A 144179-nucleotide genomic window follows, 5' to 3' on the forward strand; every position below is an offset into this window, starting at 1 on the left:
GGTCTGTTCAGGAGAGTGCAACGTTACAGAACTGATATTGTTGGCACATGGCCTGGGATCTGTTCAGGAGAGTGCAACGTTACAGAACTGATATTGTTGGCACATGGCCTGGGGTCTGTTCAGGAGAGTGCAACGTTACAGAACTTTCAGATAGAAATGTATAGTATAGATCATGTTTTAAATAGGGGGCTGTCAACGTTTTTTTGTTTTTTTTGTTTTTTACCGTTTCACATCGCTGAATAAATCCCTCTGCTGCTCTTCTCCTCCATGCAGACAAACTGAGTGAGGCTTGTGGTGGAGAGGAAGGAGGAGAACGGAGCGGACGGAGAGGGGGACGGAGTGGAGGGGGACGGAGTGGACGGAGAGGGGGACACGGAGTGGAGGGGGACGGAGTGGACGGAGAGGGGGACACGGAGTGGAGGGGGACGGAGTGGACGGAGAGGGGGACGGAGTGGAGGGGGACGGAGTGGACGGAGAGGGGGACGGAGTGGAGGGGGACGGAGTGGACGGAGAGGGGGACGGAGTGGAGGGGGACGGAGTGGACGGAGAGGGGGACGGAGTGGACGGAGAGGGGGACGGAGTGGAGGGGGACGGAGTGGACGGAGAGGGGGACGGAGTGGAGGGGGACGGAGTGGACGGAGAGGGGGACGGAGTGGACGGGGACGGAGTGGACGGAGAGGGGGACGGAGTGGAGGGGGACGGAGTGGACGGAGAGGGGGACGGAGTGGAGGGGGACGGAGTGGACGGAGAGGGGGACGGAGTGGAGGGGGACGAAGTGGACGGAGAGGGGGACGGAGTGGAGGGGTACGGAGTGGACGGAGAGGGGGACGGAGTGGAGGGGGACGGAGTGGACGGAGAGGGGGACGGAGTGGAGGGGGACGAAGTGGACGGAGAGGGGGACGGAGTGGAGGGGGACGGAGTGGTCGGAGAGGGGGACGGAGTGGAGGGGGACGGAGTGGACGGAGAGAGGGACGGAGTGGAGGGGGACGGAGTGGACGGAGAGGGGGACGGAGTGGACGGAGAGGGGGACGGAGTGGAGGGTGACGGAGTGGATGGAGAGGGGGACACGGAGGATGTCCCTGTAGACGAGAACCTGTTCACTGGAGATGACCTGGACGAGGTAGAGGAGGAGCTCGACACGCTGGATCTGGACCAATAAGACAAGGGCTGAATTTAACTGAATCGGCTCGTTTGAATTGAATCAAATAGAAATCGGCTCGTTTGAATTGAATCAAATAGAAATCGGCTCGTTTGAATTGAATCAAATAGAAATCGGCTCGTTTGAATTGAATCAAATAGAAATCGGCTCGTTTTGAATTGAATCAAATAGAAATCGGCTCGTTTTGAATTGAATCAAATAGAAATCGGCTCATTTGAATTGAACACAACTTATTTGTGTTGAATTGTCCCTGGAGTTTGGGCGTCTCATTCCGTGGACGACAGTACAAAAGGCTTAAAAGTGAATGATGATGTTCCACAATAACAACCGCGTCACGGCCCTCTTTGTTCCTCAGCCTGCCATCCAAAAGACAAAGATCCTTTCTCCAGCGAAACTATCAGAGGAGCGGCAACTCTACCAACTCTGTTTTTCCTCCTTTTACAAATGAATGTTTTGTTTTAAATGCGACTGTCTGCCACTCAGAAATCCCAGTTAATAACAGGAGATTGTCATTCTTATTTGCTGATCTGCCATGTATTTTCCTTCATACGGTTTTAATTTAAACCTGATCAGAAGTCAGTGTGAATGTTTTCTAAATGAAATATTTATCGGGTTGGTTATATTGATTTAGAGTATTTTTTTTATTCATGTAAAGCAAGGTATTTTACTCCTTGTGATTTTGATTCAATGTTAATAAGTTGTAATCATGGCCTAAATAGTTGACTAAGTCTTTTATAAATAGTGGCTTTTCTGACAGCTTTATTTAAATGTAGCACTATTTATCTGGAGTTCGTGGGTTAATACTGAAATTCCTCCCCTTTTTAAATGTGTCTTTTGTGTCATTCATGCTTAATTAGAAAATACAAAGAAATGTTACAGAGATATCATTGGGACATCACACATTAATTATGTTTAAATGAATTTGCATTTCTGTATCAGGATAGGAATTTATAGGACGTGTGTATATATATATGGTGAATGAATATGTACAGGATTCTAGAAGACATAGTGAAAGACAGACAGGGGAATGGGTAAAACGGTTCTAGAAGACATAGTGACAGACAGACAGGGGAATGGGTAAAACGGGTTCTAGAAGACATAGTGACAGACAGGGGAATGGGTAAAACGGGTTCTAGTAGACATAGTGACAGACAGACAGGGGAATAGGTAAAACGGGTTCTAGTAGACATAGTGACAGACAGGGGAATGGGTAAAACGGGTTCTAGTAGACATAGTGACAGACAGGGGAATGGGTAAAACGGGTTCTAGAAGACATAGTGAAAGACGGACAGGGGAATGGGTAAAACGGGTTCTAGAAGACATAGTGACAGACAGGCAGGGGAATGGGTAAAACGGGTTCTAGAAGACATAGTGAAAGACAGGCAGGGGAATGGGTCAAACGGGTTCTAGAAGACATAGTGAAAGACAGGCAGGGGAATGGGTAAAACGGGTTCTAGAAGACATAGTGAAAGACAGGGGAATGGGTAAAACGGGTTCTAGTAAACATAGTGAAAGACAGACAGGGGAATGGGTAAAACGGGTTCTAGAAGACATAGTGACAGACAGACAGGGGAATGGGTAAAACGGGTTCTAGAAGACATAGTGACAGACAGGGGAATGGGTAAAACGGGTTCTAGAAGACATAGTGACAGACAGGGGAATGGGTAAAACGGGTTCTAGTAGACATAGTGACAGACAGGGGAATGGGTAAAACGGGTTCTACAAGACATAGTGAAAGACAGACAGGGGAATGGGTAAAACGGGTTCTAGAAGACATAGTGACAGACAGACAGGGGAATGGGTAAAACGGGTTCTAGTAGACATAGTGACAGACAGGGGAATGGGTAAAACGGGTTCTAGTAGACATAGTGACAGACAGGGGAATGGGTAAAACGGGATCTAGAAGACATAGTGAAAGACAGGCAGGGGAATGGGTAAAACGGGTTCTAGTAGACATAGTGACAGACAGACAGGGGAATGGGTAAAACGGGTTCTAGAAGACATAGTGACAGACAGGGGAATGGGTAAAACGGGTTCTAGTAGACCTAGTGACAGACAGACAGAGGAATGGGTAAAACGGGTTCTAGAAGACACAGTGACAGACAGACAGGGGAATGGGTAAAACGGGTTCTAGAAGACATAGTGACAGACAGGGGAATGGGTAAAACGGGTTCTAGAAGACACAGTGAAAGACAGACAGGGGAATGGGTAAAACGGGTTCTAGTAGACAGTGACAGACAGGGGAATGGGTAAAACGGGTTCTAGAAGACACAGTGACAGACAGGGGAATGGGTAAAACGGGTTCTAGAAGACATAGTGACAGACAGACAGGGGAATGGGTAAAACGGGTTCTAGTAGACATAGTGACAGACAGGGGAATGGGTAAAACGGGTTCTAGTAGACATAGTGACAGACAGGGGAATGGGTAAAACGGGTTCTAGTAGACATAGTGACAGACAGGGGAATGGGTAAAACGGGTACTAGAAGACATAGTGAAAGACAGACAGGGGAATGGGTAAAACGGGTTCTAGAAGACATAGTGACAGACAGGGGAATGGGCAAAACGGGTTCTAGAAGACATAGTGACAGACAGGGGAATGGGTAAAGCGGGTTCTAGAAGACATAGTGACAGACAGACAGGGGAATTGGTAAAACGGGTTCTAGTAGACATAGTGACAGACAGGGGAATGGGTAAAACGGGTTCTAGAAGACATAGTGACAGACAGGGGAATGGGTAAAACGGGTTCTAAAAGACATAGTGACAGACAGGGAAATGGGTAAAACGGGTTCTAGAAGACATAGTGACAGACAGGGGAATGGGTAAAACGGGTTCTAGTAGACATAGTGACAGACAGGGGAATGGGTAAAACGGGTTCTAGAAGACATAGTGACAGACAGGGGAATGGGTAAAACGGGTTCTAGTAGACATAGTGACAGACAGGGGAATGGGTAAAACGGGTTCTAGAAGACATAGTGACAGACAGGGGAATGGGTAAAACGGGTTCTAGTAGACATTTTGACAGACAGGGGAATGGGTAAAAAGAGGTTCTAGTAGACATAGTGACAGACAGGGGAATGGGTAAAACGGGTTCTAGAAGACATAGTGACAGACAGGGGAATGGGTAAAACGGGTTCTAGTAGACATAGTGACAGACAGGGGAATGGGTAAAACGGGTTTTAGTAGACATAGTGACAGACAGGGGAATGGGTAAAACGGGTTCTAGAAGACATAGTGACAGACAGGGGAATGGGTAAAACGGGTTCTAGTAGACATAGTGACAGACAGGGGAATGGGTAAAACGGGTTCTAGTAGACATAGTGACAGACAGGGGAATGGGTAAAACGGGTTCTAGTAGACATAGTGACAGACAGGGGAATGGATAAAACGGGTTCTAGAAGACATAGTGAAAGACAGACAGGGGAATGGGTAAAACGGGTTTTAGTAGACATAGTGACAGACAGGGGAATGGGTAAAACGGGTTCTAGTAGACATAGTGACAGACAGGGGAATGGGTAAAACGGGTTCTAGAAGAGATAGCGAAAGACAGACAGGGAATGAATGGGTAAAACGGGTTCTAGAAGGCGGAGTGAAAGACAGACAGGGGAATGACTGTGTGAATCAGGTTCTAGAAGACATAGTGAAAGGGCTTGGCATCATTACCCCTGGCATCTATACTGTAGTAGGGCTTGGCATCATTACCCCTGGCATCTATAGTAGGGCTTGACATCATTACCCCTGGCATCTATACTATAGTAGGGCTTGGCATCATTACCCCTGGCCTCAATACTGTAGTAGGGCTTGGCATCATTACCCCTGGCATCTATAGTAGGGCTTGACATCATTACCCCTGGCATCTATACTATAGTAGGGCTTGGCATCATTACCCCTGGCATCTATACTATAGTAGGGCTTGACATCATTACCCCTGGCATCTATACTATAGTAGGGCTTGGCATCATTACCCCTGGCATCTATACTATAGTAGGGCTTGGCATCATTACCCCTGGCATCTATACTATAGTAGGGCTTGGCATCATTACCCCTGGCATCTATACTATAGTAGGGCTTGGCGTCATTACCCCTGGCATCTATACTATAGTAGGGCTTGGCATCATTACCCCTGGCATCAATACTATAGTAGGGCTTGGCATCATTACCCCTGGCATCTATACTATAGTAGGGCTTGGCATCATTACCCCTGGCATCTATACTATAGTAGGGCTTGACATCATTACCCCTGGCATCAATACTATAGTAGGGCTTGACATCATTACCCCTGGCATCAATACTATAGTAGGGCTTGGCATCATTACCCCTGGCATCTATACTATAGTAGGGCTTGGCATCATTACCCCTGGCATCTATACTATAGTAGGGCTTTTACATCATTACCCCTGGCATCTATACTATAGTAGGGCTTGGCTTCATTACCCCTGGCATCTATACTATAGTAGGGCTTGACATCATTACCCCTGGCATCTATACTATAGTAGGGCTTGGCATCATTACCCCTGGCATCTATACTATAGTAGGGCTTGGCATCATTACCCCTGGCATCTATACTATAGTAGGGCTTGGCATCATTACCCCTGGCATCTATACTATAGTAGGGCTTGGCATCATTACCCCTGGCATCTATACTATAGTAGGGCTTGGCATCATTACCCCTGGCATCTATACTATAGTAGGGCTTGGCATCATTACCCCTGGCATCTATACTATAGTAGGGCTTGACATCATTACCCCTGGCATCTATACTATAGTAGGGCTTGGCATCATTACCCCTGGCATATATACTATAGTAGGGCTTGGCATCATTACCCCTGGCATCAATACTATAGTAGGGCTTGGCACCATTACCCCTGGCATCTATACTACAGTAGGGCTTGGCACCATTACCCCTGGCATCTATACTATAGTAGGGCTTGACATCATTACCCCTGGCATCTATACTATAGTAGGGCTTGACATCATTACCCCTGGCATCAATACTATAGTAGGGCTTGGCATCATTACCCCTGGCATCTATACTATAGTAGGGCTTGGCATCATTACCCCTGGCATCTATACTATAGTAGGGCTTGACATCATTACCCCTGGCATCTATACTATAGTAGGGCTTGACATCATTACCCCTGGCATCTATAGTAGGGCTTGACATCATTACCCCTGGCATCTATACTATAGTAGGGCTTGGCATCATTACCCCTGGCATCTATACTATAGTAGGGCTTGACATCATTACCCCTGGCATCTTCACTATAGTAGGGCTTGGCAGCATTACCCCTGGCATCTATAGTAGGGCTTGGCATCATTACCCCTGGCATTCATCCTATGATCCTGTAATAATGCCCTTTGAAATTGGCAGTTCACTTGTCTTTTGTCATTAGGAAATGTGCCCATGCAGTCAGTCCAAGTCCAGCACAATCATTGGCCGGAGCCGCTAATGGCACCTCATTGCTTATATAGTGCACTACTTTCGACCAGAGTCCTATTTCTGACCAGGGCCCATAGGCCTCCTGTCTAAAGTAGTGCACTTCATAGGGAATAGGGTGCCATATGAGATGCTACCCATGGAAGGGATTCATGCTGAGTCACATGGTCAGATAAACTCCACAGCCACACGCATGAATGGCCTGGGCCACAATACAAAGGACAGATTGTCTTTTCAATGAAAAGGAAAAGCCCACACTCATTTTAATGTGTAAATACTGTCATCGTTGACGGGGCTGAGGCTCAGTCAGTCATGCTGCCTGCAACAATATTTTCAGGGAATAATAAACCTTTCTAGATTACAACTGGACATTCTACCTGTCCCAGACCTGCTGTTTTTAACTCTCTAGAGTTAACACTCGGTAGAGATACTCTCAATGATCGGCAATGGAAAGCCAACTGACATTTACTCCTGAGGTGCTGACATGTTGCACCCTCTACAACTACTGTGATTATTATTATTTGACCCTGCTGGTTATTTATGAACATTTGAACATCTTGGCCATGTTCTGTTATAATCTCCACCAGGCACAGCCAGAAGAGGACTGGCCACCCCTCATAGCCTGGTTCCTCTCTAGGTTTCTTCCTAGGTTTTGGCCTTTCGAGGGAGTTTTTCCTAGCCACCGTGCTTCTACACCTGCATTGCTTGCTGTTTGGGGTTTTAGGCTGGGTTTCTGTACAGCACTTTGAGATATCAGCTGATGTAAGAAGGGCTTTATAAATAAATTTGATTTGAAATTTGATTTGATTTTAACTCATTTAGCATTTGTAGTCTTTTTTATTTTTAAAACATTTCCTGTATGTAATAACTTCACGACAAACTACATGCTGCACATTAAACCACAGAGACTTAAATCTATATCATCTAGAGGAAAAGCTCTGACCAAAATCTCAAAAATCTCCTTTCTGCTATTCATCAATAACTTTGCGTCCTTTAAGTTATCATTACCTCATATAGTGTGTATGTTAGACAGTTAAAATGTCTGTTAAATGTTTTTTCCGAAAGACAGTACTGTAATTCAATCATCTATAAAAGCAGAGGGCAGTGTCTGCCAAACACAACATATAAAATCAGTCAACATTCCTTTATACCTCCCCTCCGTCTTTCCTGACCCTTTGCATCTCTTCATCCCGCCCTGCTCTACTCACTCCATCTTCTTACACAGGATTCGACATTCCCAGTTTTTTTTTTTTGCCACACATTCCTGTGAGTTTACTTCATCGTAAACGGCCTCTGAGACTATTCTACCTCCAAAAATAGCACACTATTCCCTATGTAGTGCAGTACTTTAGACCAGAGCCCTATGGCACCCTATTCCCTATGTAGTACACTACTTTAGACCAGAGCCCTATGGCACCCTATTCCCTGCATAGTGCACTACTTTAGACCAGAGCCCTATGTTGGGAATATGGTGCCATAGGGCCCTGGTCAAAAGTAATGGATGCCAGTGTGCTATTTGGGACGCAAGCCCGTATGAGGCTGGATCAGACCAAATACGACCAAAATATCTCCAGCAACTCGTTAGTCATCTAGGATTTAGACAAGCTTCACCCAAATGACTCACAGCTATTACACAACAAGCTCTAACTAACTGCCATTGTGCCCACTGTGTCCAAAAATACTCTGGAATGCTATTTGAGGGGGAAATGTATGTACTTTGTACAACTGAGATTGTATTTAATTTCCCTTGTCTCATTAGAGAATAAGGTAGGCAAACAAAATCATGATTTTGAAAATGACAAACTTGTATTAAAATAAATGAGGAAGAACAAATACATGATTGTCCAGTAATTTGCTAATCATTAAGAATTTAATTTATTCATTGTAAAATCAGAGGTTCGTTGGACACTCATTCTCGTTGCTTCCATCACTTCTGGAGTGGATTGGATAAACGTTTTTCATGACAGTGCGCGGCGTTATCCAGTCATTGAGGGCGTTTGTTTATCTGTCCCGGTTTACCCCGTGGGAGGAGTTTATATCAGGTGAAAAGTGATTGTGTTCGTTGAAACCGGGCTGCTCCCGGGCATGAGCCAGGTTCCCCTGCTTCAACTCGGCTAAAAACAGAAGTGACTTAATTAAGCACGTGGAGGAGTGATCAGTGATGAGTAGGATTCTGCGTTTTCACATGCAAAAGTGACTGTTTTTTTATATATATATAAAAAAAAACGCTGTATATAACTTCCCAGTGAAAACTAGTTAGACAATGCACCATGCTGCCTTGTTGACAACATGACCGGGCGGCGTAGATCGCTCCCTCTCCGCTTTCGCCGATGACGTGCCGGGCCATTGCCCGGTTTAATCCAGACCAGTGGAAGAGAACTCCCTCATTGACCCTTTCAACGGAATGCTGATCTCTGAGCGGTCTCCGATTTTGACAGACGGAGTTGATTCCAAAAATGTCACGTAAAAATTCAAGAGCGAGATTAGACCTCCATTCCGCCAACAATAATAAACAAGGCAAGACCTAGCAAAAATAAAACCGTCACCTCGGCAATTTCACCTCCAAAATAAAACTCCGACAATGAAGAGGATAAAATAAGAATACAAGTGGGCCAAATGTATAACATTTTATGAGGAAATGTTGAGCAGATTTAGAATGTTGTTTAGTTAACAACATAAAAAACGGGGAAAAAAAGTGAATTGCCTTTATAGCACAAATAATATTATAGCATTGATATTGTTAACAGCATTAAAAGTAATGATTACTAGATAGTTGTCATGGTAACATCAGTAATATAAAAAAAACTAAACATGACTTATAATGCTACTATTAATAATAACAGTAATAACATTAATAATATATTTAATAATAATAATTATTATAATAATCAACTTCAGGAAACACTTTTAAATCCCATTGTTAATTAGCTCATTCATATTGCTCGATGTTTCCTATGGGACATTTAGATTGCTTCATAGTGATTGTTTTTTTGTGTGTGTCTGTACTCCTATCTTTTACTGCACTGTACACACTTCTCTCTATGTTGTGTCACAGTAACATGGGTGTTCATTCTACACAGATGGTCACCTAATAATCCCCAGTTTACAATTGGCTCATTCATCCCCCTCCTCTCCCCTGTAACTATTCCCCAGGTCGTTGCTGCAAATGAGAACGTGTTCTCAGTCAACTTACCTGGTAAAATAACGGTAAAATAAATAAATAAATAAACAGGAGCACTTCTGCTTTCCAAATCCACCAGAGTTTACACCCCAAGGAGCATCACTGGACTATCGGTTTGAATCCAATCTGAGTTTCATATTGGACATACATATTGCACCCGTACACCATTTTCTGTACCAAACAGAAGAGTTAGAAATAAAGGTTAGGTCATAGGAAGTGTTGATGGACAGGAAGTGTTGCTGGACAGGAAGTGTTGCTGGACTTTTACTGTGGTCAAATAGGTTTGCGCGATGCCCCGGGAAACTATATGGTACACATATAGCATAGCAGTGTACAGGGAACGACTATTGATTATTTGTGTCCATAAAAAAACAGGGTTCATTCTGCACTTTTGTACTGTCGCTTTAACTCTCTGCTGACTAACTAATTCAGGACTATATCTTAATTCCAAGACATTAAACAAACTATTTTTAGCCAGCTCTTTGTTTGCTTCCAGTGTGAAACAAAACGGCAGTCTTGTCTTGCCTTATAGTGGAGGGGCCAAATTCCGAGATGATTAGATGAGAAGCTAACTGCTAAAGCGAAACCATGGAAACAATGTGATCAGTAGATGGAGTTTTAACTAACTGCCACATTTATAAATAACCTACATTATCCTAACGATGAGAAGGCTGCAGACTTTACATACATTTAAATGAGCCAGCCTTACCTGCCAAAACGTGCAACCGGCCAAGTGTTTCGGTTCAATCTTTCTTGAGGCATTATCCTATTGCTACCGTTTTGCGACGAGGCTAGTGTCCCCCCGATCATCACATAGATTTTGTTCTTAAAATAACCAGGTTTCCATCCAATCTTTTTATTCTAGTAGAGTAACAAGCTACCCAGGGAGAACTAGCCCCCCCCCCCCCTGTAATTCTCACAGAAACCATTTTTTTGTCACAATTGTTTTTCCTACAAGTTCCATGGCTGCCACTACTCTTGCTCAACTAAAAATGTTATCTGTCTGAAATGTTTAATTCACTAACAAAACGATATTGAGGTAAATTCATCTAATATTTCGTCATTTAGAAAAAGTTATACATATATAATCTAAGTTATCTCTATAAACTTTGTATATAGTTTATACTGAACAAAAATATCATTTCAACAATTTCTAAGATTTTACTGAGTTACAGTTCATATAAGGAAATCAGTCAATTGAAATAAATCCATTAGGCCCTAATCTATGGATTTCACATGACTAGGAATACAGATATGCATCTGTTGGTCAGACACCTTTAAAAAAAAAGTAGGGGTGTGGATCAGAAAACCAGTCAGTATCTGGTGTGACCATTTGCCATCCCCACCATTTGCCTCATGCAACGCGACACATCTTATTTGCATAGAATTGATCAGGCTGATGATTGTGGAATGTTGTCCCACTCCTCTTCAGTGACTGGGTGAAGTTCAAATCAAATTTTATTTGTCACATGCGTCGAATACAACAGGTGTAGTAGACCTCACAGTGAAATGCTGAATACAACAGATGTAGGTAGACCTCACAGTGAAATGCTGAATACAACAGGTGTAGTAGACCTCACAGTGAAATGCTGAATACAACAGGTGTGGTAGACCTCACAGTGAAATGCTGAATACAACAGGTGTAGTAGACCTCACAGTGAAATGCTGAATACAACAGGTGTAGTAGACCTCACAGTGAAATGCTGAATACAACAGGTGTAGTAGACCTCACAGTGAAATGCTGAATACAACAGGTGTAGTAGACCTCACAGTGAAATGCTGAATACAACAGGTGTAGTAGACCTCACAGTGAAATGCTGAATACAACAGGTGTAGTAGACCTCACAGTGAAATGCTGAATACAACAGGTGTAGTAGACCTCACAGTGAAATGCTGAATACAACAGGTGTAGTAGACCTCACAGTGAAATGCTGAATACAACAGGTGTAGTAGACCTTACAGTGAAATGCTGAATACAACAGGTGTAGTAGACCTCACAGTGAAATGCTGAATACAACAGGTGTAGTAGACCTTACAGTGAAATGCTGAATACAACAGGTGTAGTAGACCTCACAGTGAAATGCTGAATACAACAGGTGTAGTAGACCTTACAGTGAAATGCTGAATACAACAGGTGTAGTAGACCTTACAGTGAAATGCTGAATACAACAGGTGTAGTAGACCTCACAGTGAACTGCTGAATACAACAGGTGTAGTAGACCTTACAGTGAAATGCTGAATACAACAGGGTGTAGTAGACCTCACAGTGAACTGCTGAATACAACAGGTGTAGTAGACCTTACAGTGAAATGCTGAATACAACAGGTGTAGTAGACCTTACAGTGAAATGCTGAATACAACAGGTGTAGTAGACCTCACAGTGAAATGCTGAATACAACAGGTGTAGTAGACCTCACAGTGAAATGCTGAATACAACAGGTGTAGTAGACCTTACAGTGAAATGCTGAATACAACAGGTGTAGTAGACCCCACAGTGAAATGCTGAATACAACAGGTGTAGTAGACCTCACGGTGAAATGCTGAATACAACAGGTGTAGTAGACCTTACAGTGAAATGCTGAACACAACAGGTGTAGTAGACCTTACAGTGAAATGCTGAATACAACAGGTGTAGTAGACCTTACAGTGAAATGCTGAATACAACAGGTGTAGTAGACCTCACAGTGAAATGCTGAATACAACAGGTGTAGGTAGACCTTACAGTGAAATGCTGAATACAACAGGTGTAGTAGACCTCACAGTGAAATGCTGAATACAACAGGTGTAGTAGACCTTACAGTGAAATGCTGAATACAACAGGTGTAGTAGACCTCACAGTGAAATGCTGAATACAACAGGTGTAGTAGACCTCACAGTGAAATGCTGAATACAACAGGTGTAGTAGACCTCACAGTGAAATGCTGAATACAACAGGTGTAGTAGACCTTACAGTGAAATGCTGAATACAACAGGTGTAGTAGACCTTACAGTGAAATGCTGAATACAACAGGTGTAGTAGACCTTACAGTGAAATGCTGAATACAACAGGTGTAGTAGACCTCACAGTGAAATGCTGAATACAACAGGTGTAGGTAGACCTTACAGTGAAATGCTGAATACAACAGGTGTAGTAGACCTCACAGTGAAATGCTGAATACAACAGGTGTAGGTAGACCTTACAGTGAAATGCTGAATACAACAGGTGTAGTAGACCTTACAGTGAAATGCTGAATACAACAGGTGTAGTAGACCTTACAGTGAAATGCTGAATACAACAGGTGTAGGTAGACCTCACAGTGAAATGCTGAATACAACAGGTGTAGTAGACCTCACAGTGAAATGCTGAATATAACAGGTGTAGTAGACCTCACAGTGAAATGCTGAATACAACAGGTGTAGTAGACCTCACAGTGAAATGCTGAATACAACAGGTGTAGTAGACCTTACAGTGAAATGCTGAATACAACAGGTGTAGTAGACCTCACAGTGAAATGCTGAATACAACAGGTGTAGTAGACCTCACAGTGAAATGCTGAATACAACAGGTGTAGTAGACCTTACAGTGAAATGCTGAATACAACAGGTGTAGTAGACCTTACAGTGAAATGCTGAATACAACAGGTGTTGATTGTTGTATGTCCATATAACCAGGGTACAGTCTACTAACTAGAGTCCCTATTATACAAAGAAAAAGTGAGTTTGAACAAAAAACAAGCTCATAGCAAGTGTTGCTGGACTTATAAAACATCTTAAAATGGAGGCACTGGACACTACACTATAAGCCAATATGTAATTTATCGGTCTATAGTGTATTGGGGTGGCAGGGTAGCCTAGTGGTTAGAGCGTTGGACTAGTACTGAAAAGTTGCAAGTTCAAATCCCTGAGCTGACAAGGTACAAATCTGTCGTTCTGCCCCTGAACAAGGCAGTTAACCCACTGTTCCTACGCCGTCATTGTAAATAAGAATTTGTTCTTATCTGACTTGCCTAGTTAAATAAAGATACAATTGCATTGGGACCAATAGACTAGGTGGAGTAGAATGTGTTGCTGGACATATAGGTCTCAGTTACCCATGAAATAACACCATATATAAATAGATTCTACAGGTCATAGTGAGTAATCCCAACTGACTCCACTTTTACTCTGGCACCTAGAATAGTTGTCTCTCTATAAACCAATGTGTATTTCATATACATTGTATTGAATTGGGGGACATTTATTTGGCCTGGCTTGGAACATGTTTTAAAACCCACATTTAATGCAAATGTCACTTAAATATGAACACATATGAATCATTGTTAATGTTTAGACAATTATTTTTTATTTTATCGTGAATATAGATACATGATAATAACACCTTTCTACTAATATGTGGGGGACTTTTATTTAGAATATTTCTGAAATTCCCTTGACCCGGAAGTATTTTTTTTTTTAGTGTTGCTGTAACGCAACACAACTTCGCCGGGGCTGTCGAGTTTTTTAAAACACGAACAGAGATTTGTAACGTTGTATCGCATGAACTGTACGATTGATGACAGGCGTTGATTCGAATTGGACTCTTTTTCTGGTAATGTTGGTGAAGAAGTGAAACTGTTTCGCGGAGTGGTTTACTGAACTGGCGCCGGATTTATGGAAATGGAGTGTGGTGTATCATCGGTGTATCATCATTAGAACGACTACAAAAAGAACGGAAGAACTCATTGCAGTTGAGCTCTCAACGCCAAAACTAAAACACACCACCACACACCCAGTTTAATAAGGCTACGGACTTGGATCTTTAGCAGACGGGATGGAACGACGTCGCAAACTTTGTTTATTTTTGGCTTCGATCCTGTCTTGTTTACAGTGGACAACCTCTTTCAACCTGGATATTGACAAGCCCTATGTATTCTCTGGACCGAAAGGAAGTTATTTTGGATTTTCTGTGGATTTTTTCCAGCCAAATAATAAGCAGTAAGATTGAGTTATATAATAATATTTGAATTACCTTTTGCCATAGGGGCTATTAGCCTTATTTGAACTTTGATGAGAGAAAGTAGAATTATGCTATTGTTAATGTGACTAAATATGATATGTATTCTAAGTCTGTAAGGCTGTAGCCTTATTAAACTGGGTGTTTGGCGTTAATCATGTGACATAGTTTTGTTTGCGACCCTAATAGGCTACAGTAGAAGAATAGGTGTGGTGCCATGTTTTCATGAATTTGGACTAAGCCCGTTTCTCTTCTCCAGGTCAAACATTCTTATAGGAGCTCCCAGAGCCAACACCTCCTCACCTTCCACCGTGGTGGAGCGAGGGGCAGTCTATACCTGCCCGTGGCAGAAGAGTAGTGACTGTACCCAAGTGCAGTTTGACAATACTGGTGAGTAGAGTATGTCTGTTACAAAATATATATATATATATATCTTATTGATTTGACCCCTTTCTCGACTTCTACATGGTGATGAACAGGAAGGGTCCACTATAGATTGATATTCAAAGTAAAGACCATTTATTTCAGTCAAGGGTCATGTCCACGTTAAAAACCGATTGTGTATGTGAAATAGGACCTTTTTTATGAGGTACGTTCAGTGTTTTTAGGATGTAAGACGGAGCAAAGGCAGATGTTCACTCTTCTAGGAAGCCTTTATTGGAGATGGGCAGACATGCTCAATGTTAAGCTTAAGGGTTACACAGGCAGGCAGACAGACAGACATGTTGATTTATTTTCCCTTTTGTTCTTTAACTATTTGCACATCATTACAACACTGTATATAAACACATGTTTACTGTTCATTTTGTATTGTTTATCCATTTCAGTTGCATTGGCAATGTTAACATGTTTCCCAAGTTGATTTGAGAGAGAGACGGAGGGGGGGAGTCCCAGTACCTTTAAAGGACTGTCTGCTCTGCATTATAACAGGGGGTATATGAGTCAGTAACTTGTTATTTCTTGAAGCATCCATTGCAGACAGACATGCATCACGGCGTATACTAATATTTACACTACAGCACTTCAGTCCATGTTTCAGGTTTGTCCCAGCACAAATGAACTAACACACACACACACACACACACACACACACACACACACACACACACACACACACACACACACACACACACACACACACACACACACACAATGCAAAACCAAGCCCCATGAATGACACACATTAAGCTATTTAGGAGAACATTGGCTTATAATTCAGTTTATCCTGTGAAATTTACACCACTCTTTATCAGTACAATTTACACCACTCTTTATCAGTACAATTTACACTACTCTTTATCAGTGCAATTTACACCACTCTTTATTAGTGCAATTTACACCACTCTTTATCAGTGCAATTTACACCACTCTTTATCAGTAAAATTTACACCACTCTTTATCAGTACAATTTACACCACTCTTTATCAGTACAATTTACACCACTCTTTATCAGTACAATTTACACCACTCTTTATCAGTGCAATTTACACCACTCTTTATCCGTGCAATTTACACCACTCTTTATCCGTGCAATTTACACCACTCTTTATCAGTACAATTTACACCACTCTTTATCAGTACAATTTACACCACTCTTTATCAGTACAATTTACACCACTCTTTATCAGTACAATTTACACCACTCTTTATCAGTACAATTTACACCACTCTTTATCAGTACAATTTACACCACTCTTTATCCGTGCAATTTACACCACTCTTTATCCGTGCAATTTACACCACTCCTTTTCAGTGCAATTTACACCACTCCTTTTCAGTGCAATTTACACCACTCCTTTTCAGTGCAATTTACACCACTCTTTATCAGTGCAATTTACACCACTCTTTATCAGTGCAATTTACACCACTCTTTATCGGTGCAATTTACACCACTCTTTATTGGTGCAATTTACACCACTCGTTATCGGTGCAATTTACACCACTCGTTATCGGTGCAATTTACACCACTCCTTTTCGGTGCAATTTACACCACTCTTTTTCAGTGCAATTTACACCACTCTTTATCGGTGCAATTTACACCACTCTTTATCGGTGCAATTTACACCACTCTTGATCGGTGCAATTTACACCACTCTTTATCGGTGCAATTTACACCACTCTTTATCGGTGCAATTTACACCACTCTTTATCGGTGCAATTTACACCACTCTTTATCAGTACAATTTACACCACTCTTTATCGGTGCAATTTACACCACTCTTTATCGGTGCAATTTACACCACTCTTTATCGGTGCAATTTACACCACTCGTTATCGGTGCAATTTACACCACTCTTTATCAGTGCAACTTTGATTGTTTTCCTTCTAGCGTTGGTTTGTTTGTTGTGTTTTAATAGGCAACTGTAGAGTAAAATGATTTAGCTCACATACAGACTTTTAACTACAGGTTAAATGACTTCCCTATTCCAGTGACTAAGCCCACTGTAGTCTAGACTATTGGAAAGTAGAAGAAAAGTGACTGTTTCCAAGTCTGAACCACACTCTGCCTGTGTTACTTGGAAACAACTCCAAAGATGAAGAAATCCAAAAATATGTTCTCGTGTCATAGCTTATCCATATTTTCCTCCGTTTGCTGCTATTTTTTAGGATGGTTTTCCGGTCAGTGCCTGAGTGGCCTCCTGGTCTTATTGTGATGCCGTAAGTGTTCGACATGGTTACAATGGCTACCCTTGTGATTGCTGATCGTCATCCTGCAGACTGAGAGGTGAGGGGAGGCTGCCTCAGCCATTGGTTGAGATTAGTGTTAGTGTCCAAGCAGCCTAGGGACAGGGGGGGGGGAAAGTACTGTAATTAGTGTGTGCTCAGGAGGTTGTATCTCGCTTGGTCATTACCAAACTCTCTTGCTAACCACATGGTCTGGAAAGTCTTTCCCCTGTTGACTGTTCTTCCCTTCCTCAGGGTAAGACGTGTTAAACTGGCAGATATATTTACAGCTGTCCATAGTCTTCCTCAGGGTAAGACGTGTTACACTGGCAGATATATTTACAGCTGTCCATAGTCTTCCTCAGGGTAAGACGTGTTAAACTGGCAGATATGTTTACAGCTGTCCATAGTCTTCCTCAGGGTAAGACGTGTTACACTGGCAGATATATTTACAGCTGTCCATAGTCTTCCTCAGGGTAAGACGTGTTAAACTGGCAGATATATTTACAGCTGTCCATAGTCTTCCTCAGGGTAAGACGTGTTAAACTGGCAGATATATTTACAGCTGTCCATAGTCTTCCTCAGGGTAAGACGTGTTAAACTGGCAGATATATTTACAGCTGTCCATAGTCTTCCTCAGGGTAAGACGTGTTAAACTGGCAGATATATTTACAGCTGTCCATAGTCTTCCTCAGGGTAAGACGTGTTAAACTGGCAGATATATTTACAGCTGTCCATAGTCTTCCTCAGGGTAAGACGTGTTAAACTGGCAGATATATTTACAGCTGTCCATAGTCTTCCTCAGGGTAAGACGTGTTAAACTGGCAGATATATTTACAGCTGTCCATAGTCTTCCTCAGGGTAAGACGTGTTAAACTGGCAGATATATTTACAGCTGTCCATAGTCTTCCTCAGGGTAAGACGTGTTAAACTGGCAGATATATTTACAGCTCTCCATAGTCTTCCTCAGGGTAAGACAGGCTAAACTGACATATATTTTTACAGCTGTCCAGACAGTCTCTAGATTAGAATAACTATAATTATCGAGGACCCAGGGGTGGATGTAATGTTTGACCAGGTGTAGCCAAGGGTCTAGTTACCAGGCTAGAGGAGGGGACAGCTGGGATGTTACTCCTCTAACTGGTGCTCTAGTCTGGGTTAGAGCTGGGATGTTACTCCTCCAACTGGTGCTTTAGTCTGGGTTAGAGCTGGGATGTTACTCCTCCAACTGGTGCTCTAGTCTGGGTTAGAGCTGGGATGTTACTCCTATAACTGGTGCTCTAGTCTGGGTTAGAGCTGGGATGTTACTCCTCTAACTGGTGCTCTAGTCTGGAACATGGAGGAGCTAGCTGTTGTTCCTATGAGTTTTGCTCTAGTCATGGTTCGACAGGAACAGAGCTCTGTGGTATGTTTTCACTGAAGGGTAGTAAGTATCCTCCCACGTGTGTCAGATATGGAACTCTCTCCCTGTGTCTGCACAGAGCTGCGTAGAATAGAACTCTCTCCCTGTCTGCACAGAGCTGCGTAGAATAGAACTCTCTCCCTGTGTCTGCACAGAGCTGCGTAGAATAGAACTCTCTCCCTGTGTCTGCACAGAGCTGCGTAGAATAGAACTCTCTCCCTGTGTCTGCACAGAGCTGCGTAGAATAGAACTCTCTCCCTGTGTCTGCACAGAGCTGCGTAGAATAGAACTCTCTCCCTGTGTCTGCACAGAGCTGCGTAGAATAGAACTCTCTCCCTGTGTCTGCACAGAGCTGCGTAGAATAGAACTCTCTCCCTGTGTCTGCACAGAGCTGCGTAGAATAGAACTCTCTCCCTGTGTCTGCACAGAGCTGCGTAGAATAGAACTCTCTCCCTGTGTCTGCACAGAGCTGCGTAGAATAGAACTCTCTCCCTGTGTCTGCACAGAGCTGCGTAGAATAGAACTCTCTCCCTGTGTCTGTACAGAGCTGCGTAGAATAGAACTCTCTCACTGTGTCTGTACAGAGCGAGAAATGTGGTGGACGCTCTGTTAAATTACACATTTCTCGAGGTGGGAAGATAGAAAAAAGACTAGAGACAAGACAACCTCCCCCATTATGACATCGGTCAGTATTGAACTCTGACATGTACGATGGACGTTTTCACCATCTAAAAGTCGGAGTCCTGTTAACGTCCAGTGTAGTGAGAGAGACTTTATCACGGTGTTACGTCGTACCGGCCGGATTTCTGTCAGCTTGACGTCCAGTGTAGTGAGAGAGACTCTATCATGGTGTTACTTCGTACCGGATGGATTTCTGTCAGCTTGACGTCCAGTGTAGTGAGAGAGGCTTTGTCACGGTGTTACTTCGTACCGGCCGGATTTCTGTCAGCTTGACGTCCAGTGTAGTGAGAGAGACTCTATCATGGTGTTACTTCGTACCGGACGGATTTCTGTCAGCTTGACGTCCAGTGTAGTGAGAGAGACTTTATCATGGTGCTACGTCTTACCGGACGGATTTCTGTCAGCTTGAACGGCAATATCTCAGACATGAAAACATGACCCAGGAAATAGATAGAACATCACTCAGAGATGCACACAAACAATATAACATTCAAAATGGGTGAATCTTTCCTCTTGTTGGTCTTTATGTCTACAGTAATATGTCATTTCTGCACGCTCAGCTCCGAGACTAAGGTAACCCTCTATTTTGTTAACCCAGTAGGCACTAAGCCACTTCAACTCTGCCTCAACACACACGTGGTATTTTGATACCAGCAGCTACTCTCTGTAGAGTCGGAAGAAAGCGGATGTTTCTGGTTTTTAAGGGATACACTATTTTCAACGTGACTTCCGTTTCCCCTGAAAAATGGGAGGCGGGGACTCCGCTCAGGTGTCTTCCTACACCTGCTACATAAAGGTAACAGTTCAGCTAACAGGATATTTCAACGGTCTTTGTAATTGTTCGTCCTATCTGATCTTTCAGGTTTGTTTACAAAGATGTATAATTTCCACATCAACATGATGTAACAGTATAACTTTAAACCGTCCCCTCGCCCCGACACGGGCGCGAACCAGGGACCCTCTGCACACATCAACAACTGACACCGACGAAGCATCGTTACCCATCGCTCCACAAAAGCCGCGGCCCTTGCAGAGCAAGGGGAAACCCTACTTAAGTCTCAGAGCAAGTGACGTAACTGATTGAAATGCTACTAGCGCGTACCCGCTAACTAGCTAGCCATTTCACATCCGTTACAATGACACAACCCCATATAAAGACAATGTTACAGGCATGTTAACCATAGTCTCACTTGGCTTACACGTGGCGAGACGCCAGAAGTCCATTGTTAACCCTAACCACAGAGCAGTCTGATAGGAAGTCTGGAGATTAAGGGACCTACAGTACGGGTCATTTATAGGTTCAGCTGTCCTCATTGAGGAACACGTGTGTGTGTGTGTGTGTGTGTGTGTGTGTGGTGTGTGTGTGTGTGTGTGTGTGTCACAGCTAGATCGGTATTTGCTAGACAGGGGTCGTTAAAGGGTGCTGCCTGTGAGTCATTTCCTCTAGGGAAAAATGTAGTTTGATCTCCAGGCTCTGATCAGGATGACGATGAAAGCTGCTACTGCTGCCTACAATTTATCAACGTTCAGGAATAACAAATATCTACCAGTCTATTTGTCTGGATATTCAGGGGGCATGTTCGTTAGGCACCAAATGGAAGAAAATGGGCTGAAACAGGGAGAGACTACCTGGACGGCTTGTTTTCATAACCGGTTGCAAAATGTTTTGAAAACATTGTTCCCTATTGAAAATGACACTGTTGGTAGAGGAGCGTTGTTAAAAGAGCGGGTTACCCCTTTAAAGAGATGGTGTTTCTTCATTAAAAACCCCACAATGATTTCTCTTTCAGATGATCGCGAGAATATGGATGGAGTCCAGATGGAGGTCAAGTCCAACCAGTGGTTTGGAGCCACGGTACGGTCAGATGGTGAACACATCCTGGTGAGTGTCATGTCCTCATCTCAGAACGGTACGGTCAACACATCCTGGTGAGTGTCATGTCCTCATCTCAGAACGGTACGGTCAGACAGTCAACACATCCTGGTGAGTGTCATGTCCTTATCTCAGAACGGTACGGTCAGCACATCCTGGTGAGTGTCATGTCCTCATCTCAGAACGGTACGGTCAACACATCCTGGTGAGTGTCATGTCCTCATCTCAGAACGGTACGGTCAGCACATCCTGGTGAGTGTCATGTCCTCATCTCAGAACGGTACGGTCAACACATCCTGGTGAGTGTCATGTCCTTATCTCAGAACGGTACGGTCAACACATCCTGGTGAGTGTCATGTCCTCATCTCAGAACGGTACGGTCAGCACATCCTGGTGAGTGTCATGTCCTTATCTCAGAACGGTACGGTCAGCACATCCTGGTGAGTGTCATGTCCTCATCTCAGAACGGTACGGTCAGACAGTCAACACATCCTGGTGAGTGTCATGTCCTCATCTCAGAACGGTACGGTCAGCACATCCTGGTGAGTGTCATGTCCTCATCTCAGAAGGGTACGGTCAGACAGTCAACACATCCTGGTGAGTGTCATGTCCTCATCTCAGAACGGTACGGTCAGCACATCCTGGTGAGTGTCATGTCCTCATCTCAGAACGGTACGGTCAACACATCCTGGTGAGTGTCATGTCCTCATCTCAGAACGGTACGGTCAGACAGTCAACACATCCTGGTGAGTGTCATGTCCTCATCTCAGAACGGTACGGTCAACACATCCTGGTGAGTGTCATGTCCTCATCTCAGAACGGTACGGTCAACACATCCTGGTGAGTGTCATGTCCTCATCTCAGAACGGTACGGTCAACACATCCTGGTGAGTGTCATGTCCTCATCTCAGAACGGTACGGTGAACACATCCTGGTGAGTGTCATGTCCTCATCTCAGAACGGTACGGTCAACACTTCCTGGTGAGTGTCATGTCCTCATCTCAGAACGGTACGGTGAACACATCCTGGTGAGTGTCATGTCCTCATCTCAGAACGGTACGGTCAACACATCCTGGTGAGTGTCATGTCCTCATCTCAGAACGGTACGGTCAACACATCCTGGTGAGTGTCATGTCCTTATCTCAGAACGGTACGGTGAACACATCCTGGTGAGTGTCATGTCCTCATCTCAGAACGGTACGGTCAACACATCCTGGTGAGTGTCATGTCCTCATCTCAGAACGGTACGGTCAACACATCCTGGTGAGTGTCATGTCCTCATCTCAGAACGGTACGGTCAGAACCAAATCTTGAGTGCGCTAGCTAGCGAACAGTCTCATGACAGATTCCCAATGTCCTAGAACTTTAGTCTGGATTCCAGTTTTAAATCGGGTATCTGTCTCTGTGACTGTTGCGTGTCCTTGCTGTAGTTGACTGTACTCATGAGGTGTTTGTGTCTCTCTCAGGCCTGTGCACCTCTCTACCAGTGGAGCACGTACAGCTTCTCCGAGCGAGAGCCTGTTGGAACGTGTTTCTTGAAGAAAGGACGAGACGTGGTGGAGTACTCTCCCTGTCGATCTAGTAAGTGACGTGAAACTAGCCAAGAGAATCTCCATCGAAGAAGTGCCTTTTTTTGGGGGGGTCCAGGATTAGGCCTTATTTGGATCCAGGATACTGACCCTAATGTCATTCTAATAAATCACCCCACCTGGTCTACCATTGAGAGATGATTGCATCGTTCTGTGTTTGTGTTACTCTGAACAGATGCTAACTCTCCAGAGGGACAAGGATTCTGTCAGGCTGGATTCAGTATTGACTTTGTCAAGGTGTGTACTTTACTGTGCAGTGTTCCATACAACAATAGATCAATAAAAACTCTGCGTTGTGTCGTGCCTATACACCACACCCTCTCAGGCCTCATTGCCTAATTATGCCAAGGAATTGTTGAATAATGTAATGAAACAAGCAGGGATCAGGTCTCGAACCGTCGACTTTCTAGCCCGAAGTCCAGCGCGCTATCGACTGTGCCGCAAAAGCACGATAAAACGGCCGAGTCGATATCTTTCGGTTTCCCTATAGTGCACTGTATATCAGCGCGGTAAGAATTCACTGGCTATAGTTCTTACATGTTAGAGCTGCTTTTGAAAGCAAAAGTTGAACATTATTGGCGTTGTTGAATTAGATTTTATTTATAATAACAAGTTAGAACTTGATAGTTTGGTTAGCTAAACTAGCAAGTCTGTTTGTTTGGTTACCAAGGTAACCACCGTCGCTATCTAGGTAACTTGCTAGCTACTTCAGTGGATGTTGAGCACATTTCTACCTGTAAAACGTGTTTAAATTATAGCCATGGTATAAAAGGGATAATCAACTCGGGGGCTATGCGTTCTCTGGAAGATAAATCTTCCACGTTCTTCATTATTGTCCGGAGAATGCATAGCCCCTCATTTGATTATCCCTTACTTATTATACAATGTTTGGATTCACTTTCAGATCATTTTGTGTTGTTGTTTTTTATCTCAGAATAACCTTTTTCTTTCTCTCCTTTCTCTCTTTGGCTCTTTCTTTCTCTCTTTCGCTCTTTCTTTCTCTCTTTCTTTCTCTCTTTCTTTCTTCTCTCCAACAGAATAACAGGGTGGTTGTTGGAGGCCCTGGTAGTTTCTATTGGCAAGGTAAGTGATGTGTAATGAATTCTATATATGTACTGAACAGGTCAAGGTAAGTGATGTGTAATGAATTCTATATATGTACTGAACAGGTCAAGGTAAGTGATGTGTAATGAATTCTATATATGTACTGAACAGGTCAAGGTAAGTGATGTGTAATGAATTCTGTATATGTACTGAACAGGTCCACTATTACAGGATATAATCAGACAGACACATTGTGCTCTGTTTGGCGCTCCCCTGAGAGGAGGCGTGCAGTGTATTTCTGGTAATGCTCTGACTGCCTAACTATAGCTGTTGTCAGTGCCTTAATGCTCTGTTTAACTATAGCTGTTGTCAATGCAGTGAGCAGTAGGCTGAAATCCACGACACTGGCTTGCTGGAGGGACTGTTCTGTCAATTCTGTGACAGATTCTCTGACTCTGGAAAATGCTGAGAAAGTCTTGTAACTAGGAAGTGTCCGGATGATTGTATTATAACAGTACGTTCATACTATCTATATTGTTTTTACATGCTACTTTCAATTGTTTGTGTAGAAAACTAATATGTTCTGTAATATATTGTGTATTTGGCCCCCTTTTTTTTAAAGAGAGGTTTTTTAGAAACCCTGTCTCTTATGGGGAGCTGAGAAGGTGCTGAGAGGGGGATTATCTGATGTGGTGGCAGGATGCCAACTCAGTCGCTGTTTCTGTGGGATGTTTGCTGGGTGATACCCATGAGATGGGGCTGCTCCATAGTCACAGCAGATCTCTACAATGCTCCCTTGTTTCACTGTACCAACACCACAACCCAACCCACCCCCCCCCACCAGAGCGAACATGGGTTCCAATACTACATTTTGGAATCTTACAAATACTTTGAGCATTTGCTTCGGGACTGCCTGGATTGCCAGATGGGTGGGGGGGGTTGCACTTTTTGGGACTATTCTATTGGTTAAATTGTGCCCGGCAAGCTTAATCAAGCCCAGATAATTTATGTTCCCTTTCAAATAGTATTTGATCCCAGGGCTGGCCCCAACCCCCATACAGTGTTCTAGAGTAAATGAGGCCAATCCATGTTTGCATCCAGGCTAACAGCCGTTTCAGTTAACTACACTTAGTTTTTCTGCTGACTCTAGGCTGTTAATAGTTCATCATGTTTCCTTTAGGTGTGCTGCTAGACAAATTAGCAGATACAGCCCTTTTTTTAAAAACGGACAAAGATGTTTGTTTTAACAGGACGGCTCATTGGCTGCTGCTGCGCTGGGTAGGCACTGAGTGAATTGAATGGAATAGGGAGGGGTGAAATTTTGTACGGGTGCTGTGGCAGCCTGGTCTTGTCCGTGCACAATATATACTAGCTGCTGTGTGGTTACCACAGACTGGGGCTGTACCTGCTGTACGGTTACCACAGACTGGGGCTGAGTGGTTACCACAGACTGGGGCTGTGTGGTTACCACAGACTGGGGCTGTGTGGTTACCACAGACTGGTTCTGTGTGCGGTTACCACAGACTGGTTCTGTGTGCGGTTACCACAGACTGGGGCTGAGTGGTTACCACAGACTGGGGCTGAGTGGTTACCACAGACTGGGGCTGAGTGGTTACCACAGACTGGGGCTGAGTGGTTACCACAGACTGGGGCTGAGTGGTTACCACAGACTGGGGCTGAGTGGTTACCACAGACTGGGGCTGAGTGGTTACCACAGACTGGGGCTGAGTGGTTACCACAGACTGGGGCTGAGTGGTTACCACAGACTGGGGCTGAGTGGTTACCACAGACTGGGGCTGTGCGGTTACCACAGACTGGGGCTGTGCGGTTACCACAGACTGGGGCTGTGCGGTTACCACAGACTGGGGCTGTGCGGTTACCACAGACTGGGGCTGTGCGGTTACCACAGACTGGGGCTGTGCGGTTACCACAGACTGGGGCTGTGCGGTTACCACAGACTGGGGCTGTGCGGTTACCACAGACTGGGGCTGTGCGGTTACCACAGACTGGGGCTGTGCGGTTACCACAGACTGGGGCTGTGCGGTTACCACAGACTGGGGCTGTACGGTTACCACAGACTGGGGCTGTACCTGCTGTACGGTTACCACAGACTGGGGCTGTACCTGCTGTACGGTTACCACAGACTGGGGCTGTACGGTTACCACAGACTGGGGCTGTGTGGTTACCACAGACTGGGGCTGTGTGGTTACCACAGACTGGGGCTGTGTGGTTACCACAGACTGGGGCTGTGTGGTTACCACAGACTGGGGCTGTGTGGTTACCACAGACTGGGGCTGTGTGGTTACCACAGACTGGGGCTGTGTGGTTACCACAGACTGGGGCTGTGTGGTTACCACAGACTGGGGCTGTGTGGTTACCACAGACTGGGGCTGTACGGTTACCACAGACTGGGGCTGTACCTGCTGTACGGTTACCACAGACTGGGGCTGTACCTGCTGTACGGTTACCACAGACTGGGGCTGTGTGGTTACCACAGACTGGGGCTGTGTGGTTACCACAGACTGGGGCTGTGTGGTTACCACAGACTGGGGCTGTGTGGTTACCACAGACTGGGGCTGTGTGGTTACCACAGACTGGGGCTGTGTGGTTACCACAGACTGGGGCTGTGTGGTTACCACAGACTGGGGCTGTGTGGTTACCACAGACTGGGGCTGTGTGCGGTTACCACAGACTGGGGCTGTGTGCGGTTACCACAGACTGGGGCTGAGTGGTTACCACAGACTGGGGCTGTGCTGTTACCACAGACTGGGGCTGTGCGGTTACCACAGACTGGGGCTGAGCGGTTACCACAGACTGGGGCTGTGCGGTTACCACAGACTGGGGCTGTGCGGTTACCACAGACTGGGGCTGTGCGGTTACCACAGACTGGGGCTGTGCGGTTACCACAGACTGGGGCTGTGCGGTTACCACAGACTGGGGCTGTATGGTTACCACAGACTGGGGCTGTACCTGCTGTACGGTTACCACAGACTGGGGCTGTGTGGTTACCACAGACTGGGGCTGTGTGGTTACCACAGACTGGGGCTGTGTGGTTACCACAGACTGGGGCTGTGTGGTTACCACAGACTGGGGCTGTGTGGTTACCACAGACTGGGGCTGTATGGTTACCACAGACTGGGGCTGTGTGGTTACCACAGACTGGGGCTGTATGGTTACCACAGACTGGGGCTGTATGGTTACCACAGACTGGGGCTGTATGGTTACCACAGACTGGGGCTGTACCTGCTGTACGGTTACCACAGACTGGGGCTGTGTGGTTACCACAGACTGGGGCTGTGTGGTTACCACAGACTGGGGCTGTGTGGTTACCACAGACTGGGGCTGTGTGGTTACCACAGACTGGGGCTGTGTGGTTACCACAGACTGGGGCTGTGTGGTTACCACAGACTGGGGCTGTGCGGTTACCACAGACTGGGGCTGTGCGGTTACCACAGACTGGGGCTGTACGGTTACCACAGACTGGGGCTGTACGGTTACCACAGACTGGGGCTGTACGGTTACCACAGACTGGGGCTGTACGGTTACCACAGACTGGGGCTGTACGGTTACCACAGACTGGGGCTGTACGGTTACCACAGACTGGGGCTGTACGGTTACCACAGACTGGGGCTGTACGGTTACCACAGACTGGGGCTGTACGGTTACCACAGACTGGGGCTGTACGGTTACCACAGACTGGGGCTGTATGGTTACCACAGACTGGGGCTGTATGGTTACCACAGACTGGGGCTGTATGGTTACCACAGACTGGGGCTGTATGGTTACCACAGACTGGGGCTGTATGGTTACCACAGACTGGGGCTGTATGGTTACCACAGACTGGGGCTGTATGGTTACCACAGACTGGGGCTGTACGGTTACCACAGACTGGGGCTGTACCTGCTGTACGGTTACCACAGACTGGGGCTGTACCTGCTGTGTGGTTACCACAGACTGGGGCTGTACCTGCTGTATGGTTACCACAGACTGGGGCTGTACCTGCTGTATGGTTACCACAGACTGGGGCTGTACCTGCTGTACGGTTACCACAGACTGGGGCTGTACCTGCTGTGTGGTTACCACAGACTGGGGCTGTACCTGCTGTATGGTTACCACAGACTGGGGCTGTGCGGTTACCACAGACTGGGGCTGTATGGTTACCACAGACTGGGGCTGTACCTGCTGTACGGTTACCACAGACTGGGGCTGTATGGTTACCACAGACTGGGGCTGTACCTGCTGTATGGTTACCACAGACTGGGGCTGTACCTGCTGTATGGTTACCACAGACTGGGGCTGTGTGGTTACCACAGACTGGGGCTGTACCTGCTGTATGGTTACCACAGACTGGGGCTGTGTGGTTACCACAGACTGGGGCTGTGTGGTTACCACAGACTGGGGCTGTACGGTTACCACAGACTGGGGCTGTGTGGTTACCACAGACTGGGGCTGTACCTGCTGTACGGTTACCACAGACTGGGGCTGTATGGTTACCACAGACTGGGGCTGTATGGTTACCACAGACTGGGGCTGTATGGTTACCACAGACTGGGGCTGTATGGTTACCACAGACTGGGGCTGTATGGTTACCACAGACTGGGGCTGTATGGTTACCACAGACTGGGGCTGTATGGTTACCACAGACTGGGGCTGTATGGTTACCACAGACTGGGGCTGTATGGTTACCACAGACTGGGGCTGTATGGTTACCACAGACTGGGGCTGTATGGTTACCACAGACTGGGGCTGTATGGTTACCACAGACTGGGGCTGTATGGTTACCACAGACTGGGGCTGTATGGTTACCACAGACTGGGGCTGTATGGTTACCACAGACTGGGGCTGTATGGTTACCACAGACTGGGGCTGTATGGTTACCACAGACTGGGGCTGTATGGTTACCACAGACTGGGGCTGTATGGTTACCACAGACTGGGGCTGTATGGTTACCACAGACTGGGGCTGTACGGTTACCACAGACTGGGGCTGTACGGTTACCACAGACTGGGGCTGTACGGTTACCACAGACTGGGGCTGTACGGTTACCACAGACTGGGGCTGTACGGTTACCACAGACTGGGGCTGTACGGTTACCACAGACTGGGGCTGTACGGTTACCACAGACTGGGGCTGTACGGTTACCACAGACTGGGGCTGTGCGGTTACCACAGACTGGGGCTGTGTGGTTACCACAGACTGGGGCTGTGTGGTTACCACAGACTGGGGCTGTGTGGTTACCACAGACTGGGGCTGTGCGGTTACCACAGACTGGGGCTGTACCTGCTGTGTGGTTACCACAGACTGGGGCTGTGCGGTTACCACAGACTGGGGCTGTATGGTTACCACAGACTGGGGCTGTACGGTTACCACAGACTGGGGCTGTACGGTTACCACAGACTGGGGCTTTAGGAGGACAGTAATAAGGGGATTATTTCCGAATGTTATACATAGAACTACACAGAGAGCTATTATACTGTTATACATAGAACTACACAGAGAGCTATTATACTGTTATACATAGAACTACACAGAGAGCTATGATACTGTTAAACATAGAACTACACAGAGAGCTATTCTACTGTTATACATAGAACTACACAGAGAGCTATTCTACTGTTATACATAGAACTACACAGAGAGCTATTCTACTGTTATACATAGAACTACACAGAGAGCTATTATACTGTTATACATAGAACTACACAGAGAGCTATGATACTGTTATACATAGAACTACACAGAGAGCTATGATACTGTTATACATAGAACTACACAGAGAGCTATTATACTGTTATACATAGAACTACACAGAGAGCTATGATACTGTTATACATAGAACTACACAGAGAGCTATGATACTGTTATACATAGAACTACACAGAGAGCTATTATACTGTTATACATAGAACTACACAGAGAGCTATTATACTGTTATACATAGAACTACAGAGACATTGTTATTACCACGGATTCACTGTATATCTGATTGTTACATACTGTGAACCTTGACGCTTTTTCGTGAACGATTTATACACAGGAGTACTTATTTCCACCTATCAGACACGCCTTTCTGGAACATCTATTTAACCTTTCACCCCTCCCTAATCAACTGATCCCTACCAAACACTCTCACCGCCTTTTTTTGTTGAATCAGAAAAGGTTGACATGAACGAGGCAGTGGATTTGATGTTTTTCTGTACGTGACAACAATGTTCTGCTGTATATAATTATTATTACCACAGGTCAGCTGATCAGCGACGATATCTCTGAGATCATCGCCCGGTTCAACAACAACTACTACACTCCTTACAGTAACCAGCTGACCACCAAGTCTGCCAGCGCTCAATACGACGACAGCTATTTAGGTAAATACTATTTTTGGGACTGAGTCCCAAATGGCACCTGGTCGAAAGTAAGGCACTACATAGGGAATAGGGTGCCATAGGGCTCTGGTGTAAAGTAGTGGACTATATAGGGAATAGGGTGCCATAGGGCTCTGGTCTAAAGTAGTGCACTATATATAGGGAATAGGGTGCCCTATGGGCTCTGGTCTAAAGTAGTGCACTATATAGGGAATAGGGTGCCATAGGCCTCTGGTCTAAAGTAGTGCACTATATAGGGAATAGGGTGCCATAGGGCCCTGGTCTAAAGTAGTGCACTATATAGGGAATAGGGTGCCATAGGGCTCTGGTCTAAAGTAGTGCACTATATATAGGGAATAGGGTGCCCTATGGGCTCTGGTCTAAAGTAGTGCACTATATAGGGAATAGGGTGCCATAGGCCTCTGGTCTAAAGTAGTGCACTATATAGGGAATAGGGCTCTGGTCAAAAGTAGGGCACTATATAGGGAATAGGGCTCTGGTCAAAAGTAGGGCACTATATAGGGAATAGGGCTCTGGTCAAAAGTAGGGCACTATATAGGGAATAGGGCTCTGGTCAAAAGTAGGGCACTATATAGGGAATAGGGTGCCCCATGTGCTCTGGTCTAAAGTAGTGGACTATATAGGGAATAGGGTGCCATAGGCCTCTGGTCTAAAGTAGTGCACTATATATAGGGAATAGGGTGCCCCATGTGCTCTGGTCTAAAGTAGTGGACTATATAGGGAATAGGGTGCCATAGGCCTCTGGTCTAAAGTAGTGCACTATATAGGGAATAGGGCTCTGGTCAAAAGTAGGGCACTATATAGGGAATAGGGTTCCATTTGAGATACAACCTCATTGTCTGGTTAAATATGTTTTGTTCACACTTCCTGTTCGGAAGTGGTGTTTTTCTAAAGGGGCAATCTGTTGACACAATCATGTGTGCTCCCTGCCACTGTTTAGGTAAAACGCTGAGGGATGAGAAAGTAACCACTCTCAATGTATAGACAGATCTATGGATGCCTGGACTGACCCTCCACGATATCAGCATTACAGCTTAAACCAGGCTATACAGGATGACCCTCCATGATATCAACATTACAGGTTGAACCATGTTTTGAGGCTATACAGGACGACCCTCCATGATATCAGCATTACAGTTTAAACCATGTTTTGAGGCTATACAGGACGACCCTCCATGATATCAACATTACCGTTTAAACCATGTTTTGAGGCTATACAGGACGACCCTCCATGATATCAACATTACAGGTTGAACCATGTTTTCACACTATAGGTCGTTATCAATAAAATGTCACCAAAAAGGTACAGAGCGTTCAATGTGGCTGCTGGGGGGCATGGAGACCCCAGCGCTGCTAAAACCACTGTCAACTCAAGGAACTCAACTCAGCTCGCATTATCTTTTAGTGTGTTAAACTCATTACAATGTTTGTTTTTTTACTTTCAGGTTACTCTGTGACCGTCGGAGACTTCAATGAGGATGGAGAAGATGGTACTTGCTCTTATTATCCTATCACTATGGTGATCTCATTCTAACATTCTGTATAGAACATCTCAATGGGGATCTCATTCTAACATTCTGTATAGAACATCTCAATGGGGATCTCATTCTAACATTCTGTATAGAACATCTCAATGGGGATCTCATTCTAACATTCTGTATAGAACATCTCAATGGGGATTTCATTCTAACATTCTGTATAGAACATCTCAATGGGGATCTCATTCTAACATTCTGTATAGAACATCTCAATGGGGATCTCATTCTAACATTCTGTATAGAACATCTCAATGGGGATCTCATTCTAACATTCTGTATAGAACATCTCAATGGGGATCTCATTCTAACATTCTGTATAGAACATCTCAATGGGGATCTCATTCTAACATTCTGTATAGAACATCTCAATGGGGATATCATTCTAACATTCTGTATAGAACATCTCAATGGGGATCTCATTCTAACGTTCTGTATAGAACAGCTCAATGGGGATCTCATTCTAACATTCTGTATAGAACATCTCAATGGGGATCTCATTCTAACATTCTGTATAGAACATCTCAATGGGGATCTCATTCTAACGTTCTGTATAGAACAGCTCAATGGGGATCTCATTCTAACATTCTGTATAGAACATCTCAATGGGGATCTCATTCTAACATTCTGTATAGAACATCTCAATGGGGATCTCATTCTAACATTCTGTATAGGACATCTCAATGGGGATCGCATTCTAACATTCTGTATAGAACATCTCAATGGTGATCTCATTCTAACATTCTGTATAGAACATCTCAATGGGGATCTCATTCTAAAATTCTGTATAGAACATCTCAATGGGGATCTCATTCTAACGTTCTGTATAGAACATCTCAATGGGGATCTCATTCTAACGTTCTGTATAGAACATCTCAATGGGGATCTCATTCTAACATTCTGTATAGAACATCTCAATGGGGATCTCATTCTAACATTCTGTATAGAACATCTCAATGGGGATCTCATTCTAACATTCTGTATAGAACATCTCAATGGGGATCTCATTCTAACATTCTGTATAGAACATCTCAATGGGGATCTCATTCTAACATTCTGTATAGAACATCTCAATGGGGATCTCATTCTAACATTCTGTATAGAACATCTCAATGGGGATCTCATTCTAACATTCTGTATAGAACATCTCAATGGGGATCTCATTCTAACATTCTGTATAGAACATCTCAATGGGGATCTCATTCTAACATTCTGTATAGAACATCTCAATGGGGATCTCATTCTAACATGCTGTATAGAACATCTCAATGGGGATCTCATTCTAACATGCTGTATAGAACATCTCAATGGGGATCTCATTCTAACATTCTGTATAGAACATCTCAATGGGGATCTCATTCTAACATTCTGTATAGAACATCTCAATGGGGATCTCATTCTAACATTCTGTATAGAACATCTCAATGGGGATCTCATTCTAACATTCTGTATAGAACATCTCAATGGGGATCTCATTCTAACATTGTAAGTGATTTCTGTTATTTCTGTTGTACAGATTATGTTACTGGGGTACCCAGGGGAGACAAAGCTCTGGGCTATGTAAGTATTATGAGCTTTTAGATACAAGCACTATAGAACTAGTTTAACCTTCATTTAACCTTCGTTCATCCTGTCCTATGATGTGTTCTGTAGTCAGCTGTCAGCACACACAGACTGGATGGCCAGGCTAACTATTATTATTTAGAGTGTAAATCTTGGTAGAAAATAGAACTCAGTCAGTTAAATGGAGTCCGTTATTTTGTCTTGCCATGTAGGTGAACATCTTCAATGGGAGGAACATGGAGTCGATGCAGAACTTCACAGGAACGCAGGTAAGCTATGGCAGTGGTTTTACTGTGTCAAAGTGGTCAGACATGTATCTATATTTCCCCTCCAGGGCACAATGCTCTGTCCAACCATCTTAGCCGTGCACGTCATAAAAGGGATGCTAGTCTCCTCTCACAGCCCATGTATGAGGCTGCGGAAGGTGAGCGAGACTGAAGAGATGCCTGGTCGTATCCCGCCCACAGTGGACCGCTGTCAAGTTACTGACCTACAGCTGGTCCTAACAACAGAAAAGTAAAAACATTTTTTTACACTAATTTAGTCATCAGAGCTGATAAAGCGCGAGAGGAAGGAGAGAGGGCGTTGCTCTAGCAGGCGGGGGCGGGGCTGTACTGTGAGCGAGCGTCGCAGGGAGGAGGGAGAGAGATAGACGTGAGACGACAACCAATCAAGCCCGACTTCGCGCTTGAGTAAACTAATAGCTGCCATAGCTAGGTTATTTATCATCCAATATGATTACGTAGTACCATAGCGCTGCTCGGTGTCCCTCTGCGGACACCAACGTCATCCTGTTATTTGTTATTGTGCCCGAGTTCACATCTGGAAGCCATTCACAGCACTAGAAGAAGAAAGATGTTAAAATGGAGGAGGGAGAGTAGAAAGAAGGGATGAGAGAGAAGAGAAGAACACTGGCTTACAGCTTGTTAACCTCGAGATGTGGAGGTCAACGACCGCTGAGCTCTCTCCTTTTGTGTTCATATTTCTGTTCTCTTTGGTGCTCCAGTTCAATACCTTAGCAAAAAAACAAGAGAACATCTTCTCACTAAGAAGAAGTAGTCCTTGAGTTTTGAAAGAAATCAATCCGAGAGTAATCTGACCATGTACTCTGTCATGTTGACTTTTTTTATTTTTTTTATTTTTTTTTATTTTTACAAATGACTGACCTACAGTTGGTATATATATATTTTTTTAAACAGCAGAAAAGTCAACGGTCCACTGTGGACGGGATACGACCAGGCATCAAATGTGATTACATAGTACCTGTCTTGACTGCATCAAAACAGGAGAAGCTAGTTACGCTAGCTAACGTTAGCTAGCTAGGCTAATAGAAGCGGTATTATGTGCTTTCTCATCCTACACTTACAAATAACAATAACTCCATTCAGACAATTTAGTGCCAGCCTACCTGTTGGCTCTTGGTTGTTGTAGCCTAGCCTTCTCCTTTTTTAAACTTTTAATTCGGTCCTTTTAATTTCATCTTCCATTGATTTTTAGATATTTCCTAACTTTTGCTACACACGGAGCGCTGAGGCTCTATGATATGTAGCCTATTGCCGCTTTGATGACTCCTGATTGGCCAACGACAAGCTACACGCGCGCCACGCTCTACTCTGGTGAAAAGCAAGAGCGGCAGCAGCATCAATGATAACATTTCTCGCTCTACTGCAGCGATCTGTTAGGATCTGTACAGGCTCTTCTGGACAAGTTAGTTACACTTACCCGAGGAGACCCGTGACAATCAGATCTGACCCAGACCCGTAACGTTATTTAGAATTGTGGACCCGGACCCTCTCGGGTATTCTGGTACAGGTTGATCCTTGAAGACCTGTAAGTCACAGTGTTGAGTCTATTCAGGGATACGAACCCCTCCTCTCTCTCTCTCTCTCTCTCTCACACACACACACACACACACACACACACACACACACACACACACGTTAACAGCCTATACATTTCCAGACTCTTCTCCTCTGTTCTCCATGTAAATCATGAAACGGTGTGTGTGTGTGTGTGTGTGTGTGTGTGTCGACTCCGAGCCAACAGGACGTTAGAAATGCTGACATAATTGATTAGCTTTTTAGTTTTTGAGCGTTCCTCCTGGAATCTGTTCCACCCACACAGAGACAGACGGCGATGAAGAACAACTCCGATATACAACTCCGATATACCTTCTCTCTCTCTCTCTTTGTAGCTACTTCTGCTTCAGATGCACTCATCATTTGTAGACTCACTGCTCTTCTACACGATGTGAGCTAGAAGGAATCTGTCCCTGTCTGGAATCTGTAGTAATCCATATGTACATTTTTACATTTACATTTTAGTCATTTAGCAGACGCTCTTATCCAGAGCGACTTACAGTAGAGTGCATACATTTTTTTTTTTTACATTTTACATACTGAGACAAGGATATCCCTACCGGCCAAACCCTCCCTAACCCGGACGACGCTATGCCAATTGTGCGTCGCCCCACGGACCTCCCGGTTGCGGCCGGCTGCGACAGAGCCGGGGCGCGAACCCAGCCCAGCCTGGGCGCGAACCCAGAGACTCTGGTGGCGCAGCTAGTGCCCTAGACCACTGCTCCACCCGGGAGGTCATGTAGATCCTAACGGTGGACTGTATGGAGGAATAGTAGGCTACGAGATCTCTGGAAGATCTCATTGTATTTCTCTCTGCCTTTTTTCCTCAGATGGCAGCCTACTTTGGCCATTCAGTGGCAGCGACCGACCTCAATAATGATGGGTAAGTGATGATGTTTTATATAAAACTGGTTGTTTGGATGCTGATTGGACGAGCAGCGTTCCAAGCCGTGCTGGATTGGCCGTCACAGACACAGACCTTTGGCTGCTAACAGTTCCATCTGAAAATGACCACTGCTCCTCCATCAGAATATCACGTTGCTGTCTGAATCATCTCTTGTATTTATCTCAAATCACACATTATTTCCTCTTGCTTCCAGCCTAGCATTTAGTTTGGTACAGCGGGGGTTAATATAAACATTTAGTTTGGTACAGCGGGGGTTAATATAAACCTAGCATTTAGTTTGGTACAGTGGGGGTTAATATAAGCATTTAGTTTGGTACAGCGGGGTTAATATAAGCATTTAGTTTGGTACAGCGGGGGTTAATATAAGCATTTAGTTTGGTACAGCGGGGGTTAATATAAGCATTTAGTTTGGTACAGCGGGGGTTAATATAAGCATTTCGTTTGGTACAGCGGGGGTTAATATAAGCATTTCGTTTGGTACAGCGGGGGTTAATATAAGCATTTCGTTTGGTACAGCGGGGTTAATATAAGCATTTAGTTTGGTACAGTGGGGGTTAATATAAGCATTTAGTTTGGTATAGCGGGGGTTAATATAAACCTAGCATTTAGTTTGGTACAGCGGGGGTTAATATAAGCCTAGCATTTAGTTTGGTACAGCGGGGTTAATATAAGCCTAGCATTTAGTTTGGTACAGCGGGGGTTAATATAAGCCTAGCATTTAGTTTGGTACAGCGGGGTTAATATAAGCATTTAGTTTGGTACAGCGGGGGTTAATATAAACCTAGCATTTAGTTTGGTGCAGCGGGGGTTAATATAAACCTAGCATTTAGTTTGGTACAGCGGGGGTTAATATAAGCCTAGCATTTAGTTTGGTACAGCGGGGGTTAATATAAGCCTAGCATTTAGTTTGGTACAGCGGGGTTAATATAAGCCTAGCATTTAGTTTGGTATAGCGGGGGTTAATATAAACCTAGCATTTAGTTTGGTACAGCGGGGGTTAATATAAGCCTAGCATTTAGTTTGGTACAGCGGGGGTTAATATAAGCCTAGCATTTAGTTTGGTATAGCGGGGGTTAATATAAACCTAGCATTTAGTTTGGTACAGCGGGGGTTAATATAAGCATTTAGTTTGGTACAGCAGGGGTTAATATAAGCATTTAGTTTGGTACAGCGGGGGTTAATATAAGCATTTAGTTTGGTACAGCGGGGGTTAATATAAACCTAGCATTTAGTTTGGTACAGCAGGGTTAATATAAGTATTTAGTTTGGTACAGCGGGGTTAATATAAACCTAGCATTTAGTTTGGTACAGCAGGGGTTAATATAAACCTAGCATTTGGTTTGGTACAGCGGGGGTTAATATAAACCTAGCATTTAGTTTGGTACAGCAGGGGTTAATATAAGCATTTAGTTTGGTACAGCAGGGGTTAATATAAGCATTTAGTTTGGTACAGCGGGGGTTAATATAAACCTAGCATTTAGTTTGGTACAGCGGGGGTTAATATAAGCATTTAGTTTGGTACAGCGGGGGTTAATATAAGCATTTAGTTTGGTACAGCGGGGGTTAATATAAGCATTTAGTTTGGTACAGCGGGGGTTAAAAAAAGCATTTAGTTTGGTACAGTGGGGGGTTGATATAAGCATTTAGTTTGGTACAGCGGGGGTTAATATAAGCATTTAGTTTGGTACAGCGGGGGTTAATATAAACCTAGCATTTAGTTTGGTACAGCGGGGGTTAATATAAGCATTTAGTTTGGTACAGCAGGGGTTAATATAAGCATTTAGTTTGGTACAGCAGGGGTAAATATAAACATTTAGTTTGGTACAGCGGGGGTTAATATCAGCCTAGCATTTAGTTTGGTACAGCGGGGGTTAATATAAGCATTTAGTTTGGTACAGCGGGGGTTAATATCAGTCTAGCATTTAGTTTGGTACAGCGGGGTTAATATAAGCCTAGCATTTAGTTTGGTACAGCGGGGGTTAATATCAGTCTAGCATTTAGTTTGGTACAGTGGGGGTTAATATAAGCCTAGCATTTAGTTTGGTACAGCGGGGTTAATATAAGCCTAGCATTTAGTTTGGTACAGCGGGGTTAATATAAGCCTAGCATTTAGTTTGGTACAGCGGGGTTAATATAAGCCTAGCATTTAGTTTGGTACAGCAGGGGTTAATATCAGTCTAGCATTTAGTTTGGTACAGCGGGGTTAATATAAGCATTTAGTTTGGTACAGCGGGGGTTAATATAAGCATTTAGTTTGGTACAGCGGGGGTTAATATAAGCATTTAGTTTGGTACAGCGGGGTTAATATAAGCATTTAGTTTGGTACAGCGGGGGTTAATATAAGCATTTAGTTTGGTACAGCGGGGTTAATATAAGCATTTAGTTTGGTACAGCGGGGGTTAATATCAGTCTAGCATTTAGTTTGGTACAGCGGGGTTAATATCAGTCTAGCATTTAGTTTGGTACAGCAGGGGTAAATATAAACATTTAGTTTGGTACAGCGGGAGTTAATATCAGCCTAGCATTTAGTTTTGTACAGCGGGGGTTAATATCAGCCTAGCATTTAGTTTGGTACAGCGGGGTTAATATAAGCATTTAGTTTGGTACAGCAGGGGTTAATATAAGCCTAGCATTTAGTTTGGTACAGCGGGGGTTAATATAAGCCTAGCATTTAGTTTGGTACAGCAGGGGTTAATATAAGCATTTAGTTTGGTACAGCAGGGTTAATATAAGCATTTAGTTTGGTACAGCAGGGGTTAATATAAGCCTAGCATTTAGTTTGGTACAGCGGGGGTTAATATAAGCCTAGCATTTAGTTTGGTACAGCGGGGGTTAATATAAGCATTTAGTTTGGTACAGCGGGGTTAATATAAGCATTTAGTTTGGTACAGCGGGGGTTAATATAAACCTAGCATTTAGTTTGGTACAGCGGGGGTTAATATAAGCCTAGCATTTAGTTTGGTACAGCGGGGGTTAATATAAGCCTAGCATTTAGTTTGGTACAGCGGGGGTTAATATAAGCATATAGTTTGGTATAGTGGGGGTTAATATAAGCATTTAGTTTGGTACAGCGGGGGTTAATATAAACCTAGCATTTAGTTTGGTACAGCGGGGGTTAATATAAACCTAGCATTTAGTTTGGTATAGCGGGGGTTAACATAAGCATTTAGTTTGGACAGCAGGGGTTAATATAAGCATTTAGTTTGGTACAGCGGGGGTTAATATAAGCATTTAGTTTGGTACAGCGGGGGTTAATATAAGCATTTAGTTTGGTACAGCGGGGGTTAATATAAGCATTAGTTTGGTACAGCGGGGGTTAATATAAGCATTTAGTTTGGTACAGCGGGGTTAATATCAGCCTATTATTTAGTTTGGTACAGTGGGGGGTTAATATAAGCATTTAGTTTGGTACAGCGGGGTTAATATAAGCATTTAGTTTGGTACAGCGGGGGTTAATATAAACCTAGCATTTAGTTTGGTACAGCGGGGGTTAATATAAGCATTTAGTTTGGTACAGCAGGGGTAAATATAAACATTTAGTTTGGTACAGCGGGGGTTAATATCAGCCTAGCATTTAGTTTGGTACAGCGGGGGTTAATATAAGCATTTAGTTTGGTACAGCGGGGGTTAATATCAGTCTAGCATTTAGTTTGGTACAGCGGGGTTAATATAAGCCTAGCATTTAGTTTGGTACAGCGGGGGTTAATATCAGCCTAGCATTTAGTTTGGTACAGCGGGGGTTAATATAAGCGTTTAGTTTGGTACAGCGGGGGTTAATATCAGTCTAGCATTTAGTTTGGTACAGCGGGGTTAATATAAGCCTAGCATTTAGTTTGGTACAGCGGGGGTTAATATCAGTCTAGCATTTAGTTTGGTACAGTGGGGGTTAATATAAGCCTAGCATTTAGTTTGGTACAGCGGGGTTAATATAAGCCTAGCATTTAGTTTGGTACAGCGGGGTTAATATAAGCCTAGCATTTAGTTTGGTACAGCGGGGTTAATATAAGCCTAGCATTTAGTTTGGTACAGCAGGGGTTAATATCAGTCTAGCATTTAGTTTGGTACAGCGGGGTTAATATAAGCATTTAGTTTGGTACAGCGGGGGTTAATATAAGCATTTAGTTTGGTACAGCGGGGGTTAATATAAGCATTTAGTTTGGTACAGCGGGGGTTAATATCAGCCTAGCATTTAGTTTGGTACAGGGGGGGTTAATATAAGCCTAGCATTTAGTTTGGTACAGCGGGGTTAATATAAGCCTAGCATTTAGTTTGGTACAGCAGGGGTTAATATCAGTCTAGCATTTAGTTTGGTACAGCGGGGTTAATATAAGCATTTAGTTTGGTACAGCGGGGGTTAATATAAGCATTTAGTTTGGTACAGCGGGGGTTAATATAAGCATTTAGTTTGGTACAGCGGGGTTAATATAAGCATTTAGTTTGGTACAGCGGGGGTTAATATAAGCATTTAGTTTGGTACAGCGGGGTTAATATAAGCATTTAGTTTGGTACAGCGGGGGTTAATATCAGTCTAGCATTTAGTTTGGTACAGCGGGGTTAATATCAGTCTAGCATTTAGTTTGGTACAGCAGGGGTAAATATAAACATTTAGTTTGGTACAGCGGGAGTTAATATCAGCCTAGCATTTAGTTTTGTACAGCGGGGGTTAATATCAGCCTAGCATTTAGTTTGGTACAGCGGGGTTAATATAAGCATTTAGTTTGGTACAGCAGGGGTTAATATAAGCCTAGCATTTAGTTTGGTACAGCGGGGGTTAATATAAGCCTAGCATTTAGTTTGGTACAGCAGGGGTTAATATAAGCATTTAGTTTGGTACAGCAGGGTTAATATAAGCATTTAGTTTGGTACAGCAGGGGTTAATATAAGCCTAGCATTTAGTTTGGTACAGCGGGGGTTAATATAAGCCTAGCATTTAGTTTGGTACAGCGGGGGTTAATATAAGCATTTAGTTTGGTACAGCGGGGTTAATATAAGCATTTAGTTTGGTACAGCGGGGGTTAATATAAACCTAGCATTTAGTTTGGTACAGCGGGGCTTAATATAAGCCTAGCATTTAGTTTGGTACAGCGGGGGTTAATATAAGCCTAGCATTTAGTTTGGTACAGCGGGGGTTAATATAAGCATATAGTTTGGTATAGTGGGGGTTAATATAAGCATTTAGTTTGGTACAGCGGGGGTTAATATAAACCTAGCATTTAGTTTGGTACAGCGGGGGTTAATATAAACCTAGCATTTAGTTTGGTATAGCGGGGGTTAACATAAGCATTTAGTTTGGACAGCAGGGGTTAATATAAGCATTTAGTTTGGTACAGCGGGGGTTAATATAAGCATTTAGTTTGGTACAGCGGGGGTTAATATAAGCATTTAGTTTGGTACAGCGGGGGTTAATATAAGCATTAGTTTGGTACAGCGGGGGTTAATATAAGCATTTAGTTTGGTACAGCGGGGTTAATATCAGCCTATTATTTAGTTTGGTACAGTGGGGGGTTAATATAAGCATTTAGTTTGGTACAGCGGGGTTAATATAAGCATTTAGTTTGGTACAGCGGGGGTTAATATAAACCTAGCATTTAGTTTGGTACAGCGGGGGTTAATATAAGCATTTAGTTTGGTACAGCAGGGGTAAATATAAACATTTAGTTTGGTACAGCGGGGGTTAATATCAGCCTAGCATTTAGTTTGGTACAGCGGGGGTTAATATAAGCATTTAGTTTGGTACAGCGGGGGTTAATATCAGTCTAGCATTTAGTTTGGTACAGCGGGGTTAATATAAGCCTAGCATTTAGTTTGGTACAGCGGGGGTTAATATCAGCCTAGCATTTAGTTTGGTACAGCGGGGGTTAATATAAGCATTTAGTTTGGTACAGCGGGGGTTAATATCAGTCTAGCATTTAGTTTGGTACAGCGGGGTTAATATAAGCCTAGCATTTAGTTTGGTACAGCGGGGGTTAATATCAGTCTAGCATTTAGTTTGGTACAGTGGGGGTTAATATAAGCCTAGCATTTAGTTTGGTACAGCGGGGTTAATATAAGCCTAGCATTTAGTTTGGTACAGCGGGGTTAATATAAGCCTAGCATTTAGTTTGGTACAGCGGGGTTAATATAAGCCTAGCATTTAGTTTGGTACAGCAGGGGTTAATATCAGTCTAGCATTTAGTTTGGTACAGCGGGGTTAATATAAGCATTTAGTTTGGTACAGCGGGGGTTAATATAAGCATTTAGTTTGGTACAGCGGGGGTTAATATAAGCATTTAGTTTGGTACAGCGGGGGTTAATATCAGCCTAGCATTTAGTTTGGTACAGGGGGGGTTAATATAAGCCTAGCATTTAGTTTGGTACAGCGGGGTTAATATCAGTCTAGCATTTAGTTTGGTACAGCAGGGGTAAATATAAACATTTAGTTTGGTACAGCGGGAGTTAATATAAGCCTAGCATTCAGTTTGGTACAGCGGGGGTTAATATAAGCATTTAGTTTGGTACAGCGGGGGTTAATATAAGCATTTAGTTTGGTACAGCGGGGTTAATATAAGCATTTAGTTTGGTACAGCGGGGGTTAATATAAGCATATAGTTTGGTACAGCGGGGGTTAATATAAGCATTTAGTTTGGTACAGCGGGGGTTAATATCAGCCTAGCATTTAGTTTGGTACAGCGGGGTTAATATAAGCATTTAGTTTGGTACAGCAGGGGTTAATATAAGCCTAGCATTTAGTTTGGTACAGCGGGGGTTAATATAAGCATTTAGTTTGGTACAGCGGGGTTAATATAAGCATTTAGTTTGGTACAGCGGGGGTTAATATAAGCCTAGCATTTAGTTTGGTACAGCGGGGGTTAATATAAGCATATAGTTTGGTATAGCGGGGGTTAATATAAGCATTTAGTTTGGTACAGCGGGGGTTAATATAAACCTAGCATTTAGTTTGGTACAGCGGGGGTTAATATAAACCTAGCATTTAGTTTGGTATAGCGGGGGTTAACATAAGCATTTAGTTTGGTACAGCAGGGGTTAATATAAGCATTTAGTTTGGTACAGCGGGGGTTAATATAAGCATTTAGTTTGGTACAGCGGGGTTAATATAAGCATTTAGTTTGGTACAGCAGGGGTTAATATAAGCCTAGCATTTAGTTTGGTACAGCGGGGGTTAATATAAGCATTTAGTTTGGTACAGCAGGGTTAATATAAGCATTTAGTTTGGTACAGCGGGGGTTAATATAAGCCTAGCATTTAGTTTGGTACAGCGGGGGTTATTATAAGCATTTAGTTTGGTACAGCGGGGTTAATATAAGCATTTAGTTTGGTACAGCGGGGGATAATATAAGCCTAGCATTTATTTTGATACAGCGGGGGTTAATATAAGCCTAGCATTTAGTTTGGTACAGCGGGGGTTAATATAAGCCTAGCATTTAGTTTGGTACAGCGGGGGTTAATATAAGCATATAGTTTGGTATAGTGGGGGTTAATATAAGCATTTAGTTTGGTACAGCGGGGGTTAATATAAACCTAGCATTTAGTTTGGTACAGCGGGGGTTAATATAAACCTAGCATTTAGTTTGGTATAGCGGGGGTTAACATAAGCATTTCGTTTGGTACAGCAGGGGTTAATATAAGCATTTCGTTTGGTACAGCGTGGGTTAATATAAACCTAGCATTTAGTTTGGTACAGCGGGGGTTAAAATAAGCATTTAGTTTGGTACAGCGGGGGTTAATATAAGCATTTTTATTGGTACAGCGGGGGTTAATATAAGCATTTAGTTTGGTACAGCGGGGGTTAATATAAGCATTTAGTTTGGTACAGCGGGGGTTAATATCAGCCTATTATTTAGTTTGGTACAGTGGGGGGTTAATGTAAGCATTTAGTTTGGTACAGCGGGGTTAATATAAGCATTTAGTTTGGTACAGCGGGGGTTAATATAAACCTAGCATTTAGTTTGGTACAGCGGGGGTTAATATAAGCATTTAGTTTGGTACAGCAGGGGTTAATATAAGCATTTAGTTTGGTACAGCAGGGGTTAATATAAGCATTTAGTTTGGTACAGCGGGGGTTAATATCAGCCTAGCATTTAGTTTGGTACAGCGGGGTTAATATAAGCCTAGCATTTAGTTTGGTACAGCGGGGGTTAATATCAGTCTAGCATTTAGTTTGTACAGTGGGGGTTAATATAAGCCTAGCATTTAGTTTGGTACAGCGGGGTTAATATAAGCCTAGCATTTAGTTTGGTACAGCGGGGTTAATATAAGCCTAGCATTTAGTTTGGTACAGCGGGGTTAATATAAGCCTAGCATTTAGTTTGGTACAGCAGGGGTTAATATCAGTCTAGCATTTAGTTTGGTACAGCGGGGTTAATATAAGCATTTAGTTTGGTACAGCGGGGGTTAATATAAGCATTTAGTTTGGTACAGCGGGGGTTAATATAAGCATTTAGTTTGGTACAGCGGGGTTAATATAAGCATTTAGTTTGGTACAGCGGGGGTTAATATCAGTCTAGCATTTAGTTTGGTACAGCGGGGTTAATATAAGCATTTAGTTTGGTACAGCGGGGGTTAATATAAGCATTTAGTTTGGTACAGCGGGGGTTAATATAAGCATTTAGTTTGGTACAGCGGGGTTAATATAAGCATTTAGTTTGGTACAGCGGGGGTTAATATCAGCCTAGCATTTAGTTTGGTACAGCGGGGGTTAATATCAGCCTAGCATTTAGTTTGGTACAGCGGGGTTAATATCAGTCTAGCATTTAGTTTGGTACAGCAGGGGTAAATATAAACATTTAGTTTGGTACAGCGGGAGTTAATATCAGCCTAGCATTTAGTTTGGTACAGCGGGGGTTAATATCAGTCTAGCATTTAGTTTGGTACAGCGGGGTTAATATAAGCCTAGCATTTAGTTTGGTACAGCGGGGGTTAATATCAGTCTAGCATTTAGTTTGGTACAGCGGGGTTAATATAAGCCTAGCATTTAGTTTGGTACAGCGGGGGTTAATATAAGCATTTAGTTTGGTACAGCGGGGGTTAATATAAGCCTAGCATTTAGTTTGGTACAGCGGGGTTAATATCAGTCTAGCATTTAGTTTGGTACAGCGGGGGTTAATATAAGCATATAGTTTGGTACAGCGGGGGTTAATATAAGCATTTAGTCTGGTACAGCGGGGGTTAATATCAGCCTAGCATTTAGTTTGGTACAGCGGGGTTAATATAAGCATTTAGTTTGGTACAGCAGGGGTTAATATAAGCCTATCATTTAGTTTGGTACAGCGGGGGTTAATATAAGCCTAGCATTTAGTTTGGTACAGCGGGGGTTAATATAAACCTAGCATTTAGTTTGGTACTTTAACTATTCCCTCTGTCTGTTTTTCCCCCCTTTGCTACCTACAACCATTCTTCAGGATATTTATTAATGGTAAAGAGAGCTTTTATAAAGTGTTGGGTTCTGCTCAAGGCATATAGATGTTCATGTCCTGTTTCAGTGTTCATTTATCTCAAGAAGAAGACAAGCCTGGTAATTATACAGGCCATCAAGTCCTCTCCTGAGTCCTCACTGCTTTCAGATGACGCAGCTGAAATATGTTGGCTGAATTAGTTACAGTTACTACCATCCATGATTTTTTAATAGGATGAATATATGTTTACTCTAAATGCAGACAGATGCAGCTGTAATATCCGGGCTGATTTTTAAGTAGGTTATGTCATACCATCCGTGCTTCAGTTGCTGTGCCGATACCACGTAGGACATTTTTGAATATTTTGTGGAGATTAAGTCCATAAAAGCCCAAATATTGTACACGGTCAATTATAAGACAAAAAAAAAAGAGTTAGTTTCGTAAAACAGATGATGACTATTCCTGTACTGAATAACACTCTTTAAATGGAGAGTCCATATTGATCATGTTTCATAGTACAGTGTTAGGCTTCGTCTATGTTCGGGAAACCAGCCCAAAAAGGTTATTAAAACGTCTAAGAGGGTTACTTTCTATCTCATTGAAATGTCCATCTCTGTCTGAGCATTTTAAAGTACATATCGCGGTGTTATTTTTAGTGCTGCAAAATACCATGAATTAGTAACCTTTTATTTAACTAGGCAAGTCAGTTAATAACAACAAATTCTTATTTACAATGACGGCCTACACCGGACAAACCCGGACGACGCTGGGACAATTGTGCGCCAGCCTTATGGGACTCCCAATCACATCCGGATGTGATACAGCCTGGAATCGAACCAGGGTGTCTTTAGTGACGCCTCAAGCACTGAGATGCAGTGCCTTAGACCGACGAACCACTCGGGAGCCCATTAATTACCATGAATTAGTAGTTCACTATTGAAAGTTTGTCTTCTGTAGTGTAAACCCTTAATTATGTCTGTCTCTCCTCAGGCTGGTGGATCTGTTTGTGGGCGCCCCTCTGTTCATGGAGCGTGGTAGTGATGGGAAGCTGAGGGAGGTGGGCCAGGTGTCTGTGTTCCTGGCGAAGGGAGGCTTCTCCTTCCACACACCCATCACACTGAGTGGGACAGAGATCTACTCACGCTTCGGCAGTTCTATCGCCACACTGGGGGACCTGGATATGGACGGCTTCAACGGTATGTACAAGGTCTCGACGGTATGTACGAGGTCTCGACGGTATGTACGAGGCCTCGACGGTATGTACGAGGCCTCGACGGTATGTACGAGGCCTCGACGGTATGTACGAGGCCTCGACGGTATGTACGAGGCCTCGACGGTATGTACGAGGCCTCGACGGTATGTACGGGGCCTCGACGGTATGTACGGGGCCTCGACGGTATGTACGGGGCCTCGACGGTATGTGCGGGGCTTCGACGGTATGTGCGGGGCCTCGACGGTATGTGCGGGGCCTCGACGGTATGTGCGGGGCCTCGACGGTATGTGCGTGGCCTCGACGGTATGTGCGGGGCCTCGACGGTATGTGCGGGGCCTCGACGGTATGTGCGGGGCCTCGACGGTATGTGCGAGGCCTCGGCGGTATGTGCGAGGCCTCGGCGGTATGTGCGAGGCCTCGGCGGTATGTGCGAGGCCTCGGCGGTATGTGCGAGGAGTATGTACGAGGCCTTAACGGTATGTACGAGGCCTTAACGGTATGCGCGAGGCCTCGACGGTATGTGGAGCCTCTGAGACAACCGTCTGCATGGTTCTTACAAACTCATAATGATCTCTAGTTGCTACTTTCTCAAATTTCCCAGGTTTTTCAGGAATCCTGGTTGGAGGACTCTGGGATTTAGGAGGAAATAAGAAAGTGTCCTCCAACCAGGATTGCTTCCGAGGCTCCCGTACTAGTCAAACAAGTCGGGGAGATTCCCTGGTTTGAAGACAATGGCCAAACCACCATGAAGGGTTGTTAATGATCTTCCTGTAATGTTTCTCTGTTCCAGACATTGCCGTAGCTGCACCCTACGGCGGGCCGAAGCACCGGGGCCTAGTGTACATCCACAATGGGAGGGCTGCAGGGCCTGACCCAGTGCCTTCTCAGGTCCTCGAGGGGAGGTGGGCCTCCTCTTACATGCCCCCCAGCTTTGGATACTCCCTGCACGGAGCCACCGATATTGACCAGAATGGATACCCAGGTAGTTTGATACTAGAATGGATACCCAGGTAGTTTGATACTAGAATGGATACCCGGGTAGTTTGATACTAGAATGGATACCCAGGTAGTTTGATACTAGAATGGATACCCAGGTAGTTTGATACTAGAATGGATACCCGGGTAGTTTGATACTAGAATGGATACCCGGGTAGTTTGATACTAGAATGGATACCCGGGTAGTTTGATACTAGAATGGATACCCAGGTAGTTTGATACTAGAATGGATACCCAGGTAGATTGATACTAGAATGGATACCCAGGTAGTTTGATACTAGAATGGATACCCAGGTAGTTTGATATTAGAATGGATTCCCAGGTAGTTTGATACTAGAATGGATACCCAGGTAGTTTGATACTAGAATGGATACCCAGGTAGTTTGATACTAGAATGTATACAGAGGTAGTTTGATACTAGAATGTATACAGAGGTAGTTTGATACTAGAATGGATACCCAGGTAGTTTGATACTAGAATGGATACCCAGGTAGTTTGATACTAGAATGGATACCCAGGTAGTTTGATACTAGAATGGATACCCAGGTAGTTTGATACTAGAATGGATACCCAGGTAGTTTGATACTAGAATGGATACCCAGGTAGTTTGATACTAGAATGGATACCCCGGTAGTTTGATACTAGAATGGATACCCCGGTAGTTTGATACTAGAATGGATACCCAGGTAGTTTGATACTAGAATGGATACCCGGGTAGTTTGATACTAGAATGGATACCCGGGTAGTTTGATACTAGAATGGATACCCGGGTAGTTTGATACTAGAATGGATACCCAGGTTTAGTTCGGGAGGTTGGAGTGTTGTTACAAGGCCGTTAGGGAGTTCAGCTCTGCTCGTATTTTCCTGGGTTTGTGGTGACTGAATGATTACAGATTTGGTTCTTACTTGGCAAAAAAACTAAAACCTAAAGGATTTGACTGTGGTTATTACCAGGCTTGTTGCTTAGTAAACCTGCTGGCATTATATTAACGTTTTTCTCTCCACTGTCTTCCCTCTCTCTCTCTTTCTCTCTTTCTCTTCTCTCTCTCTCTCTTTCTATCTTTCTCTTCTCTCTTCTTTCTTTCTATCTTTCTTTCTCTTCTCCCCTCTCTCTTCTCTCTCTGTCTCTCCCCTCTCTGTCTCTCTCTACCACAGACTTAATAGTAGGTGTGTTTGGTGCAGACAAAGCCGTTCTCTACAGGTACAGTAGTGTGCTGTGGCTTCCTTTCTTTGATGTTCTACGTGCCTTCAATGTAACGTGGCTTTATGATCCTGTAGCTCTTACACCATCCAATGTGTTTTATATTAAAGTAGTCCACATGGTTTAAATGCCATTATCCAATGTGTTTTATATTAAAGTAGTCCACATGGTTTAAATGAATCTAAAGTAGTCCACATGGTTTAAATGAATCTAAAGTAGCCCACATGGTTTAAATGAATCTAAAGTAGTCCACATGGTTTAAATGAATCTAAAGTAGTCCACATGGTTTATATGAATCTAAAGTCGTCCACATGGTTTAAATGAATCTAAAGTAGTCCACATGGTTTAAATGAATCTAAAGTAGCCCACATGGTTTAAATGAATCTAAAGCAGTCCACATGGTTTAAATGAATCTAAAGCAGTCCACATGGTTTATATGAATCTAAAGTAGTCCACATGGTTTAAATGTCATTATCCAAGGTGTTTTATATTAAAGTAGTCCACATGGTTTAAATGAATCTAAAGCAGTCCACATGGTTTAAATGAATCTAAAGCAGTCCACATGGTTTATATGAATCTAAAGCAGTCCACATGGTTTATATGAATCTAAAGTAGTCCACATGGTTTAAATGTCATTATCCAAGGTGTTTTATATTAAAGTAGTCCACATGGTTTAAATGAATCTAAAGCAGTCCACATGGTTTAAATGAATCTAAAGCAGTCCACATGGTTTATATGAATCTAAAGCAGTCCACATGGTTTAAATGAATCTAAAGCAGTCCACATGGTTTAAATGAATCTAAAGTAGTCCACATGGTTTAAATGAATCTAAAGTATTCCACATGGTTTAAATGAATCTATAGTAGTCCACGTGGTTTAAATGAATCTAAAGTAGTCCACATGGTTTAAATGCCATTATCCAAGGTGTTTTATATTAAAGTAGTCCACGTGGTTTAAATGAATCTAAAGTAGTCCACATGGTTTATATGAATCTAAAGTAGTCCACATGGTTTATATGAATCTAAAGCAGTCCACATGGTTTAAATGAATCTAAAGTAGTCCACATGGTTTAAATGAATCTAAAGTAGTCCACATGGTTTAAATGAATCTATAGTAGTCCACGTGGTTTAAATGAATCTATAGTAGTCCACGTGGTTTAAATGAATCTAAAGTAGTCCACATGGTTTAAATGAATCTAAAGTAGTCCACATGGTTTAAATGAATCTAAAGTAGTCCACATGGTTTAAATGAATCTAAAGTAGTCCACATGGTTTAAATGCCATTAGTGGAACATGAAGCCTTTAGTAGTGGCTTCTCATTTCAAAGTGAACGTTGTAAGAGTCTCTCCAGGCACCCGTATTATATAGGCAGCTTACTTCACAACACAGACAGTATAGATGTGACATGCAACTCTGTTGTATGCAACGTTGAATTGATCCTCTAGCCAAAGATCGCTATAGCTAAGGACAGATCTCCCCCTGTGAGCTGGCTGGCTGGATAGATAGAACTCCCCCTGTGAGCTGGCTGGCTGGATAGATAGAACTCCCCCTGTGAGCTGGCTGGCTGGATAGATAGAACTCCCCCTGTGAGCTGGCTGGCTGGATAGATAGAACTCCCCCTGTGAACTGGCTGGCTGGATAGATAGAACTCCCCCTGTGAGCTGGCTGGCTGGATAGATAGAACTCCCCCTGTGAGCTGGCTGGCTGGATAGATAGATCTCCCCCTGTGAGCTGGCTGGCTGGATAGATAGATCTCCCCCTGTGAGCTGGCTGGCTGGATAGATAGATCTCCCCCTGTGAACTGGCTGGCTGGATAGATAGAACTCCCCCTGTGAGCTGGCTGGCTGGATAGATAGAACTCCCCCTGTAAGCTGGCTGGCTGGATAGATAGATCTCCCCCTGTGAGCTGGCTGGCTGTCAGGATAGATCTCCCCCTGTGAGCTGGCTGGCTGGCTGGCTGGCTGGATAGATCTCCCCCTGTGAACTGGCTGGCTGGCTGGCTGGCTGGCTGGCTGGATAGATCTCCCCCTGTGAACTGGCTGGCTGGCTGGATAGATCTCCCCCTGTGAACTGGCTGGCTGTCAGGATAGATTTCCCCCTGTGAGCTGGCTGGCTGGCTGGCTGGCTGGCTGGATAGATCTCCCCCTGTGAGTTGGCTGGCTGGCTGGCAGGATAGATCTCCCCCTGTGAGTTGGCTGATATGCTGGCTGGCAGGATAGATCTCCCCCTGTGAGTTGGCTGATTGGCTGGCTGGCAGGATAGATCTCCCCCTGTGAGTTGGCTGGCAGGCTGGCTGGCAGGATAGATCTTCCCCTGTGAGTTGGCTGGCTGGCTGGCTGGCTGGCTGGCTGTCAGGATAGATCTCCCCCTGTGAGTTTGCTGGCTGGCTGGCTGGCAGGATAGATCTCCCCCTGTGAGTTGGCTGGCTGGCTGGCTGTCAGGATAGATCTCCCCCTGTGAGTTGGCAGGCAGGCTGGCTGGTAGGATAGATCTAGCTTGTTAGATCATAGTTTCAGACTTCCCTTCACCCTATTCATTCCACATAGTGCACTATGAAGGGAATATGATGCCATTTGGGCTGCAGGGTTCATGGATGCTTTCCTTTTGTCTGAGGTCGCGCTGTGCTCACCGCTCTGTTTATGGTCTGACCTCTGACCTTTGATCCCCAGGGCCCGGCCCGTCATCAGTGTTAACGCCACCCTGGACATCAGCCCTCAGATCCTCAACCCGCAGGATAGGAACTGCAAACTGCTTGACCGTGACACACCAGTGTCCTGGTGCGTGACACACAGATTCTCACTTTCTTATGAGATAAAATAGTCATGTCCTATGTGTGATGCATTGGTTCATATCAGGGATGGCAGACTTCCTCTCTGGTAACCTCATGTTTAAACGGTACATACAGACTTCCTCTCTGGTAACCTCATGTTTAAACTGTACAGACAGACTTCCTCTCTGGTAACCTCATGTTTAAACTGTACAGACAGACTTCCTCTCTGGTAACCTCATGTTTAAACTGTACAGACAGACTTCCTCTCTGGTAACCTCATGTTTAAACGGTACAGACAGACTTCCTCTCTGGTAACCTCATGTTTAAACTGTACAGACAGACTTCCTCTCTGGTAACCTCATGTTTAAACGGTACAGACAGACTTCCTCTCTGGTAACCTCATGTTTAAACTGTACAGACAGACTTCCTCTCTGGTAACCTCATGTTTAAACTGTACAGACAGACTTCCTCTCTGGTAACCTCATGTTTAAACTGTACAGACAGACTTCCTCTCTGGTAACCTCATGTTTAAACTGTACATACAGACTTCCTCTCTGGTAACCTCATGTTTAAACGGTACAGACAGACTTCCTCTCTGGTAACCTCATGTTTAAACTGTACAGACAGACTTCCTCTCTGGTAACCTCATGTTTAAACGGTACAGACAGACTTCCTCTCTGGTAACCTCATGTTTAAACTGTACAGACAGACTTCCTCTCTGGTAACCTCATGTTTAAACTGTACAGACAGACTTCCTCTCTGGTAACCTCATGTTTAAACTGTACATACAGACTTCCTCTCTGGTAACCTCATGTTTAAACTGTACAGACAGACTTCCTCTCTGGTAACCTCATGTTTAAACTGTACAGACAGACTTCCTCTCTGGTAACCTCATGTTTAAACTGTACAGACAGACTTCCTCTCTGGTAACCTCATGTTTAAACTGTACATACAGACTTCCTCTCTGGTAACCTCATGTTTAAACTGTACAGACAGACTTCCTCTCTGGTAACCTCATGTTTAAACTGTACAGACAGACTTCCTCTCTGGTAACCTCATGTTTAAACTGTACAGACAGACTTCCTCTCTGGTAACCTCATGTTTAAACGGTACAGACAGACTTCCTCTCTGGTAACCTCATGTTTAAACTGTACAGACAGACTTCCTCTCTGGTAACCTCATGTTTAAACTGTACAGACAGACTTCCTCTCTGGTAACCTCATGTTTAAACTGTACAGACAGACTTCCTCTCTGGTAACCTCATGTTTAAACTGTACAGACAGACTTCCTCTCTGGTAACCTCATGTTTAAACTGTACAGACAGACTTCCTCTCTGGTAACCTCATGTTTAAACGGTACAGACAGACTTCCTCTCTGGTAACCTCATGTTTAAACGGTACAGACAGACTTCCTCTCTGGTAACCTCATGTTTAAACGGTACAGACAGACTTCCTCTCTGGTAACCTCATGTTTAAACGGTACAGACAGACTTCCTCTCTGGTAACCTCATGTTTAAACTTCTTGTCTTGTCTTGAGAACCGTAGAGAACGCTGTGGCCCGTAGAGAACGCTGTGGCCCGTAGAGAACGCTGTGGCCCGTAGAGAACGCTGTGGCCCGTAGAGAACGCTGTGGCCCGTAGAGAACGCTGTGGCCCGTAGAGAACGCTGTGGCCCGTAGAGAACGCTGTGGCCCGTAGAGAACGCTGTGGCCCGTAGAGAACTCTGTGGTGCTTTTAGAGTCTGATTCGGTTTGTTTTCAGTTGTTTCTATGAGATGTAAGTATATGGTCATATTTATTGTGTCTCCCCCTCAGTTTCAAAGTGAAGTACTGTGTTAAGGCGAGTGGGAGAAGCGCTCCAGCCTCACTGAGTAAGTATCTGAAGGATATCTACGTCTTTACACTACATTGGATCCCTACGGGGCTCTCTGCTACACAACAAACGCTACTCTAGACTAAGGTGTTACCTGACAGCGTTTCCCTCTCCCCGTGTCCCACCAGCTGTACTTACAGAGAATTCTCCTTTACGGTCACAAAACACAGCTATCCGTCTTTCCCTCTATTTCTCTGAAACAGTGTGCGTCCCAAATGGCACCCTATTCCCTACATAGTGCACTACCTTTGACCTGAGCCCTATGGACCCTGGTTAAAAGTAGTGCACTACAAAGGGAATAGGATCCCAGTTGGGACAGAACCGTAGCTCACCTCTTGTCTCTGTATAGAGACATCCTGTCTGCCTGTACTAAGTCTGTTACCCAGCCGGTTAAGAGTATAGCTTCAGGCTAGTAGTGTGAGCTCAGCTCCGTTCCCAGTAGGACAGCCTGCTGTGTGGTGTGAGGTTTTTAAAGGCCTCCATCTGGCTTTGCATCAGTTACATGGCAACATGCTCGGTCTGTCTGTTTGTCTCTGTGGGTGTAATGGCTTCCAGACTGGGCCGTGTTCATTAGGGCACACTGTAGCAAAACGTTTTGCAACAGAAATGAAAACAAAACATTTCTTATTGGACAAGTTCAGGTAGCCCCTTCCTGTTTCAGTTCGTTTTTTTTTTTTTTTTTTTACTTCCTAATGAGTAGGACCCAGTGCTGCATGGGAGACCACAGACGACGCTCCCAATTAATTATTTCTCTAGAGGCCTTTGAACTTCACTGCTCATGTCCCCCGACTCCCATCAAATGGGTAGTGTTGCAGGAAACTAGAAACGTCTATTCTAATAGCTACTGTTGCAGGAAACTAGACACGTCTATTCTAATAGCTACTGTTGCAGGAAACTAGACACGTCTTCTTGTTCGAATAGCTACTGTTGCAGGAAACTAGACACGTCTATTCTAATAGCTACTGTTGCAGGAAACTAGACACGTCTATTCTAATAGCTACTGTTGCAGGAAACTAGACACGTCTATTCTAATAGCTACTGTTGCAGGAAACTAGACACGTCTATTCTAATAGCTACTGTTGCAGGAAACTAGACACGTCTATTCTAATAGCTACTGTTGCAGGAGACTAGACACGTCTTCTTGTTCGAATAGCTACTGTTGCAGGAAACTAGACACGTCTATTCTAATAGCTACTGTTGCAGGAAACTAGACACGTCTATTCTAATAGCTACTGTTGCAGGAAACTAGAAACGTCTATTCTAATAGCTACTGTTGCAGGAAACTAGAAACGTCTATTCTAGTAGCTACTGTTACAGGAAACTAGACACGTCTATTCTAATAGCTACTGTTGCAGGAAACTAGACACGTCTATTCTAATAGCTACTGTTGCAGGAAACTAGACACGTCTATTCTAATAGCTACTGTTGCAGGAAACTAGAAACGTCTATTCTAATAGCTACTGTTACAGGAAACTAGACACGTCTATTCTAATAGCTACTGTTACAGGAAACTAGACACGTCTATTCTAATAGCTACTGTTGCAGGAAACTAGACACGTCTATTCTAATAGCTACTGTTGCAGGAAACTAGACACGTCTATTCTAATAGCTACTGTTGCAGGAAACTAGACACGTCTATTCTAATAGCTACTGTTACAGGAAACTAGACACGTCTATTCTAATAGCTACTGTTGCAGGAAACTAGACACGTCTATTCTAATAGCTACTGTTGCAGGAAACTAGACACGTCTATTCTAATAGCTACTGTTGCAGGAAACTAGACACGTCTATTCTAATAGCTACTGTTGCAGGAAACTAGACACGTCTATTCTAATAGCTACTGTTGCAGGAAACTAGACACGTCTATTCTAATAGCTACTGTTGCAGGAAACTAGACACGTCTATTCTAATAGCTACTGTTGCAGGAAACTAGACACGTCTATTCTAATAGCTACTGTTGCAGGAAACTAGACACGTCTATTCTAATAGCTACTGTTACAGGAAACTAGAAACGTCTTCTTGTTCGAATAGCTACTGTTGCAGGAAACTAGACACGTCTATTCTAATAGCTACTGTTGCAGGAAACTAGACACGTCTATTCTAATAGCTACTGTTGCAGGAAACTAGACACGTCTATTCTAATAGCTACTGTTGCAGGAAACTAGACACGTCTATTCTAATAGCTACTGTTGCAGGAAACTAGACACGTCTATTCTAATAGCTACTGTTACAGGAAACTAGACACGTCTATTCTAATAGCTACTGTTGCAGGAAACTAGACACGTCTATTCTAATAGCTACTGTTGCAGGAAACTAGACACGTCTATTCTAATAGCTACTGTTGCAGGAAACTAGAAACGTCTATTCTAATAGCTACTGTTGCAGGAAACTAGACACGTCTTCTTGTTCGAATAGCTACTGTTGCAGGAAACTAGACACGTCTATTCTAATAGCTACTGTTGCAGGAAACTAGACACGTCTATTCTAATAGCTACTGTTGCAGGAAACTAGACACGTCTATTCTAATAGCTACTGTTACAGGAAACTAGACACGTCTTCTTGTTCGAATAGCTACTGTTGCAGGAAACTAGACACGTCTATTCTAATAGCTACTGTTGCAGGAAACTAAACACGTCTATTCTAATAGCTACTGTTGCAGGAAACTAGAAACGTCTATTCTAATAGCTACTGTTGCAGGAAACTAGACACGTCTTCTTGTTCGAATAGCTACTGTTGCAGGAAACTAGACACGTCTGTTCTAATAGCTACTGTTGCAGGAAACTAGACACGTCTATTCTAATAGCTACTGTTGCAGGAAACTAGACACGTCTATTCTAATAGCTACTGTTGCAGGAAACTAGACACGTCTATTCTAATAGCTACTGTTGCAGGAAACTAGACACGTCTATTCTAATAGCTACTGTTGCAGGAAACTAGACACGTCTATTCTAATAGCTACTGTTGCAGGAAACTAGACACGTCTATTCTAATAGCTACTGTTGCAGGAAACTAGACACGTCTTCTTGTTCGAATAGCTACTGTTACAGGAAACTAGACACGTCTATTCTAATAGCTACTGTTGCAGGAAACTAGACACGTCTTCTTGTTCGAATAGCTACTGTTGCAGGAAACTAGACACGTCTATTCTAATAGCTACTGTTGCAGGAAACTAGACACGTCTATTCTAATAGCTACTGTTACAGGAAACTAGACACGTCTATTCTAATAGCTACTGTTGCAGGAAACTAGACACGTCTATTCTAATAGCTACTGTTACAGGAAACTAGAAACGTCTATTCTAATAACTACTGTTGCAGGAAACAAGACACGTCTATTCTAATAGCTACTGTTACAGGAAACTAGACACGTCTATTCTAATAGCTACTGTTGCAGGAAACTAGACACGTCTATTCTAATAGCTACTGTTGCAGGAAACTAGACACGTCTATTCTAATAGCTACTGTTACAGGAAACTAGAAACGTCTATTCTAATAGCTACTGTTGCAGGAAACTAGACACGTCTTCTTGTTCGAATAGCTACTGTTACAGGAAACTAGACACGTCTATTCTAATAGCTACTGTTGCAGGAAACTAGACACGTCTTCTTGTTCTAATAGCTACTGTTGCAGGAAACTAGACACGTCTATTCTAATAGCTACTGTTGCAGGAAACTGGACACGTCTATTCTAATAGCTACTGTTACAGGAAACTAGACACGTCTATTCTAATAGCTACTGTTGCAGGAAACTAGACACGTCTTCTTGTTCGAATAGCTACTGTTACAGGAAACTAGACACGTCTATTCTAATAGCTACTGTTGCAGGAAACTAGACACGTCTATTCTAATAGCTACTGTTACAGGAAACTAGACACGTCTATTCTAATAGCTACTGTTGCAGGAAACTAGACACGTCTATTCTAATAGCTACTGTTACAGGAAACTAGACACGTCTTCTTGTTCGAATAGCTACTGTTGCAGGAAACTAGAAACGTCTATTCTAATAGCTACTGTTGCAGGAAACTAGACACGTCTATTCTAATAGCTACTGTTACAGGAAACTAGACACGTCTATTCTAATAGCTACTGTTGCAGGAAACTAGACACGTCTATTCTAATAGCTACTGTTGCAGGAAACTAGACACGTCTATTCTAATAGCTACTGTTGCAGGAAACTAGACACGTCTATTCTAATAGCTACTGTTGCAGGAAACTAGACACGTCTATTCTAATAGCTACTGTTGCAGGAAACTAGACACGTCTATTCTAATAGCTACTGTTACAGGAAACTAGACACGTCTATTCTAATAGCTACTGTTACAGGAAACTAGACACGTCTATTCTAATAGCTACTGTTGCAGGAAACTAGACACGTCTATTCTAATAGCTACTGTTGCAGGAAACTAGACACGTCTTCTTGTTCGTATAGTTACTGTACGAAGCTAGAGGAACATAGCTGTGTTTTGTGGTTGAGAGTTGTTCCCGATAAATAACCTACAGCTGGTCTATATATAGTGGAGATATAAACTCTGTATTTGTGCCATCTGTCCGTCTTACCTGGACATGACGTGCGTCTTTTTGGAAATGAATGATTTCCCCCTGAAAGCGTTGCTCATATCACAACTGGTGCCCATTTTACAGTTAGAACTATCGCTCGGTGACTGTTAGCTAGTCATGACCTCGTTGTCAAGTCAGTCTGTGTCCTTGTCAGAGTTCCAGGTCGACCTGGTATTGGACAGACTCAAACACAAGGGGGCGACAAAGAGAGTACTGTTTCTCCACGGCAAGACGTCCCGGTACACCAAGAACATGACGGTCAGCAACGGCCGGGGACCAGCCTGCGAGGAGCAAGAAGCCTTCCTCATAGTGAGTTAAGTTAGTTATTAAAGGAAATGGACCCCTTAACAGACCCCTCAGCTCATATGATCTGAGAGGATAGGACTGGGGGAAAACAGACCCCTAAGCTCATATGATCTGAAAGGATAGGACTGGGGGAAAACAGACCCCTAAGATCGTATGATCTGAGAGGAAAGGACTGGTCTTAACAGACCCCTAAGCTCATATGATCTGAGAGGATAGGACTGGTCTTAACAGACCCCTAAGCTCATATGATCTGAGAGGATAGGACTGGTCTTAACAGACTCCTCAGCTCATACGATCTGAGAGGATAGGACTGGTCTTAACAGACCCCTCAGCTCATATGATCTGAGAGGATAGGACTGGGGGAAAACAGACCCCTAAGATCATATGATCTGAGAGGATAGGACTGGTCTTAACAGACCCCTCAGCTCATATGATCTGAGAGGATAGGACTGGGGGAAAACAGACCCCTAAGATCGTATGATCTGAGAGGATAGGACTGGTCTTAACAGACTCCTCAGCTCATATGATCTGAGAGGATAGGACTGGGGGAAAACAGACCCCTAAGCTCATATGATCTGAGAGGATAGGACTGGTCTTAACAGACTCCTCAGATCATATGATCTGAGAGGATAGGACTGGGGAAAAACAGACCCCTCAGCTCATATGATCTGAGAGGATAGGACTGGTCTTAACAGACTCCTCAGCTCATATGATCTGAGAGGATAGGACTGGTCTTAACAGACCCCTAAGCTCATATGATCTGAGAGGATAGGACTGGGGGAAAACAGACCCCTAAGATCATATGATCTGAGAGGATAGGACTGGGGGAAAACAGACCCCTCAGCTCATATGATCTGAGAGGATAGGACTGGTCTTAACAGACTCCTCAGCTCATATGATCTGAGAGGATAGGACTGGGGGAAACAATATGCCCTTCTAATCATTTTTCAGATCTCCAGAAGTGTGTAGGGGCTAGGAATTGGTTTGGAATTAGGAGACAGTTTCATCGTGTAACTTGACTCCAGACTCCAACCCTCTGTAGGATGACTCCAGTTACTAAACCACAGCCCTCTGTAGGATGACTCCTGTAGGATGACTCCAGTTACTAAACCACCACCCTCTGTAGGATGACTCCAGTTACTAAACCACAGCCCTCTGTAGGATGACTCCAGTTACTAAACCACAACCCTCTGTAGGATGACTCCAGTTACTAAACCACAGCCCTCTGTAGGATGACTCCTGTAGGATGACTCCAGTTACTAAACCACCACCCTCTGTAGGATGACTCCAGTTACTAAACCACAGCCCTCTGTAGGATGACTCCAGTTACTAAACCACAGCCCTCTGTAGGATGACTCCAGTTACTAAACCACAACCCTCTGTAGGATGACTCCAGTTACTAAACCACAACCCTCTGTAGGATGACTCCAGTTACTAAACCACCACCCTCTGTAGGATGACTCCAGTTACTAAACCACATCCCTCTGTAGGATGACTCCTGTAGGATGACTCCAGTTACTAAACCACCACCCTCTGTAGGATGACTCCAGTTACTAAACCACATCCCTCTGTAGGATGACTCCTGTAGGATGACTCCAGTTACTAAACCACCACCCTCTGTAGGATGACTCCAGTTACTAAACCACAGCCCTCTGTAGGATGACTCCAGTTACTAAACCACAGCCCTCTGTAGGGTGACTCCTGTAGGATGACTCCTGTAGGATGACTCCAGTTACTAAAACCCCTCTCCTTGCTCTGTAGGGTGACTCCTGTAGGATGACTCCTGTAGGATGACTCCTGTAGGATGACTCCTGTAGGATGACTCCAGTTACTAAACCCCTCTCCTTGCTCTGTAGGGTGACTCCTGTAGGATGACTCCTGTAGGATGACTCCAGTTACTAAACCCCTCTCCTTGCTCTGTAGGGTGACTCCTGTAGGATGACTCCTGTAGGATGACTCCAGTTACTAAACCCCTCTCCTTGCTCTGTAGGATGACTCTGAGTTCCGGGACAAGATCACTCCCATCTCTGTGTTCATGGAGTTCAGTCTGGACTACCAGCAGGCTGCAGATAAGACCGGTCTACTGCCTATCCTGGACCAGACTACGCCCACCAACATCTCCAAACAGGTACCTCTTTACCTACGGAATCGTCCCAAATGGCACCCTATGCCCTATATAGTGCACTACTTTTAATCAGATCCTTATGAGAGTGATCTAAAGTAGTGCACTATATAGGTTTAGGTTACTGTCATTTATATTCACCCAGTTCAATGTAACAGTGATAGGTTTAGGTTACTGTCATTCATATTCACCCAGTTCAATGTAACAGTGATAGGTTTAGGTTACTGTCATTCATATTCACCCAGTTCAATGTAACAGTGATAGGTTTAGGTTACTGTCATTCATATTCACCCAGTTCAATGTAACAGAGATAGGTTTAGGTTAATGTCATTCATATTCACCCAGTTCAATGTAACAGTGGTAGGTTTAGGTTACTACATGATAGTGGAATGTTCCCTATACCCATCATGAGGTTTCTACAAACTAGCCTACAAATGAAAGTTTTTTAAAAGGGGTGCACATGGCGAGAGACATCAAGGTGACAGTGGCACATTCAATACCACCTGGCACCCTCTTGCCTACATCTAGATGATTTGGGGTGTAATCATAAGTCTAAACCATTGCAAAACTTTCCATTTTGCAACTAAAACAAGAGTTCCTATTGGACAAATTTAGCTAGGTCCCTCCCTGCTCTGTTAATTTGCTTCCATTTTTTTTAAATACCATTTTTTTTGCAACTGAATCGTCAGAATGAATACACCCCTGATCATCCACATACAGCGTTGTCACTTTGTTCGTTATATAATTCCTTCTTGCATCTACCCGCTCTCCTCTCAACTTTTCCCCTCGCTTGTGGACTTTAGTGCACAACGCAACAGCTGTATGTGACCAGTCGAAAACACCTCTCTAAGCCAAACCTTCATACCATAACCGCTAACCACTACACAGCCTACATCGTTGTCAACATATTGACGTTATAGTCAACAAACTAGAACTAACGTGTTAGTAAACCCACAATCCAATCTATGTGTACAATCACTCAGTACAGTGTACAGCAAGCAGTTTAGCAGTTACATCGGCTGGCGCCGGTAGCAATAAATTAATAAAGCCAAAAGCTTACCTTGACTTAAAAGATGTCCTGTGTGGGATAGCCTTAGCCAGCTAGCTAGCTAACATCAATAGCATTCCTCTCTGTTTGAGTCAGGTTGTTGAGTAGGCTAAATTAGCTGCATTAGCTAAGTAAGTGAAAGGTAAATTAAGAAGAAAAATATATACAATGAAATATCTCTTTCTTTCTGCTGCATCTCCTTCAAATTTTGGTAAAACATTTTTTTTTACTTCAACTATTGTCTTTCTCTCACTTTGAGTCAACTACTCACCACATTTTATACACTGCAGTGCTAGCTAGCTGTAGCTTATGCTTTCAGTACTAGATTCATTCTCTGATCCTTTGATTGGGTGGACCACATGTCAGTTCATGCTACAAGAGCTCCGTCAGGTTGGAGGACGTCCTCCGGAAGTTGTCATAATTACTGTGTAAGTCAATGGAAGGGGGTGAGGCCTACCAGCCTCCTAGGTTTTGTATTGAAGTCAATGTACCCAGAGGAGGACGGAAACTAGCTGTCCTCCGGTTACTCCATGGTGCTACCCTACAGAGTGCTGTTGAGGCTACTGTAGACCTTCATTACAAAACAGTGTGTTTTAAATCAGTAATTTTGTGACGTGAATATATTTAGTATAGTTTTATCTAAAAAGGATAACGTTTTTTTAAAGGTTTCACTATTTTTATGAAATCCACTGAGGAGGATGGTCCTCCTCTTCCTCCTCTGTTGGAGCCTCCACTGGTTGAGTGGTGAAGAATGTGTAAATATTTGTTTGGTAAACAAATCGTCTATTTGGGACAAAATATTTTTTCAGGCCCATATCCTACTGGACTGTGGCGACGACAACATCTGCAAGCCAAACCTCAAGCTGTCTGTGTTGAGGTGAGTGGTCCTCCTCTACTATATAAGGCTATAGGGACTAACATAGCTAGCCAAGCCCAGCTGTACTGGCTGGGTTACAGAGAACATATCAGCACCAGAACAATGGGTTCTGGTAGGCCTGAAAGTGTGGGATCCGGCAACAGTGAGATTTTGTTTTCCACAGTGACGTTGTTCAAACTGAGTCTAGAATTTTTTTTTTTTCCCATGAATTGTCTTTCTACCACAAGTGACCAGAAGCAGATCATTCTGTTAATCTGACCTCTGACCTCCCCAGTGACCAGAAGGAGATCATTCTGTTAATCTGATCTCTGACCTCCCCAGTGACCAGAAGGAGATCATTCTGTTAATCTGACCTCTGACCTCCCCAGTGACCAGAAGGAGATCATTCTGTTAATCTGATCTCTGACCTCCCCAGTGACCAGAAGGAGATCATTCTGTTAATCTGACCTCTGACCTCCCCAGTGACCAGAAGGAGATCATTCTGTTAATCTGATCTCTGACCTCCCCAGTGACCAGAATGAGATCATTCTGTTAATCTGATCTCTGACCTCCCCAGTGACCAGAAGGAGATCATTCTGTTAATCTGACCTCTGACCTCCCCAGTGACCAGAAGGAGATCATTCTGTTAATCTGATCTCTGACCTCCCCAGTGACCAGAATGAGATCATTCTGTTAATCTGATCTCTGACCTCCCCAGTGACCAGAAGGAGATCATTCTGTTAATCTGACCTCTGACCTCCCCAGTGACCAGAAGGAGATCATTCTGTTAATCTGATCTCTGACCTCCCCAGTGACCAGAAGGAGATCATTCTGTTAATCTGATCTCTGACCTCCCCAGTGACCAGAAGGAGATCTATATAGGAGATGACAACCCCTTGACCCTGGAGGTGACAGCGGAGAACCGAGGAGAGGGGGCGTACGAGGCAGAGCTACATGTCTTCCTTCCTCCCCAGGCCGACTTCACCGGGGTCGTACGCAACAGTGAGGTATAAACTGATAAACTGATCGCTTCTCGGCCTTTTGGCTAAGATCAAGTGTAGTATCTGTTCTTATCAGTGGGGCGGCAGGTAGCCTAGTGGTTAGAGCGTTGGGCTAGTAACCGAAAGGTTGCAAGTTCAAATCCCCGAGCTGACAAGGTACAAATCTGTCATTCTGCCCCTGAACAAGGCAGTCAACCCACTGTTCCTAGGCCGTCATTGAAAATAAGAGTTTGTTTTTAACTGACTTGCCTAGTTAAATAAAGGTTAAAATGTAAGTCGCTCTGGATAAGAGGGACAACGACAAGTCAGTTAAGAACACATTCTTATTTACAATGACGGCCTACCAGGGAACAGGGCCTTCTTCAGGGGCAGAACGACAGATTTGTACCTTGTCAGCTCGGGGATTTGAACTTGCAACCTTTCAGTACTAGTCCAACGCTCTAACCACTAGGCTACCTGCCGCCCCTACACTCTAACCACTAGGCTACCTGCCGCCCCTACACTCTAACCACTAGGCTACCTGCCGCCCCTACACTCTAACCACTAGGCTACCTGCCGCCCCTACACTCTAACCACTAGGCTACCTGCCGCCCCTACACTCTAACCACTAGGCTACCTGCCGCCCCTACACTCTAACCACTAGGCTACCTGCCACCTCTACACTCTCACCACTAGACTACCTGCCGACCCCTACACTCTAACCACTAGGCTACCTGCCGCCCCTACACTCTAACCACTAGGCTACCTGCCGCCCCTACACTCTAACCACTAGGCTACCTGCCGACCCCTACACTCTCACCACTAGGCTACCTGCCGCCCCTACACTCTAACCACTAGGCTACCTGCCGCCCCTACACTCTAACCACTAGGCTACCTGCCGCCCCTACACTCTAACCACTAGGCTTCCTGCCGTCCCTACACTCTAACCACTAGGCTACCTGCCACCCCTACGCTCTAACCACTAGGCTACCTGCCACCCCTACGCTCTAACCACTGGGCTACCTGCCGCCCCTACACTCTAACCACTAGGCTACCTGCCGCTCCTACACTCTAACCACTAGGCTACCTGCCGCTCCTACACTCTAACCACTAGGCTACCTGCCGACCCCTACACTCTAACCACTAGGCTACCTGCCGCCCCTACACTCTAACCACTAGGTTACCTGCCGCCCCTACACTCTAACCACTAGGCTACCTGCCGCCCCTACACTCTAACCACTAGGCTACCTGCCGCCCCTACACTCTAACCACTAGGCTACCTGCCGCCCCTACACTCTAACCACTAGGCTACCTGCCGTCCCTACACTCTAACCACTAGGCTACCTGCCGCCCCTACACTCTAACCACTAGGCTACCTGCCGACCCCTACACTCTAACCACTAGGCTACCTGCCGCCCCTGCACTCTAACCACTAGGCTACCTGCCGCCCCTGCACTCTAACCATTAGGCTACCTGCCGCCCCTACACTCTAACCACTAGGCTACCTGCCGCCCCTACACTCTAACCACTAGGCTACCTGCCGTCCCTACACTCTAACCACTAGGCTACCTGCCGACCCCTACACTCTAACCACTAGGCTACCTACCGCCCCTACACTCTAACCACTAGGTTACCTGCAGCCCCTACGCTCTAACCACTAGGCTACCTGCCGACCCCTACGCTCTAACCACTAGGCTACCTGCCGACCCCTACACTCTAACCACTAGGCTACCTGCCGCCCCTACACTCTAACCACTAGGTTACCTGCCGCCCCTACACTCTAACCACTAGGCTACCTGCCGACCCCTACACTCTAACCACTAGGCTACCTGCCGCCCCTACACTCTAACCACTAGGCTACCTGCCGCCCCTACACTCTAACCACTAGGCTACCTGCCGTCCCTACACTCTAACCACTAGGCTACCTGCCGCCCCTACACTCTAACCACTAGGCTACCTGCCGACCCCTACACTCTAACCACTAGGCTACCTGCCGCCCCTGCACTCTAACCACTAGGCTACCTGCCGCCCCTACACTCTAACCACTAGGCTACCTGCCGCCCCTACACTCTAACCACTAGACTACCTGCCGCCCCTACACTCTAACCACTAGGCTACCTGCCGCCCCTACACTCTAACCACTAGGCTACCTGCCGCCCCTACACTCTAACCACTAGGCTACCTGCCGCCCCTACACTCTAACCACTAGGCTACCTGCCGCCCCTACACTCTAACCACTAGTCTACCTGCCGACCCCTACACTCTAACCACTAGTCTACCTGCCGCCCCTACACTCTCACCACTAGACTACCTGCCACCTCTACACTCTAACCACTAGGTTCCCTGCCGCCCCTACACTCTCACCACTAGACTACCTGCCGCTCCTACACTCTAACCACTAGGCTACCTGCCACCTCTACACTCTAACCACTAGATTACCTGCCACCTCTACACTCTAACCACTAGACTACCTGCCACCTCTACACTCTAACCACTAGGCTACCTGCCACCTCTACACTCTAACCACTAGGCTACCTACCGCCCCTACACTCTAACCACTAGGCAACCTGCCGTCCCTACACTCTAACCACTAGGCAACCTGCCGTCCCTACACTCTAACCACTAGTCTACCTGCCGCCCCTCCACTCTAACCACTAGACTACCTGCCGCTCCTACACTCTAACCACTAGACTACCTGCCACCTCTACACTCTAACCACTAGGCTACCTGCCACCTCTACACTCTAACCACTAGGCTACCTACCGCCCCTACACTCTAACCACTAGGCAACCTGCCGTCCCTACACTCTAACCACTAGGCAACCTGCCGTCCCTACACTCTAACCACTAGTCTACCTGCCGCCCCTCCACTCTAACCACTAGGCTACCTGCCGCCCCTACACTCTAACCACTAGACTACCTGCCACCTCTACACTCTAACCACTAGGCTACCTGCCGACCCCTACACTCTAACCACTAGGCTACCTGCCGACCCCTACACTCTAACCACTAGGCTACCTGCCGCCCCTACACTCTAACCACTAGGCTACCTGCCGACCCCTACACTCTAACCACTAGGCTACCTGCCGACCCCTACACTCTAACCACTAGGCTACCTGCCGCCCCTACACTCTAACCACTAGGCTACCTGCCGACCCCTACACTCTAACCACTAGGCTACCTGCCGACCCCTACACTCTAACCACTAGGCTACCTGCCGACCCCTACACTCTAACCACTAGGCTACCTGCCGACCCCTACACTCTAACCACTAGGCTACCTGCCGACCCCTACACTCTAACCACTAGGCTACCTGCCGCCCCTACACTCTAACCACCAGGCAACCTGCCGCCCCCACACTCTAACCACTAGGCTACCTGCCACCTCTACACTCTAACCACTAGGCTACCTGCCGTCCCTACACTCTCACCACTAGACTACCTGCCGACCCCTACACTCTAACCACTAGGCTACCTGCCGCCCCTACACTCTAACCACTAGGCTACCTGCCGTCCCTACACTCTCACCACTAGACTACCTGCCACCTCTACACTCTAACCACTAGGTTCCCTGCCGCCCCTACACTCTAACCACTAGACTACCTGCCACCTCTACACTCTAACCACTAGGTTCCCTGCCGCCCCTACACTCTAACCACTAGACTACCTGCCGCTCCTACACTCTAACCACTAGGCTACCTGCCACCTCTACACTCTAACCATTAGACTACCTGCCACCTCTACACTCTAACCACTAGACTACCTGCCACCTCTACACTCTAACCACTAGGCTACCTGCCACCTCTACACTCTAACCACTAGACTACCTGCCGCTCCTACACTCTCACCACTAGGCTACCTGCCGCCCCTACACTCTAACCACTAGGCTACCTGCCGACCCCTACACTCTAACCACTAGGCTACCTGCCGTCCCTACACTCTAACCACTAGGCTACCTGCCGCCCCTACACTCTAACCACTAGGCTACCTGCCGACCCCTACACTCTAACCACTAGGCTACCTGCCGTCCCTACACTCTAACCACTAGGCTACCTGCCGCCCCTCCACTCTAACCACTAGACTACCTGCCACCTCTACACTCTAACCACTAGGCTACCTGCCGTCCCTACACTCTCACCACTAGACTACCTGCCGACCCCTACACTCTAACCACTAGTCTACCTGCCGCCCCTACACTCTAACCACTAGGCTACCTGCCGTCCCTACACTCTAACCACTAGTCTACCTGCCGACCCCTACACTCTAACCACTAGTCTACCTGCCGCCCCTACACTCTCACCACTAGACTACCTGCCACCTCTACACTCTAACCACTAGGTTCCCTGCCGCCCCTACACTCTAACCACTAGACTACCTGCCGCTCCTACACTCTAACCACTAGGCTACCTGCCACCTCTACACTCTAACCACTAGACTACCTGCCACCTCTACACTCTAACCACTAGACTACCTGCCACCTCTACACTCTAACCACTAGGCTACCTGCCACCTCTACACTCTAACCACTAGACTACCTGCCGCTCCTACACTCTCACCACTAGGCTACCTGCCGCCCCTACACTCTAACCACTAGGCTACCTGCCGACCCCTACACTCTAACCACTAGGCTACCTGCCGTCCCTACACTCTAACCACTAGGCTACCTGCCGCCCCTACACTCTAACCACTAGGCTACCTGCCGACCCCTACACTCTAACCACTAGGCTACCTGCCGTCCCTACACTCTAACCACTAGGCTACCTGCCGCCCCTCCACTCTAACCACTAGACTACCTGCCGCCCCTACACTCTAACCACTAGGCTACCTGCCGTCCCTACACTCTAACCACTAGGCTACCTACCGCCCCTACACTCTAACCACTAGGCAACCTGCCGTCCCTACACTCTAACCACTAGGCTACCTGCCACCTCTACACTCTAACCACTAGACTACCTGCCACCCCATAGACATTATCCACTAGAATTAGTTCTCTGAAGGAATCCTGATGCTAAAATACTAATGAGACATGTTTGTTTGTCCAAAAACAATACAACAGTGATGTTATGATGACGGAAACAGACAGTATTGCACCAGTCAAGCTTAGAAAATACATATTTATTTGTCCCTTTTCCAGACACTGTCTAGATTGTCCTGTGCCTACAAGATAGAGAACCAGACCAGGGTGGTGGTGTGTGACCTGGGGAACCCTATGAAAGGAGGAACTAAGGTGAGTGGATGGAGCAGATGTTGACAGTCCTGTCGACCTCAAAGGGGGGAATCCTGTTCTAGGTATTCTATTTCTATGTTGACCGACACCTAGACGGAGCATGCAAATGGTGACAGTCCTGTCGACCTCAAAGGGGGGAACCCTGTTCTAGGTATTCTATTTCTATGTTGACCGACACCTAGACGGAGCATGCAGATGGTGACAGTCCTGTCGACCTCAAAGGGGGGGATTCCTGTTCTAGGTATTCTATTTCTATGTTGGTGTTGACAGACACCTAGACAGAGCATGCAAATGGTGACAGTCCTGTCGACCTCAAAGGGGAGATTCCTGTTCTAGGTATTCTATTTCTATGTTGGTGTTGACAGACACCTAGACGGAGCATGCAAATGGTGACAGTCCTGTCGACCTCAAAGGGGGGGATTCCTGTTCTAGGTATTCTATTTCTATGTTGGTGTTGACAGACACCTAGACGGAGCATGCAAATGGTGACAGTCCTGTCGACCTCAAAGGGGGGATTCCTGTTCTAGGTATTCTATTTCTATGTTGGTGTTGACAGACACCTAGACGGAGCATGCAAATGGTGACAGTCCTGTCGACCTCAAAGGGGGGGATTCCTGTTCTAGGTATTCTATTTCTATGTTGGTGTTGACAGACACCTAGACGGAGCATGCAAATGGTGACAGTCCTGTCGACCTCAAAGGGGGGATTCCTGTTCTAGGTATTCTATTTCTATGTTGGTGTTGACAGACACCTAGACGGAGCATGCAAATGGTGACAGTCCTGTCAACCTCAAAGGGGGGGATTCCTGTTCTAGGTATTCTATTTCTATGTTGGTGTTGACAGACACCTAGACGGAGCATGCAAATGGTGACAGTCCTGTCGACCTCAAAGGGGGGGATTCCTGTTCTAGGTATTCTATTTCTATGTTGGTGTTGACAGACACCTAGACGGAGCATGCAAATGGTGACAGTCCTGCGACCTCAAAGGGGGGGATTCCTGTTCTAGGTATTCTATTTCTATGTTGGTGTTGACAGACACCTAGACGGAGCATGCAAATGGTGACAGTCCTGTCGACCTCAAAGGGGGGATTCCTGTTCTAGGTATTCTATTTCTATGTTGGTGTTGACAGACACCTAGACGGAGCATGCAAATGGTGACAGTCCTGTCAACCTCAAAGGGGGGGATTCCTGTTCTAGGTATTCTATTTCTATGTTGGTGTTGACAGACACCTAGACGGAGCATGCAAATGGTGACAGTCCTGTCGACCTCAAAGGGGGGATTCCTGTTCTAGGTATTCTATTTCTATGTTGGTGTTGACAGACACCTAGACGGAGCATGCAAATGGTGACAGTCCTGTCGACCTCAAAGGGGGGGATTCCTGTTCTAGGTATTCTATTTCTATGTTGGTGTTGACCGACACCTAGACGGCACCGTGTCACCGGGTCCTGCTACACGGTGAATAAAGGTGCCTCTGATCGGAGTGACTTACAGTGATCCTGATGCTGTGGTTTCTTGTGGTCTTCAGGTACTGGCCGGTCTGCGTTTCAGCGTTCACCAGCTGTCAGAGCAGGACACGTCTGTGAAGTTTGACCTGCAGATACAGAGGTAATCAGGCTACATATGAGAAACTCTTTATTTTTATTTTTTAGGAACTCACTGTTGAGAGTTAGAATAGTAGAATATTAACGTTGTTTACGCATCAGCGGTTTTCCTGTTGTTGTATGTCACTCTCTGATCAGGTTTACAGGAAATCAAATAAAATGTATTTATAAAGCCCTTCGTACATCAGCTGATATCTCAAAGTGCTGTACAGAAACCCAGCCTAAAACCCCAAACAGCAAGCAATGCAGGTGTAGAAGCACGGTGGCTAGGGAAAAACTCCCTAGAAAGGCCAAAACCTAGGAAGAAACCTAGAGAGGAACCAGGCTATGAGGGGTGGCCAGTCCTCTTCTGGCTGTGCCGGGTGGAGATTATAACAGAACATGACCAAGATGTTCAGCAAAGTTTCCAGTAAAGTTTTCCAGTAAAGTTTTCCAGTAAAGTTTCCAGTAATGTCTGATAAAAAAATGACAAGCCTTGATGGAAACTAACATTTTCTGTAAACTTTCCAAATGTCAACAAAACAAAAATACTCTTTACAAGGTGGGATCTTTTTGTGTCGGTAAAATGTACTATGCCATTAATGGTGGTGGAAGTGCCTTTTATGCGCAAATATGAATGTAATAACCATCATATCAAAGTAACCTGTGAGTCATGCGACGACATGGTGTGTGGTCCTCCCACTATGACTGGGGAAATGATGCAGTTTATTAGGCTACAGAGGAAATCAGTTATGATAGAACTGCACAGGGTGGGGAAAGGGCACGGTGACGAGCTTGATGCTGCTTTCTAATAAAACATTTGAGGGTCTAATTCTGGGGACATGATGATTGATGATTGACTGCCGTTTGACAAAATAATCTTGCTCTTTTGTCCATGATAACCTCATCATGAAGGTAATACGTGCCTCCTTTTGGAGTGTGAGAGAGGGAAGCCCTTTTGGAGTGTGAGAGAGGGAAGCCCTTTTGGAGTGTGAGAGAGGGAAGCCCTTTTGGAGTGTGAGAGAGGGAAGCCCTTTTGGAGTGTGAGAGAGGGAAGCCCTTTTGGAGTGTGAGAGAGGGAAGCCCTTTTGGAGTGTGAGGGAGGGAAGCCCTTTTGGAGTGTGAGGGAGGGAAGCCCTTTTGGAGTGTGAGGGAGGGAAGCCCTTTTGGAGTGTGAGGGAGGGAAGCCCTTTTGGAGTGTGAGGGAGGGAAGCCCTTTTGGAGTGTGAGGGAGGGAAGCCCTTTTGGAGTGTGAGGGAGGGAAGCCCTTTTGGAGTGTGAGGGAGGGAAGCCCTTTTGGAGTGTGAGGGAGGGAAGCCCTTTTGGAGTGTGAGGGAGGGAAGCCCTTTTGGAGTGTGAGGGAGGGAAGCCCTTTTGGAGTGTGAGGGAGGGAAGCCCTTTTGGAGTGTGAGGGAGGGAAGCCCTTTTGGAGTGTGAGGGAGGGAAGCCCTTTTGGAGTGTGAGGGAGGGAAGCCCTTTTGGAGTGTGAGGGAGGGAAGCCCTTTTGGAGTGTGAGGGAGGGAAGCCCTTTTGGAGTGTGAGGGAGGGAAGCCCTTTTGGAGTGTGAGGGAGGGAAGCCCTTTTGGAGTGTGAGGGAGGGAAGCCCTTTTGGAGTGTGAGGGAGGGAAGCCCTTTTGGAGTGTGAGGGAGGGAAGCCCTTTTGGAGTGTGAGGGAGGGAAGCCCTTTTGGAGTGTGAGGGAGGGAAGCCCTTTTGGAGTGTGAGGGAGGGAAGCCCTTTTGGAGTGTGAGGGAGGGAAGCCCTTTTGGAGTGTGAGGGAGGGAAGCCCTTTTGGAGTGTGAGGGAGGGAAGCCCTTTTGGAGTGTGAGGGAGGGAAGCCCTTTTGGAGTGTGAGGGAGGGAAGCCCTTTTGGAGTGTGAGGGAGGGAAGCCCTTTTGGAGTGTGAGGGAGGGAAGCCCTTTTGGAGTGTGAGGGAGGGAAGCCCTTTTGGAGTGTGAGGGAGGGAAGCCCTTTTGGAGTGTGAGGGAGGGAAGCCCTTTTGGAGTGTGAGGGAGGGAAGCCCTTTTGGAGTGTGAGGGAGGGAAGCCCTTTTGGAGTGTGAGGGAGGGAAGCCCTTTTGGAGTGTGAGGGAGGGAAGCCCTTTTGGAGTGTGAGGGAGGGAAGCCCTTTTGGAGTGTGAGGGAGGGAAGCCCTTTTGGAGTGTGAGGGAGGGAAGCCCTTTTGGAGTGTGAGGGAGGGAAGCCCTTTTGGAGTGTGAGGGAGGGAAGCCCTTTTGGAGTGTGAGGGAGGGAAGCCCTTTTGGAGTGTGAGGGAGGGAAGCCCTTTTGGAGTGTGAGGGAGGGAAGCCCTTTTGGAGTGTGAGGGAGGGAAGCCCTTTTGGAGTGTGAGGGAGGGAAGCCCTTTTGGAGTGTGAGGGAGGGAAGCCCTTTTGGAGTGTGAGGGAGGGAAGCCCTTTTGGAGTGTGAGGGAGGGAAGCCCTTTTGGAGTGTGAGGGAGGGAAGCCCTTTTGGAGTGTGAGGGAGGGAAGCCCTTTTGGAGTGTGAGGGAGGGAAGCCCTTTTGGAGTGTGAGGGAGGGAAGCCCTTTTGGAGTGTGAGGGAGGGAAGCCCTTTTGGAGTGTGAGGGAGGGAAGCCCTTTTGGAGTGTGAGGGAGGGAAGCCCTTTTGGAGTGTGAGGGAGGGAAGCCCTTTTGGAGTGTGAGGGAGGGAAGCCCTTTTGGAGTGTGAGGGAGGGAAGCCCTTTTGGAGTGTGAGGGAGGGAAGCCCTTTTGGAGTGTGAGGGAGGGAAGCCCTTTTGGAGTGTGAGAGAGAGAAGCTCTTTTGGAGTGTGAGAGAGAGAAGCTCTTTTGGAGTGTGAGAGAGAGAAGCTCTTTTAGAGAGAGAGAGAGAGAAGCCCTTTTAGAGAGAGAGAGAGAGAGAAGCCCTTTTAGAGAGAGAGAGAGAGAGAAGCCCTTTTAGAGAGAGAGAGAGAGAGAAGCCCTTTTAGAGAGAGAGAGAGAGAGAAGCCCTTTTAGAGAGAGAGAGAGAGAGAAGCCCTTTTAGAGAGAGAGAGAGAGAGAGAGAAGCCCTTTTAGAGAGAGAGAGAGAGAGAAGCCCTTTTAGAGAGAGAGAGAGAGAAGCCCTTTTAGAGAGAGAGAGAGAGAGAGAGAGAAGCCCTTTTAGAGAGAGAGAGAGAGAAGCCCTTTTAGAGAGAGAGAGAGAGAGAGAGAGAAGCCCTTTTAGAGAGAGAGAGAGAGAAGCCCTTTTAGAGAGAGAGAGAGAGAAGCCCTTTTAGAGAGAGAGAGAGAGAGAGAGAGAAGCCCTTTTAGAGAGAGAGAGAGAGAAGCCCTTTTAGAGAGAGAGAGAGAGAGAAGCCCTTTTAGAGAGAGAGAGAGAGAGAAGCCCTTTTAGAGAGAGAGAGAGAGAGAAGCCCTTTTAGAGAGAGAGAGAGAGAGAAGCCCTTTTAGAGAGAGAGAGAGAGAGAAGCCCTTTTAGAGAGAGAGAGAGAGAGAAGCCCTTTTAGAGAGAGAGAGAGAGAGAAGCCCTTTTAGAGAGAGAGAGAGAGAGAGAGAAGCCCTTTTAGAGAGAGAGAGAGAGAGAGAGAAGCCCTTTTAGAGAGAGAGAGAGAGAGAAGCCCTTTTAGAGAGAGAGAGAGAGAAGCCCTTTTAGAGAGAGAGAGAGAGAGAGAGAGAAGCCCTTTTAGAGAGAGAGAGAGAGAAGCCCTTTTAGAGAGAGAGAGAGAGAGAGAGAGAAGCCCTTTTAGAGAGAGAGAGAGAGAAGCCCTTTTAGAGAGAGAGAGAGAGAGAGAGAGAAGCCCTTTTAGAGAGAGAGAGAGAGAAGCCCTTTTAGAGAGAGAGAGAGAGAGAGAGAAGCCCTTTTAGAGAGAGAGAGAGAGAGAAGCCCTTTTAGAGAGAGAGAGAGAGAAGCCCTTTTAGAGAGAGAGAGAGAGAAGCCCTTTTAGAGAGAGTCCTTGTTCTCTCTCCACACACCCTGACTCTGTGGTGACGGACAGTGTGAGACTAAAGATGTGTCTTAAATTGTACATTACTCCCTATTTAGTGCACTATATAGGGTAGGCTGCCATTTGGGACATATCCTAAGACATGTATTTGTGTTCTCCCTGCTTGTATTCAGAGTGGCATTTCAATTACAGAGTTTATGTATTCTGTTGTTGTAAAGGGCAACCCATTTGGTCTCCTAACCTCCTGTTTACTCTGCCAGTCCTCTAGCTCACACGGGGCTGTCTTTACACACGCATTCTGCTGACCAAAGGCATTGTTGAATTGTTCAGAATAGTTTAGCTAAAACCCACGAGTCTTGTGGTAGAATTGTCTGGAGGAGTTTTTAAGGCTTTGGCACCAGTTACAATTCTGGATGAGGTTACAACATATATGCAATGGCGCCACCTTGTGGACGTGTGTGTTATAGCATCAACCTGTACTGTGCACATTTAGTCATCTGATGATTTATCTTCATGTTTTCACTATGCTCTTTTTATAATAGATCATAATATTGTCTTTCAGTTCCAACCAGTTCAACAACACCAGCAGTCTGGTCCTCAGCATCACAAAGCTGGCTGTCCTAGCTAAGGTGGATGTCAGAGGGTATGTGTCTGATCACTCATTTCAATACCTTAATAATACACTGCTCAAAATAATACACTGCTCCGCCTGCTGGAGGTCATTTTGCAGGGTTCTGGCAGTGCTCCTCCTTGCACAAAGGCGGAGGTAGTGGTCCTGCTGCTGGGTTGTTGCCCTCCTACGGCCTCCTCCACGCCTCCTGATGTACTGGCCTGTCTCCTGGTAGCGCCTCCATGCTCTGGACACTATGCTGACAGACACAGCAAACCTTCTTGCCACAGCTCGTATTGATGTGCCATCCTGGATGAACTGCACTACCTGAGCCACTTGTGTGGGTTGTAGACTCCGTCTCATGCTACCACTAGAGTGAGAGCACCGCCAGCATTCAAAAGTGACCAAAACATCAGCCAGGAAGCATAGGAACTGAGAAGTGGTCTGTGGTCACCACCTGCAGAATCACTCCTTTATTGGGGGTGTCTTGCTAATTGCCTATAATTTCCACCTTTTGTCTATTCCATTTGCACAACAGCATGTGAAATTTATTGTCAATCAGTTTGATTTCACAGAAGTGTGATTGACTTGGAGTTACATTGTGTTGTTTAAGTGTTCCCTTTATTTTTTTGAGCAGTGTACATCATTTACTCATTTAAATACCTTAATAATACATTATTTACTCATTTAAATACCTTAATAATACATCATTTACTAATTTAAGTTCTCCATACAGACAGTCTTATGGCTTGGGGGTAGAAGCTGTGAAGGAGTCTTTTGGTCCTAGACGTGGCGCTCCGGTACCGCTTGCCGTGCGGTAGCAGAGAGAACAGTCTATGACTTGGGTGGCTGGAGTCATTGACAATTTTGAGGGTCTTCCTCTGACAACGCCTGTTATAGAGGTCCTGGATGGCAGGAAGCTTGGCCCCGGTGATGTATCACAGGAGAGTTTAGCCTGGTTTGCTTCTGTAAACAGAAAGACTGGGGAATGAATGAGGCATAAATATTAAGCCACGACAGATGTGCATTCTTGGTAAATGCTCATTAGGGACAGTACCCATGTGTTAACTCGACCTGCTCTTAGAACCTGTTGGTAATGTCTTATTCTATATCCGTGAATTGTATAATGTTACTGGATGTTAATTGTGGGACTAAAACGTCAATAAACGAAATGTTAGAAACCACCGCAAACAACAACCACCAAACCCCACAGTATGTGGATCTCTAACCCCTCACTCTTCTCTTCTCCTCTCCCTCACTCTTCTCTTCTCCTCTCCCTCACTCTTCTTCTCCTCTCCCTCACTCTTCTCTTCTTCTCTCACTCTTCTCTTCTCCTCTCCCTCACTCTTCTCTTCTTCTCCTCTCCCTCACTCTTCTCTTCTTCTCTCACTCTTCTCTTCTCCTCTCCCTCACTCTTCTCCTCTCCCTCACTCTTCTCTTCTCCTCTCCCTCACTCTTCTCTTCTTCTCCTCTCCCTCACTCTTCTCTTCTTCTCTCACTCTTCTCTTCTCCTCTCCCTCACTCTTCGCTTCTTCTCCTCTCCCTCACTCTTCTCTTCTTCTCTCCCTCACTCTTCTCTTCTTCTCTCCCTCACTCTTCTCTTCTCCTCTCCCTCACTCTTCTCTTCTTCTCCTCTCCCTCACTCTTCTCTTCTTCTCCTCTCCCTCACTCTTCTCTTCTTCTCCTCTCCCTCACTCTTCTTCTCTTCTCCTCTCCCTCACTCTTCTCTTCTTCTCCTCTCCCTCACTCTTCTCTTCTTCTCTCCCTCACTCTTCTCTTCTCCTCTCCCTCACTCTTCTTCTCTTCTCCTCTCCCTCACTCTTCTCTTCTTCTCCTCTCCCTCACTCTTCTCTTCTTCTCTCCCTCACTCTTCTCTTCTTCTCTCCCTTACTCTTCTTCTCTTCTCCTCTCCCTCACTCTTCTCTTCTTCTCTCCCTCACTCTTCTCTTCTCCTCTCCCTCACTCTTCTTCTCTTCTCCTCTCCCTCACTCTTCTTCTCTTCTCCTCTCCCTCACTCTTCTTCTCTTCTCCTCTCCCTCACTCTTCTTCTCTTCTCCTCTCCCTCACTCTTCTCTTCTCCTCTCCCTCACGCTTATTCTCTTCTCCTCTCCCTCACGCTTATTCTCTTCTCCTCTCCCTCCCTCCCTCTTCTCTCTCTTCCTCCCTCCCTCTTCTCCTCTCCCTTCTCTCCTCCTCTCCCTCTGCTGTAGGGTGTCCGCCCCAGACCAGGTCTTCCTGCCTGTTGCCAACTGGCAGCCTAAAGAGAACCCTGTCGTAGGAGATGACATCGGCCCACAGATACTGCACGTCTATGAGGTCAGTGTTCTGCTTGATCACATGACACCGGCTGGATCTGGAGCAGCGTCCTATATTTCCTATATAGTGCACTACTTATAACCACGCTGCTCAAAAGTAGTGCACTACATAGGGTGTAGGGTGGCACCCTGTGTCATGACTTTATACCCCAACTATGTAATCTGTCATCTTTAGATGCATAGAAACTAACATACCTGTTTTATGACTGTCTGTGTTTACTATAGAAACTAACATACCTGTTTTATGACTGTCTGTGTTTACTAAAGAAACTAACATACCTGTTTTATGACTGTCTGTGTTTACTATAGAAACTAACATACCTGTTTTATGACTGTCTGTGTTTACTATAGAAACTAACATACCTGTTTTATGACTGTCTGTGTTTACTATAGAAACTAACATACCTGTTTTATGACTGTCTGTGTTTACTATAGAAACTAACATACCTGTTTTATGCAACAAAAAAATCGAACCTGTTTTCGCGTCGTCATTATGGAGTATTGTGTGTAGATTTCTAAAATCCATTTTAGAATAAGGCTGTAACGTAACAAAATGTGGAAAAAGTCAAGGGGTCTGAATACTTTCCGAAGGCACTGTATATTCTGTCTCTGTCTAATGGCTTGTGCCAGAGGCTCTAGAAACAGAACAAATATAACTAGATGGGATCCCCTTTGTTTGGAGAACTGTGGGGTAATAGAATGTCCTGTCTGTCTATATGGAGAACTGTGGGGTAATATAATGTCCTGTCTGTCTATATGGAGAACTGTGGGGTAATAGAATGTCCTGTCTGTCTATATGGAGAACTGTGGGGTAATAGAATGTCCTGTCTGTCTATATGGAGAACTGTGGGGTAATAGAATGTCCTGTCTATATGGAGAACTGTGGGGTAATAGAATGTCCTGTCTGTCTATATGGAGAACTGTGGGGTAATAGAATGTCCTGTCTGTCTATATGGAGAACTGTGGGGTAATAGAATGTCCTGTCTATATGGAGAACTGTGGGGTAATAGAATGTCCTGTCTATATGGAGAACTGGGGGGTAATAGAATGTCCTGTCTGTATGGAGAACTGTGGGGTAATAGAATGTCCTGTCTATATGGAGAACTGTGGGGTAATAGAATGTCCTGTCTATATGGAGAACTGTGGGGTAATAGAATGTCCTGTCTATATGGAGAACTGTGGGGTAATAGAATGTCCTGTCTGTATGGAGAACTGTGGGGTAATAGAATGTCCTGTCTGTATGGAGAACTGTGGGGTAATAGAATGTCCTGTCTATATGGAGAACTGTGGGGTAATAGAATGTCCTGTCTATATGGAGAACTGTGGGGTAATAGAATGTCCTGTCTATATGGAGAACTGTGGGGTAATAGAATGTCCTGTCTGTATGGAGAACTGTGGGGTAATAGAATGGTCCCGTGTGGCTCAGTTGGTAGAGCATGGCGCTTGCAACGCCAGAGTTGTGGGTTCAATTCCCACGGGGGGACCAGGGTTCAACTCCCACGGGGGGACCAGGATGAATATGTATGAACTTTCCAATGTGTAAGTCGCTCTGGATAAGAGCGTCTGCTAAATGACTTAACTGTAGAATGTTCTGTCTATATGGAGAACTGTGGGGTAATAGAATGTTCTGTCTATATGGAGAACTGTGGGGTAATAGAATGTCCTGTCTATATGGAGAACTGTGGGGTAATAGAATGTCCTGTCTATATGGAGAACTGTGGGGTAATAGAATGTCCTGTCTATATGGAGAACTGTGGGGTAATAGAATGTCCTGTCTGTATCCAAGCAGCTGGGTTTGAGTGTAAGGTGCGTGTCATGTGGATTAAATAATTGCCAATACAGCCCATAAACGATTGAGGGAAACTTTTCTAAACTAGTTCAACAGCTCTCCTACTATAATCATCATGAAGTCAGGGAAGACATTTTTTTTTTAACCTGGTACATGTTGTTACTAAAGACTGTCTTGTTTCCTTTCCAGTTGCGTAACAGAGGTCCCAGTACCTTCAGCAAGGCCATGTTGGACATCGAGTGGCCCTACAGGTTCAACAACGGCTCTCTGCTCTACATCACTAAACTAGAGGTGGACGGGGACGGAGGCATGAACTGCAGTACAGACATGGAGATCAACCCACTCAATGTCTCGGTACGTCATAGTATCCTCTCTACCTTTCTCTCGTATTCAGCTCAGACACTTTTCCTGCGTCTGTCCTTTCTTGAAATTGTTACCTTCATGGATTTGAAAGAACTGGTAGAGGAAACTAGTCCAGCCCATGAAGGAACTGGTAGAGGAAACTAGTCTAGCCCATGAAAGAACTGGTAGAGGAAACTAGTCTAGCCCATGAAAGAACTGGCAGAGGAAACTGTAGTCCAGCCCATGAAAGAACTGGTAGAGGAAACTCTAGTCTAGCCCATGAAAGAACTGGTAGAGGAACCTCTAGTCTAGCCCATGAAATAACTGGTAGAGGAAACTAGTCTAGCCCATGAAAGAACTGGTAGAGTAAACTAGTCTAGCCCATGAAAGAACTGGTAGAGGAAACTAGTCTAGCCCATGAAAGAACTGGTAGAGGAAACTAGTCTAGCCCATGAAAGGTCTGGTAGAGGAAACTGTCTAGTCTAGCCCATGAAAGAACTGGTAGAGGAAACTGTCTAGTCTAGCCCATGAAAGAACTGGTAGAGGAAACTCTAGTCTAGCCCATGAAAGAACTGGTAGAGGAAACTGTCTAGTCTAGCCCATGAAAGAACTGGTAGAGGAAACTAGTCTAGCCCATGAAAGAACTGGTAGAGGAAACTCTAGTCTATCCCATGAAAGAACTGGTAGAGGAAACTAGTCTAGCCCATGAAAGAACTGGTAGATGAAACTAGTCTAGCCCATGAAAGAACTGGCAGAGGAAACTAGTCTAGCCCATGAAAGAACTGGTAGAGGAAACTGTCTAGTCTAGCCCATGAAATAACTGGTAGAGGAAACTCTAGTCTAGCCCATGAAAGAACTGGTAGAGGAAACTAGTCTAGCCCATGAAAGAACTGGTAGAGGAACCTCTAGTCTAGCCCATGAAAGAACTGGTAGAGGAACCTCTAGTCTAGCCCATGAAATAACTGGTAGAGGAAACTAGTCTAGCCCATGAAAGAACTGGTAGAGTAAACTAGTCTAGCCCATGAAAGAACTGGTAGAGGAAACTAGTCTAGCCCATGAAAGAACTGGTAGAGGAAACTAGTCTAGCCCATGAAAGAACTGGTAGAGGAAACTGTCTAGTCTAGCCCATGAAAGAACTGGTAGAGGAAACTCTAGTCTAGCCCATGAAAGAACTGGTAGAGGAAACTGTCTAGTCTAGCCCATGAAAGAACTGGTAGAGGAAACTAGTCTATCCCATGAAAGAACTGGTAGAGGAACCTCTAGTCTAGCCCATGAAATAACTGGTAGAGGAAACTAGTCTAGCCCATGAAAGAACTGGTAGAGTAAACTAGTCTAGCCCATGAAAGAACTGGTAGAGGAAACTAGTCTAGCCCATGAAAGAACTGGTAGAGGAAACTGTCTAGTCTAGCCCATGAAAGAACTGGTAGAGGAAACTCTAGTCTAGCCCATGAAAGAACTGGTAGAGGAAACTGTCTAGTCTAGCCCATGAAAGAACTGGTAGAGGAAACTAGTCTATCCCATGAAAGAACTGGTAGAGGAAACTAGTCTAGCCCATGAAAGAACTGGTAGAGGAAACTAGTCTAGCCCATGAAAGAACTGGTAGAGGAAACTCTAGTCTATCCCATGAAAGAACTGGTAGAGGAAACTAGTCTAGCCCATGAAAGAACTGGTAGATGAAACTAGTCTAGCCCATGAAAGAACTGGCAGAGGAAACTAGTCTAGCCCATGAAAGAACTGGTAGAGGAAACTCTAGTCTAGCCCATGAAAGAACTGGCAGAGGAAACTAGTCTAGCCCATGAAAGAACTGGTAGAGGAAACTAGTCTAGCCCATGAAAGAACTGGTAGAGGAAACTCTAGTCTAGCCCATGAAAGAACTGGTAGAGGAAACTAGTCTAGCCCATGAAAGAACTGGTAGAGGAAACTAGTCTAGCCCATGAAGAACTGGTAGAGGAAACTGTCTAGTCTAGCCCATGAAAGAACTGGCAGAGGAAACTCTAGTCTAGCCCATGAAATAACTGGTAGAGGAAACTAGTCTAGCCCATGAAGAACTGGTAGAGGAAACTGTCTAGTCTAGCCCATGAAAGAACTGGTAGAGGAAACTGTCTAGTCTAGCCCATGAAAGAACTGGTAGAGGAAACTGTCTAGTCTAGCCCATGAAAGAACTGGTAGAGGAAACTAGTCTAGCCCATGAAAGAACTGGTAGAGGAAACTCTAGTCTATCCCATGAAAGAACTGGTAGAGGAAACTAGTCTAGCCCATGAAAGAACTGGTAGATGAAACTAGTCTAGCCCATGAAAGAACTGGCAGAGGAAACTAGTCTAGCCCATGAAAGAACTGGTAGAGGAAACTCTAGTCTAGCCCATGAAAGAACTGGCAGAGGAAACTAGTCTAGCCCATGAAAGAACTGGTAGAGGAAACTAGTCTAGCCCATGAAAGAACTGGTAGAGGAAACTCTAGTCTAGCCCATGAAAGAACTGGTAGAGGAAACTAGTCTAGCCCATGAAAGAACTGGTAGAGGAAACTCTAGTCTAGCCCATGAAAGAACTGGTAGAGGAAACTAGTCTAGCCCATGAAGAACTGGTAGAGGAAACTGTCTAGTCTAGCCCATGAAAGAACTGGCAGAGGAAACTCTAGTCTAGCCCATGAAATAACTGGTAGAGGAAACTAGTCTAGCCCATGAAGAACTGGTAGAGGAAACTGTCTAGTCTAGCCCATGAAAGAACTGGTAGAGGAAACTGTCTAGTCTAGCCCATGAAAGAACTGGTATAGGAAACTGTCTAGTCTAGCCCATGAAAGAACTGGTAGAGGAAACTGTCTAGTCTAGCCCATGAAAGAACTGGTAGAGGAAACTGTCTAGTCTAGCCCATGAAAGAACTGGTAGAGGAAACTAGTCTAGCCCATGAAAGGACTGGTAGAGGAAACGAGTCCAGCCCATGAAAGGACTGGTAGAGGAAACTAGTCTAGCCCATGAAATAACTGGTAGAGGCAACTCTAGTCTAGCCCATGAAAGAACTGGTAGAGGAAACTAGTCTAGCCCATGAAAGAACTGGTAGAGGAACCTCTAGTCTAGCCCATGAAAGAACTGGTAGAGGAACCTCTAGTCTAGCCCATGAAATAACTGGTAGAGGAAACTAGTCTAGCCCATGAAAGAACTGGTAGAGGAAACTAGTCTAGCCCATGAAAGGTCTGGTAGAGGAAACTGTCTAGTCTAGCCCATGAAAGAACTGGTAGAGGAAACTGTCTAGTCTAGCCCATGAAAGAACTGGTAGAGGAAACTCTAGTCTAGCCCATGAAAGGACTGGTAGAGGAAACTCTAGTCTAGCCCATGAAAGAACTGGTAGAGGAAACTCTAGTCTAGCCCATGAAAGGACTGGTAGAGGAAACTAGTCTAGCCCATGAAAGAACTGGTAGAGGAAACTCTAGTCTAGCCCATGAAAGAACTGGTAGAGGAAACTCTAGTCTAGCCCATGAAAGGACTGGTAGAGGAAACTCTAGTCTAGCCCATGAAAGAACTGGTAGAGGAAACTCTAGTCTAGCCTATGTTTACGCCAATCCAACAGGACAAATGAGTAGGACGTTATCCTCTCTGTGGTAAAGAATAAAAGTTCAAAGGGTGTTTTTCTCTCTCTGTCTCTTCTAGAACCCTCTATCTGGAGAGAAGAACACCACCTCTCCAAGTGGAGGAGGAGACAGGACAGAGGGAAGGAACAGGAACCACGTTCACCGCAGAGAGCTGGAGAGGAAGGAGATGGAGGGAGACCTGGAAACTCTGGTAGGGTCTCTACACCTCCGGGCTACTGTACAACAGAGTTGGGGCCAATTTTTATCATTGAAAAGCAATGGGAATTTCAGTTTACATCCTGAATTGACTCTAAACAAATCATAGAGTAGCAACTGAACTCAGCAAAAAAAGAAACGTCCCTTTTTCAGGACCCTGTCTTTCAAAGATAATTAGTAAAAATCCAAATAAATTCACAGCTCTTCATTGTAAAGGGTTTAAACACGGTTTCCCATGTTTGTTCAATGAACCATAAACAATTATTGACATGCACCTGAGGAACGGTCGCTAAGACACTAACACCTTACAGACGGTAGGCAATTAAGGTCACAGTTATGAAAACTTGGGACACTAAAGAGGCCTTTCTACTGACTCTGAAAAACAACAAAAGAAAGATGCCCAGGGTCCCTGCTCATCTGCGTGAACATGCCTTAGGCATGCTGCAAGGAGGCATGAGGACTGCAGACGTGCCCAGGGCAATAAATTGCAATGTCTGTACTGTGAGACGCCTAAGACAGCGCTACAGGGAGACAGGACGGACAGCTGATCGTCCTCGCAGTGGCAGACCACGTGTAACAACACCTGCACGGGATCGGTACATCCGAACATCACAGGTACAGGATGGCAACAACAACTGCCCGAGTTACACCAGGGAACGCATAATCCCTCCATCAGTGCTCAGACTGTCCGCAATAGACTGAGAGAGGCTGGACTGAGGGCTTGTAGGCCTGTTGTAAGGCAGGTCCTCACCACACATCACCGGCAACAACGTTGCCTATGGTTACAAATCCACTGTCGCTGGACCAGACAGGACTGGCAAAAACTGCTCTTCACTGACGAGTCGCGGTTTTGTCTCACCAGGGGTGATGGTCGGATTTGCGTTTATCGTCGAAGGAATGAGCGTTACACCGAGGCCTGTACTCTGGAGCGGGATCGATTTGGAGGTGGAGGGTCTGTCATGGTCTGGGGCGGTGTGTCACAGCATCATCGGACTGAGCTTGTTGTCATTGCAGGCAATCTCAACGCTGTGCGTTACAGGGAAGACATCCTTCTCCCTCATGTGGTACCCTTCCTGCAGGCTCATCCTGACATGACCCTCCAGCATGACAATGCCACCAGCCATACTGCTCGTTCTGTGGGTGATTTCCTGCAAGACAGGAATGTCAGTGTTCTGCCATGGCCAGCGAAGAGCCCTGATCTCAATCCCATTGAGCACGTCTGGGACCTGTTTGATCGGAGGGTGAGGGCTAGGGCCATCCCCCCCAGAAATGTCCGGGAACTTGCAGGTGCCTTGGTGGAAGAGTGGGGTAATATCTCACAGCAAGAACTGGCAAATCTGGTGCAGTCCATGAGGAGGAGATGCACTGCAGTACTTAATGCAGCTGGTGGCCACACCAGATACTAACTGTTACTTTTGATTTTGACCCCCCCTTTGTTCAGGGACACATTATTCCATTTCTGTTAGTCACATGTCTGTGGAACTTGTTCAGTTTATGTCTCAGTTGTTGAATCTTGTTATGTTCATACAAATATTTACACATGTTAAGTTTGCTGAAAATAAACGCAGTTGACAGTGAGAGGACATTTCTTTTTTTTGCTGAGATTACATGGATGGAGGAGATCAGTGATTGTATGTGTGTCTTCTGTCAGGACTGTTCCAAGGTCCAGTGTCTGAAGATCCGGTGTCAGGTGGGCCGCGTGGAGAGAGGTCAGAGTGCTATCCTCTACATCCACTCCAGACTGGGCGTGGCCACCTTCCTCAAGGTCTGTTACTCCTGTCTGTTATGCTCTAGAGGTTATGTACAGTACTAGCCTGGTGTCTTAGGTTAGATATGGTACTAGCCTGGTGTCCTAGGTTAGATATGGTACTAGCCTGGTGTCCTAGGTTAGATACGGTACTAGCCTGGTGTCTTAGGTTATATACGGTACTAGCCTGGTGTCCTAGGTTAGATACGGTACTAGCCTGGTGTCCTAGGTTATATACGGTACTAGCCTGTTGTCCTAGGTTAGATACGGTACTAGCCTGGCGTCCTAGGTTGTATATGGTACTAGCCTGGTGTCCTAGGTTGTATATGGTACTAGCCTGGTGTCCTAGGTTGTATTCGGTACTAGCCTGGTGTCCTAGGTTATATACGGTACTAGCCTGGTATCCTATGTTATATACGGTACTAGCCTGGTGTCCTAGGTTAGATACGGTACTAGCCTGGTGTCCTAGGTTATATACAGTACTAGCCTGGTGTCCAAGGTTAGATACGGTAATAGCCTGGTGTCCTAGGTTATCTACGGTACTAGCCTGGTGTCCTAGGTTAGATACGGTACTAGCCTGGTGTCCAAGGTTAGATACGGTACTAGCTTGGTGTCCTAGGTTGTATACAGTACTAGCCTGGTGTCCTAGGTTGTATACAGTACTAGCCTGGTGTCCTATTTAGATACGGTACTAGCCTGGTGTCCTAGGTTGTATACGGTACTAGCCTGGTGTCCTAGGTTGAATACGGTACTAGCCTGGTGTCCTAGGTTAGATACGGTACTAGCCTGGTGTCCTAGGTTAGATACGGTACTAGCCTGGTGTGCTAGGTTAGATACGGTACTAGCCTGGTGTCTTAGGTTATATACGGTACTAGCCTGGTGTCCTAGGTTAGATACGGTACTAGCCTGGTGTCCTAGGTTATATACGGTACTAGCCTGTTGTCCTAGGTTAGATACGGTACTAGCCTGGCGTCCTAGGTTGTATATGGTACTAGCCTGGTGTCCTAGGTTGTATATGGTACTAGCCTGGTGTCCTAGGTTGTATTCGGTACTAGCCTGGTGTCCTAGGTTATATACGGTACTAGCCTGGTATCCTATGTTATATACGGTACTAGCCTGGTGTCCTAGGTTAGATACGGTACTAGCCTGGTGTCCTAGGTTATATACAGTACTAGCCTGGTGTCCAAGGTTAGATACGGTAATAGCCTGGTGTCCTAGGTTATCTACGGTACTAGCCTGGTGTCCTAGGTTAGATACGGTACTAGCCTGGTGTCCAAGGTTAGATACGGTACTAGCTTGGTGTCCTAGGTTGTATACAGTACTAGCCTGGTGTCCTAGGTTGTATACAGTACTAGCCTGGTGTCCTATTTAGATACGGTACTAGCCTGGTGTCCTAGGTTGTATACGGTACTAGCCTGGTGTCCTAGGTTGAATACGGTACTAGCCTGGTGTCCTAGGTTAGATACGGTACTAGCCTGGTGTCCTAGGTTAGATACGGTACTAGCCTGGTGTGCTAGGTTAGATACGGTACTAGCCTGGTGTCCTAGGTTAGATACGGTACTAGCCTGGTGTCCTAGGTTAGATACGGTACTAGCCTGGTGTCCAAGGTTAGATACGGTACTAGCCTGGTGTCCTAGGTTATCTACGGTACTAGCCTGGTGTCCTAGGTTATATACGGTACTAGCCTGGTGTCCTAGGTTAGATACGGTACTAGCCTGGTGTCCTAGGTTAGATACGGTACTAGCCTGGTGTCCAAGGTTAGATACGGTACTAGCCTGGTGTCCTAGGTTATCTACGGTACTAGCCTGGTGTCCTAGGTTATATACGGTACTAGCCTGGTGTCCTAGGTTAGATACGGTACTAGCCTGGTGTCCTAGGTTAGATACGGTACTAGCCTGGTGTCCTAGGTTGTATACAGTACTAGCCTGGTGTCCTAGGTTAGATACGGTACTAGCCTGGTGTCCTAGGTTGTATACGGTACTAGCCTGGTGTCCTAGGTTGTATACAGTACTAGCCTGGTGTCCTATTTAGATACGGTACTAGCCTGGTGTCCTAGGTTGTATACGGTACTAGCCTGGTGTCCTAGGTTGAATACGGTACTAGCCTGGTGTCCTAGGTTAGATACGGTACTAGCCTGGTGTCCTAGGTTAGATACGGTACTAGCCTGGTGTGCTAGGTTAGATACGGTACTAGCCTGGTGTCCTAGGTTAGATACGGTACTAGCCTGGTGTCCTAGGTTAGATACGGTACTAGCCTGGTGTCCAAGGTTAGATACGGTACTAGCCTGGTGTCCTAGGTTATCTACGGTACTAGCCTGGTGTCCTAGGTTGTATACGGTACTAGCCTGGTGTCCTAGGTTGTATACAGTACTAGCCTGGTGTCCTATTTAGATACGGTACTAGCCTGGTGTCCTAGGTTGTATACGGTACTAGCCTGGTGTCCTAGGTTGAATACGGTACTAGCCTGGTGTCCTAGGTTAGATACGGTACTAGCCTGGTGTCCTAGGTTAGATACGGTACTAGCCTGGTGTGCTAGGTTAGATACGGTACTAGCCTGGTGTCCTAGGTTAGATACGGTACTAGCCTGGTGTCCTAGGTTAGATACGGTACTAGCCTGGTGTCCAAGGTTAGATACGGTACTAGCCTGGTGTCCTAGGTTATCTACGGTACTAGCCTGGTGTCCTAGGTTATATACGGTACTAGCCTGGTGTCCTAGGTTAGATACGGTACTAGCCTGGTGTCCTAGGTTAGATACGGTACTAGCCTGGTGTCCAAGGTTAGATACGGTACTAGCCTGGTGTCCTAGGTTATCTACGGTACTAGCCTGGTGTCCTAGGTTATATACGGTACTAGCCTGGTGTCCTAGGTTAGATACGGTACTAGCCTGGTGTCCTAGGTTAGATACGGTACTAGCCTGGTGTCCTAGGTTGTATACGGTACTAGCCTGGTGTCCTAGGTTAGATACGGTACTAGCCTGGTGTCCTAGGTTGTATACGGTACTAGCCTGGTGTCCTAGGTTGTATACGGTACTAGCCTGGTGTCCTAGGTTGTATACGGTACTAGCCTGGTGTCCTAGGTTAGATACGGTACTAGCCTGGTGTCCTAGGTTAGATACGGTACTAGCCTGGTGTCCTAGGTTAAATACGGTACTAGCCTGGTGTCCTAGGTTAGATACGGTACTAGCCTGGTGTCCTAGGTTGTATACAGTACTAGCCTGGTGTCCAAGGTTATATACAGTACTACTAGCCTGGTGTCCTAGGTTATATACAGTACTACTAGCCTGGTGTCCAAGGTTAGTTACGGTACTAGCCTGGTGTCCAAGGTTAGTTACGGTACTAGCCTGGTGTCCAAGGTTGTATACGGTACTAGCCTGGTGCCCTAGGTTCTATACGTTACTAGCCTGGTGTCCTAATTTAGATACGGTACTAGCCTGGTGTCCTAGGTTGTATACGGTACTAGCCTGGTGTCCCAGATGTGTTTGTGCTGTATCATACATCCACTCCAGCCTCGGGGTGGCCACCTTTAATTTGGTTCCTAATGTGTTAGTACCTCCATGTTTCATCTGTCCAATATGAAATGCAGTTTTTTATTTCTGTTTGAATACATTTTGCTACAGTGTGCCCTAATGAACACAAACCTGGTTGGAGCATACTGTATGTTTGGTATGCGCTGTACAGGTTAGGGATCCCAAGTGGCGCAGCATTACAGTGCTAGAGGCGTCACTACAGAACCTGGTTCGATCCCGGGCTGTATCACAACCCGGCCGTGATTGGGAGTCCCATAGGGCGGCGCACAATTTGCCCAGTGTTGTCCGTGTTTGGCCGGGGTAGGCCGTCATTGTAAATAAGAATTTGTTCTTAACTGACTTGCCTAGTTAAATAAAGTAAAAAATATACTCGCCTGGTGGTCCCAGATCGTGGCAAATGACGACAACCGTAGGAGTTGGCAAGACGACGGGACCACTCGGCTAGCTACATGGGACAAAACTAGGAAAGCTTACTATGTCGGCTACCTTTTTTTTTTGTTGTTGTTGAAAACGACAAAATGTCTGCTGAACCGATGATGATGATGATGATGATGATGATGATGATGATGATGATGAGAGGTACAGTAGAGTGTGTTTCTTTTCGTCCAGACTGAGAGCCAGAACCGTTCGTTCACCGTGAGATCCTCCGCTTCCTTCAGCGTCATAGAGATGCCTTATAACAAGAACCTGTTGCCTGAGCTGCCCTCCAACACTACTACGGTGAGTCACATGAAACCAGGTGACTAAAATGGCCATTATACATCTCACTACTGTTGACCAGAGCCCATAGAGCAGGGTTCCCCAATAGGGCATGAGGGGAATAAAATAAAACATTTAAATATATATATATATATATATATATATATATACAGTGGGGAGAACAAGTATTAGATACACTGCCGATTTTGCAGGTTTTCCTACTTACAAAGCATGTAGAGGTCTGTAATTTTTATCATAGGTACACTTCAACTGTGAGAGACGGAATCTAAAACAAAAATCCAGAAAATCACATTGTATGCTTTTGAAGTAATTAATTTGCATTTTATTGCATGACATAAGTATTTGATCACCTGCCAACCAGTAAGAATTCCAGCTCTCACAGACCTGTTAGTTTTTCTTTAAGAAGCCCTCCTGTTCTCCACTCATTACCTGTATTAACTGCACCTGTTTGAACTCGTTACCTGTATAAAAGACACCTGTCCACACACTCAATCAAACAGACTCCAACCTCTCCACAATGGCCAAGACCAGAGAGCTGTGTAAGGACATCAGGGATAAAATTGTAGACCTGCACAAGGCTGGGATGGGCTACAGGACAATAGGCAAGCAGCTTGGTGAGAAGGCAACAACTGTTGGCGCAATTATTAGAAAATGGAAGAAGTTCAAGATGACGGTCAATCACCCTCAGTCTGGGGCTCCATGCAAGATCTCACCTCGTGGGGCATCAATGATCCTGAGGAAGGTGAGGGATCAGCCCAGAACTACACGGCAGGACCTGGTCAATGACCTGAAGAGAGCTGGGACCACAGTCTCAAAGAAAACCATTAGTAACACACTACGCCGTCATGGATTAAAATCCTGCAGCGCATGCAAGGTCCCCCTGCTCAAGCCAGCGCATGTCAAGGCCCGTCTGAAGTTTGCCAATGACCATCTGGATGATCCAGAGGAGGAATGGGAGAAGGTCATGTGGTCTGATGAGACAAAAATAGAGCTTTTTGGTCTAAACTCCACTCGCCGTGTTTGGAGGAAGAAGGATGAGTACATCCCCAAGAACACCATCCCAACCGTGAAGCATGGAGGTGGAAACATCATTCTTTGGGGATGCTTTTCTGCAAAGGGGACAGGACGACTGCACCGTATTGAGGGGAGGATGGATGGAGCCATGTATCGCGAGATCTTGGCCAACAACCTCCTTCCCTCAGTAAGAGCATTGAAGATGGGTCATGGCTGGGTCTTCCAGAATGACAACGACCCAAAACACACAGCCAGGGCAACTAAGGAGTGGCTCCGTAAGAAGCATCTCAAGGTCCTGGAGTGGCCTAGCCAGTCTCCAGAGCTGAACCCAGTAGAAAATCTTTGGAGGGAGCTGAAAGTCCGTATTGCCCAGCGACAGCCCCGAAACCTGAAGGATCTGGAGAAGGTCTGTATGGAGGAGTGGGCCAAAATCCCTGCTGCAGTGTTCAAACCTGGTCAAGAACTACAGGAAACGTATGATCTCTGTAATTGCAAACAAAGGTTTCTGTACCAAATATTAAGTTCTGCTTTTCTGATGTATCAAATACATATGTCATGCAATAAAATGCAAATTAATTACTTAATAACTCATACAATGTGATTTTCCTGATTTTTGTTTTAGATTCGGTCTCTCACAGTTGAAGTGTACCTATGATAAACATTACAGACCTCTACATGCTTTGTAAGTAGGAAAACCTGCAAAATCGGCAGTGTATCAAATACTTGTTCTCCCCACTGTATATGGTATATAACCTGGCAAGGGGACCACACATATATATATATATATATATTATATATATATATATATATATGACACACTGAGTGTACAAAACATTAGGAACACCTGCTCTTTCCATGACAGACTCACCAGGTAAATGCTGTGATCCCTTATTGATGTCACTTGTTAAATTCACTTGAATCAGTGTAGATGAATGGGAGGAGACATGTTAAAGAAGGATATGAGACAGCTGAGACATGGATTGTGTATGTGTGCCATTCAGAGGGTAGAATGGACAAGACACAAAAGATTTTAAGTGCCTTTTGAAAGGGGTATGGTAGTAGGTGCCAGGCGCACCAGTTTGTGTCAAGAACTGCAACGATGCTGGATTTTTCACACTCAGTTTCAGTTTCCCGTGTGTATTAAGAATGGTCCGCCACCCAAAGAACATCCAGCCAACTTGACACAACTGTGGGAAGCATTGGAGTCAACATGGGCCAGCATCCCTGTGGAACGCTTTCGACACCTTGTAGAATCCATGCCCCGATGAATTGAGGCTGTTCTGAGGGCAAAGGGCATTCCTTCTTGGACATAAGACTACAATTACAAAGAAATCAGCTCAAAGTGATTATAATTTAGAAAATCTGTTCCCAAGTATTCCCACACATAGAGGCATGTGTGATCGTATCCCAACGTTATCAAGGGTTTGAAATGATTCAGTTTTTCTCCAATTCTATATCCGTTTGGGATTCTTGCGGTCAGTTTGCAGTGTACAAATTATTCACGGACTATGTATTCTCACCATCCGCTCAAGGAAAAATCTGCCCACTGCTGAATGTTATTGGGAGACCCCTGCCATAGGGTCCTGAATGGTTTGTTGTGGCTGGCTGGCTGGCTCGAGGCCCTGGGTCTGAACCCCGCCCTGTGCAACTGGGTACTGGCCTTCCTGACTGGCCTTCCCCCTTTTTCCTCCAAACATAACGATGGTCATTATGGCCAAGGTAGGCAACAGCACCTCCACTACGCTGATCCTTAACACGGGGGTCCCACAAGGGTGTGTGCTCAGCCCCATCCTGTACACCCTCTTCACCCATGACTGTGTGACCTCTCACGCCTCCAACTCAATGATCAAGTTTGCAGACAACACAACAGTTGTAGGCCTGATGACGAGAAAGCCTACAGGAGGTGAGAGCCCTGGCGGAGTGGTGCCAGGAAAATAACCTCTCCCTCAACAAAATGATCGTGGACTTCAGGAGACAGCAGAGGGAGCACACCCCTATTCACATCGACGGGCCGCAGTGGAGAGGGTGGAATGCTTCGAGTTCCTCAGTGTAGACATCACTGACCACCTGAAATGATCCACCCACAGAGACAGTGTGGTGAAGAAGGCGCAACAGCCTGGTACGGCAACTGCACCATCCGCAACCGCAGGGCTCTCCAGAGGGCGGTGCGGTCTGCCCAACGCATCACCGGGGGCAAACTGCCTGCCCTCCAGGACACCTACACCACCCGGTGTCACAGGAAGGCCAAGAAGATCATCAAGGACCACAGCCACCCGAGCCACAGCCTGTTCACCCCTCTACCATCTAGAAGATCATCAAGGACCTCAGCCACCCGAGTCACGGCCTGTTCACCCCTCTACCATCTAGAAGATCATCAAGGACCTCAGCCACCCGAGCCACGGCCTGTTCACCCCACTACCATCTAGAAGATCATCAAGGACCTCAGCCACCCGAGCCACGGCCTGTTCACCCCGCTACCATCTAGAAGATCATCAAGGACCTCAGCCATCCGAGTCACGGCCTGTTCACCCCGCTACCATCTAGAAGATCATCAAGGACCTCAGCCATCCGAGTCACAGCCTGTTCACCCCGCTACCATCTAGAAGATCATCAAGGACCTCAGCCATCCGAGTCACAGCCTGTTCACCCCGCTACCATCTAGAAGGCAGAGACCGTACAGGTGCTGCAAAGCTGGGACTGAGAGACTGCTTCTATCTCAAGGCCATCAGACTGTTAAACATTTACCATTAGCTGGCCTCCGCCCAGTACCCTACCCTGAACTTTAGTCACTGTTCCTAGCCGGCTACCACCCGGTACTCTGCCCTGAACTTTAGTTACTGTTACTAGCCGGCTACCACTCGGTACCCTACCCTGAACTTTAGTCACTGGTACTAGCCGGCTGCCACTCGGTATCCTACCCTGCACCTTAGAGACTGCTACCCTATGTACATAGACATTGAACACCGGTCACTTTAATCATGTTTACATACTGTTTTACACACTTCATATGTATAATACTGTATTCTAGTCCTGGTTCATCCTATATAACTACTGCTGTCCACTTCATATGTATAATACTGTATTCTAGTCCTGGTTCATCCTATATAACTACTGCTGTCCACTTCATACTGTATTCTAGTCCTGGTTCATCCTATATAACTACTACTGTCCACTTCATATGTATAATACTGTATTCTAGTCCTGGTTCATCCTATATAACTACTACTGTCCACTTCATATGTATATACTGTATTCTAGTCCAGGCTCATCTTTATATAAATACTGCTGTCCACTTTGTATATACATACAGTGTCTTTGGAAACTATTCACACAGCTTTTTTCTAAAATGGATTCAATTGTTGTTTTTCCTCATCAATCTACACACAATACCGTCATAATGACAAACTAAAAAAAAGTGTTTTTAAAATGTTTACTAATTTATTTAAATAGTTTTTTACAATATTACATTTACATAAGTATTCAGACACTTTACTCAGTGCTTTGTTGAAGCACCTTTGGCAGCGATTACAGTATTGAGTCTTCTTGGGTGTGACGCTACAAGCTTGGCACACCTGTATTTGGGGAGTTTCTCCCATTCTTCCCTGCAGATCCTCTCAAGCTCTGTCAGGTTGGATGGGGAGCGTTGCTGCACAGCTATTTTCAGGTCTCCAGAGATGTTTGATCGGGTTCAAGTCCGGGCAGCATCAGGCTGTGGGAATGTTTTTCAGCCTGGTAGACTAGTCGGGATCGAGGCAAAGATGAACGGAGCAAAGTACAGAGAGATCCTTGATGAAAACCTGCTCCAGAGGTTTTCATGGCTGGGCCACTCAAGGGCATTCAGAGACTTGTCCCAAAACCACTCCTGCATCATCTTGGCTGTGTGCTTAGGGTCGTTGTCCTGTTGGAAGGTGAACCTTTGCCCAAGTCTGAGGTCCTGAGCGCTCTGGAGCAGGTTTTCATCAAGGATCTCTCTGTACTTTGCTCCGTTCATCTTTGCCTCGATCCTGACTAGTCTCCCAGTCCCTGCCGCTGAAAAACATCCCCACAACATGATGCTGTCACCACCATGCCTCACCGTAGGGATGCTGCCACCACCATGCTTCACCGTAGGGATGCTGTCACCACCATGCTTCACCGTAGGGATGCTGTCACCACCATGCTTCACCGTAGGGATGCTGCCACCACCATGCTTCACCGTAGGGATGGTGCCACCACCATGCTTCACCGTAGGGATGGTGCCACCACCATGCTTCACCGTAGGGATGCTGTCACCACCATGCTTCACCGTAGGGATGCTGTCACCACCATGCTTCACCGTAGGGATGCTGTCACCACCATGCTTCACTGTAGGGATGCTGTCACCACCATGCTTCACCGTAGGGATGCTGTCACCACCATGCTTCACCGTAGGGAGGCTGTCACCACCATGCTTCCCCGTAGGGATGCTGCCACCATCCTGCTTCACCGTAGGGATGCTGCCACCATCCTGCTTCACCGTAGGGATGCTGTCACCATCCTGCTTCCCCGTAGGATGCTGCCACCACCATGCTTCACCGTAGGGATGCTGTCACCACCATGCTTCACCGTAGGGATGCTGCCACCACCATGCTTCACCGTAGGGATGCTGCCACCACCATGCTTCACCGTAGGGATGCTGCCACCACCATGCTTCACCGTAGGGATGGTGCCAGGTTTCCTCCAGACGTGACACTTGGCATTCAGGCCAAATAATTCAATCTTGTTTCACATGGTCTGAGAGTCTTTAGGTCCTTTTGGTGCCTTCTGGCAAACTCCAAGCTGGCTGTCATGTGCCTTTTACTGAGGAGTGGCTTTCGTCTGGCCACTCTACCATAAAGGCCTGATTGGTGGGATGCTGCAGAAATGGTTGTCCTTCTGGAAGGTTTCTCCCATCTCCACAGAGGTACTCTGGGGCTCTGTCAGAGTGACCATCAGCTTCTTTGTCACCTCCCAAGGCCCTTCTCCCCCGATTGCTCAGTTTGGCTGAGTGGCCAGCTCTAGGAAGAGTCTTGGTGGTTCCAAACTTCTTCCATTTAAGAATGATGGAGGCCACTGTGTTCTTGGGGACCTTCAATGCTGCAGACATTTTTTTGGTACCCATCGCCAGATTTGTGCGTCGGCATAAACCTGTGTCGTTGCTCTACAGACAATTCCTTCGACCTCATGGCTTGGTTTTTGCTCTGACATGCACTGTCAACTGTGGGACCTTATATAGACAGGTGTGTGCCTTTTCAAAATCATGTCCAATCAATTGAATTTACCACAGGTGGACTCCAATCAAGTTGTAGAAACATCTCAAGGATGATCAATGGAAACAGGATGCACCTGAGCTCAATTTTGAGTCTCATAGCAAAGGGTCTGAATACTTATGTAAATAATCTCTGTTTTAATTTTTATTGCAAACATTTTTTTAAACCTGTTTTCGCTTTGTCATTATGGGGTATTGTGTGTAGATTGATGAGGAATTGTTTTTATTTCGTCCATTTTAGAATAATAACCTAATAATAATAATAATAATAATAATAATAATAAATAAATAGTAAAACAAAATGTGGGAAAAGTAAAGGGGTCTGAAAGCACTGTATACAGGATGGTGTGTATAGACAGTAGTTCTATAGGATCCTATTATAAACCCTGTGATTATATCCTCCAGGTGAGTATGTCGGTGATCTGGGTTAAATCTGATCCTGAACCTGTCCCTTGGTGGATAGTGGCTCTGGCCCTGATCGCTGGACTACTGCTGCTGGCCCTGCTCATCTTCGTCATGTACAAGGTACACACACACATACACACAACCATGCCAATGATAAACTACAGATTGGAATCTTTCTCTCCACTCTCCTGGGCTCTTCCAACCATTACTGTATCTAAAACCCTCTCCTTACCTCTCACTGATGTGACCAGCTTCCTCCATCTAAATCCAATGTCCTCTCCTTACCTCCTCTGACAGAAGGGACCAGCTTCCTCCATTACTGTATCTAAAACCTCTCCTTACCACCTCTGACAGAAGGGACCAGCTTCCTCCATTACTGTATCTAAAACCTATCCTTCCCTCTCACTGATGAGACCAGCTTCCTCCATTACTGTATCTAAAACCTCTCCTTACCTCTCAATGATGTGACAGAAGGGACCAGCTTCCTCCATTACTGTATCTAAAACCTCTCCTTACCTCCTCTGGCAGAAGAGACCAGCTTCCTCCATTACCTTATCTAAAACCTCTCCTTACCTCCTCTGACAGAAGAGACCAGCTTCCTCCATTACTGTATCTAAAACCTCTCCTTACCTCTCAATGATGTGACAGAAGGGACCAGCTTCCTCCATTACCTTATCTAAAACCTCTCCTTACCTCCTCTGACAGAAGGGACCAGCTTCCTCCATTACTGTATCTAAAACCTCTCCTTACCTCTCAATGATGTGACAGAAGAGACCAGCTTCCTCCATTACTGTATCTAAAACCTCTCCTTACGTCCTCCGACAGAAAGGACCAGCTGAAAGCCTAATGATAAGCTTCCACCATATTGTTTTCACCTGTCAAGTCCTTTCTTTCACACCATTTTATTTAACAGTTGCAAATTCACCAACGACAAAAAAATATATAACATAACACTCCCCTTCTGTATTTATCTGGACAGTGAAGCTAAACATGTGTCTATACTCCAGCATCTGGATTTGAGGCAACAGTACAGAATGTCACCTTATTTACATATGTGTCCCCATTTATGAAATTAAAGCACTTTATGTATCTAGTCCCCCCACCATTTTGAAGGTGTCATAGTCAAAAGTTGAGTATTTGGTCCCATATTCTAGGACCTACATCAAGCTTGTTGGATGTATTTGCTGTTTGTTTTGGGATCATATTGTGTCCAATAGAAATTAATAATGTCATTTTGTAATCACTTTTATTGTAAGAATATACGTTTCTGAACACTATAAATGATACCCCCCCCCCAAAAAAATATCAAGCCGCCCCCCCACCCCTCCAAAAAATATCAAGGCCCCCCCCCCCCAAAATATCAAGCCCCCCCCAAAAAATATCAAGCCCCCCCCCCAAAAAAATATCAAGCCCCCCCCTCCCCCCCAAAAAAATCAAGCCCCCCCACCCCCAAAAATGCTAACCCTCCCATTATTGATAATCATGTTTTGAGACTATTATCTTTGTGCCTCTAACTTTCTCACTCATCATTATTCACGATTTTATAATTCCTGATTATCTGCAATCATGGTAGAATCCACATGAATGTAGAAATGTTCAGAGGACTGTTGGATCCTCATTTGTCTGTGCCTCTGCTCTCCAGCTGGGCTTCTTCGAGCGTGTACGCCCCCCACAGGAAGACAGCACGGAGAAGGAGCAGCTGGCACCGCAGGAGAACGGCGACAGGAACACTGATGCTTGAAAGAACCTGAGGGCTACCAAGGCTTTCAACACACGACCCTGTGTAGCCGTCTGTAAATACACAACAGATAACCTGTGTCTGAATAGGTTCCCTATGTAGTGCACTACTTTGGAACAGAGCCCTATGGGAAAGCACCAGTACACCATCTACTCTTTATAATCATACTCGCACTGTACCTGTACCTGCATCCTGAAGCCCTGTACCTTGCATCCTGAAGCCCTGTACCCTGCATCCTGAAGCCCTGTACCCTGCATCCTGAAGCCCTGTACCCTGCATCCTGAAGCCCTGTACCCTGTATCCTGAAGCCCTGTACCTGAAGCCCTGTATCCTGAAGCCCTGTATCCTGAAGCCCTGTATCCTGAAGCCCTGTACCCTGCATCCTGAAGCCCTGTACCCTGCATCCTGAAGCCCTGTACCCTGCATCCTGAAGCCCTGCATCCTGAAGCCCTGTACCCTGCATCCTGAAGCCCTGTACCCTGCATCCTGAAGCCCTGTACCCTGCATCCTGAAGCCCTGTACCCTGCATCCTGAAGCCCTGTACCCTGTATCCTGAAGCCCTGTACCTGAAGCCCTGTATCCTGAAGCCCTGTATCCTGAAGCCCTGTATCCTGAAGCCCTGTACCCTGCATCCTGAAGCCCTGTACCCTGCATCCTGAAGCCCTGTACCCTGCATCCTGAAGCCCTGCATCCTGAAGCCCTGTACCCTGCATCCTGAAGCCCTGTACCCTGCATCCTGAAGCCCTGTACCCTGCATCCTGAAGCCCTGTACCCTGAAGCCCTGTACCCTAAAGCCCTGTACCCTGCATCCTGAAGCCATGTACCCTGAAGCCCTGTACCCTGCATCCTGAAGCCCTGTACCCTGAAGCCCTGTACCCTGAAGCCCTGTACCCTGAAGCCCTGTACCCTGCATCCTGAAGCCCTGTACCCTGAAGCCCTGTATCCTGAAGCCCTGCATCCTGAAGCCCTGTACCCTGAAGCCCTGTACCCTGCATCCTGAAGCCCTGTACCCTGCATCCTGAAACCCTGTATCCTGAAGCCATGCACCCTAAAGCCCTGTACCCGCATCCTGAAGCCCTGTACCCTGAAGCCCTGTACCCTGCATCCTGAAGCCCTGTACCCTGAAGCCCTGTACCCGCACCCTGAAGCCCTGTACCCTGCACCCTGAAGCCCTGTACCCTGCATCCTGAAGCCCTGTACCTGCATCCTGAAGCCCTGTACCCTGCATCCTGAAGCCCTGTATCCTGAAGCCCTGTACCCTGAAGCCCTGTACCTTGCATCCTGAAGCCCTGTACCTTGCATCCTGAAGCCCTGTATCCTGCATCCTGAAGCCCTGTACCTGTATCCTGAAGCCCTGTACCCCTGTACCTGTATCCTGAAGCCCTGTACCTTGCATCCTGAAGCCCTGCATCCTGAAGCCCTGTACCTGTATCCTGAAGCCCTGTACCCTGAAGCCCTGTAGCCTGCATCCTGAAGCCCTGTACCCTGCATCCTGAAGCCCTGTACCTGTATCCTGAAGCCCTGTACCTTGCATCCTGAAGCCCTGTACCCTGCATCCTGAAGCCCTGTACCCTGCATCCTGAAGCCCTGTACCTGTATCCTGAAGCCCTGTACCCTGAAGCCCTGTACCTGTATCCTGAAGCCATGTACCCTGCATCCTGAAGCCCTGTACCCTGCATCCTGAAGCCCTGTACCTTGCATCCTGAAGCCCTGTACCCTGCATCCTGAAGCCCTGTACCCTGCATCCTGAAGCCCTGTACCCTGCATCCTGAAGCCCTGTACCCTGCATCCTGAAGCCCTGTACATACATCCTGAAGCCCTGTACCCTGCATCCTGAAGCCCTGTACCTGAAGCCCTGTACCCTGCATCCTGAAGCCCTGTACCCTGCATCCTGAAGCCCTGTACCCTGAAGCCCTGTATCCTGAAGCCCTGTACCCTGAAGCCCTGCATCCTGAAGCCCTGCATCCTGAAGCCCTGTACCCTGCATCCTGAAGCCCTGTACCCTGCATCCTGAAGCCCTGTACCCTGCATCCTGAAGCCCTGTACCCTGCATCCTGAAGCCCTGTACCTGCATCCTGAAGCCCTGTACCCTGCACCCTGAAGCCCTGTACCCTGAAGCCCTGTACCCTGCATCCTGAAGCCCTGTACCCTGCATCCTGAAGCCCTGTACCCTGAAGCCCTGTATCCTGAAGCCCTGTACCTGCATCCTGAAGCCCTGTACCCTGCATCCTGAAGCCCTGCATCCTGAAGCCCTGTACCCTGCATCCTGAAGCCCTGTACCCTGCATCCTGAAGCCCTGTACCCTGAAGCCCTGTATCCTGAAGCCCTGCACCCTGCATCCTGAAGCCCTGTATCCTGAAGCCCTGTACCTGCATCCTGAAGCCCTGTACCCTGCATCCTGAAGCCCTGTACCCTGCACCCTGAAGCCCTGTACCCTGAAGCCCTGTATCCTGCATCCTGAAGCCCTGTACCCTGCATCCTGAAGCCCTGTACCCTGCATCCTGAAGCCCTGTACCCTGCATCCTGAAGCCCTGTACCTGAAGCCCTGTACCCTGCATCCTGAAGCCCTGTACCTTGTATCCTGAAGCCCTGTACCTGAAGCCCTGTACCCTGCATCCTGAAGCCCTGTACCTTGTATCCTGAAGCCCTGTACCTGAAGCCCTGCATCCTGAAGCCCTGTACCCTGAAGCCCTGCAGCCCTGTACCCTGAAGCCCTGTACCTGTACCCTGAAGCCCTGTACCTGAAGCCCTGCATCCTGAAGCCCTGCAGCCCTGTACCCTGAAGCCCTGTACCTGTACCCTGAAGCCCTGTAGTCTACTACTCCTCGTGCATATATCTAGACAACACTGCTGTATGACATGGCTGGGAGGAGTAAACAAGTGGTTTAAAATGCTGATGTAAATCATATTTGAAAAAGGACTCCCCATCTTCTTCTGGTTATTGTTCTGCATCTTTTAGTGCACTTGGGACTTTCCCTTTTAAATGAATTGCTACAACAATGTGAATTTGAGAGGTTGTGAGGATGATATGAGGTAACCATAGCAATGCTGTAGGGTCTTTAACTATCGTCTTCAATGACATGCATTTTCATAGGGGGGGGGGGGGGGGTGAAATGGTCACTGCAAGGTGTTAATATGGACTTATTGTATGTTCTGTTATGCTTCTGCAATTGATGACATTCCGGGCAGTTTTCCCACTCTCCAGATACAGGATTATCCGTAGTGACGTACAAAATCACAAGTCTCTGTGTGTAAATGTACAATTACTATTTGCATTGAAAGGATGAATTTACCCATATTGGGTAATCAACGTGGAGCTTGCATCAGAGCACTATAGTCTCTAATGAAACATTACCCATCACCCACTGCTTCATCCGTTTCTTCACACTTTTGGTTTTTATTATTTATCTAAAAGCAAGTTTGATGTTACAGACCTAGTTGTAATTTTTACCAGACACTTTTTCAATTGATTTCAAGTTGTTCCTTGTTCATACTTTGTTTTTTTAAAGACAATATTGGAAACCGGTGAGGTATTTCTTCCCCACGTATATCTGGTTGAGCTGACAAAAGTTTTGATCTTTCCTAAATTAAATGTCTAAAACCATAAAGCATTTCTTTGTGCCGTGCTTTTTTACTTGTTGCCACATAATCGTCTCTGATCCTGATAACTCTTATCAGTGCTATTAAAGGTTATCTGATCCTGATAACTCTTATCAGTGCTATTAAAGGTTATCTGATCCTGATAACTCTTATCAGTGCTATTAAAGGTTATCTGATCCTGATAACTCTTATCAGTGCTATTAAAGGTTATCTGATCCTGATAACTCTTATCAGTGCTATTAAAGGTTATCTGATCCTGATAACTCTTATCAGTGCTATTAAAGGTTATCTGATCCTGATAACTCTTATCAGTGCTATTAAAGGTTATCTGATCCTGATAACTCTTATCAGTGCTATTAAAGGTTATCTGATCCTGATAACTCTTATCAGTGCTATTAAAGGTTATCTGATCCTGATAACTCTTATCAGTGCTATTAAAGGTTATCTGATGAACTGTGTTCATAGATGATTTATGAAACAACTAGCCTAAGTTCCCATAAACTTACCTTTTAGTAAAATTATATCTCCCTCCCCACACAATTTATACATAAGACAATTCATTTTTTGGTAATAATATTTATTTGATTTATCATAAGGGCATTTCCACTTGGAAGGATCTGAATCCGTCTTGCTGGGTGTGGAAGAGGAGAACAGAGAAGTACAACTTTATTTTTATTGTCTGTCTGTCAGCAAGAAGCTGAGGTCACTGCCAGATTCAAATTCTGTTGCTGGCTTCCCCCTGAAACACAAACACTGGCTGAGAAACAGAGACTCGTCACCGAACCCTAGTTATTTACTTAGCGTTTGGCGACATACACGACTATATAAAAGAGACATTTTAGCCTGCTTTATTGTGTTCAACCACTTTGATCTGTTAAAACTTGTTTTGTGCTTTATTGGGTCATGGGTCACGGGACCTGTGTGAGAGAGATGATTAATGTTACCTGGTGAACAACCGTGCCTTGCAGGTGCCCAGTAGAGTAGCCTTGTCTCCTTCTACCAGCAACACGGAGCCCTCTCTCAAGCCCTAAGACAAATCAACAAATCAGTGAACGCATAGCCTAATACTATGTAGAATACAACCTCTCTCAGGGTCCTCGTAGTCTACTCTTTATCTCTCAGACTCACCAGAACAGATGGAGTGTCAGGCTCCTCGTAGTCTACTCTTTATCTCTCAGACTCACCAGAACAGATGGAGTGTCAGGGTCCTCGTAGTCTACTCTTTATCTCTCAGACTCACCAGAACAGATGGAGTGTCAGGCTCCTCGTAGTCTACTCTTTATCTCTCAGACTCACCAGAACAGATGGAGTGTCAGGCTCCTCGTAGTCTACTCTTTATCTCTCAGACTCACCAGAACAGATGGAGTGTCAGGCTCCTCGTAGTCTACTCTTTATCTCTCAGACTCAGAACAGATGGAGTGTCAGGGTCCTCGTAGTCTACTCTTTCTCTCAGACTCACCAGAACAGATGGAGTGTCAGGCTCCTCGTAGTCTACTCTTTATCTCTCAGACTCAGAACAGATGGAGTGTCAGGGTCCTCGTAGTCTACTCTTTATCTCTCAGACTCACCAGAACAGATGGAGTGTCAGGCTCCTCGTAGTCTACTCTTTATCTCTCAGACTCACCAGAACAGATGGAGTGTCAGGGTCCTCGTAGTCTACTCTTTATCTCTCAGACTCACCAGAACAGATGGAGTGTCAGGCTCCTCGTGGTACTGAATGATCCTCTGCTCTCGTGTCTCCTGGGGAGAAGAAAGAAAACATAGACAGTGGAACATGTTGGCCTTACACCAGCTTCCTTTTAAGGCACCACGGTCCCCAGACACAGATTAACCTAGTCCCAGACACAGATTAACCTGGTCCCAGACACAGATTAACCTGGTCCCAGACACAGATTAACCTGGTCCCAGACACAGATTAACCTGGTCCCAGACACAGATTAACCTGGTCCCAGACTACAGATTAACCTGGTCCCAGACTACAGATTAACCTGGTCCCAGACACAGATTAACCTGGTCCCAGACACAGATTAACCTGGTCCCAGACACAGATTAACCTGGTCCCAGACACAGATTAACCTGGTCCCAGACACAGATTAACCTGGTCCCAGACACAGATTAACCTGGTCCCAGACACAGATTAACCTGGTCCCAGACTACACAAGCATTTTCAAATGGAGATTCTACATTCAGGATAACCATTGAATATTTGTCAGAGAAACCAGCCCTACAACTTTCCCTAAACTGTACTGATGATCTGCTATATAATATTACACTGTACAACTCACCCCCATGTGTCTGCTGTTAGGGTCTGTATCCAGGAAGTGAGGGTTGATGTTGAAAGGCACTAGACCAATGGCATTGAAGGAGGGCGGGTACACGATGGGCATGTCGTTGGTGGTGTTGATGCTGACAGTAGAGACGTTGGTGCCAGCACTGGAACCCATGTAGGGAACACCATCCTGGAGATATAAGAGTTACTGTAGTTATTGTAGGGTTACTGTAGGGTTACTGTAGTTACTGTAGAATTACTGTAGGATTACTGTAGGGGTTACTGTAGGGTTACTGTAGTTATTGTAGGGTTACTGTAGGGTTACTGTAGTTATTGTAGAATTACTGTAGGGGTTACTGTAGTTATTGTAGAATTACTGTAGGGGTTACTGTAGGGTTACTGTAGTTATTGTAGGGGTTACTGTAGGGTTACTGTAGTTATTGTAGAATTACTGTAGGGGTTACTGTAGGGTTACTGTAGTTATTGTAGAGTTACTGTAGGATTACTGTAGGGGTTACTGTAGGGTTACTGTAGTTATTGTAGAATTACTGTAGGGGTTACTGTAGGGTTACTGTAGTTATTGTAGAGTTACTGTAGGATTACTGTAGGGGTTACTGTAGGGTTACTGTAGAATTACTGTAGGGGTTACTGTAGGATTACTGTAGGGGTTACTGTAGGGGTTACTGTAGTTATTGTAGGGGTAGGATTACTGTAGGGTTAGGGTTACTGTAGGATTACTGTAGGGGTTACTGTAGGGTTACTGTAGGATTACTGTAGGGTTACTGTAGGATTACTGTAGGGTTACTGTAGGGGTTACTGTAGGGGTTACTGTAGGGTTACTGTAGGGGTTACTGTAGGGGTAGGGTTACTGTAGGGTTAGGGTTACTGTAGTTATTGTAGGGGTTACTGTAGGGTTACTGTAGTTATTGTAGAGTTACTGTAGGATTACTGTAGGGGTTACTGTAGGATTACTGTAGTTATTGTAGGGTTACTGTAGGGTTACTGTAGGGTTACTGTAGTTATTGTAGGGTTACTGTAGGGGTTACTGTAGTTATTGTAGGGTTACTGTAGGGTTACTGTAGTTATTGTAGAGTTACTGTAGGATTACTGTAGGGGTTACTGTAGGGTTACTGTAGTTATTGTAGGGTTACTGTAGGGTTACTGTAGGGTTACTGTAGTTACTGTAGGGTTACTGTAGGGTTACTGTAGGGTTACTGTAGGGGTTACTGTAGGGTTACTGTAGTTATTGTAGAGTTACTGTAGGATTACTGTAGGGGTTACTGTAGGGTTACTGTAGTTATTGTAGGGTTACTGTAGGGTTACTGTAGGGTTACTGTAGTTACTCTAGGGTTACTGTAGGGTTACTGTAGGGGTTACTGTAGGGTTATTGTAGAGTTACTGTAGGATTACTGTAGGGGTTACTGTATGGTTACTGTAGTTACTGTAGGGTTACTGTAGGGTTACTGTAGTTATTGTAGGGTTACTGTAGGGTTACTGTAGGGTTACTGTAGTTACTGTAGGGTTACTGTAGGGGTTACTGTAGGGTTACTGTAGTTATTGTAGAGTTACTGTAGGATTACTGTAGGGGTTACTGTAGGGTTACTGTAGTTATTGTAGGGTTACTGTAGGGTTACTGTAGGGTTACTGTAGTTACTGTAGAATTACTGTAGGGGTTACTGTAGGATTACTGTAGGGGTTACTGTAGGGGTTACTGTAGTTATTGTAGGGGTAGGATTACTGTAGGGTTAGGGTTACTGTAGGGTTACTGTAGGATTACTGTAGGGGGTTACTGTAGGGTTACTGTAGTTATTGTAGGGGTAGGATTACTGTAGGGTTAGGGTTACTGTAGGGGTTACTGTAGGGGTTACTGTAGGGGTTACTGTGGGGTTACTGTAGGGTTACTGTAGGGGTTACTGTAGGGGTTACTGTAGGGTTTACTGTAGGGGTTACTGTAGGGTTAGGGTTACTGTAGGAGTTACTGTAGGGGTTACTGTAGGGGTTACTGTAGGGTTACTGTAGGGGTTACTGTAGGGTTACTGTAGGGTTGGGGTTACTGTAGGGTTACTGTAGGGGTTACTGTAGGGTTAGGGTTACTGTAGGGTTACTGTAGGGTTGGGGTTACTGTAGGGGTTACTGTAGGGGTTACTGTAGGAGTTACTGTAGGGGTTACTGTAGGGGTTACTGTAGGGTTACTGTAGGGTTAGGGTTACTGTAGGGGTTACTGTAGGGTTAGGGTTACTGTAGGGGTTACTGTAGGGTTAGGGTTACTGTAGGGTTATTGTAGGGGTTACTGTAGGGTTACTGTAGGGTTAGGGTTACTGTAGGGGTTACTGTAGGGGTTACTGTAGGGGTTACTGTAGGGTTACTGTAGGGTTACTGCAGGGTTACTGTAGGGTTGGGGTTACTGTAGGGGTTACTGTAGGGGTTACTGTAGGGGTTACTGTAGGGGTTAGGGTTACTGTAGGGGTTACTGTAGGGTTAGGGTTACTGTAGGGGTTACTGTAGGGGTTACTGTAGGGTTACTGTAGGGTTACTGTGGGGTTACTGTAGGGGTTACTGTAGGGGTTACTGTAGGGTTACTGTAGGGTTGGGGTTACTGTAGGGGTTACTGTAGGGTTGGGGTTACTGTAGGGGTTACTGTAGGGTTACTGTAGTTATTGTAGGGGTTACTGTAGGGTTACTGTAGTTATTGTAGGGGTTACTGTAGGGTTACTGTAGTTATTGTAGGGGTTACTGTAGGGTTGGGGTTATTGTAGGGTTACTGTAGGGGTTATTGTAGGGTTAGGGTTACTGTAGGGGTTACTGTAGGGTTAGGGTTACTGTAGGGGTTATTGTAGGGGTTACTGTAGGGGTTACTGTAGGGGTTACTGTAGGGGTTACTGCAGGGTTACTGCAGGGTTACTGTAGGGGTTACTGTAGGGGTTACTGTAGGGGTTACTGTAGGGGTTACTGTAGGGTTGGGGTTACTGCAGGGTTACTGTAGGGGTTACTGTAGGGGTTACTGTAGGGGTTACTGTAGGGGTTACTGTAGGGGTTACTGTAGGGTTGGGGTTACTGTAGGGGTTACTGTAGGGGTTACTGTAGGGTTGGGGTTACTGTAGGGGTTACTGTAGGGTTGGGGTTACTGTAGGGGTTACTGTAGGGTTACTGTAGTTATTGTAGGGGTTACTGTAGGGTTACTGTAGTTATTGTAGGGGTTACTGTAGGGTTGGGGTTATTGTAGGGTTACTGTAGGGGTTATTGTAGGGTTAGGGTTACTGTAGGGGTTACTGTAGGGGTTACTGTAGGGTTAGGGTTACTGTAGGGGTTACTGTAGGGTTAGGGTTACTGTAGGGGTTACTGTAGGGGTTACTGTAGGGGTTACTGTAGGGTTACTGCAGGGTTACTGCAGGGTTACTGCAGGGTTACTGTAGGGGTTACTGTAGGGGTTACTGTAGGGTTGGGGTTACTGCAGGGTTACTGTAGGGTTACTGTAGGGCTTACTGTAGGGGTTACTGTAGGGGTTACTGTAGGGGTTACTGTAGGGTTAGGGTTACTGTAGGGTTAGGGTTACTGTAGGGTTACTGTAGGGTTACTGTAGGGTTACTGTAGTTATTGTAGGGGTTACTGTAGGGTTACTGTAGGGTTACTGTAGTTACTGTAGGGGTTACTGTAGGGTTACTGTAGTTATTGTAGGGGTTACTGTAGGGTTATTGTAGGGGTTACTGTAGGGTTACTGTAGGGTTAGGGTTACTGTAGGGGTTACTGTAGGGGTTACTGTAGGGTCACTGTAGTTATTGTAGGGGTTACTGTAGGGTTACTGTAGGGTTAGGGTTACTGTAGGGGTTACTGTAGGGTTACTGTAGGGTTACTGTAGGGTTACTGCAGGGTTACTGTAGGGTTGGGGTTACTGTAGGGTTGGGGTTACTGTAGGGGTTACTGTAGGGGTTACTGTAGGGTTACTGTAGGGGTTACTGTAGGGGTTACTGTAGGGGTTACTGTAGGGGTTACTGTAGGGTTACTGCAGGGTTACTGTAGGGTTGGGGTTACTGTAGGGGTTACTGTAGGGGTTACTGTAGGGGTTACTGTAGGGGTTACTGTAGGGGTTACTGTAGTTACTGTAGGGGGGTTACTGTAGGGGGGTTACTGTAGGGGTACTGTAGGGGTTACTGTAGGGTTGGGGTTACTGTAGGGGTTACTGTAGGGTTAGGGTTACTGTAGGGGTTACTGTAGGGGTTACTGTAGGGTTACTGTAGGGTTGGGGTTACTGTAGGATTAGGTTACTGTAGGGTTACTGTAGGGGTTACTGTAGGGGTTACTGTAGGGTTAGGGTTACTGTAGGGTTAGGGTTACTGTAGGGGTTACTGTAGGGTTAGGGTTACTGTAGGGGTTACTGTAGGTGTTACTGTAGGGTTAGGGTTACTGTAGGGGTTAGGTAGTGGAGAAGTTAGTAACCGGCCCTGGAGCCCATGTGGGCTCACCATTCTGGGGCATAAGAGTAAACAGGATATACAATCATTCAGTTGTTTATTCCACTCATGGGGCTCTCTCTATTGGCTATATCAGCTGACAGTAAGAACAATATGTATACATGCAGGAGTGAACTGTAAATATTGTGAAATGGCATTTTAAATCTGGCACAGTGTTTTCCAAAACTCCTAAACTACTCCCAGCCATTCCGGTGTGCCAGTTCTGGAATATAGGCTATCAGAGTGGACCAGCTGTAGTACCTGAGGACAGGTGTTTTTGCGGGGTTACACTGCTCAATCAAAAACAAAAACATATATATCAGTCTGACCTGTAGAACTCTCTTGTTGATCTCAGACAGCACACTGTTGTCGTAGAGACATTTCAGCAGACGGAACGTGTTGCCACCGCCTATGAAGAGAACAGCGGTTATGACTTTATTACACTGTATACCATCCCGCTAACTTCTTAACACGTAGTCAATCTGTGTACTGGTGTGGAAGTGGATTTACTTGAACTCTTGCAGTACACGTGTACAATAGCATTCCTTCAATGACGCCTATGGTTTTGGTATTTCATATTTGAGAGGCCCTATGAGGTGCTAACGTCTGAGCTCAAGGGTCCACTCCTCACCTATGAATATGCCCTGAGCATTCCTTACAGCTTCCACTGGGTCAGAGGCCTCGTGTATGCTGTCCACCTCGTAACCTGTCAGACGAACAGACAACACTCACATTAGAATGATCGACAAACCTGTCTCACATCGACACCCTAGTCCTTACTACGCCCACTGCACCTGATATCGTCTAAGAGAGAGAGGGTTTGACAAGTGTTAAGCGAAATGTGCTTTGATCCATCAAGTCCTCTCAGATCTCCACAAGAGCATAAAGTATAGGGTCTAGGGATTGATTTGGGACTGGGACTGAGATATTTGATTGATTTGGGACTGGGCCAGAGTTATTTGATTGATTTGGGATTGGCCCAGAGATATTTGATTGATTTGGGATTGGGCCAAAGTTATTTGATTGATTTGGGACTGGGCCAGAGTTAATTGATTAATTTGGGATTGGGCCAGTTATTTGATTAATTTGGGACTGGGCCTGAGATATTCCAGACACACAGCAATAGGGCTGTGTAAGGGAATGGACCAGTGTAAAATACGTACCCAGACTGTTGAACTTGTCCCTGGCAGTCTTTGCGTAGCCATCTCTATCACACAGTGCATAGGGGATGAATAAGATCCTCGTCACACCTCTGCAAGAAATACATTACACGGTTAGGTTATACACTGACTATACGAAACATTAGGAACACCTTCCTAGTATTGAGTTGTAACCCCCCTTTCTGCCCTCAGAACAGCCTCAATTCATCAGGGCATGGATTCTACAAGGTGTTGAAAGCGTTCCACAGGGATGCTGGTCCATGTTGACTCCAATGCTTCTCACAGTTGTGTCGAGTTGGCTGGAGATCCTTTGGGTGGCGGACCATTCTTAATACACACCGGCAACTGTTGAGCTTGAAAAACCCAGCAGTGTTGCAGTTCTTGACATAAACCGGTGTGCCTGGCACCTACTACTATACCCCGTTCAAAGGCACTTAAATCTTTGGTCTTGCCATTCACCTCTAAATGTCAAACATACACAATCCATGTCTCATGTTTAAAAGTAGTTAGATACATGTATAAGTAGTTATTAAGTAGTTAGAGACATGTATAAGTAGTTATTAAGTAGTTAGAGACATGTATAAGTAGTTATTAAGTAGTTAGAGACATGTATAAGTAGTTATTAAGTAGTTAGAGACATGTATAAGTAGTTAGAGACGTGTATAAGTAGTTATTAAGTAGTTAGAAACATGTATAAGTAGTTATTAAGTAGTTAGAAACATGTATAAGTAGTTATTAAGTAGTTAGAGACATGTATAAGTAGTTATTAAGTAGTTAGAGACATGTATAAGTAGTTAGAGACATGTATAAGTAGTTAGAGACATGTATAAGTAGTTAGAGACATGTATAAGTAGTTAGAGACATGTATAAGTAGTTAGAGACATGTATAAGTAGTTAGAGACATGTATAAGTAGTTAGAGACATGTATAAGTAGTTAGAGACATGTATAAGTAGTTAGAGACATGTATAAGTAGTTATTAAGTAGTTAGAGACATGTATAAGTAGTTATTAAGTAGTTAGAGACATGTATAAGTAGTTATTAAGTAGTTAGAGACATGTATAAGTAGTTATTAAGTAGTTAGAGACGTGTATAAGTAGTTAGAGACATGCATAAGTAGTTATTAAGTAGTTAGAGACATGTATAAGTAGTTATTAAGTAGTTAGAGACATGTATAAGTAGTTATTAAGTAGTTAGAGACATGTATAAGTAGTTATTAAGTAGTTAGAGACGTGTATAAGTAGTTAGAGACATGCATAAGTAGTTATTAAGTAGTTAGAGACATGTATAAGTAGTTATTAAGTAGTTAGAGACATGTTTAAGTAGTTATTAAGTAGTTAGACATGTATAAGTAGTTAGAGACATGTACAAGTAGTTATTAAGTAGTTAGACACATGTATAAGTAGTTAGAGACGTGTATAAGTAGTTATTAAGTAGTTAGAAACATGTATAAGTAGTTATTAAGTAGTTAGAAACATGTATAAGTAGTTATTAAGTAGTTAGAGACATGTATAAGTAGTTATTAAGTAGTTAGAGACATGTATAAGTAGTTATTAAGTAGTTAGAGACATGTATAAGTAGTTAGAGACATGTATAAGTAGTTATTAAGTAGTTAGAGACATGTTTAAGTAGTTTTTTAAGTAGTTAGAGACATGTTTAAGTAGTTAGAGACATGTATAAGTAGTTAGAGACATGTATAAGTAGTTATTAAGTAGTTAGAGACGTGTATAAGTAGTTAGAGACAGGTATAAGTAGTTAGAGACATGTATAAGTAGTTATTAAGTAGTTAGAGACATGTACAAGTAGTTATTAAGTAGTTAGAGACATGTATAAGTAGTTATTAAGTAGTTAGAGACATGTATAAGTAGTTATTAAGTAGTTAGAGACATGTATAAGTAGTTAGAGACATGTATAAGTAGTTAGAGACATGTATAAGTAGTTATTAAGTAGTTAGAGACATGTACAAGTAGTTATTAAGTAGTTAGAGACATGTATAAGTAGTTATTAAGTAGTTAGAGACATGTATAAGTAGTTAGAGACATGTATAAGTAGTTAGAGACATGTATAAGTAGTTATTAAGTAGTTAGAGACATGTATAAGTAGTTAGAGACATGTTTAAGTAGTTAGAGACATGTATAAGTAGTTTTTTAAGTAGTTAGAGACATGTATAAGTAGTTATTAAGTAGTTAGAGACATGTATAAGTAGTTATTAAGTAGTTAGAGACATGTTTAAGTAGTTAGAGACATGTATAAGTAGTTAGAGACATGTACAAGTAGTTAGAGACATGTTTAAGTAGTTAGAGACATGTATAAGTAGTTATTAAGTAGTTAGAGACATGTATAAGTAGTTATTAAGTAGTTAGAGACATGTATAAGTAGTTATTAAGTAGTTAGAGACATGTATAAGTAGTTATTAAGTAGTTAGAGACATGTTTAAGTAGTTATTAAGTAGTTAGACATGTATAAGTAGTTAGACATGTACAAGTAGTTATTAAGTAGTTAGACACATGTATAAGTAGTTAGAGACGTGTATAAGTAGTTATTAAGTAGTTAGAAACATGTATAAGTAGTTATTAAGTAGTTAGAAACATGTATAAGTAGTTATTAAGTAGTTAGAGACGTGTATAAGTAGTTATTAAGTAGTTAGAGACATGTATAAGTAGTTAGAGACATGTATAAGTAGTTATTAAGTAGTTAGAGACATGTATAAGTAGTTATTAAGTAGTTAGAGACATGTATAAGTAGTTAGAGACGTGTATAAGTAGTTAGAGACATGTATAAGTAGTTATTAAGTAGTTAGAGACATGTATAAGTAGTTATTAAGTAGTTAGAGACATGTATAAGTAGTTAGAGACATGTATAAGTAGTTATTAAGTAGTTAGAGACATGTATAAGTAGTTTTTTAAGTAGTTAGAGACATGTATAAGTAGTTATTAAGTAGTTAGAGACATGTATAAGTAGTTATTAAGTAGTTAGAGACATGTATAAGTAGTTAGACATGTATAAGTAGTTAGAGACATGTATAAGTAGTTATTAAGTAGTTAGAGACATGTATAAGTAGTTATTAAGTAGTTAGAGACATGTATAAGTAGTTATTAAGTAGTTAGAGACATGTATAAGTAGTTAGACATGTATAAGTAGTTAGAGACATGTATAAGTAGTTATTAAGTAGTTAGAGACATGTATAAGTAGTTAGAGACATGTACAAGTAGTTAGAGACATGTACAAGTAGTTAGAGACATGTACAAGTAGTTAGAGACATGTATAAGTAGTTATTAAGTAGTTAGAGACATGTTTAAGTAGTTACAGTAAAGGAGGGTCAGATTGTGAGTGTACCGTACACCAGCATTCCTTCCATAGTCTTTAGGGGTGTGATTTTATAGAGCAGTCCAGGCACTTTGAAGGTCAGTATTAGTCAGTGGATTTAGATACTTACTTTCCGAAAAAGTCTTTGATCTGCTGTTGACAATGTTCCAGATATCCTCCCCCATGCAGGGTTGAGTTGGACACGAGCAGAAGTCTCCTCTTCATATCTTTCAAGACAAGGTTTTGATCAAAGTTTAAAAGACGCACTCAGGTTAAATAGGCTTCCTCATCCTACACCTCAAAGATTACTTGAACAGTACATAGCCAGCGGTGCACAAACAGGACGTGTTCCCGGGAGGTGTCAAGGTACAAGGTCTATGGAGTGAGATTTGTTTTCTTTATTCACTATGTCCACCACGATCTGTGTGTATATTCAACATAACTCACAAATAAAACAATGATCTGTGAATATATTTAAAAAATATGTCTTAAATATAATAAAAATCACAAATTAAACCCTAATCTGTGAATATGTAAAAAATATTTCACAAGTATTCACCATAAATCACAAATAAAACTATGATTTGAACAAATGTAGAACAATGTGAGCAAATGTTCAGAAATCTCTTAACGTTTACATCTGTGGAATGTGCATTTGCGCATTAAAAAAGTGTTTGTGGATCTGTATTCTGTGTTTACAGATTTTTGAGAATTATTTTCCGCCGGTCGATGTATTACAATCCACAAATGTGGTCGATGTATTACAATCCACAAATGTGGTCGATGTATTACAATCCACACATGTGGTCGATGTATTACAATCTACACATGTGGTCGATGTATTACAATCTACACGTGTGGTCGATGTATTACAATCCACACATGTGGTCGATGTATTACAATCTACACATGTGGTCGATGTATTACAATCTACAAATGTGGCTTCGGATGAGTCTGCCATATCCATTCATTTGGATAATCTTTGTGTCAGGGGAAGTGCAGAGTGAAGCAGTGTCTCATTCAGCCATGTCTTGTGAGAACACTTTTTAGCTAGAATATTTAACTAATAAAGAACAACTTTATGACTCATCTGAAACCACATGTGTAGATTGTAATACATCGACAGGCGGAAAATAATTCTCAAAATTCTATAAACACAGAATACAGATCCACAAGCACTTTTTGAATGCGCAAATGCACATTACATTTACATTACATTTACATTTAAGTCATTTAGCAGACGCTCTTATCCAGAGCGACTTACAAATTGGTGCATTCACCTTATGACATCCAGTGGAACAGCCACTTTACAATAGTGCATCTAAATCTTTTAGGGGGGGGGGGGGCAGAAGGATTGCTTTATCCTATCCTAGGATCCACATTCCACAGATGTAAACGTTAAGAGATTTCTAAACATTTGTTCAAGTCGTTGTTTTATTTGTGAGCTATGTAGAATATTTACAGATCATTAATTTATTTGTGACTTATGGTGAATACTTGTGAAATATATTTTTTACATATTCACGGATATTGGTTACATTTGTGATATTTTTTTGCGTATTGTGGTTTAATTTGACTAAATATTTAAATATATTCACAGATCATAGTTTTATTTGTGAGTTATGTTGAATATACACGCATCGTGGTGGACATACTGTATTTAGAGAATAAAGAAACAAATCTTCCTCCATTCAATTTCCTGGTCTCAGTTTAAAGTTCAACTACGGGTAACTTATCTGTTTTGCTGACAAATCTCTCATACAGTCATTAAATCATCTGATTACTTCTCCTGATAAATCTACCTGTCGTCGAAATGGTTGTGAAATCTTTCGATCCAACAAACCGTTGGCTATTATTCTTGTGGTCAATGATTGGAAACAACGTTGCGGATCCACAGGTCACAGATTGCAACACCGATTTAAAATTCGATACGTAGCCTTGACCGGATATGTTATTTACAGTTTCGTATGAAATGTTAAAATGTAGGATACAAAACTGTAATTTTGCTTCAAGAGTCTCCGTTTGGAGAAGAGTTTTCTCACGCTGTTACGGTGTGTGGAAAAAAGGTCAGCTGATAAATCACATGACAAGCCTCATGTCTTACGGTGCTTTCAAGAACAACTGGGAAATCGGAAAAACACGAGGTCAAACCATGACGTCGGTTATCTTCGGGTCAGAAAGTCGAAGCTCTTAAAAAATATGGCCGAGTTTCCGCCTTGGAATTGCAAGTTGAATGACCGTTCAAAAACAAACGTTCCAAATCGGAGCTCGTTTCTATCCAAGTTTCCAGTTATCGTGAAAGCAGTGATGTCGGAGATTTCCGAGTTCCCAGTTGTTTTCCACGCAGCATCAATAGCGAGAGGCAGATATACGGACACGCCTGGTGCCTCCAAAATTGATGACGTATTTCGCGCACTTGAGATTCGAACATCAAATCAAATTGTATTGGTTCAACTGCGCCAAATACAATTTGTGTAGATTTTTTTTTACCGTGAAATGCTTGCTTACGAGCACTTCCCAAAGATGCATTGTTTTCAAAAGAGTAATACAATAAAATAGTAACACAGGATAAATAAAATAGACAAGAATGGAGCTACAGTGAACTCCAAAAGTATTGGCACAGTGACACATTTCTTGATGTTTTGGCTCTGTACTTCAGCTCTTTGGTCTTGAAATTATACAAATGAGGGTATTTTCTTCCATAATCGGGTAAACCATTACTTTCAACATATTTATTGGGTGAAATGGTAGGCTGCAAGTAGCCTACAATGGCATAGAAATTAATTGGCCTACTTGATGGCCAAACAATGTATAATTCTTGACATTTAATGTCAGTTTCACTGTGGACTTTTCCCCATAACAGAAGCACTCAAGCCATAGACTGTTCTCTCTGCTTCTGCAAGGCAAGGTGCCGGTGCGTCAGGTCTGGCACCTACAGGCTCCTGGGCAGCTTCTATCCCCATGCCATAAGACTTCTAAATAGCTAACAGAATGGCCACGCAGACTCTGAGCTGACCCTAGTATTTACACTGTCTCTATGTGAACTATGTTCACTCACAGGACTCTACACAGTGACACACACATAACACACTCACACACACCTACACTATAACACACACACACATTTATACTGACTCTACACACACACACTCACATATAATCATCATTTACGTTGCTGCTACTCTGTTCATTATATATCCTGATGCCTAGTCACCTTCCCCCTATACATATCTACCTCCATCACTCCAGTATCCCTGCACATTGTTAATATGGTACTGACCCTGTATATAGTCACCTTACCCCTATACATATCTACCTCCATCACTCCAGTATCCCTGTACATTGTTAATATGGTACTGACCCTGTATATAGTCACCTTACCCCTATACATATCTACCTCCATCACTCCAGTATCCCTGTACATTGTTAATATGGTACTGACCCTGTATATAGTCACCTTACCCCTATACATATCTACCTCCATCACTCCAGTATCCCTGTACATTGTTAATATGGTACTGACCCTGTATATAGTCCCCTAACCCTATACATATCTACCTCCATCACTCCAGTATCCCTGTACATTGTTAATATGGTACTGACCCTGTATATAGTCACCTTACCCCTATACATATCTACCTCCATCACTCCAGTATCCCTGTACATTGTTAATATGGTACTGACCCTGTATATAGTCCCCTAACCCTATACATATCTACCTCCATCACTCCAGTAACCCTGCACATTGTTAATATGGTACTGACCCTGTATATAGTCACCTTACCCCTATACATATCTACCTCCATCACTCCAGTATCCCTGTACATTGTTAATATGGTACTGAACTGACCCTGTATATATATATATATAGTATAGACCCTAAAACGTTTGGTATACATATTAGTTCAGAACCTAGCTATGAACCTCAGCTATCATAGCCAGTTGTATCAACTTCAAAACAGCCTGAATGACATTAATGAAGCCTATGGATTGAGTAGAATATATAACTGTGTGCCAAGGACGTAAGTCGTATATACATGTAGTTATTACCATGCATGAGATCCCCACATTGTAGCCTGTACATCTAATATATTCACTGATCATGTACTCTACCATGGCAAATAAAGGTACACTTCAGGTATGAATGTCTTTGAGATAATTTTTCAATCATATCCAATACCAGGAGTATCAAATTCCAGTCTTTGAGTGGTGCTGTGTCTGCAGTGCATTCGGAAAGTAGTCAAACCCCTTGACTTTTTCCACATTTTGTAACGTTACAGACTGGGTGGAGGGGGGAGCAATATTTAGTAAGGAAGCAGGACTGGTTTGAGGGTGGAGCAGTATTTAGTAAGGAAGCAGGACTGGTTTGAGGGGGGAGCAGTATTTAGTAAGGAAACAGTACTGGTTTGAGGGGGGGGGGCAGTATTTAGTAAGGAAGCAGGACTGGTTTGAGGGGGAGCAGTATTTAGTAAGGAAGCAGGACTGGTTTGAGGGGGAGCAGTATTTAGTAAGGAAGCAGTACTGGTTTGAGGGGGGAGCATTATTTAGTAAAGAAGCAGGACTGGTTTGAGGGGGAGCAGTATTTAGTAAGGAAGCAGGACTGGTTTGAGGGGGGAGCAGTATTTAGTAAGGAAGCAGGACTGGTTTGAGGGGGGAGCATTGTTTAGTAAGGAAGCAGGACTGGTTTGAGGGGGGAGCAGTATTTAGTAAGGAAGCAGGACTGGTTTGAGGGGGGAGCAGTATTTAGTAAGGAAGCAGGACTGGTTTGAGGGGGAGCAGTATTTAGTAAGGAAGCAGGACTGGTTTGAGGGGGGAGCAGTATTTAGTAAGGAAGCAGGACTGGTTTGAGGGGGAAGCAGTATTTAGTAAGGAAGCAGGACTGGTTTGAGGGGGGAGCAGTATTTAGTAAGGAAGCAGGACTGGTTTGAGGGGGAGCAGTATTTAGTATGGAAGCAGGACTGGTTTGAGGGAGAAGCAGTATTTATTAAGGAAGGAGGGCTGGTTTGTGGGGGAGCAGTATTTAGTAAGGAAGCAGGACTGGTTTGAGGGGGGAGCAGTATTTAGTAAGGAAGCAGGACTGGTTTGAGGGGGGAGCAGTATTTAGTAAGGAAGCAGGACTGGTTTGAGGGGGGAGCAGTATTTAGTAAGGAAGCAGGACTGGTTTGAGGGGGGAGCAGTATTTAGTAAGGAAGCAGGACTGGTTTGAGGGGGGAGCAGTATTTATTAGGAAGCAGGACTGGTTTGAGGGGGGAGCAGTATTTAGTAAGGAAGCAGGACTGGTTTGAGGGGGGAGCAGTATTTAGTAAGGAAGCAGGACTGGTTTGAGGGGGGAGCAGTATTTAGTAAGGAAGCAGGACTGGTTTGAGGGGGAGCAGTATTTAGTAAAGAAGCAGGACTGGTTTGAGGGGGGAGCAGTGTTTAGTAAGGAAGCAGGACTGGTTTGAGGGGGGAGCAGTATTTAGTAAGGAAGCAGGACTGGTTTGAGGGGGGAGCAGTATTTAGTAAGGAAGCAGGACTGGTTTGAGGGGGAGCAGTATTTAGTAAGGAAGCAGGACTGGTTTGAGGGGGGAGCAGTATTTAGTAAGGAAGCAGGACTGGTTTGAGGGGGAAGCAGTATTTAGTAAGGAAGCAGGACTGGTTTGAGGGGGAGCAGTATTTAGTAAGGAAGCAGGACTGGTTTGAGGGGGAGCAGTATTTAGTATGGAAGCAGGACTGGTTTGAGGGAGAAGCAGTATTTATTAAGGAAGGAGGGCTGGTTTGTGGGGGAGCAGTATTTAGTAAGGAAGCAGGACTGGTTTGAGGGGGGAGCAGTATTTAGTAAGGAAGCAGGACTGGTTTGAGGGGGGAGCAGTATTTAGTAAGGAAGCAGGACTGGTTTGAGGGGGGAGCAGTATTTAGTAAGGAAGCAGGACTGGTTTGAGGGGGGAGCAGTATTTAGTAAGGAAGCAGGACTGGTTTGAGGGGGGAGCAGTATTTATTAGGAAGCAGGACTGGTTTGAGGGGGGAGCAGTATTTAGTAAGGAAGCAGGACTGGTTTGAGGGGGGAGCAGTATTTAGTAAGGAAGCAGGACTGGTTTGAGGGGGGAGCAGTATTTAGTAAGGAAGCAGGACTGGTTTGAGGGGGAGCAGTATTTAGTAAAGAAGCAGGACTGGTTTGAGGGGGGAGCAGTATTTAGTAAGGAAGCAGGACTGGTTTGAGGGGGGAGCAGTATTTAGTAAGGAAGCAGGACTGGTTTGAGGGGGAAGCAGTATTTAGTAAGGAAGCAGGACTGGTTTGAGGGGGGAGCAGTATTTAGTAAGGAAGCAGGACTGGTTTGAGGGGGGAGCAGTATTTAGTAAGGAAGGAGGACTGGCTTGGCACATAGAGGGCACTATATAGGGAATAGGATAATCGCACACCTGACGATCTGTCTTTTCGAGCCGTCTATTTCCTGTATTTGAGGGGTGCAAAACCCACTTGTCACTTAAATCTCGCTGGATCGATTTGCTTTCATTTTACTCCGGCGACTCTTTCATACTCTTGCTTGTGCCTGTCGTTTCTTCCCGTTAAAACTTCTTAGGGATAGTGGACAACATCCGGTGAAATTGGATAAGGCGCGCAATTCAAATAAATAATCGTAATATTAAACATTTATGAACATACAAGTAGCTTATATAATTTAAAAGCTTTAATTCTTGTTAATTTAACTGCGTTGTCTGATCTGCGACTCTTTCAAACTCTTGCTTGTGCCTTTCGTTTCTTCCCGTTAACGTTGCGACCTTCGGAAATGTTTGTAATGACCTGTCAAACACGACGACGTGTTATTAATGGCTGAAATGGGCTCATTGGAATATATCGTCTTTCTGTTGCATCTACAAAGACCGTAAAGCTTCGTCCGGGAAAGAGACCATTATTTTTGATTGGTTGTTCAAGTTTTACTTTAATACAGTTGAAATGTTTAAAAACTAGATGAGCTGAAATGAAAGCCACTTCCTAAAATGAACACTCTATAGTGATATTATGTCTGATCTGACAAACGATCGAAAGTACGCATAGCTAGGTATAATCTAGAACCTAGAACTAGAACGATCTAAAGTACGCATAGCTAGGTATAATCTAGAACCTAGAACTAGAACGATCTAAAGTACGCATAGCTAGGTATAATCTAGAACCTAGAACTAGAACGATCTAAAGTACGCATAGCTAGGTATAATCTAGAACCTAGAACTAGAACGATCTAAAGTACGCATAGCTAGGTATAATCTAGAACCTAGAACTAGAACGATCTAAAGTACGCATAGCTAGGTATAATCTAGAACCTAGAATTAGAACTAGAACGATCTAAAGTACGCATAGCTAGGTATAATCTAGAACCTAGAACTAGAACGATCTAAAGTACGCATAGCTAGGTATAATCTAGAACCTAGAACTAGAACGATCTAAAGTACGCATAGCTAGGTATAATCTAGAACCTAGAACTAGAACGATCGAAAGTACGCATAGCTAGGTATAATCTAGAACCTAGAACTAGAACGATCTAAAGTACGCATAGCTAGGTATAATCTAGAACCTAGAACTAGAACGATCTAAAGTATGCATAGCTAGGTAAAATCTAGAACCTAGAACTAGAACGATCTAAAGTACGCATAGCTAGGTATAATCTAGAACCTAGAACTAGAACTAGAACGATCTAAAGTACGCATAGCTAGGTATAATCTAGAACCAAACTGTTTATCTTTAATCTGAGAGTATCCTGCTATTGATATACTTGTTGAATTATGCAACCGTAATTCATGAGACAGGCCTAGACAGAACACGTTTTTGGGGGCTGCGACCCTATTCCAAAACCTTTATGTTGATTTATTCATATCTGAAAATATACCCAGTGTGTTTATGCAAATGATGCACATATAATTATCTTTATTTTAACACAAAATATATATTTTTAAATACCTGATACAATTAGTGTCACATTCTGACCTTAGTTCCTTTTTTATGTCTTTATTTTAGTTTGGTCAGGGCGTGAGTTGGGGTGGGCATTCTGTTGTTTTTCTATGTTTTGTTTTGTTATATTTCTATGTGTTTGGCCTAGTATGGTTCTCAATCAGAGGCAGGTGTCAGTCGTTGTCTCTGATTGGGAGCCATATTTAGGTATCCTGTTTTCTATTGTGTTGTGTGGGTGGTTGTTTCCTGTGTTAGTGTTTTGCACCATACGGGACTGTTTCAGTTGTTTGTGCTTTTGTTATTTTGTTCAGTTTGATTTATTAAACTTCTCATTATGGACACTTACCACGCTGCACATTGGTCCGATCCATGCTACTCCTCTTCAGACGAAGAGGAAATCCGTTACAATTAGAACATGTATATAGAAAAATAGTTACATTTGACAATAAATTGAATACCTGAATTCCCAGCTAAACTCCATTATTTGTCTGTGCCAGTAAAATGTTGTATTATTGCTGCACTGGTCGACCCAACGATAATAGGCTTTGGGTGAAGCTCAATGTTCAATTCAGATCTACCTGCCGTCATATCTCAGCCAATAGGACACCAAGGTCAAATGAGCAAATCACCTTCATTGGAGGTACACACACACCACACTTCCTGCCTCTGGTCATGAGACTTCCTGCTGTTACCGAGACCGCATTCCGGATTTTTAACAGGGTGTTACGTCCGTCGTTGAATGAGACCAAAGCGCAGCGTGGAAGGTGATGATATTTAATACTGAAACACCGACAAAAACAACTAAATATAAACGAACGTAAAGTTCTGCAGGGCTAGACAGCTACTGTGCAAAAACAACATCCCACAAACTAGGGTGGAAAAACAGGCTGCCTAAGTATGATTCCCAATCAGAGACAACGATAGACAGCTGCCTCTGATTGAGAACCATACCCGGTCAACAAAGAAGTAGAAAAACTAGAATGCCCACCCAAATCATACCCTGACCTAACCAAATAGAGAAATAAATAAGTCTCTCTAAGGTCAGGGCGTGACACAGGGTCATTAAGCGTTAGGGAAAAATATACAATGTCTTTCCCTGGCGCAGACATTTTGTCATAGGCAGCAGGTTACAATAACACTGTCAATTACAGACTTTCGGTTGCTCAAAAAAAATCTATCTTTGCATGTGGAGATGTTCTACCTTTAACAGAAAATCACCATCCGGGGTGTGAAAACCACGGAAATTAAAAAATATATATATGTTTTAAGTGAGGCATTGGCATTCGTCTGAAGCCGGAAAATAAAGGAAATTCCCTTGAGCACCACAATGCCTATTTCACCCATGCTCTACCAAGGTTTTTACAGAACACGGCTTGTGGGGCATGGTGTTCTTCCTGGTCCAGGCCACGGCTGCCCTGTGGGGCATGATGTTTCTCCTGGTCCAGGCCACGGCTGCCCTGTGGGGCATGGTGTTTCTCCTGGTCCAGGCCACGGCTGCCCTGTAGGGCATGGTGTTCTTCCTGGTCTAGGCCACGGCTGCCCTGTGGGGCATGGTGTTTCTCCTGGTCCAGGCCACGGCACGTCTTTGTCTCTCTCACTCTCTCTCTCTCTGTCTATGTCTCTCTCTCTCTCTCTCTCTGTGTCTCTCTCTCTCACTCTCTCTCTCTCTGTCTTTGTCTCTCTCACTCTCTCTCTCTCTGTCTATGTCTCTCTCCCCCTCTCTCTCTCTCTCTCTGTCTATGTCTCTCACTCGCTCTCTCTCGCTCTGTCTCTGTCTCTCTCTCTCTCTCTCGCTCGCTCCCTCTCTCTCTGTCTCTGTCTATGTCTCTCTCTCGCTCTCTCTGTCTATGTCTCTCACTCTCTCTCTCTCTGTCTATGTCTCTCGCTTGCTCCCTCTCTATGTCTCTGTCTATGTCTCTCACTCTCTCTCTCTCTGTCTATGTCTCCCTCTCTCTGTCTCTGTCTGTCTCTCGCTCGCTCCCTCTCTCTCTGTCTCTGTCTATGTCTCTCACTCTCTCTCTCTGTCTATGTCTCCCTCTCTCTGTCTCTGTCTCTGTCTCTCGCTCGCTCCCTCTCTCTCTCTCTGTATATGTCTCTCACTCGCTCTCTCTCTCTCTGTCTCTGTCTATGTCTCTCGCTCGCTCCCTCTCTCTCTGTCTCTGTCTATGTCTCTCGCTCGTTCCCTCTCTCTGTCTCTGTCTATGTCTCTCTCTCTCTGTCTCTCACTTGCTCCCTCTCTCTCTGTCTCTGTCTCTGTCTCTCGCTCGCTCCCTCTCTATGTCTCTGTTTATGTCTCTCGCTCTCTCTCTCTCTGTCTATGTCTCTCTCTCGCTCTCTCTCTCTCTGTCTATGTCTCTCTCTCGCTCTCTCTCTCTATGTCTGTGTCGATGTCTCTCGCTCGCTCCCTCTCTCTGTCTCTTGCTCGTTCCCTCTCTCTCCCTCTCGCTTTGCCCTCTCTCCCTGTCAGGTATAGTCTGCCCTCCAGGACACCTACACCACCCGTTGTCAAAGGAAGGCCAAAAAGATTGCCAAGGACAACAACCACCCGAGCCACTGCCTGTTCACCCCGCTATCATCCAGAAGGTGCATCAAATCTGGGACCGAGAGACAGAAACAGTTTTTCAATCTCAAGGACAGACTGTTAAATAGCCATCACTAACACATTAGAGGTTGCATGCCCTAATGTACATAGACTTGAAATTACTGGTCACTTTAAGAAATGGAACACTAGTTACTTTAATAATGTTTACATATTTTGCATTACTCATCTCATATGTATATGCTATATTCTATACTATTCTACTGTATCTTAGTCTATGTATTACTCATCTCATATGAATATACGGTGTTCTACACTATTCTACTGTATCTCAGTCTATGCCGCTCTGACATTGCCCATGCAAATATTTACATATTCTTAATTCCATTCCTTTACCTAAATTCATGTGAATTGTGTATATGTTGTGAAATTGTTAGATATTACTTGTTAGATATTACTGCACTGTCGGAGCTAGAAACAGGTGGTCCCGTGGTCCCGTGTGGCTCAGTTGGTAGAGCATGGCGCTTGCAACGCCAGGGTTGTGGGTTTGATTCCCACGGGGGACCAGTACAAAAAAAAAAAAGTATGAATGTATGTACATTTACATTTACATTACATTTAAGTCATTTAGCAGACGCTCTTATCCAGTACTTGTAAGTCGCTCTGGATAAGAGCGTCTGCTAAATGACTTAAATGTAAATGTAAACACAAGCATTTCGCTACACCTGCAATATCATCTGCTAAACACGTGTATGTGACCAATAAAATTGTATTTGATTTACCTCTCTCTTTCCCTCTCTTCCCTCTCTCTCTTTCCCTCTCTTCTCTCTCTCTTCCCTCTCTCTCTATGTCTGTCTGTCTCTCTCTCACTCTCTTTCTCTCGCTATGTCTGTCTCTCTCTCTCTCTCTCTCTGTCTGTCTCTCTATGTCTGTCTGTTAATCTCTCACTCTCTTTCTCTCTATGTCTGTCTGTCTCTTTCTCCCTCTCTTTCTCTCTATATGTCTGTCTGTCTCTCTCTCCCTCTATTTCTCTCTCTATGTCTGTCTGTCTGTCTCTCTCTCCCTCTTTCAATTCAATTCAATTCAAGGGGCTTTATTGGCATGGGAAACATGTGTTAACATTGCCAAAGCAAGTGAGGTAGACAATACACAAAAGTGAAACAAACAATACAAATTAACAGTAAACATTACACATACACTCTCTCTATGTCTGTCTGTCTGTCTGTCTGTCTGTCTGTCTGTCTGTCTGTCTCTCCCTCTTTCTCTCTCTATGTCTGTCTGTCTGTCTCTCTCTCCCTCTTTCTCTCTCTATGTCTGTCTGTCTGTCTCTCTCCCTCTCTTTCTCTCTCTATGTCTGTCTGTCTGTCTCTCTCCCTCTCTTTCTCTCTCTATGTCTGTCTGTCTGTCTGTCTCTCTCTCTCTCTCTCTCTCTCTCTCTCTCTATGTCTCTCTCAATTAAATTGTGGACTGCTGGGATGAATGTACAAAAGGTTTTGGTTTCTTTGGTGAGCTTGTATTTTAGTCCTGTGTTTCTGACCGTCCCTCATGCCATGTGCTGGTATGGGAATGAACATCATACAGTTATACCAGTGGAGGCTGTTGAAGGGAGGACGGCTCATAATAATGGCTGGAACGGCGCAACTGGAAAGCTCTACAGGGCAGTGCAGGCTGAGTCAGTTAGCTCTACAGGGCAGTGCAGGCTGAGTCAGTTAGCTCTACTGGGCAGCGCAGGCTGAGTCAGTTAGCTCTACAGGGCAGTGCAGGCTGAGTCAGTTAGCTCTACAGGGCAGTGCAGGCTGAGTCAGTTAGCTCTACAGGGCAGTGCAGGCTGAGTCAGTTAGCTCTACTGGGCAGTGCAGGCTGAGTCAGTTAGCTCTACTGGGCAGTGCAGGCTGAGTCAGTTAGCTCTACAGGGCAGTGCAGGCTGAGTCAGTTAGCTCTACAGGGCAGTGCAGGCTGAGTCAGTTAGCTCTACAGGGCAGTGCAGGCTGAGTCAGTTAGCTCTACAAGGCAGTGCAGGCGGAGTCAGTTAGCTCTACTGGGCAGTGCAGGCTGAGTCAGTTAGCTCTACAGGGCAGTGCAGGCTGAGTCAGTTAGCTCTACAGGGCAGTGCAGGCTGAGTCAGTTAGCTCTACAGGGCAGTGCAGGCGGAGTCAGTTAGCTCTACTGGGCAGTGCAGGCTGAGTCAGTTAGCTCTACAGGGCAGTGCAGGCTGAGTCAGTTAGCTCTACTGGGCAGTGCAGGCTGAGTCAGTTAGCTCTACAGGGCAGTGCAGGCTGAGTCAGTTAGCTCTACTGGGCAGTGCAGGCTGAGTCAGTTAGCTCTACAGGGCAGTGCAGGCTGAGTCAGTTAGCTCTACAGGGCAGTGCAGGCTGAGTCAGTTAGCTCTACAGGGCAGTGCAGGCTGAGTCAGTTAGCTCTACTGTGCAGTGCAGGCTGAGTCAGTTAGCTCTACTGGGCAGTGCAGGCTGAGTCAGTTAGCTCTACTGGGCAGTGCAGGCTGAGTCAGTTAGCTCTACTGGGCAGTGTGCTTTATGAGTAGTGAGTAGTGATCCCAGGGTGCTATATGAGTAGTGAGTAGTGATCCCAGGGTGCTTTATGAGTAGTGAGTAGTGATCCCAGGGTGCTAAATGAGTAGTGAGTAGTGATCCCAGGGTGCTTTATGTGTAGTGAGTAGTGATCCCAGGGTGCTTTATGAGTAGTGAGTAGTGATCCCAGGGTGCTTTATGAGTAGTGAGTAGTGATCCCAGGGTGCTAAATGAGTAGTGAGTAGTGATCCCAGGGTGCTTTATGTGTAGTGAGTAGTGATCCCAGGGTGCTATATGAGTAGTGAGTAGTGATCCCAGGGTGCTTTATGAGTAGTGAGTAGTGATCCCAGGGTGCTTTATGAGTAGTGAGTAGTGATCCCAGGGTGCTTTATGAGTAGTGAGTAGTGATCCCAGGGTGCTTTATGTGTAGTGAGTAGTGATCCCAGGGTGCTATATGAGTAGTGAGTAGTGATCCCAGGGTGCTTTATGAGTAGTGAGTGATCCCAGGGTGCTTTATGGGTAGTGAGTAGTGATCCCAGGGTGCTTTATGAGTAGTGAGTAGTGATCCCAGGGTGCTTTATGAGTAGTGATCCCAGGGTGCTTTATGAGTAGTGAGTGGTGATCCCAGGGTGCTTTATGAGTAGTGAGTAGTGATCCCAGGGTGCTTTATGAGTAGTGAGTAGTGATCCCAGGGTGCTTTATGAGTAGTGATCCCAGGGTGCTTTATGAGTAGTGATCCCAGGGTGCTTTATGGGTAGTGAGTAGTGATCCCAGGGTGCTTTATGAGTAGTGAGTAGTGATCCCAGGGTGCTTTATGAGTAGTGATCCCAGGGTGCTTTATGAGTAGTGATCCCAGGGTGCTTTATGAGTAGTGATCCCAGGGTGCTTTATGAGTAGTGAGTAGTGATCCCAGGGTGCTTTATGAGTAGTGAGTGATCCCAGGGTGCTTTATGAGTAGTGAGTGATCCCAGGGTGCTTTATGAGTAGTGAGTAGTGATCCCAGGGTGCTTTATGAGTAGTGAGTAGTGATCCCAGGGTGCTTTATGAGTAGTGAGTAGTGATCCCAGGGTGCTTTATGAGTAGTGAGTAGTGATCCCAGGGTGCTTTATGAGTAGTGAGTGATCCCAGGGTGCTTTATGAGTAGTGAGTAGTGATCCCAGGGTGCTTTATGAGTAGTGAGTAGTGATCCCAGGGTGCTTTATGAGTAGTGATCCCAGGGTGCTTTATGTGTAGTGAGTCGTGATCCCAGGGTGCTTTATGAGTAGTGAGTAGTGGTCCCAGGGTGCTTTATGAGTAGTGAGTAGTGATCCCAGGGTGCTATATCATTAGTGAGTAGTGATCCCAGGGTGTTTTATGGGTAGTGAGTAGTGATCCCAGGGTGCTTTATGAGTAGTGAGTGATCCCATTGTGCTTTATGAGTTTTGATCCCAGGGTGCTTTATGAGTAGTGAGTAGTGATCCCAGGGTGCTTTATGTGTAGTGAGTAGTGATCCCAGGGTGCTTTATGAGTAGTGAGTAGTGATCCCAGGGTGCTTTATGAGTAGTGAGTGATCCCAGGGTGCTTTATGAGTAGTGAGTAGTGATCCCAGGGTGCTTTATGAGTAGTGAGTAGTGATCCCATGGTGCTTTATGAGTAGTGAGTGATCCCAGGGTGCTTTATGAGTAGTGAGTGATCCCAGGGTGCTTTATGAGTAGTGAGTAGTGATCCCAGGGTGCTATATGAGTAGTGAGTAGTGACCCCAGGGTGCTTTATGTGTAGTGAGTAGTGATCCCAGGGTGCTTTATGAGTAGTGAGTGATCCCAGGGTGCTTTATAAGTAGTGAGTAGTGATCCCAGGGTGCTTTATGAGTAGTGAGTAGTGATCCCATGGTGCTTTATGAGTAGTGAGTGATCCCAGGGTGCTTTATGAGTAGTGAATGATCCCAGGGTGCTTTATGAGTAGTGAGTAGTGATCCCAGGTTGCTATATGAGTAGTGAGTAGTGATCCCATGGTGCTTTATGAGTAGTGAGTGATCCCAGGGTGCTTTATGAGTAGTGAGTGATCCCAGGGTGCTTTATGAGTAGTGAGTAGTGATCCCAGGGTGCTTTATGAGTAGTGAGTGATCCCAGGGTGCTTTATGAGAAGTGAGTAGTGATCCCAGGGTGCTTTATGAGTAGTGAGTAGTGATCCCAGGGTGCTTTATGAGTAGTGAGTAGTGATCCCAGGGTGCTTTATGAGTAGTGAGTAGTGATCCCAGGGTGCTATATGAGTAGTGAGTAGTGATCCCAGGGTGCTTTATGAGTAGTGAGTGATCCCAGGGTGCTTTATGAGTAGTGAGTGATCCCAGGGTGCTTTATGAGTAGTGAGTAGTGATCCCAGGGTGCTTTATGAGTAGTGAGTAGTGATCCCAGGGTGCTATATGAGTGGTGAGTAGTGATCCCAGGGTGCTTTATGAGTAGTGAGTAGTGATCCCAGGGTGCTTTATGAGTGGTGAGTAGTGATCCCAGGGTGCTTTATGAGTAGTGAGTAGTGATCCCAGGGTGCTTTATGAGTAGTGAGTAGTGATCCCAGGGTGCTTTATGAGTAGTGAGTAGTGATCCCAGGGTGCTATATGAGTAGTGATCCCAGGGTGCTTTATGAGTAGTGAGTAGTGATCCCAGGGTGCTGTATGAGTAGTGAGTGATCCCAGGGTGCTGTATGAGTAGTGAGTGATCCCAGGGTGATATATGAGTAGTGAGTAGTGATCCCAGGGTGCTATATGAGTAGTGAGTAGTGATCCCAGGGTGCTTTATGAGTAGTGGGTAGTGATCCCAGGGTGCTTTATGAGTAGTGATCCCAGGGTGCTTTATGAGTAGTGATCCCAGGGTGCTTTATGAGTAGTGATCCCAGGGTGCTTTATGAGTAGTGAGTAGTGATCCCAGGGTGCTTTATGAGTAGTGAGTAGTGATCCCAGGGTGCTTTACGAGTAGTGAGTAGTGATCCCTGGGTGCTTTATGAGTAGTGATCCCAGGGTGCTTTATGAGTGGTGAGTAGTGATCCCAGGGTGCTTTATGAGTGGTGAGTAGTGATCCCAGGGTGCTTTATGAGTAGTGAGTAGTGATCCCAGGGTGCTTTATGAGTAGTGAGTAGTGATCCCAGGGTGCTTTATGAGTAGTGAGTAGTGATCCCAGGGTGCTTTATGAGTAGTGAGTAGTGATCCCAGGGTGCTTTATGAGTAGTGAGTAGTGATCCCAGGGTGCTTTATGAGTGGTGAGTAGTGATCCCAGGGTGCTTTATAAGTAGTGAGTAGTGATCCCAGGGTGCTTTATGAGTAGTGAGTAGTGATCCCAGGGTGCTTTATGAGTAGTGAGTAGTGATCCCAGGGTGCTTTATGAGTAGTGAGTAGTGATCCCAGGGTGCTTTATGAGTAGTGAGTAGTGATCCCAGGGTGCTTTATAAGTAGTGAGGGATCCAGGGTGGCAACACATACATTCTAATTGATTTCAATGAGTCTTTCTCCATTCTGATTGGTTTATACTGTTCAATTCAACCGAAGAAAAAAAAATGTCAGCACTTTTATCATTTCTGCATTTCCTCTCAATTGCAGTGGTGGAAAAAGTCTCCAATAGTCATACTTGAGTCAAAGTAAAGATATGTTAATAGAAAATTACTCAAGTAGAAGTGAAAGTCACCCAGTAAAATACTACTTGAGTAAAAGTCTAAAAGTATTTGGTTTTAAATATACTTAAGTATCAAAAGTACATGTAATTGCTAAAATATACTTATGTTTCAAAAGAAAAAGTATAAATAATTTCAAATTTCTTATATTAAGCAAACCATACGGTACAATTAAATGTTTGTTTTTTAAATTGCCAGATAGCCAGGGGCACACTCCGACACTCAGACATAATTTACAAACAAAGCGTTTGTGTTTAGTGAGTCCTCCAGATCAGAGGCAGTAGGGATGACCAGGGATGTTCTCTGGTTAGTGAGTCCTCCAGATCAGAGGCAGTAGGGATGACCAGGGATGTTCTCTGTTTAGTGAGTCCTCCAGATCAGAGGCAGTAGGGATGACCAGGGATGTTCTCTGGTTAGTGAGTCCTCCAGATCAGAGGCAGTAGGGATGACCAGGGATGTTCTCTGGTTAGTGAGTCCTCCAGATCAGAGGCAGTAGGAATGACCAGGGATGTTGTCTGTTTAGTGAGTCCTCCAGATCAGAGGCAGTAGGGATGACCAGGGATGTTCTCTGTTTAGTGAGTCCTCCAGATCAGAGGCAGTAGGGATGACCAGGGATGTTCTCTGTTTAGTGAGTCCTCCAGATCAGAGGCAGTAGGGATGACCAGGGATGTTCTCTGGTTAGTGAGTCCTCCAGATCAGAGGCAGTAGGGATGACCAGGGATGTTGTCTGTTTAGTGAGTCCTCCAGATCAGAGGCAGTAGGGATGACCAAGGATGTTCTCTGTTTAGTGAGTCCTCCAGATCAGAGGTAGTAGGGATGACCAGGGATGTTCTCTGTTTAGTGAGTCCTCCAGATCAGAGGCAGTAGGGATGACCAGGGATGTTCTCTGTTTAGTGAGTCCTCCAGATCAGAGGCAGTAGGGATGACCAGGGATGTTCTCTGTTTAGTGAGTCCTCCAGATCAGAGGCAGTAGGGATGACCAGGGATGTTCTCTGTTTAGTGAGTCCTCCAGATCAGAGGCAGTAGGGATGACCAGGGATGTTGTCTGTTTAGTGAGTCCTCCAGATCAGAGGCAGTAGGGATGGCCGGGGATGTTCTCTGTTTAGTGAGTCCTCTGTTTAGTGAGTCCTCCAGATCAGAGGCAGTAGGGACGACCAGGGATGTTCTCTGTTTAGTGAGTCCTCCAGATCAGGGGCAGTAGGGATGACCAGGAATGTTCTCTGTTTAGTGAGTCCTCCAGATCAGAGGTAGTAGGGATGACCAGGGATGTTCTCTGTTTAGTGAGTCCTCCAGATCAGAGGCAGTAGGGATGACCAGGGATGTTCTCTGTTTAGTGAGTCCTCCAGATCAGAGGCAGTAGGGATGACCAGGGATGTTCTCTGTTTAGTGAATCCTCCAGATCAGAGGCAGTAGGGATGACCAGGGATGTTCTCTGTTTAGTGAGTCCTCCAGATCAGAGGCAGTAGGGATGACCAGGGATGTTCTCTGTTTAGTGAGTCCTCCAGATCAGAGGCAGTAGGGATGACCAGGGATGTTCTCTGTTTAGTGAGTCCTCCAGATCAGAGGCAGTAGGGATGACCAGGGATGTTCTCTGTTTAGTGAGTCCTCCAGATCAGAGGCAGTAGGGATGACCAGGGATGTTCTCTGTTTAGTGAGTCCTCCAGATCAGAGGCAGTAGGGATGACCAGGGATGTTCTCTGTTTAGTGATTCCTCCAGATCAGAGGCAGTAGGGATGACCAGGGATGTTCTCTGTTTAGTGAGTCCACCAGATCAGAGGCAGTGGGGATGACCAGGGATGTTCTCTGTTTAGTGATTCCTCCAGATCAGAGGCAGTAGGGATGACCAGGGATGTTCTCTGTTTAGTGAGTCCTCCAGATCAGAGGCAGTAGGGATGACCAGGGATGTTCTCTGTTTAGTGAGTCCTCCAGATCAGAGGCAGTAGGGATGACCAGGGATGTTCTCTGTTTAGTGAGTCCTCCAGATCAGAGGCAGTATGGATGACCAGGGATGTTCTCTGTTTAGTGAGTCCTCCAGATCAGAGGCAGTAGGGATGACCAGGGATGTTCTCTGTTTAGTGAGTCCTCCAGATCAGAGGCAGTAGGGATGACCAGGGATGTTCTCTGTTTAGTGAGTCCTCCAGATCAGAGGCAGTAGGGATGACCAGGGATGTTTTCTGTTTAGTGAGTCCTCCAGATCAGAGGCAGTAGGGATGACCGGGGATGTTCTCTGTTTAGTGAGTCCTCTGTTTAGTGAGTCCTCCAGATCAGAGGCAGTAGGGACGACCAGGGATGTTCTCTGTTTAGTGAGTCCTCCAGATCAGGGGCAGTAGGGATGACCAGGAATGTTCTCTGTTTAGTGAGTCCTCCAGATCAGAGGTAGTAGGGATGACCAGGGATGTTCTCTGTTTAGTGAGTCCTCCAGATCAGAGGCAGTAGGGATGACCAGGGATGTTCTCTGTTTAGTGAGTCCTCCAGATCAGAGGCAGTAGGGATGACCAGGGATGTTCTCTGTTTAGTGAATCCTCCAGATCAGAGGCAGTAGGGATGACCAGGGATGTTCTCTGTTTAGTGAGTCCTCCAGATCAGAGGCAGTAGGGATGACCAGGGATGTTCTCTGTTTAGTGAGTCCTCCAGATCAGAGGCAGTAGGGATGACCAGGGATGTTCTCTGTTTAGTGAGTCCTCCAGATCAGAGGCAGTAGGGATGACCAGGGATGTTCTCTGTTTAGTGAGTCCTCCAGATCAGAGGCAGTAGGGATGACCAGGGATGTTCTCTGTTTAGTGAGTCCTCCAGATCAGAGGCAGTAGGGATGACCAGGGATGTTCTCTGTTTAGTGATTCCTCCAGATCAGAGGCAGTAGGGATGACCAGGGATGTTCTCTGTTTAGTGAGTCCACCAGATCAGAGGCAGTGGGGATGACCAGGGATGTTCTCTGTTTAGTGATTCCTCCAGATCAGAGGCAGTAGGGATGACCAGGGATGTTCTCTGTTTAGTGAGTCCTCCAGATCAGAGGCAGTAGGGATGACCAGGGATGTTCTCTGTTTAGTGAGTCCTCCAGATCAGAGGCAGTAGGGATGACCAGGGATGTTCTCTGTTTAGTGAGTCCTCCAGATCAGAGGCAGTATGGATGACCAGGGATGTTCTCTGTTTAGTGAGTCCTCCAGATCAGAGGCAGTAGGGATGACCAGGGATGTTATCTGTTTAGTGAGTCCTCCAGATCAGAGGCAGTGTTGATGACCAGGGATGTTCTCTGTTTAGTGATTCCTCCAGATCAGAGGCAGTAGGGCTGACCAGGGATGTTCTCTGTTTAGTGAGTCCTCCAGATCAGAGGCAGTAGGGATGACCAGGAATGTTCTCTGTTTAGTGAGTCCTCCAGGCCAGAGGCAGTAGGGATGACCAGGGATGTTCTCTGTTTAGTGAGTCCTCCAGATCAGAGGTAGTAGGGATGACCAGGGATGTTCTCTGTTTAGTGAGTCCTCCAGATCAGAGGCAGTAGGGACGACCAGGGATGTTCTCTGTTTAGTGAGTCCTCCAGATCAGAGGTAGTAGGGATGACCAGGGATGTTCTCTGTTTAGTGAGTCCTCCAGATCAGAGGCAGTAGGGACGACCAGGGATGTTCTCTGTTTAGTGAGTCCTCCAGATCAGAGGTAGTAGGGATGACCAGGGATGTTCTCTGTTTAGTGAGTCCTCCAGATCAGAGGCAGTAGGGATGACCAGGGATGTTCTCTGTTTAGTGAGTCCTCCAGATCAGAGGCAGTAGGGATGACCAGGGATGTTCTCTGTTTAGTGAGTCCGCCAGATCAGAGGCAGTAGGGATGACCAGGAATGTTCTCTGTTTAGTGAGTCCTCCAGATCAGAGGCAGTAGGGATGACCAGGGATGTTCTCTGTTTAGTGAGTCCTCCAGATCAGAGGCAGTAGGGATGACCAGGAATGTTCTCTGTTTAGTGAGTCCTCCAGATCAGAGGCAGTAGGGATGACCAGGGATGTTCTCTGTTTAGTGAGTCCTCCAGATCAGAGGCAGTAGAGATGACCAGGGATGTTCTCTGTTTTGTGAGTCCTCCAGATCAGAGGCAGTAGAGATGACCAGGGATGTTCTCTGTTTAGTGAGTCCTCCAGATCAGAGGCAGTAGGGATGACCAGGGATGTTCTCTGTTTAGTGAGTCCTCCAGATCAGAGGCAGTAGGGACGACCAGGGATGTTCTCTGTTTAGTGAGTCCTCCAGATCAGAGGTAGTAGGGATGACCAGGGATGTTCTCTGTTTAGTGAGTCCTCCAGATCAGAGGCAGTAGGGATGACCAGGGATGTTCTCTGTTTAGTGAGTCCTCCAGATCAGAGGCAGTAGGGATGACCAGGGATGTTCTCTGTTTAGTGAGTCCGCCAGATCAGAGGCAGTAGGGATGACCAGGGATGTTCTCTGTTTAGTGAGTCCTCCAGATCAGAGGCAGTAGGGATGACCAGGGATGTTCTCTGTTTAGTGAGTCCTCCAGATCAGAGGCAGTAGGGATGACCAGGAATGTTCTCTGTTTAGTGAGTCCTCCAGATCAGAGGCAGTAGGGATGACCAGGGATGTTCTCTGTTTAGTGAGTCCTCCAGATCAGAGGCAGTAGAGATGACCAGGGATGTTCTCTGTTTAGTGAGTCCTCCAGATCAGAGGCAGTAGGGATGACCAGGGATGTTCTCTGTTTAGTGAGTCCTCCAGATCAGAGGTAGTAGGGATGACCAGGGATGTTCTCTGTTTAGTGAGTCCTCCAGATCAGAGGCAGTAGGGATGACCAGAGATGTTCTCTGTTTAGTGAGTCCTCCAGATCAGAGGCAGTAGGGATGACCAGGGATGTTCTCTGTTTAGTGAGTCCTCCAGATCAGAGGCAGTAGGGATGACCAGGGATGTTCTCTGTTTAGTGAGTCCTCCAGATCAGAGGAAGTAGGGATGACCAGGGATGTTCTCTGTTTAGTGAGTCCTCCAGATCAGAGGCAGTAGGGATGACCAGGGATGTTCTCTGTTTAGTGAGTCCTCCAGATCAGAGGCAGTAGAAATGACCAGGGATGTTCTCTGTTTAGTGAGTCCTCCAGATCAGAGGCAGTAGAGATGACCAGGGATGTTCTCTGTTTAGTGAGTCCTCCAGATCAGAGGCAGTAGGGATGACCAGGGATGTTCTCTGTTTAGTGAGTCCTCCAGATCAGAGGTAGTAGGGATGACCAGGGATGTTCTCTGTTTAGTGAGTCCTCCAGATCAGAGGCAGTAGGGATGACCAGGGATGTTCTCTGTTTAGTGAGTCCTCCAGATCAGAGGCAGTAGGGATGACCAGGGATGTTCTCTGTTTAGTGAGTCCTCCAGATCAGAGGTAGTAGGGATGACCAGGGATGTTCTCTGTTTAGTGAGTCCTCCAGATCAGAGGCAGTAGGGATGACCAGGGATGTTCTCTGTTTAGTGAGTCCTCCAGATCAGAGGCAGTAGGGATGACCAGGGATGTTCTCTGTTTAGTGAGTCCGCCAGATCAGAGGCAGTAGGGATGACCAGGAATGTTGTCTGTTTAGTGAGTCCTCCAGATCAGAGGCAGTAGGGATGACCAGGGATGTTCTCTGTTTAGTGAGTCCTCCAGATCAGAGGCAGTAGGGATGACCAGGGATGTTCTCTGTTTAGTGAGTCCTCCAGATCAGAGGCAGTAGGGATGACCAGGGATGTTCTCTGTTTAGTGAGTCCGCCAGATCAGAGGCAGTAGGGATGACCAGGAATGTTCTCTGTTTAGTGAGTCCTCCAGATCAGAGGCAGTAGGGATGACCAGGGATGTTCTCTGTTTAGTGAGTCCTCCAGATCAGAGGCAGTAGGGATGACCAGGGATGTTCTCTGTTTAGTGAGTCCTCCAGATCAGAGGCAGTAGGGATGACCAGGGATGTTCTCTGTTTAGTGAGTCCTCCAGATCAGAGGCAGTAGGGATGACCAGGGATGTTCTCTGTTTAGTGAGTCCTCCAGATCAGAGGCAGTAGGGATGACCAGGGATGTTCTCTGTTTAGTGAGTCCTCCAGATCAGAGGCAGTAGAGATGACCAGGGATGTTCTCTGGTTAGTGAGTCCTCCAGATCAGAGGTAGTAGGGATGACCAGGGATGTTCTCTGTTTAGTGAATCCTCCAGATCAGAGGTAGTAGGGATGACCAGGGATGTTCTCTGTTTAGTGAGTCCTCCAGATCAGAGGCAGTAGGGACGACCAGGGATGTTCTCTGTTTAGTGAGTCCTCCAGATCAGAGGCAGTAGGGACGACCAGGGATGTTCTCTGTTTAGTGAGTCCTCCAGATCAGAGGCAGTAGGGACGACCAGGGATGTTCTCTGTTTAGTGAGTCCTCCAGATCAGAGGCAGTAGGGACGACCAGGGATGTTCTCTGTTTAGTGAGTCCTCCAGATCAGAGGCAGTAGGGATGACCAGGGATGTTCTCTGTTTAGTGAGTCCTCCAGATCAGAGGCAGTAGGGATGACCAGGGATGTTCTCTGTTTAGTGAGTCCTCCAGATCAGAGGCAGTAGGGACGACCAGGGATGTTCTCTGTTTAGTGAGTCCTCCAGATCAGAGGCAGTAGGGACGACCAGGGATGTTCTCTGTTTAGTGAGTCCTCCAGATCAGAGGCAGTAGGGACGACCAGGGATGTTCTCTGTTTAGTGAGTCCTCCAGATCAGAGGCAGTAGGGACGACCAGGGATGTTCTCTGTTTAGTGAGTCCTCCAGATCAGAGGCAGTAGGGATGACCAGGGATGTTCTCTGTTTAGTGAGTCCTCCAGATCAGAGGCAGTAGGGATGACCAGGGATGTTCTCTGTTTAGTGAGTCCGCCAGATCAGAGGCAGTAGGGATGACCAGGAATGTTCTCTGTTTAGTGAGTCCTCCAGATCAGAGGCAGTAGGGATGACCAGGGATGTTCTCTGTTTAGTGAGTCCTCCAGATCAGAGGCAGTAGGGATGACCAGGAATGTTCTCTGTTTAGTGAGTCCTCCAGATCAGAGGCAGTAGGGATGACCAGGGATGTTCTCTGTTTAGTGAGTCCTCCAGATCAGAGGCAGTAGGGATGACCAGGAATGTTCTCTGTTTAGTGAGTCCTCCAGATCAGAGGCAGTAGGGATGACCAGGGATGTTCTCTGTTTAGTGAGTCCTCCAGATCAGAGGCAGTAGGGATGACCAGGGATGTTCTCTGTTTAGTGAGTCCTCCAGATCAGAGGCAGTAGGGATGACCAGGGATGTTCTCTGTTTAGTGAGTCCTCCAGATCAGAGGCAGTAGGGATGACCAGGGATGTTCTCTGTTTAGTGAGTCCTCCAGATCAGAGGCAGTAGAGATGACCAGGGATGTTCTCTGGTTAGTGAGTCCTCCAGATCAGAGGTAGTAGGGATGACCAGGGATGTTCTCTGTTTAGTGAATCCTCCAGATCAGAGGTAGTAGGGATGACCAGGGATGTTCTCTGTTTAGTGAGTCCTCCAGATCAGAGGTAGTAGGGATGACCAGGGATGTTCTCTGTTTAGTGAGTCCTCCAGATCAGAGGCAGTAGGGATGACCGGGGATGTTCTCTGTTTAGTGAGTCCTCCAGATCAGAGGCAGTAGGGATGACCGGGGATGTTCTCTGTTTAGTGAGTCCTCCAGATCAGAGGCAGTAGGGATGACCGGGGATGTTCTCTGTTTAGTGAGTCCTCCAGATCAGAGGCAGTAGGGATGACCGGGGATGTTCTCTGTTTAGTGAGTCCTCCAGATCAGAGGCAGTAGGGATGACCGGGGATGTTCTCTGTTTAGTGAGTCCTCCAGATTAGAGGCAGTAGGGATGACCGGGGATGTTCTCTGTTTAGTGAGTCCTCCAGATCAGAGGCAGTAGGGATGACCAGGGATGTTCTCTGTTTAGTGAGTCCTCCAGATCAGAGGCAGTAGGGATGACCAGGGATGTTCTCTGTTTAGTGAGTCCTCCAGATCAGAGGCAGTAGGGATGACCAGGGATGTTCTCTGTTTAGTGAGTCCTCCAGATCAGAGGCAGTAGAGATGACCAGGGATGTTCTCTGGTTAGTGAGTCCTCCAGATCAGAGGTAGTAGGGATGACCAGGGATGTTCTCTGTTTAGTGAATCCTCCAGATCAGAGGTAGTAGGGATGACCAGGGATGTTCTCTGTTTAGTGAGTCCTCCAGATCAGAGGCAGTAGGGATGACCAGGGATGTTCTCTGTTTAGTGAGTCCTCCAGATCAGAGGCAGTAGGGATGACCAGGGATGTTCTCTGTTTAGTGAGTCCTCCAGATCAGAGGCAGTAGGGATGACCGGGGATGTTCTCTGTTTAGTGAGTCCTCCAGATCAGAGGCAGTAGGGATGACCGGGGATGTTCTCTGTTTAGTGAGTCCTCCAGATCAGAGGCAGTAGGGATGACCAGGGATGTTCTCTGGTTAGTGAGTCCTCCAGATCAGAGGTAGTAGGGATGACCAGGGATGTTCTCTGTTTAGTGAATCCTCCAGATCAGAGGTAGTAGGGATGACCAGGGATGTTCTCTGTTTAGTGAGTCCTCCAGATCAGAGGCAGTAAGGATGACCAGGGATGTTCTCTGTTTAGTGAGTCCTCCAGATCAGAGGCAGTAGGGATGACCAGGGATGTTCTCTGTTTAGTGAGTCCTCCAGATCAGAGGCAGTAGGGATGACCAGGGATGTTCTCTGTTTAGTGAGTCCTCCAGATCAGAGGCAGTAGGGATGACCAGGGATGTTCTCTGTTTAGTGAGTCCTCCAGATCAGAGGCAGTAGGATGACCAGGGATGTTCTCTGTTTAGTGAATCCTCCAGATCAGAGGCAGTAGGGATGACCAGGGATGTTCTCTGTTTAGTGAGTCCTCCAGATCAGAGGCAGTAGAGATGACCAGGGATGTTCTCTGTTTAGTGAGTCCTCCAGATCAGAGGCAGTAGGGATGACCAGGGATGTTCTCTGTTTAGTGAGTCCTCCAGATCAGAGGCAGTAGGGATGACCAGGGATGTTCTCTGTTTAGTGAGTCCTCCAGATCAGAGGCAGTAGGGATGACCAGGGATGTTCTCTGTTTAGTGAGTCCTCCAGATCAGAGGCAGTAGGGATGACCAGGGATGTTCTCTGTTTAGTGAATCCTCCAGATCAGAGGCAGTAGGGAGGACCAGGGATGTTCTCTGTTTAGTGAGTCCTCCAGATCAGAGGCAGTAGGGATGACCAGGGATGTTGTCTTGATAAGCATGTGAATGGGACCATTTTCCCGTCCTGCTAAGCATTCAAAATGTAACGAGTACTTTTAGGTGTCAGGGAAAATGTATGGAGTAAAAAGTACAGTATTTTCTTTAGGAATGTAGTGAAGTAAAAGTAAAAGTTGTCAAAAATAAATGGTAAAGTTAAGTACAGACACACAAAAAAAAACGACTGAAGTAGTACTTGAAAGTATTTTTACATAAGTACTTTACACCACTGCTCAATTGAGATAATTCCACACTGCCAAGTAAGGCTCCACAATATGGGCAAATAATCTAGGATTTATTTTTAACCAAATGTTGCAATTGCGATTTGACTTGCGAATTAGAGCAAAACTGTTGGAATCATGGAAATAGAATGACTATTCTAATTCTATAGTTAGAATATAATAGTGGGCACTTTGAATACAGTGTTGTTTGAGATGACAACGAATTAAATGCTAGAGAGGAGTTATTGCGACAGGGTAGGAACTAAAGTGTTGATACGTGTTTCCTAGGGGACCCAATAAGCTTTGGCTACATTGCATGTTTACTCTTAGCTACTTCATGTAGCTAACATATTCTTGTTTTGCGTATTCCTCTTTGGTTTAGTAGATACTGTTGCACAAACAACATGCTGATTTAGGTCTACACCATCACTGGTATTATCAGGCTGTATTAACTTGTATTAAATTAGCTACGTTTGCTCTTAGTACATTTATTAGCTAGCTATTAGCATTAGCGGCTAACAATTAGCGTCTCACAAGAGTTAGGGCAACTCGCTAAGAAAAGACAAACTAGCTGTTTGCTGATGTAAGAAACACAAACTTATAGTGTCACTATAGAACGCTAGTGGATTTATATTAAGAAGCAAAGTGGAAACGGCATTGTTGTCATCAACATTGTTGCATGTGCTGCGTTGACCTTGCAGACTGAACGCAAAAGTGTCTCATGGTTCAGGAACATCGAATGTGCTCCTTGAGTGACGGGATCTGGCTAGGTCTGTGTGGAAAGTGACAGGGGACATGGCTAGGTATGTGTGGAAAGTGACAGGACATGGCTAGGTCTGTGTGGAAAGTGACAGGGGACCTGGCTAGTTCTGTGTGGAAAGTGACAGGGGACCTGGCTAGGTCTGTGCGGAAAGTGACAGGGGACCTGGCTAGGTCTGTGTGGAAAGTGACAGGGGACCTGGCTAGGTCTGTGTGGAAAGTGACAGGGGACCTGGCTAGGTCTGTGTGGAAAGTGACAGGGGACATGGCTAGGTCTGTGTGGAAAGTGGTAGGGGACATGGCTAGGTCTGTGTGGAAAGTGGTAGGGGACATGGCTAGGTCTGTGTGGAAAGTGACAGGGGACCTGGCTAGGTCTGTGTGGAAAGTGACAGGGGACCTGGCTAGGTCTGTGTTGAAAGTGACAGGGGATCTGGCTAGGTCTGTGTGGAAAGTGACAGGGGATCTGGCTAGGTCTGTGTTGAAAGTGACAGGGGACATGGCCAGGTCTGTGTGGAAAGTGACAGGGGATCTGGCTAGTTCTGTGTGGAAAGTGACAGGGGACCTGGCTAGGTCTGTGTTGAAAGTGACAGGGGATCTGGCTAGGTCTGTGTTGAAAGTGACAGGGGATCTGGCTAGGTCTGTGTTGAAAGTGACAGGGGACATGGCCAGGTCTGTGTGGAAAGTGACCGGGGATCTGGCTAGTTCTGTGTGGAAAGTGACAGGGGACAGGGCTAGGTCTGTGTGGAAAGTGACATGGAGAGAAAGAGCAGAGAGAGATGACTCAAGTAGTGAAGTAAACTATAAAAACTGACATTACACCTGGCGTATCACATTTAGCAAACCAAACATTCTAAATACCGGTATGGAAGGTAAAGTTAAAACTCAAACCAGTCCCTGCATCAATACTGAATACGGTATACAGCCCAGCCCTACAATACGGTAAAGTAAAAACCCAAACCTGTCCCTGCATCAATACTGGATACGGTATACAGCCCAGCCCTACAATACGGTAAAGTAAAAACCCAAACCTGTCCCTGCATCAATACCGGCAATACCGGATACGGTATACTGTCCAGCCCTACAATACGGTACAGTAAAAACCCAAACCAGTCCCTGCATCAATACCGGATACGGTATACAGCCCAGCCCTACAATACGGTACAGTAATACCGGATACGGTATACAGCCCAGCCCTACAATACGGTACAGTGAAACTGGGCACATCTTATCTACTCTGTTCTATGTTGACGCCCTATTCACCTGTGTTCATTTTGGACAACACGCCATTCTGTCATTCTCATCCCGTTCTTTCATTCTCATCCCGTTCTTTCATTCTCATCCCGTTCTTTCATTCTTATCCCGTTCTTTCATTCTCATCCCGTTCTTTCATTCTCATCCCGTTCTGTCATTCTCATCCCGTTCTTTCATTCTCATCCCGTTCTTTCATTCTCATCCCGTTCTGTCATTCTCACCCCGTTCTGTCATTCCCATCCCGTTCTTTCATTCTCATCCCGTTCTGTCATTCTCATCCCGTTCTTTCATTCTCATCCCGTTCTTTCATTCTTATCCCGTTCTTTCATTCTTATCCCGTTCTTTCATTCTCATCCCGTTCTGTCATTCTCATCCCGTTCTTTCATTCTCATCCCGTTCTGTCATTCTCATCTCGTTCTTTCATTCTCATCCCGTTCTTTCATTCTTATCCCGTTCTTTCATTCTCATCCCGTTCTGTCATTCTCATCCCGTTCTTTCATTCTCATCCCGTTCTTTCATTCTCATCCCGTTCTTTCATTCTCATCCCGTTCTTTCATTCTCATCCCGTTCTTTCATTCTCATCTCGTTCTTTCATTCTCATCCCGTTCTTTCATTCTTATCCCGTTCTTTCATTCTCTTCCCGTTCTGTCATTCTCATCCCGTTCTTTCATTCTCATCCCGTTCTTTCATTCTTATCCCGTTCTTTCATTCTCATCCCGTTCTGTCATTCTCATCCCGTTCTTTCATTCTCATCCAGTTCTTTCATTCTCATCCCGTTCTTTCATTCTCATCCCGTTCTGTCATTCTCATCCCGTTCTTTCATTCTCATCCCGTTCTTTCATTCTCATCCCGTTCTGTCATTCTCATCCCGTTCTTTCATTCTCATCCCGTTCTTTCATTCTCACCCCGTTCTGTCATTCTTATCCCGTTCTTTCAATTTCATCCCGTTCTTTCATTCTCACCCCGTTCTTTCATTCTCGTTTCGTTCTTTCTTTGTTTCTCACCCATTCCTTTCTTGCAGTCAGAGTCTGTAACTGATTTAAATTTCCTCCAGTAAAGGGCTTGTTTTTGAAGGGAGAGGAGAGGAGGAGGGTGAGGGAGAGGGGGAGGAGAAGAGCGGTAGGGGGAGAAGGAAAGGGGGAGGAGGAGAGTGGTAGGAGGAGAAGAGCGGTCGAGGAGAGGTAGGGGAGGGGAGAGAAGAGTGGTAGGGGAGGAGAGGTGTGAGTCCAAGTGCCAGGGTGAAGCAACTGACTGCAAAGAGGGCTTATAAAATGTGAATGATCTGGCACTCTCCTTTTAACCAAACCACGAAATGCTGGAATGAGAGAGCACTTCATTTAGAAACCTCATTTGTAATTTCCCTGTGGCTGACAAGCCATGCGTGGCAGGCCGGATTTGGTGGGCAGGCGAACGGGCGAATGGGTACACTTCGACCATGCGGTGGCACTTCACTCGGGTGCCCCCTAGCTTTCTAGGGCCACTGGCCGAGCAGCAGTGTGTTGGTACCTGGAAGGAGCGGTAGAGATGTGAGTGAAGAAGAGAGGAAATGAAAGAAGGCTATGTGGAGATCGGTAGAAAGGGTGTTCATGAGATTCTCTCACCCCCCTCTGTCAGGTGAACATCTTTGTGTTGTGTAATATTGCTGGAGTTTGAATCTCTTGAAGTGTTTCAATAGTCTTCATAGTCTTGAATAGCAGACAGAGGTGTGCTGCAAATTCCCTTGGTGAACTGAAGGTGTTCTGGTCTGGTATGACCAAGCAAAGCCTGGTGAAGGTGAGGGCAGAAAGCAGGGGAGGAAGAGGACTCACCTGGTGAGGGCAGAAAGCAGGGGAGGAAGAGGGAACACCTGGTGAAGGTGAGGGCAGAAAGCAGGGGAGGAAGAGGGAACACCTGGTGAGGGAAGAAAGCAGGGGAGGAAGAGGGAACACCTGGTGAGGACAGAAAGCAGGGGAGGAAGAAGGAACACCTGGTGAAGGTGAGGGCAGAATGCAGGGGTGGAAGAGGGAACACCTGGTGAAGGTGAGGGCAGAAAGCAGGGGAGGAAGAGGGAACACCTGGTGAGGGAAGAAAGCAGGGGAGGAAGAGGGAACACCTGGTGAGGGCAGAATGCAGGGGAGGAAGAGGGAACACCTGGTGAGGGCAGAAAGCAGTGGAGGAAGAGGGAACACCTGGTGAAGGTGAGGGCAGAAAGCAGGGGAGGAAGTGGGAACACCTGGTGAGGGCAGAAAGCAGGGGAGGAAGAGGGAACACCTGGTGAGGGCAGAAAGCAGGGGAGGAAGAGGGAACACCTGGTGAGGGCAGAAAGCAGGGGAGGAAGAGGGAACACCTGGTGAAGGTGAGGGCAGAAAGTAGGGGAGGAAGAGGGAACACCTGGTGAAGGTGAGGGCAGAAAGCAGGGGAGGAAGAGGGAACACCTGGTGAAGGTGAGGGCAGAAAGCAGGGGAGGAAGAGGGAACACCTGGTGAGGGCAGAATGCAGGGGAGGAAGAGGGAACACCTGGTGAAGGTGAGGACAGAAAGCAGGGGAGGAAGAGGGAACACCTGGTGAAGGTGAGGGCAGAAAGCAGGGGAGGAAGAGGGAACACCTGGTGAGGACAGAAAGTAGGGGAGGAAGAGGGAACACCTGGTGAAGGTGAGGGCAGAAAGCAGGGGAGGAAGAGGGAACACCTGGTGAGGGCAGAAAGCAGGGGAGGAAGTGGGAACACCTGGTGAGGGCAGAAAGCAGGGGAGGAAGTGGGAACACCTGGTGAGGGTGAGGGCAGAAAGCAGGGGAGGAAGAGGGAACACCTGGTGAGGGCAGAAAGCAGGGGAGGAAGTGGGAACACCTGGTGAGGGCAGAAAGCAGGGGAGGAAGTGGGAACACCTGGTGAGGGTGAGGGCAGAAAGCAGGGGAGGAAGAGGGAACACCTGGTGAGGGCAGAAAGCAGGGGAGGAAGTGGGAACACCTGGTGAGGGCAGAAAGCAGGGGAGGAAGAGGGAACACCTGGTGAGGCTGAGGGCAGAAAGCAGGGGAGGAAGAGGGAACACCTGGTGAGGGCAGAAAGCAGGGGAGGAAGAGGCAACACCTGGTGAAGGCAGAAAGCAGGGGAGGAAGAGGGAACACCTGGTGAAGGTGAGGGCAGAAAGCAGGGGAGGAAGAGGGAACACCTGGTGAGGGCAGAAAGCAGGGGAGGAAGAGGGAACACCTGGTGAGGGCAGAAAGCAGGGGAGGAAGAGGCAACACCTGGTGAAGGTGAGGGCAGAAAGCAGGGGAGGAAGAGGGAACACCTGGTGAGGGCAGAATGCAGGGGAGGAAGAGGGAACACCTGGTGAAGGTGAGGGCAGAAAGCAGGGGAGGAAGAGGGAACACCTGGTGAGGGCAGAAAGCAGTGGAGGACGAGGGAACACCTGGTGAAGGTGAGGGCAGAAAGCAGGGGAGGAAGAGGTTACACCTGGTGAAGGTGAGGGCAGAAAGCAAGGGAGGAAGAGGGAACACCTGGTGAGGGCAGAAAGCAGGGGAGGAAGAGGGAACACCTGGTGAAGGTGAGGGCAGAAAGCAGGGGAGGAAGAGGGAACACCTGGTGAAGGTGGGGACAGAAAGCAGGGGAGGAAGAGGGAACACCTGGTGAAGGTGAGGGCAGAAAGCAGGGGAGGAAGTGGGAACACCTGGTGAAGGTGAGGGCAAAAAGCAGGGGAGGAAGAGGACTCACCTGGTGAGGGCAGAAAGCAGGGGAGGAAGAGGGAACACCTGCTGAGGGCAGAAAGCAGGGGAGGAAGAGGGAACACCTGGTGAGGACAGAAAGCAGGGGAGGAAGAGGGAACACCTGGTGAAGGTGAGGGCAGAAAGCAGGGGAGGAAGAGGGA

The 144179-nt window shown here is 45.5% G+C and overlaps 2 protein-coding genes and 1 pseudogene across 3 annotated transcripts; 2 read left to right on the forward strand and 1 right to left on the reverse strand.

The window, feature by feature from the left end:
* Positions 1-14204: 14204 nt before the first annotated feature.
* On the forward strand, positions 14205-101114 carry LOC129816943 (integrin alpha-V-like). The gene is made up of 30 exons (XM_055871925.1): positions 14205-14728; positions 15007-15137; positions 21285-21376; positions 22834-22948; positions 23132-23193; positions 23994-24039; positions 30243-30365; positions 31829-31873; positions 33435-33478; positions 33694-33750; positions 36171-36223; positions 46630-46835; positions 47643-47834; positions 49004-49049; positions 51718-51825; positions 53631-53686; positions 58398-58552; positions 60540-60677; positions 62529-62596; positions 63435-63582; positions 68688-68780; positions 70306-70385; positions 74821-74901; positions 77079-77184; positions 79162-79326; positions 82955-83086; positions 84743-84856; positions 88973-89083; positions 95769-95888; positions 97411-101114. The coding sequence occupies exons 1-30, from the start codon at positions 14565-14567 to the stop codon at positions 97507-97509; spliced, it is 3150 nt and encodes a 1049-aa protein (XP_055727900.1). The 5' UTR covers positions 14205-14564; the 3' UTR covers positions 97510-101114.
* On the forward strand, positions 63601-63721 carry LOC129817065 (U2 spliceosomal RNA; annotated as a pseudogene).
* A 548-nt stretch (positions 101115-101662) lies between the features above and the next one.
* On the reverse strand, positions 101663-114413 carry si:dkey-69o16.5 (Alpha-aspartyl dipeptidase-like). 2 transcript variants are annotated; one of them, XM_055871927.1, is made up of 9 exons: positions 114131-114413; positions 112418-112514; positions 108987-109075; positions 108455-108529; positions 108153-108232; positions 103392-103565; positions 102787-102846; positions 102051-102133; positions 101663-101845 (listed from the first exon to the last, which is right to left on the reverse strand). In XM_055871927.1, exons 2-9 carry the CDS (start codon positions 112510-112512, stop codon positions 101779-101781), a joined length of 723 nt encoding a protein of 240 aa, XP_055727902.1. In that variant the 5' UTR covers positions 112513-112514; positions 114131-114413; the 3' UTR covers positions 101663-101778. The 2 variants fall into 2 exon arrangements, with proteins under 2 accessions (XP_055727902.1, XP_055727901.1); XM_055871926.1 differs by having other exon boundaries at positions 114090-114402.
* Positions 114414-144179: the final 29766 nt, after the last annotated feature.

Source organism: Salvelinus fontinalis, chromosome 19 (assembly GCF_029448725.1).
Source record: "Salvelinus fontinalis isolate EN_2023a chromosome 19, ASM2944872v1, whole genome shotgun sequence".
Taxonomy (NCBI): domain Eukaryota; kingdom Metazoa; phylum Chordata; class Actinopteri; order Salmoniformes; family Salmonidae; genus Salvelinus; species Salvelinus fontinalis.

Excerpts from the sequence above, each read along its gene's own strand:
- si:dkey-69o16.5 (XM_055871927.1), bottom strand. The coding sequence starts at position 112,512 with ATGAAGAGGAGACTTCTGCTCGTGTCCAACTCAACCCTGCATGGGGGA. Across the intron at positions 109,076-112,417 it reads ATCAAAGACTTTTTCGGAAA|AGGTGTGACGAGGATCTTAT; the intron begins GTAAGTATCTAA and ends TATTTCTTGCAG. Across the intron at positions 102,847-103,391 it reads CTAACAGCAGACACATGGGG|GAGACACGAGAGCAGAGGAT; the intron begins GTGAGTTGTACA and ends TCTTCTCCCCAG.
- LOC129816943 (XM_055871925.1), top strand. The coding sequence starts at position 14,565 with ATGGAACGACGTCGCAAACTTTGTTTATTTTTGGCTTCGATCCTGTCT. Across the intron at positions 15,138-21,284 it reads AGTGCAGTTTGACAATACTG|ATGATCGCGAGAATATGGAT; the intron begins GTGAGTAGAGTA and ends TTTCTCTTTCAG. Across the intron at positions 70,386-74,820 it reads TTTGACCTGCAGATACAGAG|TTCCAACCAGTTCAACAACA; the intron begins GTAATCAGGCTA and ends ATTGTCTTTCAG.